The following is a 144,179-nucleotide window of genomic DNA, read 5'->3' on the forward strand; positions in this document are numbered from 1 at the left end:
CATCCACCCTCCCTTCTCCAAGCCCACAGGATGAATGGATTCCACTCTAGTTCCAATGCTAAATTTAAAGTAGATTTGGAAATAAGGGCAATTCTAGAAAAGTAGGTGAGGAGGGTGGACAAAGTTTTTATAAACATTGTCATTCCCATGAACTCAACTTCCTTGATGAGACCATGACCTTTAAGGTGACCATCAAATAAAGATGGAAAGATGGAGTAGGGAAGAGGCACAAAGAGAAGCTTACAGATTAGAAACAGAGACAGAAAAGAGACAGAACAAGGAAATAAATTACATGGAAATTGTTGTCCTCTCTATCAGAATCCTCTGAATCAGCCTCTGAATGGATGAGGGCAGTGACCCTGATGGGGTGGATGTGCAAAAGAAAAGAGCTGAGTTAGCATTGAGGTGAGAACTTGAGGGCCTTTTTGTTGGTGTCAGGGTGTGATCTGATCTCAGGACTCAATTCTGTCTTCATCACCATGTTCCTCTCCCTGGGCTTCGAATAGCTTCACCTGTTCCATGAGGGAGTGGGTGGGTCTATAATCTCCAAGGTACTTTTCTGGCCCTCAAGTACCATAACTATAGCCAGTGAGAAATTCCCATGTCCTCCCTTTACTCTAAGGTGGAAACACTGTCTCCATATCTTCCTGTGCATGACACAGCCTCTCTTCCTTCTTTCCCTCCATCAATACCACCTTGCTTCTTCTTTCCCTCCTAAGTACTTCCCATTTCCTTTCTCATTTTCCTCTTCCACTTATCACAATGTTCTCCAACATGAGATCATTAGAAGAACAATCAAGAGTGTTCTGTCACCTTCTCCAATTAATCAATGATCAATTATCAGATCCATCCTAACACAGGCCTGGGGTTGAATCAGTTCCTGTGGAAGGGAGTGACCTCCAAACCCACAAATCAAATGATAGTCTTGTGCCTGGTATGATCTTAGGTTTGTAGGAGACAATTCATCCTCACAACGTTCCTGTAAGTTTCCTACCCATTAGAAAGGATGAACAAGAGATTACAGATAAGTAACTTGCCCAGATTCCCTTTGTCTGCAAGTCAGACAAGAATTGTACAGGAGGTGTGACCAAAATTCTGGTTTTATTCCTGATAACAGGAATTATATTTTGGTGGAAAGTGGAGAATAGAAGTTTGTTCAAGTATATGCTTTCCAGCACACCTCTCCTGGATATGGAACACATGCAGTCAGCCTAGAAAACCAAAGGCTTTGATCTTTGGTGGTGGTTGAGGCATGAAAAGAACACAGCCTGTGGAAAAGAGTATCTTAAATAGCAAAGCAAGAAAAAATGATGGCAAACACAAAACACTTAAAGCCTATTTTTCTAATACCTCAATTATGTACTAAAAATATGAAAAGAACAAAGCAGACCTCCACATATATTTCCTTTACTTTCAAGTTTCTCACCCCTTTGCTCAGTCTACAAAGTAGCAGGTGCAATACAACCATTCCTGGCAACCCTTTCCCATTGGATTCTTCCTTGAGTATTGTTACCTATGTGGATTGTTGTCTTCCTCACTGCTGCAGTCATGTTGCCAATCTGGAAGCCAATCTACAGGAATGCAAAGATCCACAGCAAAATTATTAGACAGAGTGGCACACCCATCCCTCCCTTCACTGGTTGAGGCCTTGCTGGGCAGCCAAGACAACCATGCTTTCCCCCTTTGATCTCAGACCTTCCCAGGGCTCTGTGGAGTCAGATGCCTTCAATAAGACATTGCAAGCAGTTTGCAAATGAGAGGAGGTGGAGGAATCCCCTCTCAACTTCTCACTTCCCCATTTACTGGACCATCACAAAACTTGCCCCAAATCTTAGTCTGAAATTCTGACTGTTGTAGACATGCTTTCTGTTAGGTGAGGTCATTGAACAGAACCAGTGCCAGACTCTAGGAAACTGCTCATGAGAGCATTTTATGAGGATGAAAATGTTCTCTATACATTGTCCATACCACAGCTAACCAGTAGAAAAGCCTACTGTGCTTTTGAAAGGTTGCTACAATTAAAATGTGCTGCAGATGTCTTTGCTGTGTGGTTAAAGCAAAAAGAATGTAAATCACAATTTTTCCAAACATTTAAACACATGCACATTGAGACTCTCATCATGTATAATCACATATGGATACACACTCACATGTACACAAACCCATGCAACCTAAATAGAACACAAATACACAAGAAATAAGACCCTAGTGCTTCCGTGGCATATTGATTTCCTTCACCACATCCCAATTCTTACCTCAACCTGACAGGTGTGATTTTGGTTGGGGGTTGGGAAGAGCCTCTCTAGACTAAAGCCAGCAAGGGAGACCCACCTTTCTTATAATATAGATTTTTTTCTCAGCAAGTTGTGACCTTGAATACCTACCATTGTTCTTTACTCTTGTGGCCACCAGTAGTTACAAAAAACACTCTGAGGACCAGAACTGGATGTGTGGCACTTGCAAAGGCTTTTGTCCTCTCACTGATTTTTGGAAACCATTTGAGAATGAGTGGTCAAGTCTAGGAAACCCAAAAGTAAGTGAGGCGACATCTGTGGAAAAAGACATGAGCTTTTCATGGATGATGTATCTCTCAAGTCAAGGAGAAAAGATTGATGCTAAGCAAAATACCCCCTACCATAAAATATGTGATGCTGCCATTTTAAATGCCCCTCTTGAATCACAGATCAGTTAGTAATACACTCCCATTGAACATGGTCCCTGCCAAGGAAATTATATATCTCAGTTATAATGTACATAGTCAGATTTCTATAAATTGGATTAAAAAAAGGAAATCAAGAAAGCAGGTCCATCTCAAACAAAGACAACATTACCTTAGAATTATATGGAGCCTTCTCTGCCGTGGCCTGCAGAAGTCCTTGAGCAGGTCCTTGGGGGGAGCTAGGAGGACCCAGATTCACAGTACTTTGGGGGTGTTGCTCCTGGATAACTCAGGGTGATTTGCTTGATTTGGACAAGGTCAGCGTAATATGGAGGTGGGTAGTTAAGAAGCATAGAATGATCTTCTGTGAGATGGAAGGAGGGTGGCAGAGTGGAAGAGCAGGAGAAAATGGAGGTACTCCTTGGCCTTTGTACCTGAAGACATTCCAAAGCAATGGGAAACAGTCAATGTACAAATGCTATGAAAATACGTGCCATTTTTCAATGTTGGATACTTATCACTCCTCCTGCCTATTTTTAAGCCCAAGTAAAATGCCATTATCTCCTTGACATGTTCTAAGCCCACCTCAACCTCCACATCCCCACATAGGCTGACACTGAATTTATGATGTTGTTTAGGATTTTGCATTTGCTTGTACCTAGCATTTTATTTTCTTTCCAAAGTTTAATAATAGAGTAATTGTTTAAAAGATATTTTTATGTATAATCTTTTATTGTGGGACTGGATAAAATTGCAGGGCAAACATTCTAGTGTATTAATTCATTACTGCTTTTTCATGAATTAATCAATTACACAATATTTGAAGTTACTGAAATTCTAGCTTTTAAATATAAACCATTATAAATCATGTAATATTTTCCCTTCCAATCTTCCTTTCCTATACCTTGTGTGTGCATTCATTGATTGGGTTGGCTGCCCATGTTTGTACTCTCCAGTCACCAAGGGGGAGCTCATTACTGAGGGGAGGCATGAGAAAAACTTGAACCAGGGGTGAGGTGCACCAGGCCAATAACCATCTGGTAACTTGAGTTCTTATTGTCCCTGTGCCCTGGCTGTGGTGCTAATAGAATTTGAATTCTTCTAGGGCTCATGGAGATGTTATCAAATACACTAGAATAACTCCTGGATGCTTATCTACCTGGAGTCAGGTGTGGAGGACTTACATAAGTTAACCTGCTAGGTGGTAGCAAACATATCTCAGAATCTGTGAGTTGATCAGAAGAATGTGAGTTTCTCTGTGCATTTCATACTATGGCAAGGCCACTGTCTGTGGTAAAAGAAACCTGTAATGTCCTTGCATCATCAGACCACTGAGGTCACTTATAATGAAGAGCAGAGGTTGGAGTCCATGTAGTCTGGATACTGGAATACAAATGAATGGTCAGTCTCCCTTGTACAGTGTACAATGATCCCATGGCTGAGTGATGGGTGTAGATAGTGGCTCTGGGCATCAGCCATGGTCACATGCCTGGTTTCCCATATAGGCTCCTACACTTAGTAATTTGAGATGTTAGGCTAACCATCTCTGCACCTCAGTTTGTCCATTGGAGGTGTGGAAATCATAAATACAGCTGTAGGTATGGTAGTATTATGAGGTGAATGAGGAAATATATGTAAAGTATGCAATGCTGATAGAATACATTTTGCAAATTTGACACTGGCTATTGTGTTATGAAGGTGGGAAATAACTCCTGGGGAAACACACACACTCACCCCCATCTCCAACTTCACAATCATACAACATAGACTCACATACAGACACTTCCCAACTCCTGTACACACCAACACTCACCACCTAAAGAAAAACAGCTGCTAACATGGTCTGTAGAACATGACAATTTTTCTTTATCTATACCATAATCACATCCCCATCCTCATTTCCACTTGGAAGCCGGAATCTGGGTGCCTCTCCAGCTGAAGACAAGCACAAAAGCCCTGGATCTTTGATCATCTAGTTTTTTTCTCAACAAGTGATTCCAAAATACATATCACTTTTGCTCATCTGTGAGTCCATATGCAATTAGAGAAAAGAAAACACTGAGGATCAGATCATACTGTGTCATGTTTCCACAAGTCTTTTGCTCTCTTTGTGCCTTTAGAAAAGCAGATGGGAAATAAAGGTTGAGTCAAACACCCCATAAGCAATTTTAGCAGACACATGTGGAAAGGCACAAGCTTTGCCTGAATGATGTTTAATTTGGTAATTAAAAAGTTCTTAACCCTAGGAGAAAAACCTGCTGCTGAGGAAAAGGCCCCATGTCATACAGTTGACTCCCTGCTGCTGCCTTCTTGAATCAGGGAACTGTGATTAATAGGCTCCCAATAAACATATCTCTGTCCTTGGGAATCATATATATTTCTGTAATTACATAGTCAGACTTTTGTATCTAAACCCATTTGGAAAAAAATAAAAACAGATGTTATCTCATAGAAAGGCAAACTTACCTTGGAATTAGATGGAACCTCCTCATCTGCCCTATCACTAGTAGTCTCATCTAACAGGCCCTCAGGGGTTTCTAGAAGGACACAGATTAAGATTCAGTACATCAAGATGCAGTGCATGGGATATTTGGGGAGCTGCACATACCTTAGGAAGGGACAAGAGAGTAATGAGGTAAGTAGATAATAACCCTACTTTTAACAGGGTGGGTTTTATGGTATGCATATTATATATCAATAATAAAAGATGAACATTTTTATAGTTATTCCCTAAACCATTACTCTTGAATCAACTGCATGATTAAATTTCCACAGTGCCCTGCATGTGGCAGGTTGCAGGTTGTGACATTTGATGGTCTATCCTTGGATTTGGGCAGATGCCCATTTTGATGCTGTTGAACCACCACTGGTGATGAGCCATCCATTTTCCAGATGGTCAATCAATCCTTATGTGTGTCCTATGTTTGAATACATTAATGTCTGTTTCTTTTTTTCTTGTATCCTTGAGGCAAGGTCCTGGAAACTGCATTCACAATATGGAGAACTATTGACATCTTGCTAGGAGAAGACCATAGGGAAAATATTAATAATATATGTGAATGTCAAAATCTTGAACTCAGAAACTTCCAGAATCAAAATTTGGATTAAGAAGGTGGATCTTGTACTTTAGTTTACATTTAAAATACTGAACAGTCTAATTGCATGGGCAATAGATGAAATAGATGAGATAATACAGGAAGGCTGCACAGCACAGTGACTGAGAGCATCCCACTTAGAAACCACATGTACCTGGGAAGGTAGCTTAGCCCCTCTGGGCCTCAGTTTCCTGTTCTGTGGTGTGGAAATGTTAACAGAGCCTACTTACTAGTATTATGTCAAGGCTAAAATGAGTAAATACAGGTAAACCTTTAAGAAAACTGGCACTTCATAAAGCTCTGCAAGTTCAATTATTAAATGCCTGGAAGAAAAAGCAGAAAACATGGTAATGGCTGCCTGCAGAGAGGGTACCTGGGTGGCTTCAGGACAGGAGAGGATGGAAACTGACTTTCAGCGTTTCCATGGGAGTTATGCTTTACAGCTCATTGAGAATAAGTGCTATCAAAATCGTTAAGGACACTCACGTTTTGAGAAGTTAGGTGACTTCCCAAAATCAGAATGTTGATGTGTTGGATCTGGAGCAGAAATGTGGCTGGTTCCCTGGGAACAGAGGTCCTCAAAAACAACAACAACTAAGGCCCTGGACCCCTGGAGCAAGACCTCCCCTCAATCCTACTGAGGATTGAATCTCATCCTCCCACACGTTATTTCCATATCATAATTCCCTGTTCCCTGGGTGTAAATCCACTTGGAAATAGGACCTTTGCAGATGCTATTATTAGTAAAAGTGTGGCCCAACTGAATGAGGTGGGCGTTAATCCAATGTCTGAAGTCCCTATAAGCAAAGGATGTTGGATGTGGAAGTAGAAGAGAGAATTTGAAGACAGAGAGAGCGAGCGAGTGAGATTGCCACATTATGGAGGATTTCTAAAGTCTTTGGAGAAAGCATGGCTCTGCTGACACCTTGATTTTGGACTACTAGTTACCAATTCATTAAAAAATAAATTACTATGGTTAAGTCAGCCAGTATGTGGGATTTATCAAAGCAGCCCTGACAAAATCCCTTTCCTGGCCTGAACCAAGTGAAGGACCCCAATCCTGACCCAACCTCATGCCTCTACATTTCAATCCCTGACCTGAAATACAAAGCAATTTCCCCCAATCAAAGCACCTGTAAAGGATGAGGGGACATCCCAAACTTGTGGCCATCTGTCTCAAGCATCTTCACACTTTCAATTGCCTCATGTGAGCCTTCCTGGGAGATCAGGAGACACACAAAGTGACCAGGGGTCTGCTTGGCTCCCATGCTGGCTCAGAACCCAGAACATTCCAGACCAACTGCCATGTAACAGCTCCACAAAGAATTAGCTTCACCTTCAACTGACCAACCCTGGATGAGCAGTTGATGCTCATTATGTGGCAAAGTCACCTGCTGGGCTGGGGCTTGCTAGTTTAATCACTGAGGCCCATAGCCCCCGGTTGTCTCCCTAAGGTCTGCACACCTGTCTGAGCAGCCTGGACTGAGAGAGAGCAACGGCTGAAGGAGTACTGGGTGTGTGCCTTCCCTCCTGAAGGTCTTCCTTAACCAAACTGTGTCCATTCTGTTAGATATGGGAATGAGAACTTCCAGTTTAAACATGCATTTCTCTGATTACTGATGACATTGAGCAATTTTCATACCCTTGCTCCTGCTGAACTCACTGTAGATCTCTGATGTGTGGCTTTCACAAGAGTGGACACAGTGGATTATTTTTCTCTTTCAGAGAGCTCCACATCCTATGAGAACCCCAGCCTGCTCTCAGAGTGATCCCAAATCCCCCAAGGAAGACATCCAATCCTGTTCTCAGAGATATTCCACAGCCCTGCTTCCCAGTCCCCATGTGATGTACCAGACTTGCAGCCCTCCATTAAGAATTATATCCCTATGGTAAAAAAAATATCCCTTAGATAAGCCCACAAATTCTTACATAACTAGGTCAGCCAGAACTCAACCAAAATGCTGTTATATAAATTAATCATTCACAACATCACAAGAGTGAAAAGTTTCATTATCATGAGTTTTCACAAGGTGTTCTAACTTTTAGCAGAGACGGTAGCAGTGGGGACAACATAGTCAAGGAGTGCAATGTTAAATAGAAGGGAACACAAAAAGACACACAATGTAAAATGTGACAAAAAGACTAATTCCATCCACTAATACCACAGCATTTGTGATGCAATTTTCCCATCCACTTCCTGTGTATTCAGAAAATAAAGTTAAAAGTATGTGCAGGCAAGAATTACAATGTACTCTGTTGAAATGGGCTGGATTTTTTTGAATTGGTGTGAATTCAGGTGTTTAATGAATCGATAGATATAGGACTAAATGTAAGGAGGGTGAAAGAGTGGAAGACCATCTGGCACTGGAGTCTGAGATGGTCTCGATCTTCTTCACTCCCCAGTGCATTGTTGATGCTCAAAAGCACTGCTTCATTTTCTAGTCTATATCCTGAGCAGGGATCCCCCCCCCCTCTGTGTATATGCCTGATAACAGGAAGTCTCCAGTGGAGGTACATTAGCTCCTGATAGCATTTTTTGCTGCATGAGCTCATGGGAGAGGACTACGGGTTCTGGATGGATCTGCTTTCTGGGCTCTGGGAATGGAGGTTTCTCTGGAGAGGCTCAGGCCTGGGAAGGAAGGAGGAGAGGCCTCCAGTGATCTCAGGGGCCTAAATGCAGAGTGAACACTACCAGGTCTGGGTGCATTCTGTGATCATCCGGACAGGTCCTGGGGAGCTGGGCATGTCAAAGGCATGAAGGGGTCTTGTATGATGTAACTCTTGTATTTTGTAAAGAGAGATGCCAAAGGAAGTTGCTATCCATGCAATTGTGAACAAGCTACACTGACTTCCATAAAGGACCATCCACTCAGTGAGCAGAAGGTTCCCAGGGTAGAGGAAGCCTGCAGTGCATTTCTGAATCCCAGAATTTAGCCCAATGTAGGAGTCCAACTTTTTAATGGTTTCAATCCACAGAATTCTTACTAATATACTTGTTTTCAAGATGCTTAGTACTAGAATCATGGTATAATAAAGCTGGGAGGATTTTATGTGTACATAAATGTTTTAAAATCAGTGAACAGAATTCAATCTGTTCATTCTTTCTAGACGTTATTTCTAAAATCATTTTTTGAAATGCAGTATGGACAAAAGTTAATTATGATCTTTTGGACCATGTGATATACACAAGTTACTTTGGGGGATCCTGGTGTATATGCCCAATAACAGGAAAACCATTTGATGGTAAAACTGTAGGTCCAGTTCTAATTATTCTGAACCTATGTGATTAGCAATAGAAATAAATTTTAGAAAACAATTAAAAATAAATTGGCATCACTAAAACCAAATTCCTAAAACCTAAATAAACAGAAAATTAATAAATCTGAAATCAAACTCCTCAAATATGAATGATGAAAATCAATGAAAATGCTTCACAAAAATATAATTAGGAACAAAATTTAATAATTTAAAAATAAAACAATCATAATTCAGAAACCATATGCATTTTAGGACATATAATTGAAAATATACTTAATGGCAAACTGATTCTGAATATACATGCACATTTAAAGGTAATGACCAGATTTCAACAAGATGGTGTTAGTTGTTTCCTTCCAAGATAAGATTCTAAATAAGGGGCAGTAATCAGTGATCAGATGGAGAAACAAAATAGAGGACAGGTGCAGCAGAGATAGTGAGAGTGCAGACCCAAATATAAGAGTGGATGAAATACAGAAGCAAGAAATACCAAGAAGCAAGCTGCCAAAAAGTTTAGAATTGCCCAGAAATAACAGGAGAGACAGACAGCTTGGGAGGTTGGGAAAGCTACCCTAAATCATACTAATGTGTATGATATTGAGAAAAAAATCAATATAAAATGATCAAAAAGAAGAATATTCATGCCAACTCCAATGCAAAATATTGAGGAAAAAGGATTAAGTGCAGTGTAACACCAGTATAAATAAATGAAACGCCTTTATCTTGCTATATTTTATATACTGTAATGAAACCAGATATGAAAGTCTTTCATAAACCCAATAGGAAAACCTTCAAAAATGAGGGTCTTATCTCAGGATATGAGAGAGAAACAAAAGAAAAATCCTTGATAAATGAAATGTAAACAAGAAGAAACACAATGACAAGATAATGCCTTTATGAAACATAAGGTGAACAAGGGGACAATATGAAAATATCAAACAGATTGTAAAAGATTGAGGAGAAATGGCAACAGTTGAAGATAGGACTAGAACATCCAATATATGAATCACTGAGTGCCTAAAAGAGAAACCCAAAACAGAGATAAGAGAAAAACATTAAAAATTAGTTTTTTTATCTAGAAATGAAAATGCTTTCAGCTGCAAATATGAAATAGACATTGAGCAGTGACTAAGAATGAATAATGGCAAGAGATATTATAATAAAATTACTGGGTTTTAAAGAATGAGAAAAATCCTTTGTGCATCTAGAGAAGTGCAAATGGTATAATGGAAATAATATAAGAATCTCATCAATGTTTTTGAGAAGACTTTGTGCCAGAAGATAATGGGTAAATAAATTTGTGTAAAGAAATGATGATTAATGACCTTATACCCAACAAAACTGACTTTTACTGTAAGTAGAACAAGCACTGACATCCAAGTTATCCTGTTAGACCAATATCCCTTCCAGATGAGTGAAGAGATGCCAGTAAACAAAATGTCTACAAAGACATTGGCTTAAGGAAAGATTCTAAGTACTAAATAGCAATCATTTGTTGAACAAAGAGGAAATGAGGGTTCTTATGAGAGAGGCAGTGACCTTGGTTGTAGCCATAAGGGGACAGCTTTACAATCATTCATTAAGATCTAGCTTTGCTCATGGTGCTTTTTCATTTATGTGTTTATATCATGGGAAGATATTAAGAAAAACAACTACTAGTACCAAAATATCATTTATTATAATAAAATCAAACATTAAATAGAAAACATATTTCTAAAATTAATGCTAAATTTGTACAATTAAAAAACTAAACTCTTATTTAATTGTTTGACTAGCAAAAGAGATTGTAAGGGGATAAGCATGAGGTGGCTGTTTCCTTTGTATCTTCTCTGATGTCAACTGCAAACCACCACATTATGTCCAGAGGCTTTAAGGCTCAGACTGAGGTCTCCATCTCGCCATTGTTGTCATTTTCTGGGGTAGTATCTACAACACACACACAGGTTCTGGGATCACTGGGGTGGCACAGATGTGGATGGAGGGGGAAACTCCCTGTGGTGGGTTGCAGGACCCAGTAGGCACATTGGACTCTGGAGAGATGACCTTGGGCCTCTGATATCCCCAGGAGTCAGATCCACAGGGCATCAAGGCCCCTTCACTGCTCTGTGTTGAGGGAATTGTCTTTTGGCATAGACGGGCTATAAAAGCTGCTTGGCTGGGCTGCCTTCAGGTAAATTTCCCCTGAACAGTGAAACTGACTCAGAGGAAAGAGAAGGCTCTAGGAGTCTGGGATGAAAGGCAGATGCCCCATACTTGTTCTGCGTGATGAGCAGGAGCTGTGAAGGAACAGGGGTGGAAGTAGTGACACTGCCTTTTCCACCCCTCCCTTCAACATAGTCCACTCGACATCTCCACATTAAAAATGCACAGTTCCCTGGAGATCTTCCCTTTTCCTCTCTAATAATCATTTTTCTTGCTGAATCAAGTACTAAACTTTGCCTGTGCCTTTAAATTAAAAAATCATTAAGCTTGATAACAAAAATGAAAATAATCTTATGTTACTAAATGCTGAATTATAAAGGTTACAAAAGACACCCTTTCTAAGAGTGTAATAAAAGCCTTACAAGCACTAGAATCCTCTCCTCCAAATTAAGGAGACAGTGGAAGGCATGGCTGAGCAAGCTTAGGGGCTTATATGGAATGGTTTGCTAGTCCCAGGAGAGGGGTTCTCAGAACATCATTCACTTGCCTGCACTTATTTTGACCATCCAGGTCTTGTCCCCAGTTCCACGTTCCTGCTCAATGGCAGCCACCCCAGTAAGCTCAGTAATGCTTATGTTCCTGAAATGCCAAAAAGAAAGGTGGGAAGCAATGGAGTGCATGTGGGCTTCTGTCCCTTCGTCTCTTCATCCTACCCACTCCACACTCACTTCTCCTCTTCATTTTCCTCTTGTTTCTCGTTTATGTTCTCCTCCTCCTGACAGACAGTAGAGAGCTGCAGGGAAGAGAACAAACTTGCATGTCTGGAGACACCATGTGTAGGAACAATCTTCTGTGGGGGGTGCCCAGCCCAGAATGAACTACACAAGTGTCCCCTCTTCAGGGTGTGGCCCAAGCTATCAGACTTGCAGCATGGCCTCCTGCCTGATCCATTCAGAGTTACATGAGAATATTCAAGGTGTAAAGTAGACTTGGAAATCAGGGCAATGCCAGAAAAGTAGGGGAGGAGGGTGGAGAAAGTTTTTAGAAAAACCTACTCCAGGACCTAAATTTCCTTAGTGAGAGCATGAACTTCAAGATCACCATCAAATAAAGATAGGAAGACAGAGTAGGGAAGAGGTACAAAGAAGCTGAGAGATAAGAAACAATGATTTAAAAAGAGACCAAAAAAGGAAATAAATTACATGGAAATTGTCTTCTCCATCAGAATCCTCTGAATCTGTAAAGAATGCCTCTGAATGGACGAGGGCAGTAACTGTGATGCGTTCGCCTTGGAAAAGGAAAGAGTTCAGTTAGAGTCGAGGGGAGAACTCGAGTCCTTTTGTTGGTGTCAGGGTGTGACCTGATCCCAGGACACAATTTTGTCCTCACCACTATACTCCTCTCCCAGGGCCTTGATCACTTCACCTCTGCCATGTGGGAGTGGGTCTAGGATCTCCAAGGTCTCTCTTCTGGCCTTCAAGTACCATAAATGTGGATAGTGAGAAATGCCCATGTTCTCCCTTTCCTCTAAGCTGGCAGACACTGTCTCCATAGTTTTCTGTGCATGATGGATCCTCTCTTCCTTTCTCTCCCTTGCTGCTTCTTTCCCCCCTAAGCACTGTCCATATCCTTTCTCTTTTCCCACTTCCACTGATCAAATTGTTCTCCAGCATGAAATTAGAGGAAAAATCAAGAGTGTACTGTGAACCTCTCCAATTAATCAAGGGATCAATTATCCAATCCATCCTTCTACATGGACCAACTGTCAGAGGCCTGGAGTTGAATCAGGTCCTGTAGAAGAGTGACCACCAACCCCACAAATCAAGTGATTGTCCTGTACCCTTAGGTATACCCTTAGGTTCATGGGAGACACTTTGTCCTCACATCCCTACAGGTTTTCTAGCCTGTTAGAGAGGATGAACATGAAACTAGAGATAAAGTAACCTGCCCATATTCCCACAGACTTCAATTCAGACAATAAAAGTACAGGAGGTATGACCACTTAAGTCAGTGGAAACTTCCAGTGTTTTATCAAGCCTTGGAATGACTGGGAGGGAAGGGAACCTAGAGAAGACTGAGGAAGGAAAAGGAAGGAGAATGGCTGGTGTGTAAGGACAGGGCAGAGCTGTCTGGCTGGTGCTGTGGGTTCTGAGAGGAGAAGTGTCACCCTGGCCAAGCTACCCAGAGGCTCTCTCCTGGGCCTTGTCAGTTCCAGGAGGCCAGGACTGTGGGACTGTGGGAGCCAGTGAGTGAAACAAGCCAGCAGCCCCTTTACACTAGTCCTCCAGAAACCCTGCCAGGCCTTGGAAGGTATGGAGAAGCCAACTAGACACATACTTATGTCAAATGAATGAAAATTCTGATTTTATTCCTAATCCCAGGATTTATATTTGGGTCATAAGTGGAGACTACAAGTTTGTTCAAGTGTATGCTTCCCAGAACACCTCTTCAGGACATGGGAACATGGGGAGTCAGCCTAGAAAACCAAAGGCTTTGTCCTTGGTGATGGTCAAGGTATGAAAAGAACAGAGCTAGTGGGAAAGCAAAGCAACAAAAGATGACAGCAGACACAAAACACTTAAAGCCCATGGTCCTAATACCTCTACTATGTACTTAAAATATGAAGAGAACAAAGCAGACCTCCATATATATTTCCTCTACTTTCAAATTTCTCATCCCTTTCCTTAGTCTACAAAGTACAAGGTGAAACACCAACAACAGGTGCCCCTGGCGCCCCTTTCCCATGGGATTCTTCCTTCTGTATTGTTACCTACCTGGATTGTCATCTTCATCACTGCTGGAATATCGCCGATAAGCCAGCCAATCTTTAGGAATGCAAAGATCCACAAAAAATTGTTAGAGTGGCACACCCATCCCTTCATTGTACACTTGAGGCCTTACTGGCCAGCAAATATCACTGTGCTTTTCCCCTTTGATCCCAGACCTTCCCTGGGATCAAACTTCTCATTTCCCCATTCAGCTGGACCATAACCACTCACATCCTATTTTATTCTGAATTTCCGACTGTTGTGGACACACACTGTGTTAGGTGAGTTCAATGAACACACCCAGTGCCAGACTCTAGGCAGCTGCCCAGGAGAGCATTTTATGAAAATGGAAATATTCTCTCTATATTGTCAATACCACAGCTAACTAGTAGAAAAGCCTACTGGGCTTCTGAAAAATGCCTACAACTAAAATGTGCTGCAGATGCCCTGACTGTGTGGTGCTCAGTAACAAGAATTTAAATCACATTTTTCTATGCATTAAACACATGTACATTGAGAATCACATCACATACAATGACATATGGATACACACTTCTCACATGCACACAAACACATGCTGCCTAAAAAGAACCCAAATACTCAAGGAATAGGACCCTAGTTCTCACCTAGAATACTGGTTTCCTTCAACACATCCCAATTCTTATTTCCCCTGGGCAGCTGAAATTGAGGGTGGAACTGGGGAAGAGCCTCTCTAGACTAAAGCCAGCAAGGAAGACCCACCTTTCTTATCATTTAGGTTTTTCGTCAGGAAGTTATGGTCTTGAATACCTACCATTGGGGTTTATTATCCGGGCCACCTGTAGTTAAAGAAAAGAAAACACTGTGAGGAAAAGAACAATGTGAGGATAATTTAAGAAAGAGTGGTCAAGTCAAGGAAATCCAAAAGCACTTGAAGCAACATCTGTGGAAAAGACATAAGCTTTTCCTGGATGACAGATCTCTAATCTAGGAGAAAATAATGCTGCTAAAGAAAATACACCTTACTCTAAAATATAAGTGATGCTCCTATTTAAATTTTCCTTCTTGAATCATAGATCAGTTAGTAATAGGCTTCCATTGAACACTGCCCCCACCAAGGAAATTGTATGTATCAGCTATTATATGTACATGGTCATATTTCCATATCTGAATTGGATTGAAAAAGAAGGAAACCAAGAAAGCAACAGTTCTGAGACAAAGAAAAGCAAACTTACCTCAGAATAATATGGGGCCTCCTCTACTGCTGTGGCCTGCAGAAGTTCCTTGAGTAGGCCCTTGGTGGGAGCTAGGAGGAAACAGATTAAGTCAGTACATTGGGGGTGTTGCTCCTGGATAACTCAGGGCACACTGCTTGATATGGACTAGGTCAGAGCAATATGGAGGTGGGTAGTGAAGAAGCATAAAATGAGCTTCTGTGGGATGGAAGGAGGCTGGCAAAGAGGAGTAGTAGGAGAAAATGGGGGGAGTCCTTGGCTTTGTAGCTAAAGATATCACAAAGCAATGGGAAATAATCTACAAATAGTATGAAAATACATGCTATTTTTCAATGTTAGACTCTTATCACTCCTCCTGCCCAATATGAAGCACTATCAAAATGCCACTATCTCCTTGACATGTTCTAAGATCATCTCAGTCTCCTTAACTATTGTTCTATGATGGTGGGAAAAGTTTCTGGGGAAACACACACTCACCCTCATCACTACCTTCATAATGACATCACAAAGACTTACACAAAGACATTCCCAATTCTTGTACATGCCAACATTCACCACCTAAATGAACAGAGCTGCTTACGAGAACTGCAGAACTTGACCATTTTTCTTTACCTATAGCATAATCACATCCCTTGTCCTCATTCCCACCTGGAAGCTGGAAGCTGGGTGCCTCTCCAGCCTAAGGCAAGCACAAAAGCCATGTTTTTTTTAATAATCTCGAGGTTTTTAACAGCAAGTGATTCCAAAATACATACCATTTTCACTCAACTCTGAGCCCACCTGCAATTAGAGAAAAGAAAACACTATGAGGATCAGAGCATTGTGTCTCGTGTTTGCAGAAGTCTTTTGCTGTCTTGGTGCCTTCAGAAAAGCAGATGGGGAACATGGCTGAGTCAAACACCACATAAGCTATTGTAGCAGACATTTATGGGAGTTCACAAGATTTCCTGAATGATGTATCTATTTTGTTTAGGAATTAAAGAAATTCTTAACCCAAGGAAAACCTGCTGCTGAGGAAAAGGTCCCATATCATACAGCTGATCCCTGCTGCTGCCCTCTTGTTTCAGGGATCTGTAATAAGCTCACAGTAAACATACTCATGACCTTGGAAATCATATGTATTTCTGTAATTACATAGCCAGATTTTTCTATCTAAACTCATCTGAAAAAGAAAAACAATCGATCTTATCTCAAAGGCAACCTTACCATGGAATTAGATGGAATGTCCTCATCTGCCGTGTCACCATGAGGCTCCTCTAACAGGCACTCAGGGGTTTCTAGGACACAGGGTAAGTGTCAGTACATCAAGGGGTAGCTCATGGGTTATTTGGCAAGCTCCACATATCTTGGGAAGGGGCAACAGAATAAGGAGGCTAATGGATAAAAAGCCTGGAATGATCTTTTGCTGGGCCATCCTCCATGGAGAAAAGGATGGCAAAGGAGAGGGGCAGGAAATAAACATGAAATAAGATTCTCTGGCTGTGCAGCTAAAGGCATTCATATACAACCAGAAATAATCCATCTACAAATGGTTATTGAATAGATGCTCTGATTCCTGACATGGTCCCATCACTCATCCCACTTCTCTTGAAGTTAGGCTAAGTGTCAGTGTCCTAATGAAATTCCTCAGATCACTGCAATCTCCATGGATCCAAAGAACGCCTAGTGTAGTATGTTCCCCTTTATTATAAGCAACCTTTTTTGGTGGACTGATTTAATTCTAGGAAAATTCTTTCCTATAGAGTCACTAAGATTTTCATAAAGATAATAATTACACAGGTTTCTATACTACTGAGGCATTATTTCTTAAAAATAACCATGTCCACAACATACTATTTTTCCTTTTAATTCCTCTTCATTACCATGTGTGTGTACTCATTGAGTGGTGTGACTGTGCTCACAATAAACAGCCCACAGTGTGACTCTTCTTAGGACAGAGGAATGGGTTGAGCACTGAGGCTGTGAGGCAGGTCTACAGGAGAGATGTATGAGGGTGATGAACATTAGGCTAATGACTAAGTGGGCATTTAAGATCTTATTGTTTACTGTCCCTTGAACGTGAAGCTCACAGGTTTGAACATCTGTAGGGCCTGAGGTTATGAAGTTTTCAAACAGATGAAAATATCTTTCTGATTCTTGTCTGCTTGGGCCATGTACTGAGAAGTGACCCAGCATGGGCAGAAGTTGACTAGCTTGTCCTACTGATGCCTCTCAACTCTCAGAACTTGTGAATTTGCTAGAAACATGGAGATTTCAATGTGCTTTTCAGACTCATGTGTCTAAGTATCTGGCATACTGCACATAATGCTAACAAGCATTTTATGACCCCTGAGTCCAGCAAATATAGAATACTGTTTAGGATCCCTGTAAACTTGAGCACTTCCTGGAATATACATAGATTGTAGAAGTCCCTTTCATTTGTCTGATAACCCATAGCTGTGATGTAAGTGCAATTCAGCAGTTCAGAGCATCGGCCCAGGGGCCAAATGCCTGGGTTTACATTTTGGCTCTTCCACTTAGGGACTTGAGATCTGGGGTCACTAATCTCCAAACCTCAGAACCTCTATGTAAAGGATGGGGAAAGTAAACATAACGAGGGAGAGGAATGACTGTTCTGAGCTTTTTATGAATGACATTATATACAATGTGTCAGGGGTCATGGGATTGTTAGTGAAAAAGTTCACAATGGCAGTTATACAAGCTGAACAAATCTCTTGGGGAAACACACACATACACACACACACACACACACACACACACACAAACTCCCTCTCCTCCACCACATTCACAAATCACACCACATAGAGTCACACATACATGTCCGATAACCACCATACTCAAAAATCCATGCCATTTAAGGGCAGCACAGCTGCTTTCAGGACTGTAGAACAAGCCCATAATCCTTCCCAAGGAAAATACTTTTTATTAATCACATCCCCAACCCTCATTCCCACAAAGAGCTGGAACAATAATGGCTCATGAGGCAAACCTACTAACAATGCCTTGGTCGACTTTCATCAAGAATTTTTCACAGTAATTCTAGATACATACCATTTTCACTTGCTCCAGGTGGCATCTGCAATTAGAGAAACCCCTATGAGGATCAGATCATGCTATATCCCATTTCAACGGGAATTTTCCTTCCCTGGCACCATTAGGAAAACCAAAGACCCCATAAGCATGTATGGACATGAATCTGGAATTCACAGGCTTTTCCCAGACATGCACCTCTGAAGTCCTGTTCAGCTGATTATAAAATTCTTAATCTAACTGAAAAAAATGCAGCTGAGAGAGCCACATAGTTTATAACCAGCTGCTACCATTGTGGATGCCCTCCTGCTTGAATCACAGATCATTTGGAAGAGGTTACAACTCCATACTCTCTGACCCAAAGAAATTTTATATGTTATATATAATGTACATGAGCAGACATCATGACCTGGAATCAATTGATAAAGAAACCAAAAAGCAACCTCTCTACATTAGACAAAGAATAGCTACTTCACCTCTTCATTAGGTAGGGTCTCCTCATCCTCTTGGTCACTGGTAACTGCCACCATCAGCTGCTTCTGGGGAGCTAGGATACAAGGGGACTCTCAGCACATTGCTGTGTTATTCATGAATTGCCCAGGGAGAATTCTGGCTTGGGACAACATGCTAGTGTGGAGTTGGCAGTTTACCAAGCATGGTGTGAGCTGCAGAGTGGCCATCTTCCATGGTGAAAGGACAATAGCAAACAGAGTAGGAAAGAAACAAGAATGAAAGCCTTAGTTTGGTAGCTAATGGCAAACTAAAGCTACCAGCAATAGTCAGTCTACAAATGCCACTAAAATACACACTATGACTCATTGACAGTGTCTCATCATACTTCTTGCTTGTTCAGTATCTCACCTAAATTGCTAGTATCTTCCTGACATTTCTACACCAATTCAACCACCATGGATCCACACAGACTGGCAGTACATTTAAATGTGTTCGGTAGGAATTTCCACTTGATTAGAAGCATCTTTGTTGGTGGACTGGATTCAATTTGAGGCAATACATTTTTTGTATCCATTCACTAACAATTTGTTTTAAAGACAGTTATAGAAAATTTTAAAATATGGAAAATCTTACCATTTAAAAATCATTACTTGTTAATCATAGTTTTCCTTCAGCCTTCCTTTCCTATACTATGTTGTGTATTCATTGAACTGTTCATTGTCCATCACTTGCCCTCAATAGTGGGATGGTCATTATGGAGGGATGCATGGTTTGAGTGCTGACACCATCTAACCCAGGTGAATAGGAGGATTTCAACAAAAGTGCTGCACACCAGGGGAAGAACCAAGTCCTATTTGAGTTTTTGTCATTGGCCCTAGTGTGTGTCACTCAAAGGATTTGACTATCTCTAGGGTTCATGGTGATGATGTCATCAAATGCAACAAATCATCTTCCCGATGCCAATCTGCTTTGGGTGAGCTGCTGAACTGTGCCCTCAGTCCAGGTTGTTGAACAGGTTCTCATACATGACACCAACAGCTCAGAATTTTGATCTGATGGAAGTATGTGGACCTTCTACATGCCTTGACACTGAAAACTATGCCAAAGTCTGCAATAATCAAACAGCTAGCTGCCCTCGTCCATGGATCCACTCAGGTTACCTTATGATGATGGATAGTCTGAGATTCTGTAGGCTCAGGTAATGACAAGCATATACAGAAATGCTGGAAATCCCTTGTATGGTGTCTAGTGATCATATGACTGAGAGATAAGGGCACTGACATTGGGGCTGCAAGCCTGAGTTCACATTTAGGACCTTTCCTGTTAGCAACACAAGAGCTTGGGCCATTCATCTCTGCACCACAATTTCTCCATCTGTGTCACAGGGATAGTAAGCAAACCACAGATACAACTTTGGTGAAGTTAGAACAAACAAATGCATATGAAAAGTGTCGTGGTAATGGGGTATATTTGAGAAAGTTGTTACTGGCAACTGTCCAGTGTAAGTGGGACCTATCACCTGTGGAAATGCACAGTCACTCCCCCAAACTCACATACAAACTCCAATTAAACCACAGAGACTCACACATAGACTTCCCTAAGCCCCCACACACTCAAAACTGCACCACCTGAAAGGAACACAGGTGTTACCAGGGACCACAGAAAGAAGGACAGGTTCACTAACTGAATTTTTTCTTCTAATCCCAATCTTCATTACCCTATGAAGCTGGAATGAGGCTGGCTCTCCAGACAAAAGCTCCTATGAAGACCCCTATTTTATCTTGACTTCTTCCCACAGCAGTTGGATGAGCCCAGAATACCTACCATTTCTGCTTGCTTTCAAGGTCACCTACAATTGCAGAGAAGAAAACACAGTGAGGATCAGGCCATGCTGTGTCAATTCTGGAAAGATCTTCATATTTTATAAAAACAGAAGTGAAACAGTGGTAAAGTCAAGATCCCATGAATATGTGTAGCAGCCTCCTATAGGAAAGGCTCAAGATGCTCCTGGAGGATTTGTCTTCTCAAGTCAATTTTGATGGTAATTACAAAAGTCTTAAACAGGAAGAAAAATGTCTGCTGAGGTAAATGTCTGCTCCCATATGATTTGTAATCTGATGCTGCAAATTGTAATGCCCTCTCATACCAGGGATCTCACATAGGAGGTTCCCATCAAACTTTTTCTTCTCCTGAAACAGCTAAAATGTATAATGTACATCATTGTATTTTTTTTTTTTTCTGCTGGATACTTTTATTTTTTTTTTTAATTTTTTTTTTAATCATCATTTTATTGAGATATATTCACATACCACGCAGTCATACAAAACAAATTGTACTTTCGATTGTTTACAGTACCATTACATAGTTGTACATTCATCACCTAAATCAATCCCTGACACCTTCATTAGCACACACACAAAAATAACAAGAATAATAATTAGAGTGAAAAAGAGCAATTGAAGTAAAAAAGAACACTGGGTACCTTTGTCTGTTTGTTTCCTTCCCCTACTTTTCTACACATCCATCCATAAACTAGACAAAGTGGAGTGTGGTCCTTATGGCTTTCCCAATCCCATTGTTACCCCTCATAAGCTACATTTTTATACAACTGTCTTCAAGATTCATGGGTTCTGGGTTGTAGTTTAATAGTTTCAGGTATCCACCACCAGCTACCCCAATTCTTTAGAACCTAAAAAGGGTTGTCTAAAGTGTGCGTAAGAGTGCCCACCAGAGTGACCTCTCGGCTCCTTTTGGAATCTCTCTGCCACTGAAGCTTATTTCATTTCCTTTCACATCCCCCTTTTGGTCAAGAAGATGTTCTCCGTCCCACGATGCCGGGTCTACATTCCTCCCCGGGAGTCATATTCCACGTTGCCAGGGAGATTCTCTCCCCTGGGTGTCTGATCCCACGTAGGGGGGAGGGCAGTGATTTCACCTTTCAAGTTGGCTTAGCCAGAGAGAGAGGGCCACATCTGAGCAACAAAGAGGCATTCAGGAGGAGACTCTTAGGCACAAATACAGGGAGGCCTAGCCTCTCCTTTGCAGCAACCGTCTTCCCAAGGGTAAAACTTATGGTAGAGGGCTCAACCCATCAAACCACCAGTCCCCTATGTCTGTGGTCATGTTAGCAACCATGGAGGTGGGGTAGGCGAATACCCCTGCATTCTCCACAGGCTCCTCAAGGGGGACATCATTGTATTTTAAGATCTAAATACTCAATTGACAAAAATGAGTATGAGAAGGAACATTTCTATCTAAAACACAGATGTCCTTACCTTGGCATCAGGCAGGGACTCCTCATCCACCCTGTCACCAGGAGCCTCCTCTGTCAGATCCTCCAGGGGAGCTACTGGAGACACAGAGGAACCATCAGTGCACTCAGGATGAAGCTCACACCTTACTCAGGAGACTATGCTTGACATGGACAAGGGGCTCCAGCATATGGGGCTGGTTTTTTAGCAAGAATGGATGCTGGTGCTTTTGGCCTTCCTTTGATAGACAAATTTATCCCATTGATCTGCTGATGGACATTTAGGTGGTTTTGACATTTTGGCTATTTTGAATAATGCTGTTGCGGCCCTTGTTTCACAAACATCGGTTTGGTTCCCTCTTTTCAATTCTTTCATGTATATACCTACCAGTTTGATTTCTGGTGATATGGTAATTATATGTTTAGCTTTTGAGGGACTGCCAAACTGTTTTCCACAGTGACTGCTCCACTTTAAATTCCAACCAGCAAGGCTTGCAGAAATAGAGAGGTAGTTGGGAGGGGACTGTTTTGGAGATATGTAAGAAGGAAACCAACCAATATTTTAACAGAGTTGGCTCATGTAAATTAGGTTACAAGATGGTTGAAAGAGAGGTCTAAATATTTATTAAACGGGTTATTATCAAATGATGCTAGAATTAACTGAAAAGACTTTTTAAAAAATGCAATAAAGGAGTGTTTATCTTAAAGTTTTAACCCTGCAGATTAGATCTTGAGGAAGGAAACCAGAAAAGACAGAAAAGTTCAAAATAAAGTAGGCAAGAACTTTTTTGGAGAGAGGAAATTAAATAAGACCACTCCAGAAATAAATGTTTCCCTAGCTAGAACAGTGCATTGATGGACAGATAGGTATTTATCCCCATACCCTAATTCCCTCACCCCATATGACTGCTGCCCTTATAGAAACAGAAGGGACACAGGCCAAGACACAGACACAAAGGGGAGAAGGCCAAGTGAAGGTGGAGGCAGAACTCATGTAGCCACAAGCCAGGGGACCCCCAAGGTTGGCCTCCTCCACCAGGATCCAGGGAAAGGGAGGGGAGAACCTTCCCCTAGAGCCTTCACAGAGAGCATGGCCCTGTGACAACCTGGTCGCAGACTTTTAATACAGAACAGATATTTAGTCTCTTTTGATTACAGAATAAATAGGCTTTTGTTTATTATTTTTTTAGCCACCAAGGTTATTAGTACCTTTTCTAACAGCCCTGGAAAACTAACACAGTGCCCTTCATGGCATGGGATGCTGGAGTACAAATGCCCATCACTGTTTGACCAAAGATTTTTTCAACTAATCAGTTAGATTGTTGGTGAGTTACAAACTGATTAATATAAATGGTGCCATATTATCCCCAGTGCTTACCTAAGTGAGGGGAATGTTTGAGCAAGTTTGGGAGTGAACAGGTAATACATTAATATCCTAAATGGCCCCCAACTTGACAGAAAAATGAGAAAAATATAGATTGAGAACAACAAAACAGAAAATTGGTTGATACTTCTGAATGCCACTTGGAAGAGAACTAAAAAAGGATTAGGAAACATGTTAAGAAAAATATAACCATCCAATGGGAGGAATGGCATTCTAAAGGCTGTGTCATGACCACCATACACAATTCCCATTTTTGGAGAACATTTGGAATGAAGCAGAGTATGACCCTCCCAGCTGCCTTTTCTGTGTAGTCACATAAATGGAGACTACCTGAGTAAATAAAGGTAAAGCAATTAAAAATGATGGTGCAGTGCCAAATGTGAAAGTTCAATTACTAAATCTTTAGGGATATACAAAAACTTAGGAGTTGTTACTCGAAAGGCAGAAAGTAGAGGCTGCAAACAGGGAAAGGTCAGTCAGATTTCAATGTGCATTCTTGTGTACCTTTTTCAATTTTCTACAAGTGTGTTATTCTTTTTGCTGTTATTATACAAAAAAAAAAAATCCTATCTCCAAATTAGTTGTATAAAACATCCTTGTAACTGTGCTTGCTTCATGGGGTTAGTAACCAAAAGAGGACAAGTGGGGATGGCCATTTGTACTTTTTGATATCTGGGGTCTCAATGGAAAGATTCACTGGCCAGAGTTGGCTTGACAGGCAGGAGTTGGAAACATCTGGTTTAGCTTCATCCATGTCTGTCCCTATATGAGATGTCTCAATTTATTTGTAACAGCAGCACCCCATCTCCCAGTACCAAAATCTGTATTAGTTTCCAACAGTTGACATAATAATTTGCCACAAATTTGGAAGCTTAAAAAAACAGAATCTTAATTCTCTCCCATTTCTAGAGATGAGAAATACAAAATCAAGGTGTTGGCAGCACAATGCTCTCTGAAGTCTACTGCGTGTTATTATGAATAATATGTAGAAAGATTTGAACAAATTTGCAATGAAATACACAAAGACAAAGTGGACCATTATTCACACAAATTTGATAAGCAAGAAGAGAGAGACAAAAGAGGGGATTAAGAAAGAAATGAGAAAGATTCCTTGGCTTTCCCACCAAGGTAACCTAAAGTGACTTGAAGTAGTCCATCCACAAATTGGTGCATACTAAAATATAAACTATGATACAAAGACTGAGGGTCTTCATTCCACCTCTCCATTTTTGAAACCCAGCCTAAGTGTCTATAGTTTCTTAACAGCTTTCAAAACCATTCCACCCTTCACGGATCCACACAACGCTTCTTCTGCATTTGTCTTCTCTTTTATGAGATTTTGCACTCTATGGAGTGATCTGAGTGAATTATAGGCAAAATATTCCATTGAATTTAAAGACTAACTTGTTATAAATGTAATCAAGTACTGAAAATTTGAAAATATTGAAACCCTACTGTTCAAACATAACCACAGTTTGATTGCATATTTTCCATCCAGTCTTCCTTTTCTAGTCCATGTATATGTTTTCATGAAAAGAGCTGACTCTCTTTGCTAACACTAACCAGCCCACACTGGGAGAATTCCTTAATGAAAGCCATAGTGGGTTAACCACAAATGCTCTCTAATCAGGTGCACAAGACTGTTCCAAAGGGGTGATGCAGGAAAAAAGTCAAGATGGATTTTGAGTTCTTATTCGTCATTCTCCATAATGTGTGCAGCTTGTAAGACAGGAGGATTTCTAGGGTACATGGTAATAATGGAATCAAATACTTTAAAGTTTCTCCCCAATTCTCATCAGATTTTGGCCAGGTAATCTATCAGATTTTCTCTATCAGATTTTGACTTCAGTGTACAAATTGGTGACTTTGAACTTTGAGGTCTGTGGCTCACAAGAAGTACGTGAAAGTGGTACTAAGATGGACTGATAGGTGTCCTGGGAGAAGTGATTACTGAGGTTACCTTCCAAGGATGGGCAGTGTTTGGGAACACTGTTGGTTTGGGAGCTTTCAGGCACATGCACAGATGTTACACATCCATTGTACAATGTCTAATATTCCTATGGCTGAGTGTTAAGTGCAGGTCAGGTGTCCAGAGTATCAACACTGGGCTCACATGGTTGGGTACATACTTTGTCTCTTTCCCAAAGAAGCACATGAGGTTGGGGATATGTATCTCTACTCCTCCATTATTCGGAGTCATGTGTATAGTAAACAATCCCACCTCATATGGCTCTAAGGATTATAAGAGCTAATATATGTAAACTGTGCTGGGCTCAGATGGGATTATTTTCTTGGCATAGTTGACACTGGCAATTGTTCTGTGGCAAATGAGACCAACATCAAGGATAAATACTGTGCCGGTTTGAGTGTATTGTGTCTCCCAAATGCCATTATCTTTGTGGTCTTGTGTGGGGCACGCATTTTGGTGATGGTTGGATTTGCTTGGAATGTGCCCCACCCAGCTGTGGGCAATGATTCTGATGAGATGTTCCCATGGAGGCATGGCCCCGCCCATTCAGGGTCGGCCTTTATCTGTGGAGCTATATAAATGAGCTGACTCAGAGAGAGGAAACTCACTGAGTGCAGCTGGGAGTGATGTTCTGAAGAGAAGCAAGCTTGCTAGAGAGGAACGTCCTGGGAGAAAGCCGTTCTGAGGCCGGAGCTTTGGAGCAGACGCCAGCTGCCTTCCTAGCTAACAGAGGTTTTCCGGATGCCATTGGCCATTCTCCAGTGAAGGTACCTGATTGCTTGGACGCTTTGTGGCCTTAAGACTGTAACTGTGTAGCGAAATAAACCCCCATTTTATAAAAGCCTATCCATCTCTGGTGTTTTGCATTCTGCAGCATTAGCAAACTAGAAAAAATACACACAAGCACTTGTGAATACACACACACACATTCACAATGAGACCACAATGACTTATCCATTCACACCTCCAAAATGCAATTCATGCTACTTTACACCACACAAGAAGAACCTAGATCCTTCCAGGGAGTGTAGAAATAGGGTTAGAGTTCTTAACCTAGAAATCAGTTTTTCTCACCACACAACACATTCTCACTGTGACATGGAATTGGGAATCACTGTGGCTCTCCACACTAAAGTTAGCAATGAAACCTCACCATGCTCATCTGGATTTCATTCCTTAGCCAGTGAATGAATCCAGAATACACACCTTTTCCTCTTCTTCTTGAGGAAATGAAACACTGTAATGAAGGAAAAGAAACACTGTGAGGATCAGATCATTCTGTACACTTCTTCCAGAGGTTTTTTGCTCTCTTAGTTGCTCTAGAATACCAAATGGGAAACCATGGTTGAGTCAAAGAACACAAAAGCAAGAGGAGAAGGCACCTGCAGAAAAAGGCACATACTTTCTGAGAGGATTTTTCTGTCAGGTCCACTTTGGCAGGAAATCACAAAATTATTTATCCAAAGAATAAAAAAATCCCACTGAGGAAAAGCCCTTCTACAATACAGTTTCAAATCTGATGCTACCAAATTCAAAGGACCTTCTGGAACCAGTTGACAGTTGGTCAGAGATTCTGCCCCACCCCCAGCCAAGTAGAAAGTCCCTAAACTCTATAACCTACATGATCAAATTTTCAAATCTGAACCTGATTTTAAAAGAAAGATACAAAGAAATCAATACATTTATGTCAAACAAAAAGGACAACATTACCTTGATGTTTGATGGGTCCTCTTCATCTGCCTTGGCATGAGAAATGTCCTCTAATGGGTCCCCTGTGGGAGCTGAGGGGATACAGAATAACCATCAGTACACTGTTGGTGCTGCTCATGAATTTCTAGGGAACATGACTAGGATAAAAGGCTAGTGTTTAAGAATGTTGTTTAATAGTCATGAATTGAGGTTTTCCTGGTCAATCCACTTCACAAATTTTATTACCCTTCTCTTCTACATATATTACGTATTTTCCTGTGTGTCTAAATAACTGTGAGTATATTGGTTATTTATCAGTCCCTATAAGTTCATTGACCTATTTCTCTCTCTGTAGCTATTTGTTGAAAGATGGACTCTCACTGGGTAACTGACAAAAAGTTACTCTCTTCTTCACATACTTATCTTTAGGGAGACGAATCATTGGATGAAAGTATATATAGCTATATCTGTAAAATGGGGATTTAGGGTAACCAAAAGTATAAAAGGAAATGTGTATTTTGGCTCGTAAATTACACATACACGTTCTTAAGATGTTTTGGAAAACTAGTTATAATTATGTAAGTAACAGGCACCCAAATGTACTGAACTAAATACTCATTTCAACTTGAAAAGTAGCTGGAAGACATGATAAAACCGAGATAGAAACACTTCATTGTGTGAAATGCCCTCCTACTCATCTCAACCTATACAGATTCACTCCATAATTCTGAAAATAATTTACTATGACCTTAATGAGTACAGAACAGTAAAAGAGACATCACCATATTCTCCCAAATAAATAACTAAGGTGGAGGCAGTGTGGGATGTAGGACAACATAAGAAAAACTAAATTTTTCTGAATGGAGATTAATTTTAATAGCCATCAGCTTTGTAGTAAAAACAAAATATAAGTGAATAAAATAAAACTATAAAACACATTTAAAACTGTTACAAATTGGAGAGGAGAAATTGAAAAAAAGATGAGAAACAGTTTTAGAAAATCATCTTTGTGCACTTGTGGGGACTCAATTAATTAAGCAGGTCAATATGAGCATACCTTTTGAGCAGCAATTGAGATTTCCCATCTCTGGACTGAAGCTGAGAGCTTCTCTACCTGCCACCAAATTTGAATCTCTCTCCACACAGAGTGACAGTTAGAACCGTGAGCCATATGTGCATCGTCCGATAACCATGGCGATGGCTCATGACAGAATTTTCAGAGTGCATGTGTTCTCCACAATGCAAGGTCCAACAGCTACTATCTAGACGTGTGTTTGTTTTTTTTTTTTTTTACATGGCTAGATGGTCAATTAAGTGTAAATGTTTTGTTTTAAAAACTGAATCCTGTACCCACATATTATTTTTTTATTTGAAAATAAATTATTTGACAGAAAGTGACATGCTCTCCCTCCCATATATAGTCAATCATGAGATTGCAGGGTGAAGAGGAACAAAGCTGACATGCTCAGAAGAAGGAGAGGTTTCATTTTCATTTGTAATACCACCCTTTATCCATTTCTACAACTCTTCAGTCATGAAACATTTCTAGAAAACACAATTAAATTTTTTTCAGTATTAAATAAAAACAGCATTAATATACGGTTGAAAAAAGTGTCATTTCTCTAAGAATTACCAAATTATATGTACATCTTTCTCTAACCATCTCTGCATATTACCTAGTTTTACCCTTTGGCAACTAATTCTACATACTTGGCTTTCTTTCACTCTGTGAATTTACTAAGCAACGTGTCTATTGTTGGGCAGGTGAATGACTGGCTTTTCACCAAGTAATTAACAAAAAATCACTATATTTTCACCAGGGCATTCCTGTTGTGATGAACATCTTGGGTGAAAATATATAATTAACATAAATGTAGGACTGTGATTGCAGTCACAGATATTGTCACCCAATCACACAAATTTTGAAATATCTGTCTACAAAAACTAGCTGTTTGAAGGGATGTGATCTGCCTGAAATATGAGTGAAATATAAGTGAAAAAGTGAAAATTTTAGAATGAAGAGGAGAGGGCTCCCATTTGTAAAACCAAGTAGATACCCTTTATGGTATAAAATGCTGCTCTAAAAATGACCATCACTGATAATTCATCTCAAATTGTTAGAACCAATAAATCAAATGATTCACTGACTAGGTATAAAAACTGCATTATTACAGTTGCTGTAATTTTCTCACGATTTACCCATCTGAGGGATGTGGGTGAATGGATGTGAGAGACAACCAGTAATACAGTATTTTCCTAAACATTAGACTTCAAAGACACCTAGCTTAACAAAAACTTACATATGCTTTGTTAAAAAACACAACAAACTATAAATGTGTTTCAAAGATGTGAGTCACATCTCCATGAAAACAAACTAATCCAAAGATTCCAACCTAATCAACACTAATACATCTGCCCATGCAAGACTGCCTTTTGGGGGACACAATACATCTAAACCATCACAGGGATATAGTTTTAACTTTGTGATATTATTGTCAGCCAGTGACTGTAAACTTCACTCACTAAGTTTTATCTCTCAGAAACTTAAAACCAACAGAGCATTCCTATGCCAGACAAGTCCTAAAACCCAGAAGCAACAGATTCCTCAACAACAACAATCAGATACAGCCCCCTTACAAATAGTGTCGACACTCTCTATGAATATGAAAAAGTTAGTGTAGTCACCATCTAGACACCCCAGGAAACTGAGAAAATTTTTAAACAAGAGGAAGGGTATCAATAGACAAGCTAGGATTTAACAAAAGATTATGAATAATGAAATATACACACACACATATAGATGCTAGGGTATTAGGATAGCCAGAAGGAATAGCTCAATAAAATTGCATGTATCTCAATAAAATTGCATTTCAAAAAAGCATACCTACCACAGACACAAAACGAGAGATATTGTATGTTACCAGTAATGTGAACTCTGTGAACAATGTAAAGTAAGTGTCTTATACTGTAGAATATAAGAGGACCTAGAGATAGATAGAAGCAAATAAAGGGGGAATGATAATCTAATATGTTCAGACATCATAATGAGGTTGAACTTAATGGTATGGGAATGGACAGGTGTGATTGTGGTTCATTAATGGGATTGTAAGTATCAGTGATGCACTGAAGGTGAACATGGTCAAAAGTGGTTGTTTAAAGCATGTAACCCACAGAGTAGCACTACAAATATACATAAGTGTTAGCATGACATACTTATAAGGTATGACACTGGTAGGAAGAGTTAACAACACAGTGGTATATGGGAAAACTCCCCATTACATTTCAGAGACTGCATTAAATGGCACAGTTTACAAGCAATACACTAATAGGGGATAAATCATTTGCAGCTGACAAAACTCTGGGCTGTCTTACATTATGATAATTGTTTAAAATAGAGAGTGATGATGATTGTAAAAACTAAGTGAAGATAATGTGAGAAACTGTTTATCTTGGAACAAAATACAGGTTATGTGAATTAGGAACCCGCACCTTAATAAATCAAGCCCTCAATCTTGAGGCTAGTTCTTTTAAACTTAGGGCTGTACACTGGAGGCTAAGCCTTCACATAATTATGTCTAAGAACTACCTCCAGAGAACCTCTTTTGGTGTTCAGATGTGGCCTTTCTCTCGCTAAGCCCAACTCAGCAAATAAATTCCTTTACCTCCCCTAAAAGGGAACATGACTCCCAGGGAAATGAATCTCCCTCACAACCTGAGACATGACTCCCAAGAATGATCTGGCCCTGGTAGCAAGGGATTTTAAGGTGTCTACTTCATTTAAAGGGGGAAAATAAAGGGAACAAAATAAGGTTACAGTGGCTAAGAGATCTAAATTAAGAGTCATGAGGCTATCCTGGAGGTTTCTCTTAGGCAAGCTCCCAATAGATATCCCAAATGGCCACAGTATTCCATGCCCTTACCAACAGTAGTTCCAAAATTCTTAGGTCCCTATTTGAGATTTTATAAAGATTGACTCACTAAGTTTTATCTCTCAGAAACTTAAATCCAACAGTGTTCCTATACCAGAAAAGTCATAAAACCCAGAGGCAACAGCTTCTTTAAGAACAACAATCAGATACAGCCCCCTTACCCATAGCATAAACACTGTCTATGAATGTGAAAAAGTTACTGTTGTCACCACCTAGACACCCCTGAAAACGGAGAAAATTTTTAAACAAGAGAAAGGAGTAGCAATAGACAAGCTAGGATTTAACAAAGGATTATGAATAATAAAATGCACACAACACACACACACACACACACACACACACACACACACACACATGCAAATATAGATGCTAGGGTACTAGAACAGCCAGAAGGAAATAACTGAAATAGTAGAACTGTAACCTATAACATTCTTCGAAATTTGCTCTGTAGCAATTCATTGAATTGTACTTTGAAAGTTAGCACCTGTATTTCACAATAAGGAAAGAAGTGAAACTGTGGAAATATAACCCACGTTTTTTTAAATTACCTATATAACTACTGGTTGAGGTGTACTTGAATGTTAACACCTCTCTGTTTATTTGTTATATTTTACAATAATGGAATTAACTGAAAATGTGTAAGTGAAACCCATAATATTTTTTGAAATCTGCTTTCTAACTACTTGTTAAATCTCACTTTGAAAGCTATCATGGTTAAGTATATATGCTAATGTTCACAACAAAAATGCATTTTAATAAAGGGGGTACCAGGAGGAGCTTCGAAAATTAAAGATTACAGAGGGAAAAGCAGAACCTACTACTTTCCCCAAAGCAGCAAGGAGCCGGGCAGAAACAGACCAAATCAACTCTTTGGTGACCTGGAGACTGGGGAAGATATTTCAAGGCCCAGGTCATTGTGGGAAGGGCCTGAGAGAATGTGAGCAGACACTGTAACTGGCCATGGATCCTGGTGCCCATTCCCCACCCATGAGGGAAGCAGCTAGATGCCCAATTCTTGCCTGGGGGATGGCTGCAGACTGAGCAGGTTTCAGCAGTCCTTTGCCCCAAATACAGAGGGGTACACAGCCAAATACTGAGGCAAATATTGGCCAGTAAAGTGAGAGTACAGGATCCCCACAATTCAGCCCCTCCCCCTGGGTCAGACACTACTGGGTAACATGAGGTAAACACCTTTTCAGGATGAATAAGCCTGTAGGGCAGGCTGGAACACGCAGGGGAAAAAACAGGGCTTTTTGAATCCTCTCCAGACCCTTTCTCAGACACACTGGAGCTGGTCTACTCCCCCTGCATGGATAATCATCACTGTTTTGGCTGGGAAATACTGAGGCTCCCATAAAGGATTGCCCCATACAAACATAGGAAATAACTAAATCCTAGACAAGAGAGAGAAACCAACCTTTAGAATAGACAAATGGAGATAATCAGATGAACAAATATCAACAAAAATCATAAGGCATACTAAAACATGGGAAGATATCACCCAGTCAAGGGAAAACTGAAAACACTAGAGGAGATTCAGAATTTGGAAAAAGCAAGCAAAGATGTTCAAACAAATGTATTTAATCAATTGAAAGAGATTAAGGAAAATATGCATAAAGAGATACAGGGTATGAGGAAGACACTAAGAAGACATAAAGAACAATTTGAAAAAATACATTAAATGGCAACATACATTATGGAAATGAAATACACTGTAGATGAAATTAAAAATATACTAGAGGGGGAGTAGCTAAGATGGAAGCATAGAAAGGAGTGGAAGCTAGTTAGTCCCCCTGGAACAACTAATAAACAACCAGGAACAACTAGTAAATAACCTGGAATAATTGTGAGGGGACAAATGTGACTCCACTCATCAGACACAACCTGTATTGGGAGGAATGCCTGAGATCGCAGCACAAAAATCTGTAGGTAAAAATGGCAGACCTGAGCTGAGAGCCCCCTCCCCCAAGGCAAACTGCAAAGCCTCCCTGTGCTAGAGAGCAGCACTCTCTCAGCAAGTGAATATAGCTCAGCTGAGCTTCAACTAGGCTTTTAATTAACAAGCGTGGGCTGCTCAATTCAAGCTATGAATCCCCAACAAGGAGACAGAGGCTATAGGTGATGTCTGACCTTGGAGAACCAGAGGACCTCTCTAGGATGGAGGTGGAACCCAAAGGACTGGGTAATACCTCAGGCTGATGGGTGAAATTGAGGGTAACCATGGGCTAGGCCCTGAAGGGGGGATTTCTGTCCCTTTTTTGGCTCAGCGGAGAAAGCCTCAGCCATTGTCAGTTCACGGCACTCAGACTCAGACAAGGGTGGAGATAGCACAGGCAGACAGACTATTTGAATGTAAATGACCTCTCCCCAGGGGATGTATCTTCCCTAAGAGGAAAAGGGGGGCCCAGCTCTACTACCTGCATTCCATTCAGAACCAGATGCCAGAGCCTGAGGGAAAACAGCCATGAGCCACACATCCTTACACCAGTCTGGAGCAACAGGCTGACAGGTGCCACATGCTGGGCAGAAAAACACAGTGACTTGACGTGTCACAGGGTGTATCAACTGAAGACACACTCAAGGAAAAGGACACTATTGCCTCTTTCTAGACCTGAGCCTGTTCTGGTCTAGAACAAGACACTTAATAACAAGATTATCAAACATCAAAGATAAAGAGAGAATCCTGAACGCAGCAAGAGAAAAGTAAACCATCACATACAAAGGAAGCTTGATAAGACCATGTGTGGATTTCTCAGTAGAAACCACGGAGGCAAGAAGGAAGTGGAGTGATATATTTAAAATACTGAAAGTGAAAAACCAAGAATCCTATATCTAGCAATACTGTCCTTCAAATATGAGGGAGAGCTTAAAATATTCTGACAAAAAGACAATGACAGAGGTTGTGAACAAGATACCTGCTCTAGAGGAAACACTAAAGGGAGCACTACAGACCAAATGGAAAAGAGAGGAGAGAGGGGTTTGGAAAACATTTTTGGGAGATTGTAGTACAGCAATGTAAGTACAATGAACAAAGAAGACTGTGAGTAGGGTTGAAAGAGGAAGGTTAGGAACATGTGGGACACCAGAAGGAAAGAACAAGGATGGAGACTGGTACTGTATAACTCAGTGAAACCTAGGGTGCCCAACAATGGTGATAAAAGGTACAAATATGTTTTTACATGAGGTAGAACAAATGAATGTCAACAATGCAAGGTGTTAAAAATAGGGTGGGATTGGGGGAAAATACAATCAATGCAAACTGGAGACTACAACTAACAGAAACATTGTATTATGCTTCCTTCAATATAACAAAGGCAATAGACCAATGCTAAATGCATATGGGGGCAAGGGGGAAGGGGATGGAACTCTTGGCATTGGGGATGTTGTCTGACTCTTTATTCCACTTTAGTTTAATGCTCTACTTCCTTTTGGTGCTTCCTAGCTATTATATTTTTCTTTCTCTTTTTCTTTTTCTTTTGTCTCTCTCCCTCTTTTGAATCTTCCTCATCTTTGGGGAACAAATGGAGATGTCCTTATATAGATAGTGGCAATGGTGATGAATACATAAATATGTGACTATACAGGGAACTATAGATTCTTTACTTAGGATGGAATGGATGGTGTGTGAAAAAAACCATCTATACAAAAATGAGTTGATGAAGAAAACTTGAGGACACTATATTGAGTGAAATAAGATGGACACATTAGAGCAAAAACTGCAGGATCTCACTGGTATGAACTAATTATAATATGTAAACTCATAGACATAAAATACAAGTTACCAGGATATAGCACAAGACTGAAGAATGGGGAGCGGTTGCTTATTATGAGCAGAATGTTCAACCAGGATTAACTTAAATGTTTGAAAATGGACAGAGGCAATGGTAGCACATTGTGAGAATAACAGTGCTGAATTGTGTGTGAATGTGGTGAAAGCATAAGCTCAGAGTCATGTAGGCCACCAGAAGGAAAGCTGGAGATTAAAAGATGGGAATGTATAAAACAGTGAATCTTGTGGTTGGCAATGTCCATGATTAACTGTACAAATACTAGAAATTTCTCTCATAAACCAGAACAAATGTATGACACTATAACTAGAAGTTAAGGAGAGAGGGGCATATAGGAAAAAATATACCTATTGCAAACTACATACTATACTTAGTAGTATTTAAACTTTCTTTCAACAGTAACAAACGTACTATACCAATATTATGAATCAATAATGGAGAAGGATGGTTAGGAGAATGGGAAGATTTGAGTTTTGTTCTATTGTATCTGTTTCTTTTCTGGAGTAATGAAAATGTTCTAAAAATTGAATAAAAAATGGTGGTGATGGATGCACAGCTGTATGACGGCACCGTGGGCAATTGATTGTATACTTTGGATCTTTGGATAATTGTATGGTATGTGAAAAATCTCAATATAAAATTTAAGTTAAAAATATATATAGAGAGAGACACACAACAGCATATCTGAAGAGGCAGAAGAAAGGATCAGTGAGCTAGAAGACAGGGTAAACGAATTTGAACAGTCAAAAGAAACGATGGAGAAAATTGGAAAAATCTGACCAGGGTCTCAGGAAAATGACCGTCAACTTGAGGTGCACAAACATATACATCAAGGGTGTCCCAGAAGCAGAAGAGAAGGGAAAAGAACTGGGAAGGATAGTCAAAGAAATAATGGATGAAAATTTCCCAACCCTTATCAGAAACATAAATTTGCAAATCCAAGAAGCCCAACATACTCAAAACAGAATAAATCTGAACACACCCTCTCCAAGAAAAATTGTAATCAGATTCAAATGCGAAAGAAAGAGAAAATTCCAAAAGCAGCAAGAAAATAGTGATTCACCATCTTCCAGGGAAAGCAAATAAGTCTATGTGCTGATTTCTCATCCAACAGCACTTACACAAGAAGACAGTCATATAATACATTTAACATACCGAGAGAGAAAAATTACCAGCCAACAATTCTCTATCCAGCAAAGCTTCCCCTCAACAGTGAGCGAAATGGGTGGGGCAAGATGGCAGATTAGTGAGGTGTCGAACTGAGTGATGTAGAGCATTTAGTAAATACCCAGGAAGAACTAGTATATAGCCTGGAACAACTGGAGGGACTTCCATGACTGGACACACATCACACACCAGTCTAGAAGTGGTGAAATTGTTGAAACCATAACATAGAATCATAAGTAAAGTACCCCCAAAAGGCAGAGGCTGGCAACCCTACCCACTGGCATTGAAGCTAAGTTGGAAGACTTCCCTGTGGGTAAAAGAAACAGTCTCTACTCGGAGCAAGGGAAGGTAGCTCAACCAAGTTCCAATCATGTTTTAATTAACACACTGAATACAATCTTCAAGCACAGATAAAACCAGAGGAAGCAAGAGAGGAATTCTAAGGTCTCTTTCAAGAAAAAGGAAGTGGGGCTGATGGAAAAATAAATAAAAACAGAAGCTTTTGGAGTTGTCCAAGTTCACAATACTGTTAAAGGGCTGTGCTCTAAGAAAAGGGGTACACAGAGCTGGGAACCAACTCCTGCTGTTGACTCATGAAACTGGGGGTCTGTGGATTGTTTCTGAAAAGGGGATTTCTTTTCTTTCTCTCTCTCTCATTTTGTAAACTATTCTAAGTGGCTCATTAGAAAAAGCCTCCAGCATTTTCAATTATCAGCGCTGACACAAGCATGGGTAGAGTGAAGTAGGTCTATCAGATAAAGCAAGGAGTCAAGTGAAGGAAATAATTCCCTGAAGGGCATATCTTTCACAAGAAAAGGGGGAGTGGGCCACAGCTGTGGTGGTGGCCTCCTTCAGTGAATTCAGACCACAGGGGCAACAACAACAAAAAAAAAACCACTTCAGCTTGGCTTCCGACTCACCCTCAGTCTCTGGCAAGGACGTGGTCTGCTGAAAATTAGAGGCACCATACCCTTTATGCCAGTTGGGAGCTGTGGTCTAACAAGCACCACCTGCTGGGCAGCACAGGAAATGCAGAGATTGTAGAGGCCTCACAGGGAAGTCTGACAAGGTGCTGAGTCTCCTCAGGGAAATTTGATACTGATTACATTCTCCTCCTGAAACTTGGACCTGTCTGGTCTGGGAAAATCTGCTTGTGGTTGATTATATCAGGGTAGACACTCCTAAAAAAATGGTCCCATCTAGGCAAGACAAGAATCAAAATGAGAGCTGACAAATTCTGATCAGTTAAACAGAAGATATGCTAGACGTCTAGAAAAACTTGAACTGAATGCCAAAGAACAGATAGAGAACAAAGCCAACCAACTAGAAAACCCTAGGCAAAAGAGTGACCATGACCTGTAGAATAAATGAATGGAGGAAACCTGATGCCTAAACACCAACAAAAAAATTATGAGTCGCATTAGGATAAAAGAAGACATGACCCAGTCAAAGGAACAAACTTACACTGCGAAGGAGATAGAGGAGTTTAAAAAACTAAAGATGTTCAAACAAACATGTTGTATCAATTCAGAATCAAATCAATGAATTGAGGGAAGACATGGCAAAAGGGATGAAGGGATATAAAGAAGACATAGGGAGAAAGTGAGGAAGCAACTAAAAAAAGTGTAAAAACAATTGGAAGAAATCATGGGAATGAAAGGCACAGTAGAAGAGATGAAAAACATAATGGAGATTTGCAAAAGCAGGTCTGAAGGGGCAGAGGGATTAGTGAACTACGGGACAGAACATCCGAAATCCTACACACAAAAGAACCAACAGGACAATTAGTGGAAAAATATGAGCAGGGTCTCAGGGAATTGAATGACAACATGAAGCCCATGAATGTAAGTGTTATTGGTGTCCCAGAAGGAGAAGAGAAGAGGGGCAGAAAGGATAATAGAGGAATTAATCAATAAAAATGCCCAAACTCTTATGAAAGACATAACATGATAGATTCAAGAAGCACAGCATACCCAAAACAGAAAAGATCCAAACAGTCCTACTCGAAGACACTTGCTAATCAGATTGTCAAATGTCAAAGTCAAAGAGAGACTTCTGAAAGCAGCAAGGGAAGTGATCCATCACATTCAATGGAAGCTCAGTAAGTCTATATCCAGATTTCTCAGAAGAAACCATGGAGGTTAGAAGTCAGTGGTACAATATATTTAAGATACTGATGGAGACAAACTGCAAATCAAGAATTCTATATCAAGCAAAACTGTTCTTCAAAAATGAGGGAGAGTTTAAAATATTTTCAGACAGACAGACACTGAGAGTTTGTGAACAAGAGACCTGCTCTACAAAAATACTAAAGGGAGCACTACAGGTAGATAGGAAAAGACGAGAGAGAGAGGTTTGGAGAAGAGTGTAGAAATGAAGGCTATTAGTAAATGTAAAAAGACAGAAAAAAATAAAAATAAGTAAGATAGGACACATAATATCCAAAAGATAAAATGTTAAGAGGGTAGCAAAATGTAAGTTCCCTGAACAAAGCTCAGTGTGAGTAGGGTTAGAAGGCAGTTAGTGGCATGTATGACACCAGAAGGAAAGATAGAAGGTAAGGATTGGGACTAAATAATGTCACAAAAATTACATTGGATCATAATGGTGATCAAATGTACAAATATAAGAATGTTTTTACATGAAGTAGAACAAATGATTGCGAACATTGCAAGGTGTTAAAAATGGGAGTGTAAATGGAAAAATACAATCAATGCAAAGTGTTTTATATAGTTAACAGTAACACTGCAATATGCTTCCATGAAATGTAACAAAGACAATATAAAAAAGCTGTCAATAAGAGGGGGATATAAGGCAGAGTTATGGGATTCTTCATGTTATTGTTGTTTTTCCTTTTCATTTTCTTCTATAGTACATCCTCCCTATATTAGGCCCCCTAATAACCCTAATCCTTGTAATATCTTTTGCTCCTTGGGCCATAAGAAGAATAATACAGCTAGTAAAGGACCAAATTGATTCTGCCCTAGGCAAACCTATTCAAGTGCATTATCACCGGCTTCACCTCGCTGACCAAGGTGTAAATCCAGACTGCTTGAATGCTACCAACCCTGATGGGTAAGAATCCCCCTCCTACGGGAGCAGCATATAACTCAAAAGTATGCTTCTAGCTTATGCTATGATTGGTACCGCTGGGTGCCAGGCAAAGCACTGCAAAGGAGGGCCAAAACAATCAAAGGCCGTTTTGAGCTCCTTGAGAAGTATGCCTCATTAGCATAGGGGTTTGCTCTGCAAAACATCCCCTCCCCAGAAAAACAGAGCCACAAACAATTTGGGGAATGAGGCCTCTATTTCCCCCAGCAGGTTAATGCCAAAGGAATGCTCAATCAGCATTCTTCCTCCATCCTTTTGAAAAACAAAGGGAGGAGATGTTGGGGACAATTAAGGTAGCATATATAATATTCACCTTCAGCGATACCGGTAACATGCAACATGGCCGCCAGGGCTGATGCAAGAACAGCCTAAGCTATAATTAGCCTTCTTCAAGGAAGTAACAGTAGTTCCCGCATAAGCAGTAGCTAGTTTGCGCCTAAACAGTAGCCGCCCATTGGCCATCCACCCCAGCAACAGCTACCACCAATCCCAGACCCCCAGCAACAGCAACCGCCAATCCCCCTACATCTGCCTTCCACCCTAGCAACAGCAGCAGCCAATCCTAGATCGCCACCCGTCCTTACTAGCCACTCCCTCCACCTTAGAGTATATATACCCTGCCTTTTCAATAAAATTTTGCAGCTTGATCAGAAAAAAAATAAAATAAAATAAAAAAATAAACAGAAACATACAAATGCTGGACAATATGTGGAGAGAGGGATGTACCTATTCACTGTTGGTAAGGAACTACAAATCACAGCCCATCTGGAGGGCAGTGTGGTGGGTCCATAGAAGGCAAAGTAAGTGTTGCCATATGATCCTGTAACCCTGATTTTAGGTATATACTGGGAAGAACTGAAAACAGGGACATGAATGAACACAAGCATACTGGTATTTATGCTGGCAGTATTCATGACCTGTAATGGATTCTGGTGGCCTAAAGGTTCACTGACAGATGAACAGAAGGGTGAAATGTTGTGTATGCATACAATGGAATACAAACCAGCTGCAATAGGTTAGAAAGTTGTGAGGCATGCAACTAGATGAGTGAAACTTGAGGACAGTATGTTGAGCAAAAGAAGCCAGAAACAAAAAGGCTAATATTATAATGCCTCACTAATATGGACTAAATATAATGTGCAATCTCTGAGAACTGAATTTGAAATTGCAGGTTATCAGGAGAAGGCTAATTGTAAAGGTTCCTAGATTGTAACCTCTTACAGCAGACATTTATTCCTGATTTTTTAGTTATTTCTACATTCTAAAATGATGGGCTGCTTGTAAATAACTTGGTAGTTCCCTGGAACTTTGAGTATCTGTGTGACACCTGACACTCAGAACTAGAGTTCTGCAGCTATGGAAGTCATTATTACCCCATACAGCAACTGTCAGAAAAGATGAAAAAGAGATCAGACTTCAATCAGAGATATGAATGAAGTATAAAGGATGATACTGGCAGTGTTTTAAAACTTCAACTTCTGCATGAGGCCAAAAGTGATGCAAAATTTATATTTTCTGTAGCACACTATCAAATAGAACTTGTGTGGTCAGTTTATTTGAACAGCATGATTACATGGAAACTTGAATATGGTGTGAGATCTTGTTAGTTTGTGCAGGTTAGTGTGATGCCCTGAGACATTCCAGAGCAATTTAGGCAGAGAATAAAAAAGCATTTGTAAAGCCCTCTTGAGTGATTAGGGGAAAATGTGGAAATATTAAGCTTCCCCACCTGGGGTATTCCTGTAATTCTCACAAGCACTGGGGACTACCAACATAATAGGCCAAACCCTCAATCCTGGGGCTTGCCCTTATAAAATGTATTCCTGCAAAGGAGAAGCTAAACTTATGTATAATTACGCTAAGAGTCATAAAAGTCAAAAGAGAACCTCTTTTTGCTGCTCTGGTGTTGCCTTTCTTTGTAAGGCAACTCTGCAGGTAAACTCAATAGCCTCCCCAATATGTGGGATATGACTCCTAGGGCTGTAAGCATCCCTGGAAATGTGGGACATGACTCCTCAGATAAGCCTGTTTCTGGCATCATGGGATTGAAAAAGGATTCTTGGACCAAAAGAGGGAAAAGAAATGAGACAAATAGAGTTTCAGTGGCTGAGAGATTTACAATAGAGTTGAGTGGTCATTCTGGAGGTTGCTCTTATGCATTATATAAATACCCCTTTGTAGTTTTCAGTATATTGGGATAGGTAGTAGGAAATACCTGAAACTGTTCAACTGTATGTAATCCAGTATCTTTGATTCTTTAAGAAGACTGTAAAACTATATAGCACTTACGGTGTGACTTTTTTAATTGAAAAAAACCTTGTGATTGACAATCCCCTCATCCAGTGTATTAAAAGATGAGTAAGAAAACAAAGACAAAAATATATCAGTAATGGGGGGGGATAAGGTGTATGGGATGTTTTGGGTGTTGTTTTTAAATTTATTTTTATTCTTACCTTTTTTGGAAGTAATTAAAATGTTCAAAAACTGATTGTGGTGATGACTTCACAACTGTTCATATCAACACAGTATCATACTGTGAATCATTGACTGTACACTTCGGATGATTATCTGGTATAGGAATACATCTCAATGAAGCTATTTAAAAACGAAAGCTAAAACACTATAATCGCCCATTGGAAAGGCAAAAAGAAATCAAGCCTACCTTGGGAATTATTCTCATTATTTCATAATCAATTTTAACATTCAATTGAGCCTTTGAAACCTTTTCTCATGTGGGTTATTTTCGTCAATACTGATTCCTTTTCTCTCCATTATCTGCACAATCTCAAATAAATGAGGACAGGTGCACCATTCAAGAAAAGCATGAGTATTATTTTAATTTTTAAAAATTTGATGCACATGGTCTATCATCATATATCGTTTAGATACACATACACAGGGAAAGAGTTGTACATGAAAAGATTACTTACGTTGGCAATTCTGATATGCTGAGACACCGTCTCAAAATTTTTTTTAGGTTCAGCTAGCTTGGGTTTGACCAATTCCCTGCTGGAGACCACTCTGCTGTTCATCAAAATGAGGGCTTGGCCATGGATGTTCTCCACCTGGAGGCCAGCATCATCCAGCTCCAACAGTAACTGCTAGATGTAAGAAAACACAAAGCCATCATGTGGGGAAAAATCAAAGCCCAACTCGGACCGACACCCACTCAGAATTAAAGGAAGTTTAAATAAATGTCTGGTTATAGCACCTTCAACCCAAGTATGAGACTCATCATCACCTCTGTCCTTCCCACCTACCGAAAGGCCAAGTGTCTGCTATGTGGCAAGGACACATCCATAAGTGGGCACCCCCTGACAGCATCCGCTCCCAGAGGCACCACAATCCACCCTGCTGGCTACCTGCATGATCCCCTCACATTAACTCGCTGGTTTCTTTTCAATCTTGTCCAATACATCTTCCACTTGGTAAAGTCAGATGCTTATGGGAGCCACGTTTCTGTCAAATGTTTCCACCTGGTTCCAGAGGTTTCACAAAGGAATTGGTAAAATGCTGACTCAATCCTATAAAATATTTAAGACAATAATTTGAGTGAGTCAAAATGCCCAGAAATAGCAGCACTGGATGCTGAATTTAAAGAAGGGTTTCTTTGCAAAACTCTACCCCTGTGGATGAAATACATTCTTAAAAATGCACAGCTGGTATTAAACACTTTTCAAATTTATTCTATTTAGAGCATGATACAATAAAACTCTTAAGAATAATAAAAGAAAAATTTGTCTCCCTTATTGCTCAGTTTTATATTTGAAATGATTTCATTTTGCCTCTCCACACCACACTTTGATCATGTTTTAAAAATCCCACTTAAGGAAGTGTTCCGGTTTGCTAAAGCTGCTGTTATACAAAACACCAGAAATGGATTGGCTTTTATAAAGGGGATTTATATGTTATGAATTAACAGGTATAAGGCCAAAAAATTGTCCAAACTAAGGCATCAACATGGAGATACCTTCATTGAAGAAAGGCTGATGGCATCTGCAACACTTCTGAGTGCTGCCATCTGCTGATCACTTACTCCTGGGCTCTGGTTTTAAAATTGCTTTCTCCAAAATGTCTCCGGGCCTCAGTCTCTCTTAGCTCCTCTATCTCAGATCCTGTGCATCCTTGCTTGTTCTCCCAAGGAATTTCTCTCTAAGCATTTTCCAAGGCATTTTTATCTAAGTGCCCTCTCTTAGCTTCTCTGGGGCAAACTCTGGGCTTCAACTTTAAGCTTAGCATTTCCAAATGTCTTTCTCTCTGCATCTCCAAGTGTCTCTGTCTGTATTGGCCCCTGAGCTGTCTTAAGTTCTCCAGTAAACTAACCAAGACCCACCTTGAATAGGCAGGATTCCACTTCCATGGGAATAATCTAATCAAAAGGTTATCACCCACAGTTGAATAGGTCACATCGCCATGGAAACAACCTAATCAAAAGATCCTACCCACAATAGGTCTGCCCCCACAAGATTGCATTAAATAACAGCGCTTTTAATGGGGTACATAACAGATTCAAACAGAATATGAAAGAGTGACTAAATATGGATTGAGACTCTGCAAGCTTCATAGCCTATACCTGCATAGGGGGCAGGGCCTTTGTCTTCCCACCTCAGCACTGGCAGGGCTTAGCCATGCATTCAGCAAAGACTCAGCAATATTTCCTCAAGCAGGGATAAAATGTGAACCAGTCTGAAAACACAAGCAAGCAGTTAAGCAGGTTAAAAACTGAGCAAAGTTGTTGAGACTAAGGCAAGAAGTAGGAACTTGACACAAAAAAGGAGGGAGGGGGATGAAGAAATTAACTTTTAGGAATTCTATTTATAGACTAAAGAAATCTATAAAAAACAAAAGATAGGTGTTAGACAATGGAAAATAATTGCAAATCTATAACACAAAATGTGGAATTGAGCTACAAACGACAAAAAATGATTATATAAAATTCATAGGGAACATGTTCTATGAGCCAAGAATCTCACATACATATTTATATTCAATGTTTAGCAATCCTGTTAGATATGTACTTTTATTCCTATTTTTGTATAATGGGAATTCAGTAATTTCCTCAGGTTTTGCTGATAGTAAGTCACAGAGTTTGGTGGTAAATCTAGCAAAATTGAAGCCCAGGATCCTCACTGCCCTACACATCCTGACTGTTTCAAATAAATGCTCAAACAAACAAGATCTCATCTCTCCCTGTCACTAACCATCACCTGGTAATTCTATGAATTTGGTAAAAAAGCATCTTAGATATGCCAGACAAAAGAAATGACAGTTATCAATGAAAACTCCATGGTGAGAAACAACAGGGTTGCCGTTTATTCATTGTTAGAAACAGATGAACAGAAAACCACTATTAAAATGAAATGGGGAGGAAATGGAGATGTCTTTACATAGTTAGTGGTGATGATGGTTAATACATAAATACATGACTGTAAAGGGAACCACTGCTTGTTGACTTAGGATGGAATGTACGGTTTGTGAACAAAACTGTCTTTAAAAATGGGATGAAGAAAACTTGGGGTCACTATATTGAGTGAAATAAGTCAGATACATAAGGATCAATATTGCAGGGTCTCACTGATATGAACTAATTATAATATGTAAACTCCTAGACATGAAATATAAGTTACCAGAATATAGAACAAGGCTAAAGAATGTGGAGTGGTTGCTTATTATGAACAGAATGTTCAACTCTGTTGAACTTAAATGTTTGGAAATGGACAGAGGTGATGGTAGCACATTGTGAGAATAACTAGTAGTGCTGAATGGTACATGAATGTGATGGAAAGGGGAAGCTCAGAGTCCCATATGTCACCAGAAGGAAAGCTGGAGGTCAAATGATGGGAATGCATAAAACAGTGAATCTTGTGGTGGGCAATGTCCACGATTAACTGTAGAAATATTAGAAATCTCTTTCATGAATTAGAACAAATGAATGCCACTATAACTAGAAGTTAATAATAGAGGGGCATATAGGGAAAAAATATACCTATTGCAAACTATATACTACAGTTAGTAGTATTTTAATGTTCTTTCATCAACAGTAACAAATGTACTATACCATTACTATGAGTTAGTAATGGGGGGGTGGTTAGGGGTATGGGAGGATTTGAGTTCCCTTTTGTTGTCTTCATTTCTTTTCTGCAATAATGAAAATGTTCTAAAAATTGAAAAAAAATTAATTATGGTGATGGATGCACAGAGTATGATGGTACTGGAGGCAACTGATTGCACACTTTGGATCTCTGGATAACTGTATGGCATGTAAACAATCTCAATTAAAAAAAAAGGCAGGGATCCCAGAGAATGTGGTCACTGTGCGAATCTAAATGTTGAGGTGCAAACTTTTGGATGATAGGTAAGTCCTATAACCTTTCCTGCTGTTGTTTTGGTATTTTCCTTGTTAAAATAAAACAGTCTTGTCAAAGACATTTCACCACTGAATCCTGTTTTCCTTAAAACCTTATTTTTATGCTTAATACATTATGTGAAATGTAATTTTATTTTTTACACCTTGAAGTTACAATAGTTTAAGAAAAAATTACATTAATATGAAATAAAAAAAAATTAACTGGCCACCCTTTCCAAGAAATAATTAACAGTGTAGTGGTAAAATAAAAGTTTAACAAACATATTACAAGGAACTGTTATCAAAATCATACCGGTAATTTCTAAAACTGGAGGTTTCAATATGGAAGAGCACTCCATGTTTTATGTCATGTAATTATCAAAAAACCTATGTGGTAGAAATTCTAACAATGCCCTTTTTACAGATGAGAAAAAAGGAGGCTTGGAGAGAGTTTAAGTAACCAGAGTGATGTTACCCAGGTAAAGAATGTAGGAGTCAAAGTTTTATCTGGGCCATCAGCTGTTGGCACTCTCAGCCAGTCTGCTGCTACTGAGACAGTGGAAACATGGCAGGTTCAGACAGCTTGTGGGAGTAGAACACTAGATGTGCTGTTCCATCCTGAAAATGAAACAATAAGGTGTACCTACTAACACTGAAATACACATTTCTACATACACTGGAAATATTTCATACCTTAGTGGAGACACTGTGAATATCTTTTTAAAAGAAGAATAAAATATCATCTAATGATGTTATTCATGAACAAGAAGGCCAAGTCCTTCCAACAGGCAGAGAACAGGATTTGAAATCCTGACCAAAGCTATGTTACCTTAAACAGGGGAAAGGAGAGGAGTGACTGGCCTTGGCGGCACCAGACATGCACCATGAGGGCGTCACACCACTCCTTGTTCCAGGTGCACACGTGGCCACAGCTGGCACCCAGCATGGTGAGAGTTCTTAGCTCCAAAAGAACATTAAAATTTCAGTGAAAATGCTAATGAGGGAAACATTCAAATGTGGAAAATGTAATTTTTTCATTTATTTTAAGTATAAATTCCACTTATTACACACCCACCTATTTTCTTCATCAGTGCTCTGGACACAAAAAATCAATTTCATTTCTAGTAAATATGTGTTGGCCAAACAGAATATCAAGAAACTCATGATTCTAAAAAAACCAAAATGAATTGCTCTCGTGGATGACAAGAGGAAACTATTGGTGTGCACAATGTTTATTTACAAGGATTACATCCTGTGAGGAGACTTAACTTTTAATCTGTTATATAAACTCATGAAATATTTCATCTTATATAAATCAGAGGAGAACTAGCAAGTCTAAGCTTTGGTTTTACAATCACCATCATATGCAATGAGACAAGGCTGGATGGTGTGGGGACCACTCAGCTGAGACCTTCCCAAGTCTGAGCAGGCAGAGAGGAGGGCCCCAGGGTCAGAGAGGGGATAGTGGGCTCCACAGCTAAAGTGACTGAGGACTTTCAATTCCAAAGTAACAGGTGCACACCCACCCTAGTGCTGAACGTTTTAAACAACATATACATCAATAACTCCAAAGATCTGAAGTGTACATTTAAATCTCACAACATTAACTCACATACTGGATGGCATAAAAATGGCAAATCCACAAGTAAGTCAAGATTTACACACTCACTTGGCCATATTATTAGTGGTGCAGCTATAAAAAGGAAAGGGGCCCAGGTATATCTTCCATGTGTTACTCTGTAGAGGAGTGTAACATAAATACAGAGAATACCCATAACCAAGGTCTTGGCAATTGAACTTCCTGCCTTCCCTCAGTGGCTATTTATTGATTGAAAAGTGTAGTACTAAACTACAATAAGAAATTTTTAACTACAAGTAATTAAACACTACACACACTATGTATGCTAATACATTTTATTGTAAAGAAAATGACTGTTTTGAAAATAATTATATTTAATCTTTAGAACAAAAGTGTTACTTAAGTTGAGGAATAAAAATGCTATTTAAGTTTTGCATTGAAAATAATTTTATATAACTTTTAGGTGCTAATACTTTAAAATGTTGTGAAATATGCACACTCTTCACAGCTGAATACACTAAGCTGAAAAGTGGCTTAAGGCCCCACAAAGTCACAGCACCTATGTAGGGTCACCCAGGAGAGGTGCTGGGATCCACATGAAAATAGCTTGTAAAAAGAGTTGCTTTTAAAATATTTTCTTTCCTAGGACTACACAGAGAAGTGGGAAAATAGTGGAAAAAGAAAAGGCTTCACAAGACGAAATGGAGGGAAATGTCAACCCTAGATTTCCCCAAATGAATGCCCCAGGCCACACTCGCATAAGCTCAGAGGCTCATCTGAATGGCAGCTGACTTTAGCCCAGGCAATTCCTGTGTCCCAGTCACAAAGCAAACCTTCTGAAGTGGATTCTGTACCAGTTCAGTTTTGGTAACAGAAAGCCACTTCGAGAGAAGCGGCCTCTTTCTTCATTCTGGGCCAATGTGAGGCTCTCTCCAGATCCTGCTTTCCCTCTGTCACCTGAGGAGAGAGGAAGGGGGTGGGGGCAGTTAGGGAGGGGGAGAGTTTGAGATAGAGGAAGGTGGGGAAAGAGAAGGAGAGAGAGGAAAGGGAGAGGAGAAAGGGAGAGACAGAAAGAGGGAGATGGAAAGAGAGGGAGAGAAGGAGAGAGAACGAGAGTGGGAATGCATATGGGAATGGATGACAATATTAACGGTCAACCCCTGAGACACACCTGACCTTCACTGCCAGCACCACAGAGTCACCCCACTGCAGTGGTTAAGTCAGGGGACCCTGGGCTTTAGTCTGGGCTCCACCACTTTCTCCCTAAGTAAGCCTCGAAGAGGCATCACCCTCAAAGGTTGTTGAGAGCATGAGATGAGAACCCCAGGCAGGTGTGTGCAAACAGCTGGCCGGTCCTCAGGACAAAGCCATGGGGTCCATGAACAAGGCCTGCCATTATTTTTTTTTTTTTTATTTTTTTTTTAATCATCATTTTATTGAGATATATTCACATACCACGCAGTCATACAAAACAAATTGTACTTTCGATTGTTTACAGTACCATTACATAGTTGTACATTCATCACCTAAATCAATCCCTGACACCTTCATTAGCACACACACAAAAATAACAAGAATAATAATTAGAGTGAAAAAGAGCAATTGAAGTAAAAAAGAACACTAGGTACCTTTGTCTGTTTGTTTGCTTCCCCTACTTTTCTACACATCCATCCATAAACTAGACAAAGTGGAGTTTGGTCCTTATGGCATTCCCAATCCCACTGTCACCCCTCATAAGCTACATTTTTATACAACTGTCTTCGAGATTCATGGGTTCTGGGTTGTAGTTTAATAGTTTCAGGTATCCACCACCAGCTACCCCAATTCTTTAGAACCTAAAAAAGGTTGTCTAAAGTGTGCGTAAGAGTGCCCACCAGAGTGACCTCTCGGCTCGTTTTGGAATCTCTCTTCCACTGAAGCTTATTTCATTTCCTTTCACATCCCCCTTTTGGTCAAGAAGATGTTCTCCATCCCACGATGCCGGGTCTACATTCCTCCCCGGGAGTCATATTCCACGTTGCCAGGGAGATTCACTTCCCTGGGTGTCTGATCCCACGTAAGGGGGGAGGGCAGTGATTTCACCTTTCAAGTTGGCTTAGCCAGAGAGAGAGGGCCACATCTGAGCAACAAAGAGGCATTCAGGAGGAGACTCTTAGGCACAAATACAGGGAGGCCTAGCCTCTCCTTTGCAGCAACCGTCTTCCCAAGGGTAAAACTTATGGTAGAGGGCTCAACCCATCAAACCACCAGTCCCCTATGTCTGTGGTCATGTTAGCAACCATGGAGGTGGGGTAGGCGAATACCCCTGCATTCTCCACAGGCTCCTCAAGGGGGCACTACATCTTTTTTTTTTTTTTCCTTGTTTGTCTTTTTTCTTTCTTTTTTCTTTTTTTTTTAACTTTCCCTTCTTTTTTCAAATCAACTGTATGAAAAAAAAAGTTAAAAAGAAAACAAACATACAATAAAAGAACATTTCAAAGAGACCATAGCAAGGGAGTAAGAAAAAGACAACTAACCTAAGATAACTGCTTAACTTCCAACATGTTCCTACTTTACCCCAAGAAAGTTACATAATATAGCAACATTTCAGTGAACTTGTTCCTACTACATCCATCAGAAATTAACAGACCATAGTCATTTCTGGGCATCCCCAGAACGTTAAATAGCTTATCTGATCTTCTTGGATTATTGTTCCCCCTTCCTTAATTGCTCTCTATTGCTAGTTCCCCTACATTCTACATTATAAACCATTTGTTTTACATTTTTCAAAGTTCACATTAGTGGTAGCATATAATATTTCTCTTTTCGTGCCTGGCTTATTTCGCTCAGCATTATGTCTTCAAGGTTCATCCACGTTGTCATATGTTTCACCAGATCGTTCCTTCTTACTGCCGCGTAGTATTCCATCGTGTGTATATACCACATTTTATTTATCCACTCATCTGTTGAAGGACATTTGGGTTGTTTCCATCTCTTGGCAATTGTGAATAATGCTGCTATGAACATTGGCGTGCAGATATCTGTTCGTGTCACTGCTTTCCGACCTTCCGGGTATATACCGAGAAGTGCAATCGCTGGATCGAATGGTAGCTCTATATCTAGTTTTCTAAGGAACTGCCAGACTGACTTCCAGAGTGGCTGAACCATTATACAGTCCCACCAACAATGAATAAGAGTTCCAATTTCTCCACATCCCCTCCAGCATTTGTAGTTTCCTGTTTGTTTAATGGCAGCCATTCTAACCGGTGTTTGATGGTATCTCATTGTGGTCTTAATTTGCATCTCTCTAATAGCTAGTGAAGCTGAACATTTTTTCATGTGTTTCTTGGCCATTTGTATTTTCTCTTCAGAGAACTGTCTTTTCATATCTTTTGCCCATTTTATAATTGGGCTGTCTGTACTATTGTCATTGAGTTGTAGGATTTCTTTGTATATGCAAGATATCAGTCTTTTGTCAGATACATGGTTTCCAAAAATTTTTTTCCCATTGAGTTGGCTGCCTCTTTACCTTTTTGAGAAATTCCTTTGAGGTGCAGCAACTTCTAAGCTTGAGGAGTTCCCATTTATCTATTTTCTCTTTTGTTGCTTGTGCTTTGGGTGTAAAGTCTAGGAAGTGGCCTCCTAATACAAGGTCTTGAAGATGTTTTCCTACATTATCTTCTAGGAGTTTTATGGTACTTTCTTTTATATTGAGATCTTTGGTCCATTTTGAGTTAATTTTTGTGTAGGGGGTGAGGTAGGGGTCCTCTTTCATTCTTTTGGATATGGATAGCCAACTCTCCCAGCCCCATTTGTTGAAAAGACCATTATGGCTCAGTTCGGTGACTTTGGGGGCCTTATCAAAGATCAGTCGGCCATAGATCTGAGGGTCTATCTCTGAATTCTCAATTCGATTCCATTGATCTATATGTCTATCTTTGTGCCAGTACCATGCTGTTTTGGCAACTGTGGCTTTATAATAAGCTTCAAAGTCAGGGAGTATAAGTCCTCCCACTTCGTTTTTCTTTTTTAGAGTGTCTTTAGCAATTCGAGGCATCTTCCCTTTCCAAATAAATTTGATAACTAGCTTTTCCAAGTCTGCAAAGTAGGTTGTTGGAATTTTGATTGGGATTGCATTGAATCTGTAGATGAGTTTGGGTAGAATCGACATCTTAATGACATTTAGCCTTCCTATCCATGAACATGGAATATTTTTCCATCTTTTAAGGTCCCCTTCTATTTCTTTTAGTAGAGTTATGTAGTTTTCTTTGTATAGGTCTTTTACATCTTTGGTTAAGTTGATTCCTAGGTACTTGATTTTTTTAGTTGCTATTGAAAATGGTATCTTTTTCTTGAGTGTCTCTTCAGTTTGTTCATTTCTAGCATATAGAAACATTACTGACTTATGTGCATTAATCTTGTATCCCGCTACTTTGCTAAATTTGTTTATTAGCTCTAGTAGGTGTATCGTTGATTTCTCAGGGTTTTCTAGATATAAGATCATATCATCTGCAAACAATGACAGTTTTACTTCTTCTTTTCCAATTTGGATGCCTTTTATTTCTTTGTCTTGCCGGATTGCCCTGGCTAGCACTTCCAGCACAATGTTGAATAACAGTGGTGACAGCGGGCATCCTTGTCTTGTTCCTGATCTTAGAGGGAAGGCTTTCAGTCTCTCACCATTGAGTACTATGCTGGCTGTGGGTTTTTCATATATGCTCTTTATCATGTTGAGGAAGTTTCCTTCAATTCCTACCTTTTGAAGTGTTTTTATCAAAAAGGGATGTTGGATTTTGTCAAATGCTTTTTCAGCATCTGTTGAGATGATCAACTGATTTTTCCCTTTCGAGTTTTTAATGTGTTGTAATATATTGATTGTTTTTCTTATGTTGAACCATCCTTGCATGCCTGGAATGAACCCCACTTGGTCATGGTGTATGATTTTTTTAATGTGTCTTTGGATTCGATTTGCAAGTATTTTGTTGAGGATTTTTGCATCTATATTCATTAGGGAGATTGGCTGGTAGTTTTCCTTTTTTGTAGCATCTTTGCCTGGTTTTGGTATTAGATTGATGTTAGCTTCATAAAATGAGTTAGGTAGTGTTCCATTTTTTTCAATGTTTTGAAAGAGTTTGAGTAAGATTGGTGTCAGTTCTTTCTGGAAAGTTTGGTAGAATTCCCCTGTGAAGCCATCTGGCCCTGGGCATTTATTTGTGGGAAGATTTTTGATGACGGATTGGATCTCTTTGCTTGTGATGGGTTGGTTGAGGTCTTCTATTTCTTCTCTGGTCAGTCTAGGTTGTTCATATGTTTCCAGGAACTTGTCCATTTCCTCTACATTATCCAGTTTGTTGCCATACAGTTGTTCATAATATCCTCTTATAATTTTTTTAATTTCTTCAGGATCTGCAGTTATGTCACCTTTTTCATTCATTATTTTGTTTATATGGGTCTTCTCTCTTTTTGATTTTGTCAGTCTAGCTAGGGGCTTGTCAATCTTGTTGATCTTCTCAAAGAACCAACTTTTGGTGATATTTATCCTTTCTATTGTTTTTTTGTTCTCTATGTCATTTATTTCTGCTTTAATCCTTGTTATTTCTTTTCTTGTACTTGGTTTAGGATTGGTTTGCTGTTCATTTTCTAGCTTCTTCAGTTGATCCATTAGTTCTTTGATTTTGGCTCTTTCTTCCTTTTTAATATATGCGTTTAGTGCTATAAATTTCCCCCTTAGCACTGCTTTTGCTGCATTCCATAGGTTTTGGAATGTTGTGTTCTCATTTTCATTCGTCTCTATATATTTAGCAATTTCTCTTGCTATTTCTTCTTTAACCCACTGATTGTTTAGGAGTGTGTTGTTTAACCTCCAGGTATTTGTGAATTTTCTAAGTCTCTGATGGTTATTGACTTCTAATTGTATTCCATTGTGGTCAGAGAATGTGCTTTGAATAATTTCAATCTTTTTAAATTTATTGAGGCTTGTTTTATGTCCCAGCATATGATCTATTCTGGAGAAAGTTCCGTGAGCACTAGAAAAGTATGTGTATCCTGGTGATTTGGGATGTAATGTCCTGTAGATGTCTGTTAAATCTAATTCATTTATCAGATTGTTTAGGTTTTCAATTTCCTTATTGGTCTTCTGTCTGGTTGATCTATCTATAGGAGAGAGTGATGTGTTGAAGTCTCCCACAATTATTGTGGAACCATCAATTGCTTCCTTTAGTTTTGCCAATGTTTCTCTCATGTATTTTGTGGCACCTTGATTGGGTGCATAGACATTTACGATTGTTATTTCTTCTTGCTGAATTGCCCCTTTTATTAGTATGTAGTGGCCTTCTTTGTCTCTCAAAACATCCCTGCATTTGAAGTCTATTTTATCTGAGATTAATATTGCTACACCTGCTTTCTTTTGGCTGTAGCTTGCATGAAATATTTTTTTCCATCCTTTCACTTTCAGTTTCTTTGTGTCCCTGTGTCTAAGATGAGTCTCTTGTATGCAACATATTGATGGTTCATTTTTTTTGATCCATTCTGCGAATCTATATCTTTTAATTGGGGAGTTTAATCCATTTACATTCAACGTTAAAACCGTGAAGGCATTTCTTGAATCGGCCATCTTATCCTTTGGATTATGTTTGCCATATTTTTCCCTCTCTCTATTAATATCCTTTATTGTACCCATACCGAATCTCTTTAGTACTGAACCTTTCTCCAAGTCTCTCTGTCCTGTCTTTGTTTCTCTGTCTGTAGGGCTCCCTTTAGTATCTCCAGTAGGGCAGGTCTCTTGTTAGCAAATTCTCTCAGCATTTCTTTGTCTGTGAAAAATTTAAGCTCTCCCTCAAATTTGAAGGAGAGCTTTGCTGGATAAAGTATTCTTGGCTGGAAATTCCTCTCACTCAGAATTTTAAATATATCGTGCCACTGCCTTCTCGCCTCCATGGTGGCTGCTGAGTAGTCACTACTTAGTCTTATGCTGTTTCCTTTGTATGTGGTGAATTGCTTTTCTCTTGCTGCTTTCAGAACTTGCTCCTTCTCTTCTATGTTTGACAGTGTGATCAGTATATGTCTCGGAGTGGGTTTTTTTTGGATTTATTCTATTTGGACTTCGCTGAGCATTTATGATTTGTGTATTTATGTTGTTTAGAAGATTTGGGAAGTTTTCCCCAACAATTTCTTTGAATACTCTTCCTAGACCTTTACCCTTTTCTTCCCCTTCTGGGACACCAATGAGTCTTATATTCGGACGTTTCATATTATCTATCATATCCCTGAGGTCCATTTCGAGTTTTTCAATTTTTTTCCCCATTCTTTCTTTTATGCTTTCATTTTCCATTCTGTCATCTTCCAGGTCACTGATTCGTTGTTCAACTTCCTCTAGTCTTGTACTATGAGTGTCCAGAATCTTTTTAATTTGGTCAACAGTTTCTTTAATTTCCATAAGATCATCCATTTTTTTATTTAGTCTTGCAATGTCTTCTTTATGCTCTTCTAGGGTCTTCTTGATTTCCTTCATATCCCGTACTATGGTCTCATTGTTCATCTTTAGTTCTTTGAGTAGCTGCTCTAGGTGCTGTGTCTCTTCTGGTCTTTAGATTTGGGTGCTTGGGCTTGGGTTATCCATATCGTCTGGTTTTTTCATATGCTTTATAATTTTCTGTTGTTTTTGGCCTCGTGGCATTTGCTGACCTTGATAGGGTTCTTTTAGGGTTTGTAGACCAGTTGAAGTCCTTATCTCTAATTTATCAGATGTACAGCTTCGTGGAGTACACTTTCTCTAACTAACCAGCAGGTGGCGTCCACGAGCCACCTGTTCTCCACAAGCCAGATCTCCCCTGCTTAGCCTTTTTGGTGAGTGGGGGAGTGAGTCTTGTGGGGCCCAATTGGTGTCCCAAGCTTGCTTGTGTAGTTGGTGTTGCCTGCCCTGTATGTGGGGCGTGTTTCTGGGCAGTCGGGGAGGGGGGGTGGCCCTAACAATCAAATCTCCCTGATGATCCTAGAGTTTTAAAGCTACTGCAATAGTCTAATCCTTCAGTTCAGTCGTGCCACAGTTTGTCTCTGCCACTGACCCACAAGTCTTTGGTATTGGCGTATGGCTCCTGAGACTTGCAAGTGGGCCCCTCTTCCAGGCTGTGCACCCCGGGTCCTCTGTTGAGGGATGACTGTGCTATGTCACAGGTGAGTGCCGTCCCCCCAGGGCAGTTCTGGGCTGCTGGGCTGTGTTGGGAGGCTCCCAGTCTGCTCAAATGATGGCTGAATGGGGCTCTGTTAATTCACACTGCTCCCCCTTCCCAGCTCTGGGACATTCAGCTGAGGTTGCAGGGAAGGCTAATGTCCACGCCCAGTTTTGTGGTGTGTGCCTGTTATTTGAAGCACTTCTGTCACACTGGGTTGTCTGGGGCAGCTCTGGGCTATGGGGCTGGCGATGGGCAGGAGTGTTTCCTGTCCACCAGGATGGTGGCTGTGAGCGGACACCCCCCTTTTCTTGGGAAGTTGTGTTGTTTAGTGAATTTTCTCAGCCACTGGATTATTGCCTTTTGTCTCAGAGCTCTCTTAGTTCTGCTCTTGACTTGACGTACCCAAATTTCAATTCTTTGAAGCTTTCTGTATTGAGCTTCTTAGAGTAATTGTTTTAGAAAAAGCAAAAAGGATTTAAAAAAAAAAAAAAAAAAAAAAAAAACAGGCCCTCCTCAGAGATCTAATGGGTTATTGAAATGCTAATAGACAAAGCAACCAGGGCCATTAAGGAAAGGTGCACAGGGCAGAGAGATCAGCCTTGCTTCGGGATTTGCATATGCGCCTCAAGGCCTGATCTCCGCCCTTCCCCTTTCTGTGTTCACCAGAACTCCAAAAATCCTCTGCTTTTATTTTGGAGTTTTTCGTGTTGTTTTTTTTCTATGCCTGTCTCCTCTCTGCTGGGCTGGCTGCTCTCAGAGTCTCTGGTGACTGGTCTCAGTCTATCTATGGTTGGAGTTTGAATCAGTAGAATGAGTTTCCGATAAGAGCAGCCACTGCAATTCTCCCTTCTCCTTCCTGGAGCTGACAGCCCCTCCTCCCCCGGGACTGAGCCTGGCAGGGAGGTGCGCGGGTCCCCTGGCCGCAAAAACTTACAGATTTCGCTGATCTCAGCAGTTCCACGTTTTCATGAGTGTTGTATGAAGTATGCCCAAAGACAGATTGCTCTGTGGTGTCCAGTCCATGCAGTTCCTGGCTTTTTACCTACTTTCCTGGAGGAGTAACTAAAACATACAGCTCACCAGTCTGCCATCTTGCCGCGTTGCCTGTAACTCCGTAAGCAGAATCTCTCCCCGCTCGGGGTTGGACGCCATTGCGCTCGGCTCTGGACTCCGCACCTGAATGCGGCCGCCTCAGGGTGAAGGCGGGACGGGATTCGGGATGGGGGTGAGGAGCGGGGACAGAAAGAAAAAACAAAACAAAACAAAAAACTAGGGATTCATGGAGGCGCAGCCCCTGTTAGAGGCGCGGCTTATTGCCTCTGGTTCATCGGAGAGCGGCGCGGAGCGAGGGCACTCGTAGCGGGCTCCCCCTCGCTATCCGCCCGCCGCCACCCTCGTCGGACTCTGCTCGCTCAGTCGCTCTCTCTGGGCGACACCAGGAGCCGCCTCAAGCCTTTCCGTGCAGGGCGCTGCAGCCGCCGGCCTGCCATTATTTTGAGTAGAAGATCCTCAGAATCCTTTTGATCAAGGAGTCTGCTTAAAGCACACCTACGCTCCTCATTCTAGCAATCCAAGGTGGAAATGGCAGTATTTTCACAATGATATTCTTTACAATTAGTCACTAACCATAGGATACAGTAAATGACTATGAAACATAAATTTTAACTGCTACTTGTTTCTTACTGTGGTTGACAGAGAATAAAATGAACTAATACTTTCTCAGCTCTTACTGCAGTTCCCACATTGTGCTACAGAATCTCACAAACATTCTGCCATAAAGCCCATGGGAGCCTCTGGGCTGGACACTCACTCTCCATTCTAACTTATGGACCAGGACAGAGAAGCTAGGATGGTTATGGCCTGGGTGTAAACAGCCTCACCAGACATTTCCAGGTGTGCCTCACACCTGGGAACATTCATCTGCAGCAGGGGAAGCCAAGAGCATGCATTAAAGGGCCTCACAGCACAATTCAGGAAGAAACAGTTCTCTGTGCACCCATGTACAATGTTACCTACATGTGAGAGCCATAAGTCATATATGGGATGAGATTCTCTCAGATGTATACAGTGTTATAAAGACTGAATTTCGTTAATAAGTGATATCAGTTGCATTCCGTTTTTCTGTTCCCCTATATTGATTACATTCTTTTTTTTATTCTACTAGGTACAATTTTACTCTTTCATACCTCAGGAATGGTTTGTAAAGTCCTTGAAATGAACAATTTTTTTTTGCAGAATTCAATCAAAATTCATAACTCTAAATTAATAACACCTCAAGGCTGACTTTAGGTGACAGATGATTAAATTATATTAAAAGATACTATGTGTCTAAATGATTCTGATCTGACTGACATGCCCAGACACCCACACAATCATCATAAAGATTTATGCTGGTAGATTTGACTCCACCAAGAAGAAGATAATTCACAGTACAACTTATAAAAATTTATATCTTTCTCAGTCTAATGACTACATTTTATGATGTACTGCATCCTGAATTGGGCAATATAAAGCTTTTATCTTATACCTGGCCACCACTTATTCTCCTCCCTCTTGGATACTCAACCTTTTTGTCTCAATTGGATCATTCCAATCAGTTCTTAAATATTCTCAGACTCTGACACTCAAAAAAATCCTTTGACCTCACCTCCCCTAATCCACCTTGCTTCTGGAATGGCAAGCAAAATGCAATGACATCTACATTCCCTTGTGAAGGCTAGACAGATTCCCATCTTCAAGAGCTCACACCCAGATCCACTGATCACAAAAACTGGCCTGAATAGAACATGGGAGAGTCACAGAGGGATAATCCATTTGAGCTGTGGGCATGGTGGTGAGCAAGACTGAAGCCAGCCTGCCCAGAACACTCATTCTTAAGGATGAGCAAACAAGAGGAGGAGGTGACATTTCTAGGGAATGGCAGTTTGTCCACCATGATCTTTTTTGACCCTCCCACTCTCTTCCAACACTCAGCCTGGGGGATGGGGGAAGCAGGGAGGGGCAAGGGCTGCTGAGGTGACTCTAAGAGCACTCTCAAATAATAAGGTGAGGTCACCAAGTCCTTTCCAGGATATCTGGCTTCACAGTGGGGGTGAACTAGAGAGGGAAGAGATGTGGAGAGGTGGACTGGAGGGTGACTGCCAGAGGATAGTGGGAAGTTCAAGGATTTTGCATGAGCCATGGGGACAGGTTCCTGGTTTCCCAGTTGGACCACATGGCAGGAGATTTTCAATAGGACCAAGAAAATTCTACAAAACATCTTGCAATCCTCAAGCCAAAGAAAATGTTGCTAGGAATTAAACTAAGAGATACATAGGCAGCCTCTGAGGATTTTGCAATATTTGAACCCAATAATTCATAAGAAAATGTCAGTAAAATCAATATTAAAAGAATAATGAAAAAAATTATATGTTATATATTTTTAAAAATGTTTTGCTGGCAAGAAGGAGTGGGAGAATTTCCTGTGGGATAGTTTCCAAAACACCAATTAATATTTTAATTCTTAAGAACAGGAATTGAGGTCATTACTTTGATATGGAATAGACAAAAAAGAACAACTGAAGATCATAAGATCTTATTTGCACCTGACATGGTGGTAAGACCACATGGCCCAATCTCTACCTGCACAAAAGGACCCACAGAGTAGACAAAGGAAATGGAGCCAATGAGGAAAATGGCACCATGTCAGCAGTAGCAAAAAATCAGGTGCACACACACATTTATGTGCATGTATATACGCACATGCAAAACAAATACACAGGCACCTACAAACACATACACATACGTGCACACAGTCATATGTATGCGTATGAATACACATATACCTACACACATGCACATATGCACACATAAACATATACATGTACATATACACACATGGGTACATGAGTATTCACACGTGTGTGTACACACATGTACATACACACATGTATACATATACACATACACACATTCATAAGCTTACATATATATAACCTGGTTTCAAAATCTAAACCTCGATTACCAATATCACTTCACATATTGAAAAATATGGATTGAATGCCTTTTCAGTGCCAGGCACTCTTCTAGACATGTATCCTGGGATGTATCAGTGAAAAGAAAAAAAAAGTCCAGGACCCCTGACTGATGGACTAAAGAAGACACACCCAGGTCAGGAGGAGTGGGGAGAGCAGTGCTTGCTTCTTCATCCAGACCTCTCCTTTCAGAGGCTGACTGGGAACCTCTGTTCCTCATCTTCCTCCCAGAAAATGGTTACAATCCTGTGACCTGACATCCACTTTTGCCACGTTCTCCTTATCAGCCCTCCATTTATCCTTTCCTGTTGGACTTTATCATTCTTCACTTGTTGCCATTTTCAGATAGAGCAAAGCATCCTGCTTCTGAATTTCCATGCCCTTTGAACTACTTGCTTTCTCAATCTGGCCCTATTTGTCCCTGGCCTCATTCACATTTTCAACCCTAAATGTCTACAACCTTAACAGAAACAAGTTCAAAGGCTTGGCTCCATGCTCCTGCCTCGGCTACTTTGATAATGTGGATGAAGTTCCTGCCACAAAGTTATGACAGGATTCCCATCCCAGAAACACTATTCTGACCATCTTTAAGTAATTTTCTTGTATTCTCAAAGTCAGTTTACCTCTAAAAAGAAGACTTTTCTGAAAGACATAATGGAATAAATGTGCTCCCCAGCACATTAAAAGTGTACCTTTGGTAGGCAAGTTATAAATCCCTTCTTAAGCACAAAATAAATATGAGTATAAAAAGAATGTCAAAACCACAATAATTGTAATAGTCCCTAGATTGTAAGCTCTTACAGCAGTTAACTCTATCCCTGAATTGTAAGGCCTACCTCTAAACTTTGAGATGCTGATCCCCTAGCGTATGTTGTCACAAACATTGGGGACTGGCGGTTTGATGTGCTGAGCCCTCGAGCATGGGACTTGCCCTTATGAAGCTCATTACCACAAAGGAGAGTCTAAAGTCGTACATAATGGTGCCTAAGAGTCTCCCCGAGTACCTCTTTGTTGCTCAGATGTGGCCCTCTCTCTAACTGAGCCATCTCGACAGGTGAACTCGCTGCCCTCCCCACTACGTGGGACCCGACTCCCAGGGGTGTAAATCTCCCTGGCAACGCAGAGTATGACTCCCGGGGATGAATGTGGACCAGGAATCGTGGGACCAAGAGTATCTTCTTGACCAAAAGGGGGATGCAAAATGAGACAAAATGGTTTCAGTGGCTGAGAGATTCCAAATGGAGTCGAGAGGTCACTCTGGTGGACATTCTTATGCACTATATAGATAACACCTCTTAGGCTTTAATGTATTGCAATAGCTAGAAGTAAATACCTGAAACTACCAAACTCCAAGCCAGCCGTCTGGACTCCTGAAGACAGTTATATAATAATGCAGATTATAAGGGGTGACAGTGTGATTGTGAAGACCTTGTGGATCACACCCACTTTATCTAGTGTATGGATGAGTGGAGGAATGGGGATAAAAACTAAAGGACAAATGGGGTGGAAAGGGGGGATGATTTGGGTGTTTTTTTCACTTTTATTTTTTATTCTTTTTCTGGTTCTTTCTGATGTAAGGAAAATGTTCAGAGATAGATTGCGGTGATCAACGCATAACTATGTAATCATACTGTGGACAGTGGATTGTATATCATGGATGATTGTATGGTGTGTGAATGTATTTCAATAAAACTGAATTTAATTAAAAAAAAAAGAATACTTGATGCAATAAAATACAAAAATAATTCAACAACAACAACAACAACAACAACAACAAAAAAGAATGTCAAAAGACTTCTGGGAAGATGGTGGAGTAGGTAAGGTGGTGTAGGTTTCTCCTCCATGAAAGAAATTACAGAAGGTCCCAAGGATGCTAGGGACTGCAGTTTCAGGGTGTGACTGACAACAAAGGGACCCCTACAGTACATGATGGGGACATGAACAAAAACATGGAGACAAGGCACCTTGAGGGACAGGGTACATTTGTTTGCTTAGGAGCACCTTCTGGGGCTGGCAGCATCAAGACAGCCACTGGGCAAGGGAGTAAGCAGCGGCTCTCCACTCCCTGCACCCAACTTGGTAGTTAGCTGGGGAGCGGATCCTCCATAGCCATATGGCTGGGAGCTTCCATGAGGCATCCTGAGAGGTAGGATTTACTGTCCCCAATAGAATTCCAGGGTGTGCAGAGCCAAGAAGCAGGGATAAGTAAGGGCACCATATGGAAGCATCAGGAACCCCTAACACACACCACAGGTGCACGGGCACATGACACGAAGGGAGCAGGACATGTTTGAGTTGGAGGGTGCCCGTGAGTGGACTCCCTGTCAAACTGCACAGGGGACACATCATGGTACAAGGGTAGGCAGTTCCCAGTGCACACAGAGAACTAGGGCACTGATTGGATGGCCACCCAGCCCAGTGCAAAGGAGAAGTTCAGGGATGGCTGCCTTGAAAATAAAAGGCAGCTCAAGAGTGCAAAGTTCTGGTAGGCTAGGGAAACTGCAATGCAGCAAGCTGTAGCCATGCCAAATTATATATAAATGGTCAAATAATCCTGCATTTCCCAAAATAACCTTATCAAGATGAGCAAATGGCCCAAAGCCAACAAAAAAATCATAAAGCACTTGAAGAATCTAGAACATATAGACAAATGAAGTGAACAAATTAAAAAGCTGGAAGAGACACAAAATTTCAAGCAATTAATCAAAGAAATACATACAAATCTCCAAACAACTTCAATGAGATGGCTAAAGACATAAAGGACACCAAAATCAATCTAGAAGAGCATGAAAAAAACCTGAAAGAATAAATAAAATTAGCACATCTTACGGAATTAAAAGAAAATGTGCATCAAATTAAAAATATGCTAGAGAAGAAGATGGCAGCATAGAGAGGATGGAAGGAATTCAGTCTCCCTGGAATAACTAATAAACAATCAGGAACAACTAGTAAATAATCTAGAATAACTGCAGGGAGACAAATGTGACCATGTACTCACAATACACCAACAGGAATTGGGAGCAATGCCCGAAACCCCAGCACAATATCTGCAAGTAAAAACTGTGGATCCAAGCTGGGAGCCCCCTCGCTCCACTGCTAACTGCAAAGCCTGCAAGCCCCATCCCAGACAGCAAACTGCAAAGCCTTGCTGTGCTAGAGAGCAGCACTCTCTGAGCAAATGAATATAGTTCAGCTGAGCTCCAACTGGGGTTTTAATTAACAAGCAGACAGAGGCTTTTGGGGATGACTGACCTTGGAGAGCCAGCGGACCTCTCTGGGAGGGAGGGGAAGCCCACAGGACTCGGTGCTGTCTCTGGTCAATGGGTGAAAGTGATGGGGCCCACAGACTAACCCTGAAGGGGGCCTTATGTCCCTTATTCAGCCCAGTGGAGAAAATCTCAGCCATTTTTCAATTCCCAGGGCTCAGACCCAGATAAGGGCTGAGATAGCAGAGTCAGACATCATTCAAATACTAATGACCTATCCCTAGGGGGTGTATCTTCTCTAAGAGAAAAGAGGTGGTGCCAAGCTCTATTACCCACCTTCCATTCATAACAAGACCCCAGAGCCTGGGGTTAAACAGCCACCCACCATACCTCCTTACACCAGTCCGGAGTGACAGGCTGACAGGCACTACATGCTGGGAAGAAAAGCACAGTGATTTGAGGCCTCGCAGGTTGTATCAATCTAAGACACACTCAGGGAGACGTGATACTATTGCCTCCTACTAGATCTGAGTCTATTCTGGTCTGGGAAAACCTAACTGGAGTAACCAAGGAAACCAGATGCCTAGACAACAGAAAACTACAACCTACACTAAGAAAAATGATGTTATGACCCAGTGAAAGGAACAAACTTACACTTCAACTGAGATACAGGATATAGAATGAAACCAAAGAATGAGGAGTGGTTGCTTATTATGAGCAGAATGTTCAACTAAGGTGAACTTAAACATTTGGAAATGGACAGAGATGATGGTAGCACATTGTGAGAATAACTAATCATGTTGAGGCACACTGCTATTACTCAACATTGTGCTAGAAGTTCCACTCAGAGCAATTCACCAAGACAAAGAAATAAAATGTACCCAAACTGGAAACTAAGAAATAAAACCGTCATTATTTGCAGATAATAGGATCTTATATTAGGAAAATCCTGAGAAACTGATGACAAAGCTATTTGAGCTAATAAACAAAGACAGCAGAGTGGTGGGATATAAGATTAATGCACATAAATCAGTTATGTTCCTATACATTAGTAATAACCTAACTGAAGAGGTAAAATAAAAAAAAAAAATTCTGTTCACAATAGCAACTAAAAAAAATCAAGTACCTAGGAATAAACTTATCCAAGGATGTAAAAGACATCTACACAGGAAATTAGAAAACTTCAGTAAAGGAAAAAAAACAGGACCTAAATAAGTAGAAAGATATTCCATGATCATAGGTAGGAAGGCTAAATGTCAATTAAGTCATCAATTCTACCCAAATTAATCTACAAATTCAATGCAATTCCAATCAAAATTCTAACAACCTACTTTGCAGACATGGAAAAGCTAGTCCTCAAACTTATTTGCAAGGGAAAGGGGCTTGAATTGCCAAAAATTCCTAAAAATAGAAGAACAAATTGGGAGAACTTACACTTCCAGACTATCAAGACTACTGTAAAGCCACAGTGGTCAAAACAGCATGGCATTGGCACAAAGATAGAGATATTGACGAATGGAATCGAATTTTTGGTTGGCTGATTTTTGATAAGGCCCCCAAATCCACTGAACTTGAAAAGAACGGTTATTTTCCACAAATAGGCCTGGGAGAACTGGACACCCATTTCAAAATGAATAAAATGACCCCTAGCTCACACCCTATACAAAAATCAACTCAAAGTGGATCAAAGACCTCAATATAAGAAACAACACAATAAAACTCTTAGAATATACAGAAACATCCTAAAGACCTAGTAATAGGAGGTAGCTTCTTTGACTTTACACCCAAAGCCCAAGCCAGAAAAGAAAAAAATAAATGGGAACTCTTCAAAATCAAAAGCATCTGAGCCACAAATAAGTGAAAAAGCAGCCAATTCAATCAAAGAAAGTATTTGGAAACCATATAACTGATAAGACACTGATATCCTGCATATATAAAGAAATCCTACAACTCAAAAACAATAGTACAAAGAGCACCATTATAAAATGTGTACAAGGTAGGAAAAGGTATTTTCCCAAAGAAGAAATACAAATTGCTAAAAAATACATGAAAAATGTTCATCTTCTCTAGCTATTAGGAAATGCAAATCAAAACCACAATGAGGTCCCATCTCACACCAGTAAGGATGGCTGCCATTAAACAAACAGGAAACAATAAATGCTGGAGGGGATGTGGAGAAATTGGAATGCTTATACATTGGTGATGGGAATGTATAATGGGACAGCCTCTGTGGAAGATATATTGGCAGCGTCTCAGAAACCTGGATATTGAATTACCCTACAATCTGGCAATTTCAATTCTTGGTATATGCCCAGAGTTTAAAAAAGCTGTGACACAAACAGAAATTTGTACACCAACATTAACAGTGGCACTGTTCACAAATGCCAGGAGATGGAAACAATCTAAGTATCCTTCAACAAATGAGTAGATAAACAAAATGCAGTGTGTGTGTATATATATATATACACACACACACACACACACACACACACACACACACACACACACACACACGATGGAACACTATACAGCAGTAAGAATGAACAAAGTCCTGAAACTTATGGAAAAATGGATGAACCTTGAAGCTATAATGCTGAGAGAAATAAGTCAGACATAAAGGGAGATATATTATATGTTACCACTACTATGAACTCCCTGAACAATGTAAAATCAATGTCTTATAATGTAGAATATTGGGGACCTAGAAATAGAAGCTTGTGGAGGGGGAATGATAATCTAACATGTTCAGATATGTTAATCAGGGTGAATTCAAAGGTATGGGAATGGAGGGGGTGATGACTGTTTGCTAATGGGATTACAAGTATCAGAGCTTTCTTGAAAATGAATAGGATTGAAATGGGCTGTTTAAAGGCATATATCCCACAGATAAGCACTATAAATATAGATAGATGCTCACATGATATACTTCTAATGTATGACACTAGTACAGAGAGTTCAAAACAGGATGGTATATGGGAAAAATCTACCTGTCACAAACTAGGGACTATAATTAATAGGAATAACTTACTAGTACCACACAAATACTAGGGACAAACAATTAAGGGCTGAAATGAGTTATGGGGTGTTATGGGTCATGAGAATTGTTTAAAATGGAGAGTGATCAGGATTGTACAACTCAGATGATAATGTGAGCTATGGATGGATTATTGTAGACATACATATACTATGTAAACTTAGGAACCCCCTACTTTATAAGTCAAACCCTTGATCATGAGGCTTGCTCTTCGGAAACTTATGTTGGTAAAGTGGAGGATAAGACCACCTATGATTATGCCCAGGTGTCACCTCCAGAGAACCTCTTCTGTTGCTCAAATGTGAACTTTCCCTCACTAAGCCCAACTCTGAAAATAAATTCATCACACTCCACTCGATGTGGGACATGCCCCCCCCCCCAGGTGAATGAGTCTCCCTAGCAATGTGGGAGATGGATTCCAGGAATGAGCCTGACACTGGCGTCGGGGAGTTGAGAATGCCTTTTTTACCAAAAGCATAAAAGAAAGGCAAAAAAGTAAGATTTGTGTGGCTAAGAGATTCCAAATAGAGTCAAGAGGCTCTCATGTAGGTTATTCCTATGCAAGCTTCAGCTGGATATTCCAAATGGCCATAGAATGGTAAGCCCATGTCAACAGTATTTCCAAGAACCCTAAAGAATACCTGGATCCCTATCTGAAACTCTATAAAAGATTCACTCACTAAGGTTATTCTTCAAAAAAAAAATCCTCCAGAGAATTCCTATGCTAGCTAAGTCCCAAAACCCAGAGCCAATACTCTCTTCAAGAACATCAATCACATGTGCCCCCTTTTCCCATAATGTCAACACCACTTCTCAACATGAAAAAGTTATGGTGGTCATTGCTTAGACATCCCTGAAGATCAGGAAAGTATCAGAGGAAGGGGTAGCAACAGACAAGATGAAACTTAACAAAGGATTATGAATACTGAATCTCTATATAATTTTCTTTTTCCTAGTAGCTAGGGTTTTAGAATTGCTAGAAGGAAAGAACTGAAATGGTAGGAATGTAACCCATAGCATTCTTTGAAATGTGCTCTATAGCTACTTGTTAAATTGTAATTTGTATGTTATCACTTCTCTCTCTCTCTATATATATATATATATATGGTAGTGAAACTCAAAATATTTTTTGAAATTTCCTATATATCTACTTGTTAAACCATACTTTTAAAGTTACTACATTTTGCATATGTTATATTTCACAATAAGGAAATACCTAAAACAATGGAACTATAAACCATAACATTCTTTTGAAATTTACTAACTACTTGATGAATTGCATTTGGAAAGTTATCACTTCTATGTATATATGTTATATTCCACAATAAAAAATATGATTTAAAAAAGTATGCAAAAAACTCAAGTAACTGTTGTAACTGGGAGTTTTATACATTATTACAACTTTATATACAGTAATACACTTGAACCCCCAATGGCATCTGGATGTCCCTGAAATGTTCTGAGCTTGGGGATAATTTCTTCAAGCAGATGCATATCTTTGAAAACCTCTAGCTTCAGTTTATTCCATATTCCTTGGACATCATAACATTTTGCTTGTATTTCTTTTCTATGTGAGGAGGGGCATTTTTCTACAAAGCTTTTTTATTTTCTGCAAGTTTATCTACTGTAGGTTTTTGACACTCTAGGTAATGTCAACAACCTGGAAAAAGTATTAAAAGACTTAAAATATGAACAATTCATCTGTACAGATGAAACAATATGGACAATAAAGCAGGAAAAAGTCACTTTTTCAAAACCTTTTTACCAAAAAAAGAAATGTGAAGAAATCATGAAAAAAATAAGCATAATTAAAAGTCAAAGCTCTCCCTCCATGATTTAAGTGTGGGCCATACATAACACACTCTGTGCCCCAAATGTCTGAGCAAAAAGCATGGTGATCCATGTTGATTTGTTTTCTTCAAAGAAATAGTGCAAAGCCACAAAACTACTAATCTAAATGACCAGAGAAATAGATGATGTTCCTCATTGTATTAAAGATTTTTTAACAACTTGAGAATCTGGGCTAATTATAATAGAAGGTTCTTCTTGCATTAAAAAGATATTCATTAATAGCAATGAAAAGAGTGAAATATCTAGGAATAAATTTAGCCAAGGATGTAAAGGTCTTCTACATGGAAAACTATAAAATATTGCTGAAAGGAATCAAAGAAGACCTAAATAAGTGGAATGACATTCCACATTCCAGGATTTGAAAACTAAATATTCTTACAATGTCAATTCCACCCAAAGCAGTTTACAGATTCAATATAATACCAATTTCTAACAGCTTTCTTTCAAGTAATAAAAAAGCTACTCGTCAAATTTATGTGGAAGGGAAAGAGGCTCCAAACAGCCAAAATTGTCTTGAAAAAGTAAAAGAAAGTAGGAAGACCCACACTTCCTGATTTTAAAACTTACTGCAAAACCACAGTAGTTAAAACAGTGTAGTCTTGGCACAAGGAAAGATATATAGACCAATAGAATCAAATTGAAATTTCAGAAACAGACACTCTCCTCTATGGCACCCCTTTTCAAAATGGTGCCAAGTCCACTCGACAGGCAAAGACCAGTCTTCAACAGATGGTGCTGGGAAACTAGATATCCAAATGCAAAAGTATGAAGGTGACCCTAACCTCACACCATATACAAAAACCCACTAAGAAACAGATCACAAGGGAGGGCAAGGTGGTGGCATAGAAGGGTGTGGAATTTAGTTAGTCCTCTAGAGCCACTAATAAATAGCCAGGAACAACTAGTAAATAGTGTGGAACAAGTGGGGACATCCCTGATTGGACACTGTCGTACCCCTGCCCGGAATGGGTGGAACAGCTGAGATCACAGCACAGAACTGTAAGTAAAACTCCCCAAACTGCAGAGCTGGCACCCCTCCCCAACCAGTATGGCAGGCTGAGTGGAAACTTCACTGTGGGAAAAAGAAGCAGGCCACCTGGAGTGAGAAAAAGTAACTCAACAAAGCTCCAATCATGGTTTTTGTTAACAAATCTGGATCACTGAATACAAGCCACAAGCACAGATACACCCTGAGCAAGCAGGAAAGTACCCTGAAGTGCTCACAGAAACTTTTTCTGGGGCTGACAAAAAAATAAATAAAAACAGAGGCTTTTAGAGATGGCTGAACTCAGAATACTGGAAAATGGACATGTCCCAAGAAAAGAGACACAGAGAACCAGGTACCAACACCAGTCGACCAGTGCAAGTGGGGGGCTGGTGACAGGCTCTGAAAAGGGGCTTTCTTTTCCATTTTTTTCTCCCATCCCATTCTGGAGGTTATTCTTATACATTATATAGATATCCCTTTTTTAGTTTCTAGTTTACTAGAATAGCTAGAAGGAAATACCTGAAACTGTTGAACTGCATTCCAATATCCTTGATTTCTGATTACAATCACATAACTATATAGGCATATATAGTTATAGTGACTGTGTGATAGGGAAAAATTGTGGCTCACACTCCCTTTATCCAGAGTATGCATAACTGAGCAGAATAAAGGGGGACAAAATGTAAATGAATAATTGGGGGGGAGTATGAAATGTTTTGAGTATTCTTGTTTACTTTTATTTTTATTCTTATTTCTTGGAGTTCTGCAATGTTCAAAAATTGTGATGAATGCACAACTATGTGATGATACTGTAAATAATTGATTATAAAATTTGGGTGATTCTATGGTATGTGAATATATCTCAATAAAACTACATTAAACAACAACAAGGAACAGTGGTCTGGCTAAATAAGTCACAACCCCAGCAGTCATCCCCCAGCCACTCTTTTGGCAAATATTTGCAGAAGTATGCTTCATAATAGCCAAAAAGTGGAAACACCCAAAATGTCCACTGATTGGTGAATGGAGAAAAAAATGAAGTATTATCCATACAATGGAATATTATCCAGCCATAGTAAGGAATGAGATGTGTGCTAGTACGTGGATGAACCTTGAAAATGTTATGCTAAGTGAAAGAAGCTAGTCATAAAACACTACATATCATGTGATTCCATTTATATGAAATGTCCAGAATAGGCATATGTACAGCACAGAGATTGAAAGTGAACTAGTGGCTGTCATGGGCTGGGGGAAAGAAGGAATGGGGAATATAGTAGGATGAATAATGTTCCCCCAAGTTCCTTAAACCTGTAAACTTTACCTATTTGGAAAAATGGTCTTTGTGAGTGTGATTAAGTAAAGGATCTTGAGATGGGGTACTATACTGGGTTTTACAGGTGGCCCAAAATGTACTTATAAAAGAGAGGAAGATTTCCAGAGGCTTGAAGAGGTAAGGAACAAATTCTTCTCTAGAGTCTAGTGGGAGGGTGACTCTGATGGAGGATATGATCTGACTTTCATGTGAAAAGCTTTACACTGGCTGCTGTGTGAAGAACATAATGTAGAGAGCAATGGTGAAAGCAGGAAGACAAGTAATAAAGATACTAGAATAATACAAAAATAGATATTGGAGCTATGAAACAGTGTAAAGAAATGGCTGTACTAAGAAGAAGTAAGATTCTGAGTCAAAATCTTGTAGCTGTAACCCACAAAATTTACTGATTGATTGGATTTCGGATGTGAAAGGAGGATGACACACAAAAGATGATGCTTAGCAGGTACATCTATGAGACCAGAGATTAGGCAGAGGTCTTGGCTAGGTACATATATTCAGGAGTCTCATATAAATAATACATATATATATTATTTGAAATACATTATTTTAAATAAATGTAGCATTACTTAGAACACAAGACTGGATGACATCACCTAGGGGAAGAGTTAGATTGAGAAAAAAGAGCCCTGGAACATGCCAGCCATTAAATGCCAGGGAGATGAGAAGGAAACAGAAGAGGAGATCAAGAAGGAACTCAGAGCTGCTGAGATAGGAGGCATCCTGGAATCCAAATCCCTATATTTGTGCCTAAGACAAATCCCTATATTTGTGCCTAAGAGTCTCCTCCTGAATGCCTCTTTGGTGCTCAGATGTGGCCCTCTCTCTCTGGCTAAGCCAACCTGAAAGGTGAAATCACTGCCCTCCCCCCTACGTGGGATCAGACACCCAGGGGAGTGAATCTCCCTGGCAACGTGGAATATGACTCCTGGGGAGGAATGTAGACCCGGCATCGTGGGACGGAGAACATCTTCTTGACCAAAGGGGGATGTGAAAGGAAATGAAATAAGCTTCAATGGCAGAGAGATTCCAAAACGAGCTGAGAGGTCACTCTGGTGGGCACTCTTACGCACACTTTAGACAACCCTTTTTAGGTTCTAAAGAATTGGGGTAGCTGGTGGTGGATACCTGAAACTATCAAACTACAACCCAGAACCCATGAATCTCAAAGACAGATGTATAAAAATGTAGCTTATGAGGGGTGACAATGGGATTGGGAAAGCCATAAGGACCACACTCCACTTTGTCTAGTTTATGGATGGATGAGTAGAAAAATAGGGGAAGGAAACAAACAGACAAAGGTACCCAGTGTTCTTTTTTATTTCAATTGCTCTTTTTCACTCTAATTATTATTCATGTTATTTTTGTGTGTGTGCTAATGAAGGTGTCAGGGATTGATTTAGGTGATGAATGTACAACTATGTAATGGTACTGTAAACAATCGAAAGTACGATTTGTTTTGTATGACTGCGTGGTATGTGAATATATCTCAATAAAATGATTAAAAAATAAAATAAAAAAAATGAATAATAAAAATGAGAAAGGTGAAAAAAAAAAAAAAAAAGGACCATGAAATAAACCAATAGGGAATTTGTTGTTGACCTTGACAAGTGTGATTTTCAAGGAGAATGAGAAAAGAATTGGAGGCCACAAACACAGACAACTGAGAAATTTTTCTGTAAGAACCAGAAAAAAATAAAATAAAATAAGGCAAGGATGTGCCATGCAAAGAGGGACATTTATTGAGAGACGATATGAGAATTAATATGTTTGCTCACGAGATTATCCAGAGAGACAGAACACTTAATAATGCAGGACAAAGAGGAGACTTCCTAGAATGATATCCTTGAATGAACAAGAGTAGTTGGATTTAGTGTGGAGGCAGAGGGTTTCACCTTAGCTGGAAACCAAATAATTCACCAAAAGTAATGAGACAATGCCTGAGATTTTATGGAGAAAGTTTAGAACAGCGAATAAATGGCTGTGGTAGCCAGTCCCCAATATGCCCCCCACCACCAATGAATCCCATTTCCTGGTGTTCATACCGTGTGTAGTCCTCTCCCCCACTGTACCAAGGTTGGGCTGTGGGACCAATCACATATGGCAGAAATGATGTTATGTCAATTCAAAAATTAGCTTATGGAAAGACTCTCTGGTTTTGGTCATCTTGGTTGCAAGACTGCTCTCTTGGAACACATTCTCTTGAGGGGAACATGACAGGAACTGCTCCAGGGAGAGGTTCAAAGGGTAAGGAAATGAGGCCTCTGGCCAAAAGCCAAGTGAGTGAGCCTAAAGCAGATCACCCAACTAGGCAAGTCTCAGAGAGTACAAACCCAGCCAAATTCTTGTCCATAGTCTCAAGAGAGACCCTGACCCAGAAATGCCCAAGCTAAGCCACTCCAGATTCCTGACCTTCAAAACTGCGTGAGATAATAAATATTATTTCAGGCTTCCCAATTTTAGGATAATTTGTTACATGGTGATAGATAACTGATAGAATGGGATCTCAGTGAGCTGTATCCTTAAATGTGTTGGGCAAAATTCACCTATAATCTCACCTACTGGCATGTAATGAATTCAGATAACACCCCCCATCCAGTTGCATGCAATTACCTCACAAAATAAAGCCCTAAATGAAAGGGCAGAGAAGGAAACAAACTAACCCCATGTAACTGGTTTTTTTTTGTTTGTTTTTTTTGTTTTTGTTTTTTTTTTTTTGGCTTAACAACAGCAATTTACTGGCTCATGGTTTCAGAGGCTTGATGTCTTGCTTCCTCTCAGGGTTGGTATGTTCTGCCTGGTCAGCAATCCTTGGGGCTCCTTGGCACCTCCGTCACAACCCCATGTAAACTCCTAAAAAAAAATACACATTTCCATTGAATGAACTACTTTAATTCATTAATGGAAATCTTAGGGTAAAAACTATATATCAGCCCATTTTTGCCCCAGAGCATGGTAAAAAAAAAAAAAAACTCACAGCTTTACTTTGCTTTCATCTTTCTGGTACTCTTAGTTACTCAATTATACCTTTCAAAAGACTGGGTGATAGAATGCCATCCTCCTTTTTTTTTAAATTAATAAATTTCATTTTGAAATAAATTCAATCTTACAGGAATAGTTGCAAAAACAGGACAAACCCCATACATAGAACTCCATCATACCCTGACCCCCCTCTCCTGATAACCCGATCCATCACCTTTAAGATCCTGTCACACCACCATCTCTTTCTTTCCCTCCCTCTCTCCCTCCCTATCTATCATTAATCATCTATTGCTCTGTCCTCTGAACATATGAGAGCAAGCTGCACATATCTCTGAACAAACAATATAATTCACATATACCTTTTCTGTGGACAAGAACATTCTTTTATGCAATCTCATTAAATGCAGCTAAGAAGTTCAAGAAATTCAACATTGATATAAAGCTTACATTTTATATTTCATTTTTTATTCTCGTGTCCCATCTGTATCCCTTCGAGCCTCTTCTCCTCCATCCTCAGATCCCATCCAGGATCATCCTTGGCATTTAATTGTCATCTGTTTAGACTTTTTTTTTTTCTATTGTGGAAACATATATAGCCTAAATCTTCCCATTCCACCCCCTCCCTAGCATTCCATTAGTGGCATTAATCACATTTAGAATATTGCAATGCTATCACCTTCCCACCATCAATTTCTAGAAGTTTCCCTTCACCCCAAGCACAAACCCTCTCTCATTTCTTAACTCCCCATTGCCCCTTCCCCCATTCTTGGAACCCCTACTCTACTTTTCATCTCTATGTTCATATTCTCTGATACTTTCTTTGTGTTTACCATGGGGCTTAAATTTAACATCTTAAATCTATAACAATCTTGTTTTTCTTTGATACCAACTTACCTTTCATATGACACATAAACTATGTTCCTATACTCCATCATTCCCCCACCTTTATGTAGTTCTTGTCAAAAATTGCATATTTTACATTGAGTCCAAAACCACTGATTTATCATTACAGTTCATGTATTTTAGATCCTGTAGGAACTAAATAGTGGAGTTATAAATCAACAATACAGTAATATTGGTATTTATATTTACCATGTGATCTTTACTGGAAATCCTTATTTCTTCATGTAGTTTCAGTCAATTGTTTAGTGTCCCTTCCTTTCAGCCTGCTCAACTCCCTTTAGCATTTCTTATAGGACGGATTACTGATGATGAAGTCCCTCAACTTTGATTATCTGGGAATGTTTTCAGCTCCCCCTCATTTTTATCCTCCAGATGTTTGTCAATTCTCCAAGTCTCTGATGGTTATTGACTTCTATTTCTATTCCATTGTGGTCAGGGAATGTGCTTTGAACAAATTCATTCATTTTTTTTAAATTTTATTGAGGCTTGTTTTTTTGTACCAGCATACGGTCCATTCTGGAGAAAGACCCATGATCACTAGAGAAGAATGTGTGTCCCGGTGACCTGGGATGTAATATTCTATATATGTCTGTTAAAATTCTCTATATCTCTCTCTCCTTTCTTTGTTTCTTTGTCAGTAGAGCTCCCTTTAGTATCTGAAGTAGGGCAGGACTTTTATTAGCAAAATCTCTCAGCATTTGTTTGTGAAAAATTCAAGCTCTCCCTCAAATCTGAAGGAGAGTTTTGCTGGATAAAGTATTCTTGGTTGGAAATTTTTCTCTCTCAGAATTTTAAATATATCATGCCACTGCTTCTCACCTCCATGGTGGCCGCTGAGTAGTCACTACTTAGTCTTGTTTCCTTTGTATGTGAATTGCTTTTCTCTTGCTGCTTTCAGAACTTGCTCCATCTCTTCAGTACTTGACAGTCTGATCAGAATATGTCTTGGAGTGGGTTTATTTGGATTTATTCTATTTGGAGTTCACTGGGCATTTATGCTTTGTGTATATATATTGTGTAGAAGGTTTGGGAAGTTTTCCCCAACAATTCCTTTGAATACTCTTTCTAGACCTTTACCCTTCTCTTCCCCTTCTGGGATACCAGAGTCTTAAATTCGGATGTTTTATTTTATCTATCATATCCCTGAGATCCATTTCTATTTTTTTGATTTTTCCCCATTCTTTCTTTTGTTCTTTCATTTTCCATTCTGTGGTCCTCAAGGAGGCTGAGTTGTTGTTCAGCTTCCTCTAGTCTTGTATTATGAGTATACAGAGTCTTTTTAATTTGGCCTACAGTTTCTTTAATTTCCATAAGATCTTCTATTTTTTTATTTACTCTAGCAGTATCTTCTTTATGCTCTTCTTGGGTCTTCTTTATGTCTTTTATATCCTGTGCCATTTTCTTCTTCATGCCCTTTATATCCCGTGCCATGCTCTCATTGCCTATCTGAAGTTCTTTGATTAATTGTGCCAAGTACTATGTGCCTTCTGATCTTTTGATTTCGGTGTTTGGGTTCGGGTTCTCCATATTGTCTGGTTTTATCATATGCTTTAAGATTTTCTGTTGTTTTTGGCCTCTTGGCATTTGCTTTACTTGATTTTTAATTTGTCAGAACTGCAGCTTCGTGGCGTACACTTTCTCTAACTAACCAGCAGACGGAATCCATGACTCACCTATTCCCCTCAAGTCAGTTCTCCTCAACTTTGTGGTGTGTGGGGATCTGATTCTTGTGGTGTCCAATTGGTGCACTTAATTTGAGCGTGATGTCGGTGCTGTCCACCCTGAATGAGGGGTGTGTGTCTGAGCAGGTAGGGAGGAAGGGCAGCTTTAATAATCAAACCCCCAGGTGTCCCCAGAGATTTAAGGCTGTCCTCTGCTGCTGACCCAAAAGTCCTTGGTATTGGGGTAAGTTCCCTGGTATTTCTGAGTGGTTCTCCCTTTTCTGCTGTGCACTTCCAGGATCTCTGCTGAGGGAGGGTGGGCCATGCCATATCACAAGTGCACACTGGCCTCCACGGAAGCCCTGGGACGCCGGGCTGTGCCGGAGCATTCCCAGCCTACTTCAAAGATGGTTGAATGGGATGCATTAACTTCCCCCTTTCCACACAGCTCCCCCCTCCCAGCTATGGGACAATCAGCCATGGTTGTATTAAAGGCCACTGTCCATGACCGATATTGTGGCATGTGAGCGGTGCTGTGTGAAAGACTCCCTGTCATTCTGGGTTTCTCGGCACGCCTCTGTGCTGTGGGTTCGGCCTCGGGCAGGAGTGCCCCCACCTACCAGGGAGATGTCTGCAAGTCATGTTTTTTTTTTTTTTTCTCCTTTGGCTTCTGTTTGCTCCCCTGGGCCCGAGACAATCAGCAGTGGGTGTAGGAAGGGGTATCCTCCATGCCAGACACCGAGGCGTTAGCCCAGCCCACTCCTGTCATATCTGTAGCTGCTCCCAGGCTTATTTTTCTTTTAAAGTACTAGTCCATCTCCAAACACCAACCCACAATTTCCCCACACTGCAGCGTGGCCGAGGGATTCTCAGCTGACTCACTCATTCGTTTCAGAATGCAGACTCCTGTTTCACCCAATGCCCGTTCCCTGTGGATTTAGCAGACCTTGTCTGGATGGTGCTACTCTGGAAGTGGTGTTCTGGGTCACTTTCTGGTTTTTATTTAGTATTTTTCACAGAGGCATTTTTTTGCCCTGTCTCACCTAGCCGCCATCTTAGGTTCTCCCCTCCTCTTTTTTAAGGCAGCAATTTAGAGGGCTCTGGAAATATCTGGATTAATGAGTGGCCTGAATTTATCATGTACATTCAGTTTCCCACAGGAAACATTGTATAGATAGTAATATTCTAGCACAGAGGTATTAGGAAAAAACTGAAGAATACAAGATATAACCTTATTATAAAAACCTCTTTCACCTTACCTCAGGTGTGCACTCATATTTCTAAAGCTCTTGAGATAATTCAAGCAGAAGGTCACATCCTAGAGCCAATCAGAGAAGGTATAGTAATACATAACATTATCTAGGGATATTTTACAACACACTACCATTTGGTTGTTGTAGCAAGCATCTCACACTTAGCTGAAAAAAGAATTCATCTCAGTTTCCCAAAAACCTGTTTCTCCAATCTACTCTAAGTCAGTAAATAAAACACTCCACCTTTGAACTGCCCACATCAAAACCCTGGTCCCAGGTCTCAGGGGTTTCACGAGAGTCAAGGGGGGCTGCACTAGAGTTGGGGCCAACACACACAGAAAACAAACAAGAAAAAAAAGGGAAATAGGCAATTGGAGAAAGAAATCAATAAATGAATTTTTAAATGTTTTAAAAAGCATTAAACTGGGCCGGAAGTGTGCCGAGTGGACATCATTATGCACCATGCTCTGGTGGACATTGTTAGTCTGGAAGACATCATTACACACTATATAGATAACCCTTTTTAGGATTTAATGTATTGGAATAGCTAGAAGTAAGTACCTGAAACTATCAAACTCTAACCCAATAGTCTGGACTCCTGTAGACAACTGTATAACAATGTAGATCACAAGGAGTGACAGTGTGATTGTGAAAACTTGTGGATCACACTCCCTTTATCTAGTGTTTGGATGGATGAGGAGAAAAATGGGGACAAAACCTAAATGAAAAACAGGGTGGGATGAGGGGAATGATTTGGGTGTCCTTTTTTATTTTTATTTTTTATTCTTATCCTGATTCTTTCTGATGTAAGGAAAATGTTCAGAAATAGATTGTGGTGATGAATGCATAACTATAGGGTGGTACTCTGAACAGCTGACTGCACACCATGGATGACTATATGGTATGTGAATATATTTCAATAAAACTGAATTTAATTAAAAAAAAACACAATGAGATATCATTTCAGACCTAGTAAAATGGCCACAATTAAACAAACAGGAAACTACAAATGTTGGAGAGGATATGGAGAAGTAGGAACACTTAATCCACTGTTGGTGGGAACGTACAATGGTACAGCTGCTGTGGATGATGGTTGGTGGGTCCTCAGAAAGCTAAGTATAGAGTTGCCCTATGATCTGGCAATCTCGCTACTCAGTATACACCCAGAAGAACTGAAAGCCGGGACGTGAACAGACATCTGCACACTGATGATGACAGCAGCACTATTTGCAATTCCCAAAGATGGAAACAATTCAAGTGTCCATCAGCTGATGGATAAACAAAATGTGATATATACATATGGTGGAATATTATTCAGCACTGAGAAGGAATGAAATCCTGAAGCCTGTGACAACATGGATTAAGCTTGAAGGCATTATTTCAAGTGAAATAAGTCAGACACGAAAGGACAAATATTGTATGATCTCACTAATACGAACTAATTATACTATGCAAACTCATGGACACAGAATCTAGAATATACATTGGCAAGAGATAGAATAAGGCTAGAAAATGAAGAGCAGTTGCTAAAATGTACAGTTTTTAACTAGGTTAAATTTAATTGTTTGGAAATGCATAGAGGCGATGAGAGCACATTATTTTGAGTATAATCAGCAGTGCTGAATTGGGTATGAATGTGGTTGATACGGAAAGTTTAAAGTCATTTATATCAACAGAAGGAAATTCACAGGTTAAAACATGACTGCATAAATCAGTAAATCTTAAGTTTTTGGACAATGTGAACAATGACTGCAATTAACAGTACAAATATTAAAAATTTTCCTCCAGGAAGTAGACAAAATGTACAGAACTATTACAAGGAGTTAGTAAGAGTGGTATATGGGGGAAAATGCACCTATTGTAAACTATGGACTACAGTTAACAGTAATATTGTAATAGAATTTCCTCAACACTAACAAATCTACCACCTTAATGCTAGGGATCAACAATGGGGGGGACAGGGGCAGGGGATGTTCTGGATTTCCTATTTTTTCTTTTCTTTTTTTTTTTTCCTGGAGTAGTGAAAATTTCCAAATTTTGATTGTGGTGATGAATGCACAACTATGGGATAACACTGTGAGCCATTGGTTGTATTTGGATTGTATGGTGTGTGGCTACATCTCAATAAAATTGAATTAAAAAGAGAAAAAAAAGGAAAAGGTAGGAGCAATCTGTGTGTTGATCAACTGATGAGTAAACTAAATGTGGTATATACATACAATAGAAATATTATTCAGCCATAAAAAGGAATGAAGTATTGATACCTACTACAACATGGGTTAACCATCAAGATAGCATGTTGAGTGAAATAAGCCAGACACAAAAGGACAAATATCGTATTATTTCACTTACTTGAAATACCTAGAATAAGCAAATACACAGAAACAGAGACTGGATTATAGGTTATCAGCGACTGTGGGCTGGGTTGGGAATTGGGACTTAATGCTTGATGGTCATGGAGGTTCTGTTTGGGGTGATGAAAAAGTTTGGTAATGGATAGTGGTAATGGATAGTGGTGTTGGTAGCCCAATACTGTGAATGTAATTAATATCACTGAATTTTATACATGATAATGGTTAAGATGAGAAATACTACACTGTATATATGTTACCACAATGTTACCCACAATAAAAACAAAGATTAAAATAAATGGTAAAAAACAAAAAAACAAACAAACAAAAACATTAAACAGTCTGGGTCGGAAGGTTGTGCGGAGTGGAGACGGGGGTGGGGTTATAAAAGCGACTTAGGCTTTTTAAACGCATTAAGCCCCTCAAGAGACAACGAAGGGCCCACGGGCTGCTCAGAAAAGCCATCTCTGCATTGTTCCCCAGGCGGGTCCCCGCTCCCGCAGCCACCTCCACTGTGCGCTGCCGCCACCGCGGACCCAGCAGTTTTATCGCCAGAGCCCCGAACACTGGCTTTCTTTCTAATCTCTTAGATCAGATCACCAGCGTGCCCCAGCATGTCAGACGCAGCCGTGGATACCAGCTCCCATATCACCACCAAGGACTTAAAGAGAAGAAGGAAATTGTGGAGGAAGCGGAGAACGGAAGAAATGCACCTGCTAATGGGAACGCTAACAAAGAAAATGGGGAACAGGAGGCTGACAATGAGGTGGATGAAGAAAAGGAAGAAGGTGGGGAGGAAGAGGAGGTAGAAAGAGATGGTGAGGAAGAGGGTGGAGATGAAGATGAGGAGGCTGAGGCCACTACGGGCAAGCAGGCAGTTGAAGATGAAGAGGAGGATGTGGACACCGAGAAGCAATAGACCGATGAGGTTGACTAGACAGCAAACAAGGAAACAATAAACTTAAAAAATAAAAATAGGCCACCGTGACCTATTCTCCCCCACTTCCGATCTCGGAATTTACACGTGCTCCCCTCCGAGGGGAGAGGCCGCCCCCACCCACCGCAGGCAGCGCCCCCCGCAGGTGACACGCGCTCTCCACCCCCCCAGCCAGGACCACGGCGCGGATTTGCAACAGGGGAGGGAAAAATAACCGAAACTTCCAAGGCCCAGCTTTTTTTCTTAAAAGTACTTTAAAAAGGAAAATGTGTTTGTATTTTTTATTTCCATTTTATATTTCTGTACATATTGTTAGGGGTCAGCCATTTTTAATGATCTCTGATGAGCGTTCTGTTCTGCTTCTGACTTTATTCATAGTTTGACCATGTCTATTATCCTCTAAAAGGAAAAAAAAAAACCTTCTAAAAACCAGCAAAAACAACAAAAATCAATCTTATTCCGAGTATTCCAGTAACATTTTTGTGTATGTATAAGCAGTTGGTTTGCATGAGATGGTTAAAAAGGCAAAAGAAAAAGATTTCTTTTTTCCCTTTTAAATTTTTATTTGTAAAGTTGATGTTTATTTACTTATTTGTGGCCTGTTTGATGTATGAATCAATGTTGTCCAACAATAAACCTGAATTTTATTTTGCTGAGTTGTTCTAACAGGGAGAGAGCGGGGGAGGGAGGGAGGGGGAGAGGGAGGGGGGAGAGGGGGAGAGGGGGAGAGAGGGAGAGAGGGAGAGAGGGAGAGGGAGAGAGACCACAAGGGGGTCCGGGGAGGAGGGCGCTGAGGGCCTGGTGGGGCCCCTTCCCCAGGAGCGCAGGTGGGGACTGCGGGGGGAGGGGAAGCCGCTGGAGGGGGAAGGGAGGGGGCGGGAGGCCAGGCCCTCAGGGCAGCAGAGGGAGGGGAATGAGGGGACAGGAGGAAAGGCGAAAGGGACCCACCAGGGACCACCTGACAGTCCCTTCGGAATACCATGGCGGGGACAGACCCCTCAGGCCACAAAGGACCGGGAACACCATCAAGACCCGCGGGGCTTCAGTCACCGAATCCCTCCTGCCTCCTCGAAGGGAACGCTTGGGCCCATTCTAGGTGCCACACACCCCAAGCCGGAGTCCTTACCGGTCGCGTCCATGTCAGTCCTAGAGCTGCGGGAAACGCACCAGGCCCAAGGCGCACCCCAGGCGAAGCCCGCGACAAGGAAGTCGCCTCCACACAAGAGCCCGCTGCGACCTCTGATTGGCTGCCAGGTCCTGGCGCGAGGTCAGGCGCGGGTCCGGCGCATGTGCGCGCTCTGGCTCCCCTAGCGGCGACCTGGTGGTGCTGCAGTCTGGCTCCAGGGAGCGCAGTTAGCGGCAAAGACCTGGTGTCCCTACAAGGGCCTGGGTTGCTGAGGTTCAGTCCTTCGGGGAATTCATTTCCCTTCCTAGCATCCAGCTCTCATAATCCTCAGGTGTGTCACCTTTTCCATAAAAGCAGTAGCGTGTGCTCCACGGTTATGGACCTTGAAAGTGCAACTGGGCCTTGATGCCCCCTTCCTTGAAGTTGCAACTAGGGGCAATCCAATCTAGCCCCCTGCCTGGTTTTGCAAAACTTGCAGCTATTTAAGAATGATGCATAAATTGTAAGTGATTGCGGGAGGAGGTTAAAAGCATGTTATTTTGTTGACGTGAAACTTACATGAAATTCACATTTGTGTCCATAGAAAACGATTTTATTGGAACACAGACAAGTCCATTCCCTTGGGTATTGTCTCTGGCTGCTTTCCTGCAACATCAGAGTTGATTAATTGCAACAGAGACTGCTCTTTACTGCCTTCAAAGCCTAAAATATTTACTACCTGGCTCTTTATAGGGAACGTTTGCAGGTCATTGGTTTACTTGAACTTTTTCTTCTTTAATTTATTGACCAATCCTCCCAAAAGTTTATGTTAATAAACTTGTGAAAGAACCTGCTTTTTATTTTAATATGTAAAGCTATTTTCTTCTCTATTTCATTTATATTTTCCCCATTCTTTATAATTTCTTCCTTCTTGACCCCTGTGGGCTTGCTCAGTTGCTACTCTTTGCAACTTTTAAGAAAGAAGCCTGGATCACTGTTTATAACCACCCCACCCCCGCCATGTGTTTAATGCTATAGATTTCCCTCTAAGTACCGATTAAGCTTTGGATCACAATTTTGAGTGTAATATGTAATATGTCCATTATCATTCAATTACATTTATTCCATAATTCCTCTAGTGATTCTCTTTTATTGGAAGGGTTATGTGGTAATATTTTATTTTTTCAAAATGTGGGATTTTTTTAAACTATTTTTCAATTTCTAATTTTGTGGTATTATGGTCAGATCACACAATCTAAATATGATTGATACGTTGCACTTGAAGATTCCCCACCCCCTACCCCCAGCTTCTCGGCACGCCCCCCCCCACCCCCATGCTCTGCACCCCGCGAAATGCAGCGAACAAGCTGGGCAGAGGGCCGGCGCGGCTCTCCAGCAAGAAAGCGGGAGCCCCGCGATCCCAGGGCGCACTCCTCGCCCGCACGGGCCCGGAACACGACCACCCCGCCCTGCTCCCAGCCCTGCGGTCCCCGCCAGGACTCCTGCCGCAGCCTGCGCGCGGCGACGCTCGGCGACAGGGGTGTCCAGCGGCCCACATCCCCCACCCAGTCGCAGGGACTGTCTTGGCCGCTACCCGGAAGAAGAGCTGGGAACTCTGGGCAGCGGATCCCCAGCCCCAGCGCAGAGGCGGCCGGACCTGACGGCCCCTGTACCCGGACCGGCCCCCGCCAGGATGCCCTAGCCCTGAGCCCTGAGCCCGGCTGGCGCGCTAACTCCGGAGGCGCGCAGCTCCCGGGAAGTAGAGGGTGCGCCGGCTCCGCCAGCGGGCAGCCTGTCCCGGCGCGGGCGAACCGAACTCCGGGTAGCGGCCGGGGGCAGCAGGTGGAGAGGGATGCTCGGCGGGTCCCGCTGCGGGCAGTGACGGTATCCCGGCCACCCGCCCACACTCTCGCCCCGCTTCGCCGCTCCACGCCGCCCCGGCGCCTTCCCACTCCTGCCGACCGCAGGCGGCTTCGAGGAACGCGGGTGCCGGGCTGGGTGCCACGGAACGCGCGGCGGGGTCTCTAGCACCGCCAGGAAAACTCGGAAAAGCCCCGTACGGTGTGTGCGCGCGCCCCGCAGACTCCGGAGCCGGCCCCTCATTACATCGGATACCGGAAACGTCGGCGCGGGCGGCGGCAACTTACCCGGAGCGAGCCGGAGAGCGAGAGCAGCAGGAAGAGCGCGCAGGAGCCCGCGGTCATTTTCCCCGCCGCGCCGTGCCCAGGAGCCCGCTTGCTGCCTGCCCGGGGTCCGGGGCCCACAGTCTGGCTGCGTCCGCCGCGCTCGCCGCCCGGGCTCCCCGGAGCCAGGCCAAGTGCGGACGGCCGCGCGCTCCCTCCAGCCCGTGTGTCCGCCGGCCTCGCAGCAGCCCGCGCCTCAGTTCCTGGGGATCCCAGCGGCAGGTGAAGCTCCGGGGCCGCCTCGCCGAGGCCCCGCCCCGCGCCCGTCTCCTGCGATCGCTCCTCCTGACAGGGGCCTTAAAGGAACCGCGCCCCGCTCCCCGCGCAGCCCCCTCCGCCTCCTTGTCCCGCCAGAATCAGCGCGGGGCGAGGCGAGCCCGCCTAGGGCCAAGGAGGCCGAGGACACTCTGCCTGCCAGGGCCAAACGGGGAGCTGGAGTACCGGGGAGAAGTGAGGGCCCTGCCCCCAAACCCAAGCACCGCTTTGGATGGGAGCCCCTGCTGGCTTAGTCCCACTTCCTGGCCTGGCCAGAGGTGGGAGCCAACACTTCCATTCTGTCCTTTCTTTAGTTTAGGAAGTGTGTCTTCTTACCACATCCCTGGTACCGGGCCTGCCTCAGAGCTTCAAGCCTACTTCAGATCACTCTCCCGAAGGCAGAGCTAATTAACAAAGAGCAGAGATGGGGCCAAGGCTGGTCCTGCTCCTGATGTGCTCCTAAGGTTTGGGGGTGGTACTGCCTTTGTGTGCGTCCATGCACTCGCTTAGGGCGGAGAGGGAGAAGACACTCTCAGAGGGAAGGGCTGTCTGCTGACCAGCAGCCCCCAGGAGAGCCAAGAGCCAGCTCCCCTTGCTTGGCGTGAGTGATTTCCAAGCTGGAGGACATTTCACCAAGTGAAAAATATGTACAATTGGAAAGTGACCCAGGGTGTGTGCTCTTTTCCTTATGGCCAAGGCACCAGGCCCAAGGCGCGCCCCAGGGAAAGCCCACCACAAGGAAGCCTCCTCAGGCCTGGGTCACTGCAGTCCCCTCCGCACACCCGCGGGGACCTCTCAATGGCTGCCAGTTCCCTTCCTGAGGCCAGGCACTGGTCAGGCCCATGTGCGCGCTCTGGCGCCCCTAGCGGTGACCTGGTGCTGCACAGTCTGGCTGCCGGGAGTGGAGAGAGCAGCAAAGACCCGGGGTCCCTGGAAGGGCGTGGGTAGCAGAGGTTCGGTCCTTCCAGGAATATGTTTCTGCTCCTAAAATTCAGCTTTCACAACCTCAGATCTGTTACCTTTTCCATAAAAGAAGCAGTGCGTGCTCCATGGCTATGGAGCTTGACAATGCAACTGGGCCTTGACTCCCCCTCCCCTGAGGTTGCATCTGGGGGCGAATCCAATCGAGCCCGCCAGCCGGTTTTGCACAACTTGCAGCTAGCTAAGAATGTCGGTTACAATTTTAAGTGGTTTGCAAGGAGGCTAAACGGAGAATGTTATTTTGGTGATGTGAAGTTTACATGAAATTCACATTTGTATCCATAAGTAACTTTTTTGTTGGAACACAGACCTGTCCATTCCCTGCAGTATTGTCTCTGGCTGCTTTCCTGCTACATCACCAGAGTTGATTAATTGCAACAGAGACTGGTCTCACTGCTCTCAAAGCCTAAAATAGTTACTACCTGGCTCTTTGTAGGAAAAGTTTGCAGGTTGTTTGTTTACTTGTACTTTTTCTTCTTTAATTTATTGACCTGTTCTGCCAGAAGTTTGTTTATCTGAATAATCCTGTGAAGAACCAGCTGTTTATTTTGGCAATCTTCTGTAAAGTTATTTTCTTCTTTATTTCATTTGTATTTTCCCCATTCTTTATAATTTCTTCATTCTTGACCCTGTGGGTTTGCTCTGTTGCTACTCTTTGCAGCTTTTTGGAAAGAAGTCTAGCTCATTATTTATAACCTCCTCCCATATGTTTGATGCTACATATTTGGCTTCAACTACTCATTTAGCTTTGTCTCACAACTTTTGATTGTAAATGTTCATTATCATTCAATTCCATGTATTCCCTAATTTGCCTAGTGATTCTCTTTTATCACAAGGGTTATGGGTAATATTTTATTATTTTCCAAAAATGTGGGAGTTTTAAAAAAGCAATTCCTTTATCAATTTCTAAATTTGTGGTATTATGGGCAGATTCAATCCTAACAACTTTTAACATTTTGCTTTCTCAAGGTCAATCCCTAAAAATATCTTTTTATTCCCAACAGTTGCAAAGAATTTGTTCTTTCATCTTGAAAAAAAAATGAAGTGCAAAAAAATGGTTATGTTATAAATTGCATAAGAAATGTTTAGACAATATAAAAATTAAAAATTTTCTAACCTTCTTTTGGTTACTGATCTACATAATATTACTGTCACAGCCCGAGGGGGCTTTGCCAGTCAAAAGACCAAAGAAAACACCCAGCATTTGCTGAAACATGAACTTTATTTGGGGCTTACTCAGAGGGAGGCAGAATTCAAAGGGCTTTTCTCTCACTGGGCAGGTACAGCTTTTGCAGGGAAATCAGCTGCCAATTCAGAGAAGAGCAAGCTATTTTCTAAGGGTTTAAGACAAAGACATTCCTAAGGGTGGAGGGAGCATAAACGTGGGAACAGGTCACTGTGACCTGAGAGGTTGTGCTGGAAGGACTAGAATAACATTTATCAATTACATTTTGCTCTTTTGTGAGAACAAGAGACTCTCACCTCCTGCCTGCCTCCCATTTCACATTTTAAAGTTACATTTTAAGGTCAGTTTACCCTTTTGTTTCTTTGCTGGCTTACAAAGACAACAGGTTGACCAATAGCTGCCCAGGTCATGCAGACTGCTGTGCACCAAGATCTGCAGGCCTGTTTTGCTCAGGCCACGGGCTGCCACAATTACACAACAATATGGAAGCAAGTTATTTTTTTAAATGTTATATGTCACAGAAACAGCCAAATTCCCTTCTTGGTTACATTGTTTTACTCTGATGCTTCTCTGAAAGTGCTTGCAGGTAGCTACAAGTCAGAGCTTCATCTTCAGCAATAAAGACTTTTAAAAAGAGGTGAGGTAAGTATATAGATTATGTTCTACCCATTATCTAATATAACCCTAGAAAAAATGTAAAGAAGAAAATTAGACCTCCATTTTAATTGAAGTGCTTGCATATTTAAACCAGGCTCCTAGTACTGTGCCTGCATGCTCTCTCCCCATCGGAGTTATAGGTGAGACCCGTTTCTGTGGTCCCTAGAATTATAAAGTTGTTAACCACATCACATGGACATGCTCCTTCTGCTTTCTTCTAGATTCTGACCATTTCTTTGTCTTTTTTGGGTTACAAAAGCCCACACAACTCTTCTCACTCTGAAGTGGCCTTGGAAAGATTTAATTTTCTTCCAGTTCCTTGTTGATGCATCTTCAATAAATGTACCTTTTCACTAAAGCAAAGAGAATTTTTTCCCTGTTTGATGTGGGATCAGGCAGGCCCGACTATTTAGAACCAGGTTTTCTAATGGTATCAAGATCACACAATCTAAATATGATCAATACTTTGCACTTGAAGATTTCTGTTCATAGTAAAAATTAAGACATCATAGATTTAAAGATATGTGCAATGTGTAAAATTTATATATGTTAAAAGGCATTCTTAGGCCTAACAAAAACTGCAGTGTTTGTTATTTTACTATTAAATAAACTCTACTCTTTATTTGGATTTCACTGGATTTTCCATTAATGTCCTTTGTCTGTTCTGGAATTCCATCCAGAATACCACTACACATTGAGTCATCACATCCCTTAGCTTACTCTGGTTTGTGACAGTTTCTCAGACTTGTGAGAATTAGATTAAGTTTAGCTTTCATACAGGATGGGGGCAGCTCAGGAGAATGGCAGAGGGTCAATGCGGGACACTGTTATCGAGTTCCGACTTGGCGGGCCTGGGCCAGGGGAACTGATCAGCCCCTAGGAAAGGTAGTGGGGCACGGGTGGTAGCGCCCTCCACGGCCCCCCGGGCCTGAGAAAGTGGAGCCGAATGCAGGCCCCATTTCCTCACCCCAAAGTACAACCGTTGGGGAGGGCTTGCCGGAGAAACCCCCCTCCCCCCCCCCCGTGCCTTACCCGCACCCTCCACCCTCTTCGTTACCGGAGCAACTCCCGCCCCTTTTCAATCAACCTCCGCGCCCTCTCAGAACCAATCCAAGCCTTTAACCCCTACAGCTACCCCGCCCTCTAAACCGCCCGATATAAGCTTGTACTCTCCCCTAATAAACTCTCTTGGCTTCTTCACCCTCAAAGAAACGTGTCCCGCCTGTTCCTTCTCGCCGCCCTCCACACCTTGCACGCCACCGCCGGGGACCGGGCCCAGTCCCCCGCCTCGCCCTCGCCTCCGGGAAAGAGCCCCCGCCGCCGGTACCCTCCGAGCAATCCTAAGAACCTAGGATTTAGCAACCGGTCGCCACCCCCCCCCCAGACGAGTCAACTGCGACCGCAACTGGCGCCCAACGTGGGGCTGGTCCTCTCCACGCAGCGGTCCAGTAAAACCACCCGCTCGCCCGGACGCCTCTCCAACTCCCCTTCTCCTCGCCTGCAAGGTAAGGGCCGCCTCTCCCTCGCCGCTCCATGTCCGGAGCCGCCTCTCCCACGCCGCTCCGCGCCCGGGCCGCTCTTCCTTTCCCGCATTAACCTGGCTTTTGCCCCCGACTACCTTTCGTCTTCTCTTCCTGTGTCCCCCCATTCCTCCTAACACTCTTCCTCCAGTAGCTTTCCCTCTCCCCCTCCATTACTTTGCTGTGGTCCTTTGTGTCTTTGTTTCTTTGTTTGGCGCCGTGTGCCTCTTTGCAACCGCCCCCCCCCAGACTGCTCCCGCTACCAGAGGGTCCTGCTTTCTGCTCTCGCTGTCTCCTTCGGCCTCGCGGCCACGGTTTACCTCATTTTCTTTGCTCGGTAATCAACCCCCCCTCCTTCCCCCTCCGCTAAACAATACCGAGTCTCTCCAAAATGGCGAACTTCCTCCTTCTTCTTCCACTGAGGGGAGGAAGTGCTCTAGTGATGACGTCAGCCCTAAGCCGGGCCGGAAACCGCATGCGCTTTACCCCACCCTTTCACAGGGCGGGGCTAGTCTGCCATCTTATGCCTTAGCCACTCCCACCACGCCGCCATCTTGCGACGCTTGGGGCCTCCCACTTCCGCCTCCCCCTTCGGCGAGCTCCCCCTCGGAGCCGCTACCGGCAGCTGCCGCCGCTCCTCCCACCCTGCCGACTAACAACCCCTGGCTGCCTTCTACACCTCAAGGCAACCCTTGGGACAACACTCCCCCTACCCCCACTCCCGTGCCAGGCCCTCTGCAAGCGCGTCCTCCTTTCTCTCGTGTTTTTCGCTGCTTTCCTCTCAACCTTACCCCCTCACCACAGAAACCGTACGACTGGTATCCCATTGACTCAGATACTATCAAGCAGCTTCGCAGGGCCGTCAAGGAAGACGGGTTAGGTAGCCCATACGCTTCCCAATTACTACAGGATATCGCCATGGACTTTTGCCTCCCCCAAGACTGGGCCTCGCTTGCCCGTACCATTCTTAACCCCGGCCAGTTTGTTGATTGGCGTGCCCACTTCCAGGCGGAAGCAGCTAGGCAAAGTGAGCAAGACGCAGCCACTGGAGTCTATCATCACCCCGAAGCTTACTTGGGCACAGGAGCGTTTATAAATGCATCTGCCTATATTAATGCACCTGCCACCTTTTGGCCTATCCTTTGGGGAATCGCCTTACGAGCGTTTGCCAACTGCTCTGCCTGTCGGCCTAATAAATTCACCAAGCTCTTCCAGGAGCCGAGTGAGCCTTTCGCCACCTTTGTCTCCAGTGTCGAAGAAACCTGCGCTCGAAAGGTAAGTGATCCCTAGGCCCAATATTACATGTGCCCATCCTCAAATCCTGGAAAATCATACTGCAATGCTCCCAACCAATACTACTGTGCATACTGGGGGTGTGAAACATTAGCCACTACTTGGAAACCTTACGCCCCTGATCTTTACCTAACTTTAAATTGGGCCCCTTTTGGTTGCAAGCCCCGTGACCATTCCATCAATCCTTATTACGATAAATATAATTGTCAAAAACTAAATCTCACCGTACAGCTCCCTACTGATCCTTCTTGGCTACTCGGTCGAACCTGGGGCTTCAGAATCTATTTAGAAGGAGTCGACCCAGGTTCCCTTATTTTGATAAAGAAGGAGGCTGTACTAAAAAACCCCTCTGCCATTGGTCCCAATAAAGTCATTAACCCCCTTTTTCCACAGCCCTCCAGCCGCACCTTAGCTCCAACCAGCCGCAGCTCAGCTGCAAACAACGCATCGCCAACCCCACCACCCCAACCTTTTCTACCCCCCTCTCATTACTCCTCTCCCCTCTTCAGCCTTATCCAAGCAACCTTCACCTCACTAAATGTCTCCTACCCCAATCTTACCTCCTCTTGTTGGCTTTGCCTCTCCACCTCTTCCTCACTGTATGAGCCCGTCGCCTCCAACCTTTCCTTTTCAGAAAACACAGAGAATAGCCCCTCGGAATGCAATTGGAATACCTCTGCCGTCCCCCTAACCTTTCATTCAGTCTCCTTTACAGGACAGTGCATCCGCTCTCGCTCAAGTAACTCTCCCAACCTCACAGCTTGTGCCAACTATTCATCTCCCAGCAGCTATGCCAAGTTTCTTATTCCCCACAACTCCTCCCAATGGCTCTGCTCCTCTACAGGACTTACCCCCTGCCTTAATGTGCAAACCCTCAATACAACTAATGAAACTTGCCTCCTGATTGTCCTTATCCCTAGGGTCCTATACCACAGCGAGGAAAATTTCTTCCTCCGCCTGGAAAGAACTGCAGTTCCTGCCACTCTGCAAAAGCGAGAACCCATCACCGCCCTCGCAATTGCCTCCCTCTTAGGTCTTGCAGGCGCTGGCACCGAAATCGCTGCATTAGCCAGTCAAGGCTCCGCCCTAACTCACCTCCGGGCGGCTGTTGACGAGGACATTCGTCACCTACAAGACGCTATTTCCCATCTTAAAAATTCTGTCAATTCCCTCTCTGAGGTCGTGCTCCAAAACCGCCGAGGTCTCGACCTTCTCCTCCTCAAAGAAGGAGGCCTTTGCGCCGCCCTAGGAGAAGAGTGCTGTGTATATGCCAATTCCACAGGTCTCGCCGAAGACAGCCTAAAGAAGGTCCGAGAGGGACTAGAACAACGCAAAAGAAACCGTGAAGCCACCAACTATTGGTCCCACATCTTTACCCCCCTCCTCCCATACCTCCTCCCTCTCATCGGCCCCCTACTAATGATTATTCTAGCTCTCACCCTAGGGCCCTGCATTATCCGCAGAATTGTCCAGCTTGCTAAGAACCAAGCCAATGCTGTCTTTTCATCATTTGTGCAAGTCCAGTATCAACAACTTGCCTCCACTGAAAAAGCTGACCCTCCGCAGCGTCGCCACCCTCGTCCATCCCGCAAGCAGCGAGGCCCCTCTCGAACGCCCGGGCGCCACACCAACGTCGAGCTCCAGCCTCTCTGACTACCATCTACCCCTATCCCTTCCCCCACCTCCCCTTTCCCTCATCCCTTGGCGGATCTCTCCGGTAAGCTTCTTCCTCTAATTAGAAAAGAAGGGGGAAATGCGGGACACTGTTATCGAGTTCCGACTTGGCGGGCCTGGGCCAGGGGAACTGATCAGCCCCTAGGAAAGGTAGTGGGGCACGGGTGGTAGCGCCCTCCACGGCCCCCCGGGCCTGAGAAAGTGGAGCCGAATGCAGGCCCCATTTCCTCACCCCAAAGTACAACCGTTGGGGAGGGCTTGCCGGAGAAAACCCCCCCCCATGCCTTACCCGCACCCTCCACCCTCTTCGTTACCGGAGCAACTCCCGCCCCTTTTCAATCAACCTCCGCGCCCTCTCAGAACCAATCCAAGCCTTTAACCCCTACAGCTACCCCGCCCTCTAAACCGCCCGATATAAGCTTGTACTCTCCCCTAATAAACTCTCTTGGCTTCTTCACCCTCAAAGAAACGTGTCCCGCCTGTTCCTTCTCGCCGCCCTCCACACCTTGCACGCCACCGCCGGGGACCGGGCCCAGTCCCCCGCCTCGCCCTCGCCTCCGGGAAAGAGCCCCCGCCGCCGGTACCCTCCGAGCAATCCTAAGAACCTAGGATTTAGCAACCGGCCGCCACCCCCCCCCCCAGACGAGTCAACTGCGACCGCAGGTCAAGAAGCCAAGCTATAATCGGTGGCCAGTCCTCCTGTTTATCCACCCACTGTCCTTGCAAGGTGGAGACTGGGGGAGGGGGGATGATTCCTTAAAACAGCTTCATAAGTTGTTACCAAACTAGCTCAGACTGGCTCTGCAGTTCAAGAACAAAGAAAAGAGGGGTGGAGACTTGTTTCAAATGTTCCAAGTTTGCACAGGAGACTTTTCTTTCAAATGTTTCCAATTTGGGCAGGCTGCATGGTTCAAATTTGAGCAGGCTAGTTAGGCTTCTCGAATAGAATGTAACCTCTGAAGTATCCAGCCTCTGAAGTATCCAGCCAATGGAGAAACAGGGGAGGGACTTGCAGTTAGGTGTAGGGAATAAATACTGCTGGTTCTATTGTTCTGGGTGCCAACCCCCACATTTTGGTTGGGTCCGTTCTTGCAAGATAGTGAATAAATTCTTTTCTTCTCCACAAACAGATGACTGTTTATTCCTTTTAGGAATAGTGCTTGTTCTCACAGACTCTCCTTGTTTTTCAAGACCCTCACAATTTTAAGGAGGAACTAATGGCCAGGTGTTTTGTAGACTGTTCCTCAATTTGGGTTTGTCTGCTGTTTTTCGCACCATCACACATGGGTTATGGGTTTTTAGGAATACTACAAAAGTGATGAGCCCTTCTCATCAATTCACAGCAGGGATACCTTGTCTCAACCTGACTTTTCACTAGGGAGTTAGCCTTGAACAACTGGCCGAGGATTATGTGACAAGTTTCTCCACTGTAAAGGTATTTTCCCCTTTTCACACACTGTTCATGGAAGCAAGTTACTAAGTCCAAACTGCACTCAGGTAATGGAGGGGTTTGGAACTGGGGAGGAAGGGAGTAAAATTCCACCACGTTGGAGAAGTGTATCTACATAAGTTATTTGGGATTCTTTGGTAAGGAAGATCAAAGTTAAATTCCAAATTCAATACATTAATTGCACTAGCCACAGAACAAGAGATCAAGTCACATGGGTTTAGTGACTTATATTGGACAGTGCAGATGCAGAATATTTCCATCATCTCAGAAATTTTTCTGGAGAGCAGTGATTTGATTTTTTGACCTTTCTTCTTTTCAAACATATGCATTTAAAGATATAAATTTCCAAAAAATGCTTTCACTCATTCCCATAAATATTTTTATTTCCATAATTTGGACCTATGGATTATTTAGCACCAGGTGCAGGACTAGAATGGGGAAAACAAGGAGCCTCAAGCACAAAATGAAGGAGCCGCTGCTTCTCAGGTCTGTGAAAGTGCAGGGAGAAATGGCACTTTGCACCTTAGGCCCCTTGCTTGCCTCACCCTATGCCCAGCTCTGTTTAAAAATACATTGCTAAATATTTCAAAACTATTGTTGGCTTTTTTTAAAATTAAATTTATTGATTTCTAGTTCAATTCCACTACTGTCATGGGTACCTGCAAAAAGTCCTACAGCTAGTATCATAATTAATGGTGAATTATCAAACATAATTTTAAGAACATGATGCAAATGCCTGCTACAGCCACTTCAAGTCAACAAAGCATCTGCAATAGCCAAGAAAATTTAAGACGAAAGCCACAGCACTTAAATTCCCAGATACACAGACTTATATAAATCTGCAATAATTAAGTTAAGGTAGAATTAGGCACAAAGAGAGAGAACTCGACAAACAGAATGGAATAAAATCCAGAAATACATATATAGTCACTTACCTGGTTCACACAAAGGTTTTCTGCAATACAGTGGGGGAAACAGTGGTCGTTTCAGTAAATGGTGCTGGTGAATTTGGATATGCATATGGAAGTTTATTAACCTTGATGTCTTAATTTCTCACACCTTAAGCAAAAATCGATTTGAGATAGATCATAAATCTAAATGTAAAAAGTTAGATAGTAAAATTTATAGAAGAAAACACAGCTGGAATATCTTAAATTTCTTAAAAAGATACACAAAGCATCAACCATAATGTCCATAAACATATGCATTAAACCACCACCAGATCAAGACACAGGACACTTCAGTGCCCCAGCATTGCCCTCAGCCCCCTCCCAACTGACAACTGAATTTTTAAAAAAATCACGATTTAAACAGGCACTAAATGAGATACCACTACAACCTCAAGTGGATGTCAGTACCAAGTTTTGGAAAGGATTTGTATCAAGAGAACTCTCAGTATATCTGGTGGGAATATACATTGTTTCTATTACTTTTGAAAAAATATTTGATATTATCTACATTTTATTGGCAGTTCCATCACTTCTTCTCATAGCTGTATATACCCAAGAAAAAGTGAGTCCTTGTGCCCACTGAGAGATGCACAAGACTGCTCATAGCAGCTTCATTAAAAACAGCCAAAGAGTCAGCCTAAAAGTCCATCAACAGTAAAATGGATCCATAAAACTGTGCCATATTCCTTTACTAGAAATCCACCCGACCATGAAAAGGAATGCATTACTGGGACACACATCCAGGATGCATCTACAGACATTATTTAAAAGAAGACAAAGACAAAAAGATGCTGAGTGATTTCATTTATTTAAAGTTAAAAAACAGACAAAACTAACCCATGAGAATAGAGATTAGAATAGGTGTTACCAAGGGGGAAGGTGACTGGAAGGGAATATGAGGAAAACTTTGGGCTACTTCTTTTTTTTCTTTTTTTAATGCAGTTTTATTGAGATATATTCACATACCATATGATCATCTGAAATGTACAATCAGCTGTTCACAGTATCATCATATACTTATGCGTTCATCACCACAATCCATTTTTGAACATTTTAATCACTACAAAAAATAAAAATGGGAAGAAAATTAAAAGTAAAAAGGGACACCCAAACATTTCATACCTCTCCTCCCCACTATTGGTCATTTACTTTTTGTCCCCATTCTTCTACTCATCTGTCCATAAACTGAGTAAAGGGAATGTGAGCCACAAGGTTTTCACAGTCACATGGTCACATCATGCAAGTTATATAGTTAAACAATCATGTTCAAGAATCAAGGATACTGGGTTGCTGTTCAACAGTTTTAGGTATTTCCTCATAAGTATTTTATTAAACCAAAAATTAAAAAGGGATATCTATATAATGCATAAGAATAACCTCCAGAATGACCTCTCAACTCCATTTGACATCTCTCAGCCACTGAAATTTTGTTTCATTTCTCTTCCTCTTTTTGGTTCATAAGGCTTTCTCAATCCCATGATGCCAGGGCCAGGCTCATCCCCAGGAGTCATGCCCCATGATACCAGGGAGCTTTAGACATCTGGGAGTCATGTCCCATATTTGGGGGTGGGGGTATGAGGACACACTGCAGAGTTGGCTTAGAGATAGAGGCCAGATCTGAGCAACAAAAGAGGTACTCTTAGGCATAATTATAAGGAGTCTTAGCATCTCTTTTGCAGGAACAAGCTTCATAATTAAAAGCCCAAAAATCAAGGGCTCAGCCTACCAAACTGGTAGTCCCTGATGCTTGAAACAATATCATGGAATTAATATTGCCATGTGTTCCGGTTTGCTAATGCTGCCATTATACAAAATGCCAGCAATGGATTGGCTTTTATAAAGGGGATTTATTCAGTTATGCAGTTACAGTCTTAAGGCCATAAAGTGTCCAAGGTAAGGCCACAAAAATAGGGTACTGATAGCTGGATAAGTATAAAATATTCAATATAATTCTTTAGCTGGAAAATGGTTAGTATAGTCTTTAATAGCCAATAAAGGAAAAAGAAAACTGTTCATTAAGATCACTTCACTCAAGCAGCTTTAAGTTATTCTGACCATGAAAAGCCCTTGGAAAAATAACTTGCTATTGCTCTAATCTCAAAAACAAAAATGTATTGTCTGCTCCCAGGAACTTTCCCAGCATTGCCTGCAGTAAGATACGAGGGATGTAACCATGTGGTCTCATGATCAGGACCGTGAAAAACAAAGCTGGATGAGGGGAGGACCTGAAGGTAACAAGGAAATGCTGACCAAACAGCTTTCTCTCCTCTATTTTTTTTTTTTTCCTTTCTACTTTCTTCTGGCTTCTGGCCATTTCTTTGTCTGTTTGGGGTTTATAAAAGCCCAAATAATTCTTCTCACTCTGAACTGGTCTTGGAAACCCTTTTTTTTCCCTCCTGTTCCTGATTGATGCACCTTCAATAAACTCACCTTCTCACCAAAAAATCTTGTTTCTCTGTTTGATAGGGGATCAGGTGGGCCTCACTATTTAGAACCATGTTTTCAAACAGTAACTGTACCTTCACTGGAGAAAGGCCATTGGCATGTGGAAAATATCTGTTAGCTCTGATGGCACGTGGCTGGCATTTGCTGATCCTGGGTTGTGTTCCAGCTCTTCTGTCGGCTCCTGTGCATTCTTCAAAATGTTGCTCTTGGGCATTTTGTCCTCTCTTTGCTGCAGCTTCTCTTCAAAATGTCACCCTCAGTTGCACTCTCTTGGCTGAAGCTCTGAACTTCTTCTCTCTGAGCACTTACATGGGGCTCTAGTAAACTAATCAAGGCCCATGCTGTATGGGCAGGACTTCAATTCCATGCAAATTATCTAATCATAGTTATCACCTACTGTTGGGTGAGTCACATCTCCATGGAAACAATCTAATGGAAAAGCTCCAACTTACACTAATAAGTCTGCCTCCACAAGATTGCATCAAATTACATGGCTTTTTATGGGGGACATAATAAATACAAATTGGCACACCACAGCATACCCAGAACACTTCAGAGCACAGTTCTTCCTCTGACTCACTGTACCCAGGGGATGGCATTCCCATGGCCAGAAGACCTTGCTCTGGAAACTGACTTCAACCTACTATCCTTGCATGACATCTTCTGGGGAGTCTTTTTCTTCCTTGGAGTTCTCTTGTTTGAAAAGTGTGAAGGATGGTGAGGTCATGAAAAGCAGATGGACCTGGAGTTCTCCAAAACAAGCAAGCTTATAGCTAAGTCATTTTTAGACTGTGAGGAAGCACTTGAACACAAAAAGATGAATTCTAAAGCAACCGTGAGTTTTACTGACAATCTGTTGAAGGAAGTCTCTGAGCTAAAAGATGCACTCAGAGTGCACGAGCAAGAAAACTAATGGTTGCTGCATATTTTCTTCTCAGCTTGGTGACACAGGAAGGACAGGATTTAAAGAACATCCCAGAGATCCAGCTCTCCCTCAGCACATTAGCAGTTGATAAGGGGAGTTGGAAACAAGTTCCTGAGGAATCCCAGGCCCTGAGGATGATCATGCTGAGTAAGGGAGTCCTTGGCTGAGCTTCACCTGGCCCAGCATGATCATCTCCAGGGCCTGGGTATCCTCAGGAACATGTTCACAACTTCCTTTGTTATAATGCACACAGGGAGAACTGGCTCTCCAGCATGACCTTTAAATCCTGTCCTTCCTGGGTCACCAAGCTAAGAAGTCAAATCTGCAGCAACCTTAAGTCTTCCTGCTCATGCACTCTGTTAACACACAGACTTCCTACAACAGATTGTCAGTAACACTCATGGCTGCTTCAGAATTCATCTTTGTGTGTTCAAGTGCTTCCTCACAGACTAAGAATGACTTACCTACAAGGTTTCTGGTGTTGCAGAGCTCTTGAAACTCCAAGTCCATTGCTTTTCACAACCTCACCATCCTTTTCACTCTTTAAACAAGAGAACTCCAATGAAGAAAAGGACTCCCCAGAAGATGCCATGCAAGGATAGTAGGTTGAAGTCAGTCTCCAGACCAAGGTCTTCTGGCCATGGGAATGCCATCCCCTGGGTACAGTGAGTCAGAGGGAGAACTGTGCTCTGAGCAGTTCTGGGTACTGCTGGACCTCAAATCTGGGCCCTAAATCATCCATATTTCCTAGTCCACCTTGTCCTGGGTTCCTTGGAAGGCAGCTGTCACCAGCACTCTGGGTGTCAATTTTCCAATGGATCAGCAGTGGCAGGAAGATGGAGGACTATGATGAAGGATCTATAGGTGGGTGGAGCTCCATGGGGCATTGATCACAGGTCTGTGGCTGCCAGTGGGTCTCTGAGGGCTCAAAGATAGACTCTTGGGACAGGAGTTCTGCAGGCAGGAGGAGTCCCAGGGGCATTTAGTGTGGATCCATGGCTGCTGGTGGATCTTTTGGGGCTCACTGATGGAGGTTTGGGACAGGGGTTGTGTCCACAGGAAGGGATACATGGGGCATGGAGAGCAGGTCCATGCCTTATGGTGGATTAGCAGGGGCTGGAAGACAGAAATCTTGGTGAAGGGGTCTAGAGGCAGGAGATGGTCCATTGGGTGTGAAATGCAGGTTGGCAGCTGCCAGTTGATCAGTGGGGGCTTGGAGATAGACAGTTTGTACATGGGATCCTCAGTCATAATGGGGACTGAGAGGTGCCAAGTGCAAGTCTGTGGCTGCCAGTGGATCAGGTTAGGCTCAAAGGCTGACAGTTTTGACAGGAGTTGGGCTGGAAAGAGGTCATCCAAGGGGCATCAAAAGAAGGTCCACAACTGCTGGTGGCTTGTTGGTGGCTCAAAGTTGGACAGTCCTGACAGGACTCATACACACCAGGAGCCATCCAAGGGGCATTGAATGTTGGTCCATGAATTCTGGTTTATCACTGGGGGCTTGGTGTTGGATGGTTGTGACAGGGATTCTGCAGGCAGGAAGCAGGCTAAGCATCACCATGGGCAGGTCCCCAGCTGCCAGTGGATCAGCAGGGGCTGGAATGTTAACAGTCCTGACAGAACTTGTGCAGACCAGAAGTCATCCATGGGGCATTGAGTGTGGCTCCGTGACTTCTGGTTGATGAGTGGGGGCTTGAAGTTGTGTGGTTGGGACATGGGTTCTGTAGGCAGGAAGTGATCTAATGGTTGCTGATTGTGGGTTCACAGCTGCCAGTGGATCTGTGGGACTTTGAAAGTGAACAGTTCTAACTGAAGTTGTGCACACCGGAGGTCATACAAGTGGCAGTGTGCTTTGTTCTGTGACTTCTGGTGGATCAGTGGGGGCTTGAAGTTGGATGGATGGGACATTGTTCTGCAGGGGGGATGTGATCCAAGGGTTGCCAAGTGCAGGTCCATGGATGCTTGTTGTTTGGCAGGGGCTCAAAGGTGGACAGTTCTGACAGGACTTGTGCACACCAGAAGTCATCCAAGGGGCATTGAGTGAGGGTCCACGACTTCTGGTTGATCAGTGGGGGCTTGAAGTTGTGTGGTTGGGACAGGGGTCCTGCAGGCAGGTGGTGGTCCAAGGATTGCTGAGTGCATGTCCACTTCCACCGGTGGATCATTATGAGCTGGAAGCTGGATGGTTGGGACAGGGGTTGTGCAGGTGGTTGGTCTACCCAGGGACATCGAATGTGGGTCCACGGCTGTCAGTGGATCAGTGAGGGCTTAAAGTTGGATGGTTGGAACTGGGTTTCCCCAGGCAGGAGGGGGTACATCGGGTGTTGAGTGTGGGTCCATGGATTCCCTGTCCCACAACAGGAAGTGAAGCAGGATGCCACCCAGGGGGACCTCCCTGTTTGGGTGGGGTTCCTGGTATGGGGTGTGTGTGTGAGGGAGGACCCCTCACCTGACCTGAGCAGGTCGGCCAGAAGGAGCAGGAGCAGCAGCAGCGGCGCCATCTCGGCTCACTCAGCCTTTCTGCTCAGCCTCAGGCCCTGGCAAGTGCCTTATATCCAGGCCCCGCCCCCAAACCCACCCACCAATCAGCTGGCGGAACTCAGCTTGCTTCTTGTGACATCACCGCCTTCTCTCCCTGTGAGGTCACCTTCCCATCCCCCCATGACGTCAGCGCCCTCCATCCCCCCAGCCCCCTGCTTGTGCCCTGCTGACTCCCTGCCCAGGGGACCTTCCCCACCACCATCCTCCCTCCGTGCAGCCCCCGCCTCCCTCAGTCTGTCCTGGATGTGGCCACTGGGTTGGGGGTGGTGACCAGCACTCGGGCCTCACCGGAAGTAACTGTGGGCAGCCTGGGTAGCTGCCACCACCACGTTTCCTCGGGGACCCGGAGGGCTCTGGGATGGGGCAGGGAGGGGGACTCCCAGTACCATGGTGCGGTTTAGCCCAGAGTCCTGCCCCTGCCCAAAGCCATGACCAACTCACTGCAGGTGGGTCTGGGGTCTCCATGGGGAACATGCTCACCCCTCACCTGCCAGTGCTGCCCCCACTCCCTTTGCTGGTGGAGCTTCAGGCTCTGACACTGGGTCTGTGGACTGAGACCTTCAGGGGAGGGGAGACCCCAGTGCAGGGCAGGGGAGACCCCAGTGCAGAGGTGGGTGCTGGGGAGGCTCCCACACCAGGAGGGGCCTTGAGCTCAGGAAATGCATGTCTGGGACAGTCACAGTCACGCTTCCTGGACTGGGCTAGGAACACTCCGGGGGTGTGAAAGCAGCTCCTGCCTCAATGCCTTCCCCCTAACAGCAGGAGCTCACTGGGGTCCGCAAGCCCAATCTAATGGGACAGTGTCTCCCTGGCTCCCTGACCCCCTGGGGTGATCATGTGATGAACTTTTAGCTGAGGGGCTCTGCAGGGTTTCCACGGAGGATCTGACAGGGAGCAGCAGCCCCATCACTGCCATTCCAGAGAAAGCTCTGCTGGGCTCTGTCTCCTGATGAGCCACTGGGCTCCCGGGAGGGGGCTCCTCACCCCCTCACACCTGCCAAGGTCCCTCCTCCTTAGGCACTGTGACATTTTTCATACCCCCTGGCCAGTCCTGCTGTCATTCATGGCTCTGTCATTTCCTCCCTGGCCCCAGCACTAGGACACACACCCCCACCTCCCACAGCTTCCTCCTCTGTGTCCTCATCACACCCGGGGTGATGCCTGTGTGTGCTCATCAGATTCCTGCCTGCCCTTCCCCAGGAGGGTCACAGGGTCACCCTGGCTTTATCCAGTGCCTCTGTGCTCCACTCCTGAGCATGGCACCAGCACAGGGAGGTGCTCAAGCATGCCCCTGCCCCCTCACCTTATATGACTCTGCTCCTGTGGGGTCAAGACTTCCCAAGTCAGCAGATGCAGCCCCAATAAAGCCTGGGGCCAGACCACCCAGGACAGAGTCTCTCCCCATCCATGTTCTCACTGTCCTCCCTCAGGCAGGTGACTTCCACAGCCCTCTACTTTCCACTGTGCATGTGTTGAGGCTGGGAAGCAGCCCATGATGTGGGCACAAGCTGTGGGGTGTGCATGCATGGCCCTGGACTCAGGGCAGGCACAGCCACCTGCTCACCCATCCCAATCTCACAGGAAATGCATAAAGCTTCACCAACTCCTCTGCCAGGTGCTTGCTAGCTTGAGGACCTTTTATGCTGCACAATCTTGGAGGCATCTGATGGAGGAGGTGGCAGTCAGTCCTCCAGCCTGTCCCTTCCAGAGCAGGTTCCAGGAGATGCACAGGGACAGTGCAGCCATCCTGTCTGCTGGCTGGAAACACCCCTCCTGTCTTGGAGAAAAGCCAGGCTAGAGCTGCTATGGGGCTGAACTGGATGGGGAGCAGACCCTGCTGTGTGGGGTGATGAGGGGGAGGGTGCAGAGCTCTGGGGGGGACAGAGATGCCTGAGGGGTGGAAGGAGGGATTCCGAGTGGCCCAGCCTGTGGGATTCAGGGAGGAGACACAGAGCAGGGGCCAGCCCAGGGTTCCCAGCTGCCTTCCCGGGAGCCCAGGTCCCAAGGCTGAAAATAGGTTAGGACTTGGCATTGCAGAGGTGCAGAGAGCAGGCCACCTTGTACCTGTCCACAGGGGCCTGTGTGGAGAAGGACCCCCACATGTGCACATGGTATCAGGGGGAACACGACCCCTCCCTCACCTGCACACACAGCCCCTCACTCTCTTCTGCACCTGTGCACCAGCTTCCAGGCCAGTTCCTGCCAAATCCCAAGTGTTGGAATGTACCAGTCCAGAAAGGGGGGGAAGGTGTGACTTTGGTTTCCCTCCACACAGGTGGATTTGGCTGGAAGCAGGGGGATGAGGAACACACAGAAGAGGACCTGGCATCTGTCATCCCGTCAACAGTCCTCAGTGATTCTCCCATGAACAGCAAGTGGGAATGTGGCCCCCAGGCCTGGCCTTCTCCACAATGTGATGATGGTGGAGCACACCAGGATGGCAGGTGAGTCTGAGGGGACCATGGCTACCTGGGCAGCCAAGGAGGGTGCACCCTCTGCCCTCACAGGCAGATGAGGCTGCACAGACCACAGGGGACAGGAGGGCTGGGGCTTCAGGATGACAGGGTGGGTGAGGGTGTAGGCTGAGACCCAGCTAGGAGCCCATATACCTGTGGGGTACATGAGCAGAACCTAGGGATCAGCTCAGAGCCCACATCTCCCCAATGTAGATGAGTGGAGGTGTGGAGCCCAGCTTGGAGCCCATATTACTATGGGATAGACAGGTGGAGGCTAAGGGTCTGGCTCTGAGCCCATACCCCACAGTTTAGATGGCTGGAGGTGTGGGCCAAAGTGAGAAGCCCCAATACCTGTGGGTAAACAGGTGGAAGCTGCGGCCCCGCTCAGAACCCATACAACTGTGGGAAAGACAGACTGAGGCTGGGGCCCAACTTGGAGCCAATATCCCCACAGGGCCAACAGGTGTAGCCTGGAGTCCAGCTGGCAGCCCATGTTCCTGTGGTGTGGACTGGTGGAGGCCTGGGGCCCAGCTTGGAGCACATACACCTGTGGGGTAGGTGTGTGGAGGCTGGGACCTTACTGGGAGCCCATATCACCACAGTGTAGATGGTTGTAGTCTGTGTCCCAGCTAGGAGTCCATATATCTGTGGTGTAGAGAGGTAAAGGCTAGAGCCTGGCTTGGAGCACAAATAACTGTGGTGTAGATGGGTGGACATGTGGGGCCCAGCTTGGAGCCCATATAGCTGTGGCATAGATGGCTGGAGGCCAGGGCCCAGCTCGGTGCCCATATACACAGTGTAGACCCCTGGAGTCTAGGGCCAATCTTGCAGCCTATATAACTGTGGGGAAATGAGTGGAGGCTGGGGCTCAGTTCAGAGCCCATATCTACACAGTGTAGACAGGTGAAAATGTGGGGCCCAGCTTGGACCTCATATACATGTGGGGATGACAGTTTGAGACTGGGGCCTGGCTTGACACCATATCCCCACAGTGTAGACAGGTGGAGGCCAGGGCCTGGCTCAGAGCCCATATTCCTGCAATGAAGATAGATAGAGGCTAGGGCCCAGCTTGGAGCCCACATCCCCACAATGTAGAGAAAGGGATGCTGGGAACCGGCTCAGAGCCCACATCCCTAAATTGTAGATGGGTAGAGGTGTGGGGTCACACTTGGATTCAATATACCTGTGGTATAGAAAGGTAGAGGCTTGGGCCTGGCTTGGAGCCCATATACCTGTGTGGTAGACAGGTGGGTGCTAAGGCCCTGTTCAGAGCCCATATACCTGTGGGGTAGAGAGGTAGCAGTTGGGCAGCGCTTGCTTCCAATATACCCGTTGAGTACACAGGTAGAGGCTGGGATCCATCTTGGAGCCCACATTCCTGCAAAGTCATCAGACCCAGTCTAGGGCCAGCCTTAGACACATATAACTGTGGTGTTGATAGGTAGAGGTTGGGGCGTGGCTTAGAGCCCATATACCTGTGGGGTAGAAGGTGGAGGCTAAGGCCCGGCTCAGAGCCCATATCCCAACACTATACTTGGTTGGGGACATGGGGCCTGGCTTTTTGCCCATTTAACTATGGTGTAGACAGGTGGAGGCTGCGGACTGGTTCAGGCACCAAATAATTCTGCTGTAGACATGTGGATGCATGGGGCCCAGCCTGAATCCCATAAACCTGTGCAGTAGATTGGTGGAGGCTAGGGGCTGACTTAAAGCCCATATCCATACAGTGTAGATGGATGTAGGCTTGGGCACATTTTGGAGCCCATATACCTGCAGTGTATGTAGGTGGACACTGTGGCTCAGCTTTGAACCCATGTACCTGTGGGCTAGAGTGGTGAAGGCTTGGGCCTGGCTTGGTGCCCATATCCACACAATGTAGACAAGGGGAGCATGGGGCAGTGCTTGGAGCCCATATAATGGCTGGATGTTGGGGTCCAGCACGGAGCCCAAATCCCCACAGTGTAGACAGGTGGATGTGTGGGGCCCAGCTTAAAGCCCATATCTCTTCAATATAAACTGGTGGAGGCTGGGGCCTGGCAGAGTGCCCATATTACAGCAATGTAGACAGGTGGAGGCAGGGGCCCAACTCAGAGCCCATATACTAGTGATGTAGACAGTTGGATGCTGGGATCCAGCTTGGAGCCCGTATACCTGTGGGGTAGACAGGTGGAGGCTGGGGCCCAGCTTGCATCCCATACCCCCATAGTCTTTATGGGTAGAGGCTGGGGCTCTGCTTGGAGCCCATATCCCCACAGTGTAGACAGGTGCAGGCTGCAGCCCAGCTCAAAGCCCATGTCCTCACAGTGTAGACAAGTGGAGGCATGGGGCCCAGCTTGGAACCCATATACATGTGGAATATACAGGTGGAGGCTGGGCCAGGCTCAAGCCCATATACCCACAGTCCAGATCAGAACCAATATTCCCAAAGAGTAGTCAGGTGGAAGCGTGGGGCCCAGATTGGAGCCCATATACCACTGGGGTAGACAGGTGGAGGCTGGGACCCAGCCTAGAGCTCATATTCCCACAATGTAGACATATACGGTAATGGAGCACCACTTGATGCTCATATAACTGGGGTGAAGTCAGGTGGAGGTTATATCCTGGCTCAGAGCCCATATACCCACAGTGTAGATATGTGGAAACTTGGGCCTAGCTTTGAGCTATTATCCCACAGTTTAGATGTGTGGAAACTAGGCTTAGCTCTGAGCCCATATGCCTGTGGTATAGACAGTTGTAGCCTATGGCTCAGCTTGGAGCCTGTATCCCTCTGGGGCAGACAGGTGGAGCCAGAGGCCCAGCTCAGAGCCCATATACCTTTGGTGTAGACAGGTGGAAGCAAGGGTCCAGCTTGAATGCCATATACCTGTGGGGTAGAAAGGAGGAGGCTTGGGCACAGCTTGGAGCCCATATACCCGTGGGGTAGAGGGTGGATGCTGTGGCCTCTCTTGGAGCCCATATTTCCCCAATGAAGACAGGACGAAGTTAGTGCCCAGCTTGGTGCGCACATAAGTGTGGTGTAGACAGATGGATGCTGGAACCCAGCTTGGGGCCCATTTTCCTGCAATCAAAACAGGTGGATGCTCTGGCCTGGCTTGGAGCCTATATCCCATCAATATAGACATTGGGGGCTGGGGCCTACCTTGGAACCCATATACCTGTAGGGTTGACCAGCAGAGGCTGGGGACTGGCTTGGAGCCCATATAGCTTTGGTGTGGACAGCTTGAGCCTGGAGCCTGGTTTGGAGCTCAAATAACTGTGGTATAGACAGGTGGATGTGTATAGCCCAGCATGGAGCCCATATATCTGTGTGGTAGATGGCTGGATGCCGGGGTCCAGCTCAGAGCCCATATTTCCACAGTGCAGATGGGTATAGGCTGGGCATGGGTCAGATTCCATATCCACACAGTGTAGATGCGTGGAGGCATTGGGCCCAGCTTGGAGCCCATATCCCCATTGTGTAGACAGGTGGATGTGTGGGGCCAAGCTTTAGCCCATATCCCCACAAGGTAGATGGGTGGTGATGTGGGGCCTATTTGGAGCCTATATACCTGTGGTGTAAACAGGAGGAAGCTAGGGCCTGGTTCAAAGCCGAAACGACTGTGGTGTAGACGTGTGGATGCTGGGGACCACCTCAGAACCCATATATATTTGGTGTAGATAGGTAGAGTCTGGGGCCCTGCTTGGAGCCCATATCCTCACCTTGTAGCCTGGTTGTGGCATGAGGCCCACCTTGGAACCCATATAAATGTGTTATAGACAAGTGGAGGCTGGGGCCCAGATCAGAGCTCATATCCCCACAGTATAGATGGGTGGAGGCCATGGCCTGGATCACAGCCCGTATTCCACAATGCAGATGGGTGAAGGCCGTGGCCTGGATTGGAGCCCATATACTCAGAGGGTAGACAGGTGATGTTGGGGTCCAGTTTGGATACCGTATACCCACAGTGTAGACGGATGGAGGTGTGGGGCCAGCTTGAAGCACATATACCTGTGGGGTAGACAGGTGGAGGCTGGGTGTGGCAGTGTCCATATTCTGACAGTATAGACAGTTGGAAGGGGGGGCCCAACCTGGAGCCCATATCTGAACAGTATAGGCAGGGAGAGGCTGGGGCCTGACTCAGAGCCCATACGATGACCATATAGATGGGTGGAGGCTGATGCTCAGCTCCAAGTCCATATGCCCACAGTGTAGACAGGTGGAGGCATAGGGCCCAGCTTAGAGCCCATATGCCTGTTAGGTAGACATGTGGAGGCTGGGGCCTTCTTCAGAGCCCATACACCTGTGGTATAGACAGGTGGAAGCTGCAGCCCAGCATGGAGCCCATAAACCTGTGGTATAGATGTGTGGAGGCTGGTCCGATCTTGGTGCCCATACACCCAAAGTGTAGACATGTGGATGCTGGGATCCATCTTGGTACCATATCCCCACAGTGTGCATGGGTAGAGTCCTGGGGCCCTGCATGGAGCCCATATAACTGTGGGGTAGACAGGTGGTAGCTGGGGCCCAAATAGGAGCCCATATTACCACAGTGTACACAGGTGAAGGCAAGAGCCATTCTTGAAGCCAATATACCTGTGGTGTAGATAGGTGGAGCCTGGGGCCCAGCTTAGAGTCCACATACCTGTGGTATAGACAGGTGGAGGCTGGGGCCCATCTTGGTGTCCATATACACGTGGTGTAGACAGGTGGAGGCTGGGTCCCAGCTTGTAGCCCATATAACTGTGGTATAGACAGGTGGAGGCTGGGGCAAAGCAAGAAGCCCTTATACCCACAGGGCAAACAGGTGGAAGCTGGGGCCTGGCTCGGATCCCCTACCCCATAGTGTAGATGGGTGGAGGCATGGGGCCCAGTGTAAACCCCATATACCTGTGGGGTAGATAGGTGTGAGCTGGGGCCAGGCTCTGTGTCCATATCCCAACTTTATAGATGGTTGGGAGAGACGGCCCAGCTTGGAGACCACATCCGAGCATTATAGACAGGTAGAGGCTGGGGCCTGACTCGGAGCCTATATCCCCACCATGTAGGTGAGTGGAGGCATGGGGCATGGCTCGTAGCCCATATAATTGTAGTGGAGACAGGTGGAGTGTGTGGCCTGGCTCAGAGCCCCCAAATCTATACTGTAGACAGATGGAAGGCTGGGGACAAATTTGGAGCCCATATAACCATTGGTTAAATGGGTGGAAGCTGGGGTCAGGCTCAGAGCCCATATACCTGTGGGTAGATAGGTGGAGGCTAGGGTCCAGCTCGTGCCCGTATTCCTGCAAAATAGAAGGGTGGAGGCTGGGGCCCAGCTTGTTGTCCATATACCTGCAGCGTACACAGGTGGAGCCTTGGGCCTGGCTTAGAGCCCAAACAGCTGGTTTAGATAGGTAGAGGCATGGGACAAGCTTGGAGCCAATATACTAGTGGTGTAGACTGGTGGGGGCTGGTGTCCAGCTTGGATCCCATATACCTGTAGTGTAGACAGATAGAGGCTGGGGCACATCTTGGAAACCATATACATGCAGGGTAGACTGGTAGAGGCTGGGGCATGGCTCAAAGCCAATATCCACACAGTGTAGATGGCTGGAGGCTGCGGTCTGATTGGAGCCAATATCCCAACAGTGTACATGGATCAAGGCATGGGGCCCATCTTGGAGCCTATATACCCGTGGTGTGGACAGGTGGAGGCATGGTTTTGGCTCAGAACCAATATTCCAGCAATGAAGATACTTGGAGGCTGGGGTCTGGCTTGGAGCCTGTATACCTGTGGTGTAGACAGGGGGATGCTGTGCCTGGATCAGATCCCATATTCCCAGAATGTAGACGGGTGGAGGCTGGGGCCCAGCTCAGGGCCAATATACTTATGGGGCATATGGATGGAGGCTGGGGTCCAGTTCCTAGCCCATATCCCAACAATATAGACACTGGGAGCTGGGGCCCACCTTGGAACCCATACAACTGTGATATAGACAGGTTGAGTCTGGAGCCTGGCTCGGAGCCCAAATAACTGAGGTGTAGACAGGTGGATGCATGCAGCCTAGCATGGAGCCCATATATCTGTGTGGTAAATAGCTGGAACCTGGGGCCCAGTTCAGAACCCATATTCCCACAGTGTAGACAGGTATAGGCTAGGCTGGGTTTGGAACCCATATTCATACAGTGTAGACAGGTGGGACAGGAGGGATCCAGCTTGGAACCCATATACATGCAGGGTAGACAAGAGGAGGCTAGGTCCTTGCTTGAGCCAATATCCCCACAGTGTAGACAAGAAGAGCCTGGGGCAAGGCTCGGACCCCACATTTCCAGTATAGACAGGTGGAGACTGTGACCCAGCTTGGACTCCATATTCCCACTATATAGATGGGAGGAAAGCATGGTCCAACTTGGAGCCCATATATATGTGGGTAGACGTGTGGATGCAGCATTATGGAGGCTTGGGCCCAGCTTGGAATTCAGATACCAGTAGGCTTGTCAGGTGGAGGCTGGGAACTGGCTTGGGGCCCATATACCTGTGGTGTAGACAGATTGAGGCTAGACCATGGCTTTGAGCCCAAATAGATGTGGTGTAGACAGGTGGAGGTGGGGGACCCCTCCTGGAACCCATTTATCTGTAGCATAGTTGGCAGGAGGCTGAGGCACATCTCAAAACCCATATTCCTACAGCATAGATGGGTGCAGGCTGGGGCACGGCTCCGAGCCCATATACCTGTAGTGTTGATTGTTCGTGGCTGGGTCCCAGCTTGGAGTCCTTATGCATCTGGGGTAGAGAGGTGGAGAGTGGAGCCCAGCTCAGGGAACATATCCCCACAGTGTAGACAGGTGAAGGCTTGGGGCTTAGCTTGGAGCCTATATAACTGTAGTATTGACAGGTGTGTGCCTGGGGCCCAGCTTGGAGCCAATAAACATGTTGGGTGGATGCAGGGAGGCCTGGGGCTCAGCAAGGAACCCATATACCCACAGTGTAGATGGGTGTAGGCTGGGGCACAGCTTGGAGCCCATATACCTGTGGTGTAAGGTAGAGGCTTGCGTCTAGCCATAACCCCACAGTATAGACAGGTGGAAGCTGGGGCCTGGTTCAGAGCCAATATTCCCACAATGCAGATGGGTGGAGCTTGGGCCAAATTCAAGCCCATATAACTGTAGGGTAGAAGGTTTGAGGCTGGGGTCTGGGTCAGAGCTGATATCCCCTCAGTGTAGACAGGTAGAGGCTGGGGCCCAGCTTGTAACCCATATACATGAGGGGCACACAGGTGGCAGCTGGGACCCAGCTAGAGCCCATATCCCCACAGTGTAGACAGGTGAGTGCATGGGGCCAGGCTTGAAGTTTATATCCCAACAGTGTAGACGTGTGGAAGCTGGGGCCTAGCTTGTAGCCCATATACCTGTAGCACAGACAGGTGGATGGTGGGGCAAAGCTCGAAGCCCATATTTGGGGTTAGATAAATGGAGGCTGAGGTCCATCTTGTAGCCCATATACCTGTGGGGTAGAGAAGAGGTGGCTGGGTGCTACTCAAACCCCATATCCCCACAGTGTAGATGGATGGAAGTTGGGACTTGGCTTGGAGCCCAAATCCCCATGATGTAGATGGGTTGGGGCATGGGGCCTGGGTCAGAGCCCAGATAACTCTGGTAGAGAGATGTGGAGGCTGGGCCTGGCTTGGAGCTCATATCCCAACAATGAGACAGGTGGAGGCGTGGGGTCTGGCTCAGAGCCCAAATCCCCCACAGTGTAGACAGTTGGAGAATGTGGCCCAGCTTGAAGCCATATCCCTAGAATTTAGACGGGTGGAGGCTGGGGCCCAGCTTGGAGCCCATATACCTGTGGTGTGGACAGGAGGAGGCTAGGGCCCAGCTCAGAACCCATATCCCCACAGTGTTGACAAGTGTAGTCCAGGGAGAGCTTGGAGCCCATATACCTGTGGTGTGGAGAGGTGGAGGCTGAGGCCCAGCATGGAGCCAATATAACTGTGGGTAGACTGGGACCCATCTCGGAACCCATATTCCCACAATGTAGATGGGTGGAGGCTGGGGCCCAGCTTGGAACCCATATACCTTTAGGGTTGACAGATGGAGGCTGGGACCCAGCTCTGAGCCCATATCCCCACAGTGTAGATGAGTAGAGGCATGGGGCCCAGCTTGGAGCCCATATACCTCTGTTGTAGACAGGAGGAACATGGGTTTTCGCTTAGTGCCCATATACCTTGGGGCCCAGCTTGGAGACAATATTCCCACATGCAGAATTGTGGAGGCTTGGGCCCAGCTTGGAACCCAGATACCAGTAGGATTGTCAGGTGGAGGCTGGGACCTGGCTCGGGGCCTATATACCTGTGGTGTAGACAGATTGAGGCTAGAGCATGGCTCTGAGCCCAAATAAATGTGGTGTAGACAGGTGGAGGCAGGGGGTTCCCTCTTGGAACCCATATATCTGTGGCATAATTGGCAGGAAGCCGGTGTGCATCTCAGAACCCATATTCCTACAGTATAGATGGGTGCAGGCCCAGCTTGGAACCCATATACCTGTGGGGTAGACATGTGGATTTTGGGGCCCGGCCTGGGGACAATATTCCTGCAATGCAGATGTGTGAGGCTGGGGCCCAGCTTGGAACCCAGATATAAGTAAGATTGTCAGGTAGAGATTCGGGCAAGGCTCAGAGTCCATATACCTGTGATGTAGATAGATCCAGGCTAGAGCCTGGCTTGGAGTCCAAATATCTGTGGTGTAAACAGTTGGAGGTGTGGGGCAGAGCTTGGAGCCCATATTCATGAGGGGTAGACAGGTGGAGTCTGGGTCCTGGCTCAAACCCATATACTCACAGTGTAGTTGGGAGGAGTCTGGGGTATGGCTGGGAACCCATATACCCACAGTGTAGATGGGTGGAGTCTGGGGCCCAGTTTGGAATCCATATATCTGTGAAGTAGATATATAGCCTGGGGCCAGGTTCGGAGCCCATATTCCACAGTGTAGATGGGTGGATGCTGGAGCCTAGCTTGGAGGTCATGTACTTGTCGTGTAGATAGTGGACACTCTGGCCCAGTTCAGAGCCCCTATCCTCACAGTTCAGACTGGGAGATGCTGGCTCCCAGTTCAGAGCACATATCACACAGTGTAGACGGGTGGTGGCGTGGCACCAATCTTGGAGCCCGTATAACTGTGGTGTAGACAGGTGGAGGCTGGGGCCTGACTTGGTGCCCATATACATGTGGTGTAGACAGGAGGATGCTAGGAACCTGCATGGAGCTGATGTATCTTGGGATAGATGTGTGGAGTCTGGATCCCTGCTTGGAACCCATATACTTGTGGGGTAGACAGGTGACAACTGGGGCCCAGCATGGAGCCCTTATCCCCATGATATAGGCAGGTGGCAGCTGGGGCCCGGCTCAGAGCCCATATCCCTATGTGTAGATGTGTGGAGGTGTTGGGTCCAACTTGGATCCAACATACCTGTGGTGTACACAGGTGGATGCTGGGGCCAAGCTTGGAGCCCATATACCTGTGGGGAAGACGGATGGAGGCTGGGCCCGGCAAGGAACCCATATTCCCGCAATGTAGACAGTGGACTCTGGGGCTGGCTATGAGCCCATAAACCTGTTGGGTAGACAGGTGGAGGGATCTGTCAAGCTTGGAGCCCATATAACTGTGGGGTAGACAGGTGGAGGCTGCGGTCCAGCTCAGAACCCCTATACCCACAGTGAAGAGAGGTGAAGGTTGGGACTCAGCATGGAACCCATAGAACTTTGGTGTAGACAGCTGGATGCTGGGACCCATCTCAAAGCCCATATTCCTGCAATGAAGACAGGTGGAGGCTGGGGCATGGCTGGAAGCCCATATCCCACCAATGTAGATGCTGGGGGCTGGGACTGACCTTGGAACCCATATAGCTATAGGGTTGACAGTGGAGGCTGGGGCCCAGCTAGGAGCCCGTATACCTGTGGTCTAGACAGGTAAAGCCTGGAGCCTGACTCAGAGCACAAATAACTCTGGTGTAGACAGGTGGATATGTGTGGCCCAGATTGGAGCCCAGATATCTGTGTGGTAAATGGCTGGAGGCTGGGACCCAGCTCATAGCCCATATTCCCAGTGTAGATGAGTACAGGCTGGGCCCAGGTCTGATCCCACATCCACACATTGTAGACAGGTGGAGGTGTGGGGCTCACTTTTGGACCCATATACATGAAGGGCAGACAGGTGGAGGCTGGGGCCCAGGTAGACCCCATATAACTATGGGGTAGACAGGTGGAGAGTGGGGCCCTACTTGGAGCCCATATCCCCACAGTGTAGACAGGTGGAGGCTGGGTCCAATCTCAGAGCCAATATCCCCACACTATAGACGGGTGGAGGCTGGGCCCAGGCTTGGAGCCCATATTCCCACAATATGGATGGCTTTGGGCATGGGGCCTGGCTCATTGCCCACATAACTGTGTGATAGATTGTTGGAGGCTAGGGCCTGGCTTGGAGCCCATATCACCACGGTATAGACCTGTGTAGGATGGGGCCAGTCGTTGAGCCCATATACCCATGGTCTAGACAGGGGATGCTGTGGCCCAGCTTTGATCCCATATAACTGTGGTGTAGAAAGGTGGAGGTTGGGCCTGGCTCAGAGCCCATATACCTGTGGGGTAAGTGGATGGATGTTGGGGCCCAGCTCAGAACACATATCCCCACAGTGTAGACGAGTGGAGGCTGGGGCTCAGCTTGGAGCCCATATATCTGAGGGGTAGACAGGTGGAAAGTGGGGCCCAACTTGGAGCCCATATCCCCACAGTGTAGATGGGTGGGGGCTAGGTCCCCTCTCAGAGCCAATATCCCCACACTATAGATGGGGGGAGGCTGGGCCCAGGCTTGTAGCCCATATTCCCACAATATAGATGGCTTTGGGTGCGGGGCCTGGCTTGTTGCCCATGTAACTGTGGTGTAGACAGCTGGAGGCTGTGGACTAGCTCAGAGCCCAAATAACTTATCTCTAGATATGTGGAGGCATGGGGCTCAGGCCAAAGCCCATATAACTGTGGGGGAAATTGTTGGAGGATGGGCCCAGGCTTGGAGCCCATATCCCCACACTGTAAATGGGTGCAGGCTGGGGCTCACCTTCCCATATACCTATGGTAAAGACAGGTGGATGCTATGGCCCGGCTTTGAACCCATAGAACTGTGGTGTAGACAGGTAGAGACTGGGGCCTGACTCAGAGCCCAAATACCCACAGTATAGATGGGAGGAAGTCAGCGCCCAGCTCGGAGACTGTGCTGGTTTGGATGTATTATGTCCCCCAAACGCCATTTTCCTTAATGCAGTCTTGTGAGACCAGACATACTAGTGTTGATTAGATTAGAATCTTTGGATTAGGTTGTTTCCATGGAGATGCAACCCACACAACTGTGGGTAATACCTTTGATTAGATTATTTCCATGGAGGTGTGGGCCCACCCATTCAGTGTGGGTCTTGATTTAATCACTGGAGTCCTATAAAACAGCTCACAAACAGAAGGACCTCAGAGCAGCTGAGAGGGACATTTTGGAGATGGCTGCTGAAAGCAGACTTTTGCTGTCACCTTGCAGATGCTAGACCAGTGTTTGTTCCAGAGAAGCTAAGAGAGGACAAAATGCTCCAAGAGCAACATTTTGAAGGAAGCACAGGAGCGGAGAGAGGAGCTGGGACACAACCGAGGATTAGCAGATGCCAGCCATGTGCCTTCCCAGCTAACAGAGGTTTTCCGGATGTCATTGGCCTTCCTTCATTGAAGGTACACTTGTGTTGATTCCTTAATTTGAACATTTTCATGGCCTTAAAACTATAACTTTGTAACCAAATAAACCCCCTTTTATAAGCCAATGTATTTCTGGTGTTTGGCAAATCAGCAGAATTAGCAAACCAGAACAGAGCCAATATCCACGCTGTGTAGACAGATTGAGGCATAGGGCCCAGCTCATGGCCCATATACTTGTGGGGTAGACAGGTCAAGGCTGGAGCCTGGCTCAGAATCCAAATAACTGTGGTGTAGACAGGTGGAGGCATGTGGCCAGGCTTGGAGACCATACACTTTCATGGTAGATGGTTGGAGTTTGGGGCCCAGTGCAGAGCCCATATTCCCACACTGCAGAAAGGCCCAGCTTGGCACCCATATACCTGTGGAGTAGACAGGTGGATGCTGGGGCCCAGTTTGGAGCCCATATTCCCTCAATGTAGATGGATGGAGGCTGGGACCCAACTTGGAGCCCATATCCCCACAGTGTAAATGGGTGGAGGCTGGGGCATGGCTTGGAGCCCATATCCCCACAGTGTAGGCAGATAGAGGCCTTGGACCTAGCATGACCCCATATGCCTGTGGGGTAGATAGGTAGAGGATGGGGTCTGGCTCAGAGCCCATATCCCCACTGTGTAGATGGGTAGAGGCTGTGGCCCAGATTAGAGCCCATATATCTATGGTGTAGACTGCTGGAAGCTGGGGCCCAGCTTGGAAGCCATATACCTGTGGGGAAAATGGGTAGAAGCTGGAGCCCAGCTCAGAGCCCATAAGACCACAGTATTGATGGATGGATGCTGGTGTCTGGCTTTGAGCCCATATACCCACAGTATAGACAGGTGGAGGCATGGGGTACAGCTTGTAGCCCATATATGTGTGAGGCAGACAGGTGAAAGCTGGGTCCGAGCTCAGAACTCATATCCCCACAGTGTAGACAGGTGGATGCTCGTGCCCAGCTTTGAGCCCATATGCCCACAGTGTGGAAAGTTAGAGGCCTGCATCTCAACTTGAAGTCCATACACCTTTGATTTAACAGGTGGAACAGCTTGGAGCCCGTATCCCCACGGCTTAGACAGGTATAGGCTGTGGCCCAGCTTTGAGCACATATACCTGTGGTGTAGACACGTAGAGGCTATGGCAAGCCTGGAACCCATATACCTTTGGGGTAGACAGGTAGAAGAATGGAGGCATGGGACCCAGCTTGAATACCAAATACCTGTGATGTAGACAGGTGGTGGCTGCGGCCCGGCTTGGAGCTCATACACCTACAGGATTGAAGGGTGGAGGCTGGGGCACAGCTTAGAGTGGATATAACTGTGGTGTAGACAGGAGGAGACATGGGGAGAATGTGGAGCTCATATACCTGTGGGGAAATGGGTGGATGCTGGGGCCTGGCTTGGTGTCCATATACCTATTGTGTAGACAGGTGGAGACTGGGGCCAAGCTTGGTGCCCATAAAACAGTGGGGTAGACAGGTGGAAGCTAGATCCTAGTTCAGAGCCCATAAGCCCACAGTATAGACAGGTAGAGATGTGGTGCCAAACTTCTAGCCCACATACCTGTGGGGCACACAGGTAGAGGCTAGAGTCCAGCTCTGAGCCTATATCCCAACAGTGTAGACAGGTTGAGGCATGGGGCAAAGCAAGAAGCCCATATACCTGTGGGCTAGATAGGTGAAGGATGGTGTCTAGCTTGGAGCCCATATAACTGTGGGGTAGACAGGTGGAGTTTAGGGTCTATCAACCACTGTGTTGATGGGTGGAGAGTGGGGACCGGCTGGGATGTCATATTCCCACAATGTAGATGGGGGGAAGCTGTGGCCTGGATCAGAGCCTATCTATCTGCGGGGTAGAGAGGTGGAGCCTGGGGCACAGCATTGAGCCCAGATACTTGCGGAGTAAATGGGCAGAAGCTGGGTCCTAGCTCAGAGCCCATATGACTAGAGTGTAGATGGGTGAAGGCTTTGGGCCCAGCTTGGAGACCATATAACTGAGGTATAAACAAGTGGAAGCTAGGGTCCAGCTTGGAGCCTGTATAATTGTGGTTTTGACAGGTGGAGCCTGGGGCTTGGATCAGAGTCCAGACAACCATGGTTTTGAGAGATGTAGGCAGGGTCCCAGCATGGAGCCCATATACCAGTGGGGTAGACAGGTGGAGTTAGGGTCCCATATCCACACAGTGTAGATGGGTGGAGAAGATGGGCCCGGCTTAGAACCCATATACCTGTGGTATAGATGGGTGTAGTCTGGGGCCCAGCTTGGACCCATATACCTGTTGTGTAGACAGGCAGAGGCAAGGACCAACTTGGAGACCATATTCCCACAATGTAGACGAGTGGTGGCTTAGGCCCGGATCAGAACCCATGTACCTGTTGGTAGACAGGTAGGGAGTGTGGACCACCTTGAAGCCCATATACCAACAGTGTAGATGGGTGGAGGCTGGGGCCCAGCTCAGAGCACATATCCCCACATTGTAGGCAGGTGGGTACTTGGGGTCCAGTATGGAAAGCATATTCTTGTGGGGTAGAAAGGTAGAGCCACAAGCCTGCCTTGGGTCCCTAATCCAAATTGTGTATTTGGGTAGAGGCTGGGGCTCAGCTCAGAGCCTGTATCCCCACAGTGTAGATGGGTGGAAGTGTGCTGCCCAGCTTGGAGCCCATGTACCTGTGGGGCAGACAGGTAGAGACTGGGGTCCAATTGGAAGCCATATACCTGTGAGGTAGATAGTGTAGGCTGGGGCCTCGTTCAGAGCCCATGTATATGTGGTGTAGACAGATAGAGGGTAGGGCCCAGTTCGGAGCCCTCATACCTGTGGGATAGACAGGTGGAGGCGGGGGCCCAGGTTGGAGCCGATATACCTGTGGGGTAGATGGGTGGAGGCTGGGGCCTGGCTCAGAGAGTATATCCCAAAAGTGTAGACAAGTGTAGGCTGGGGCACAACTTGGAGCCCACATGCCTCTAGTGTAGAAAGTGGAGGCTGGGGCCCAGCTTGGAGTCCACATATCTGTGGGGTATACAAGTGGTGTGTGGATCCAGTTCAACAAAAATGTAGATGGGTATAGGCTAGAGTCAAGGTTGGAGCCCAAATAACTGTGGTGTAGACAGGAGGCTGGGGTCCAGCTTGTAGCCCATATCCCACAGTGTATACGGTTGGAGGTATAGGGCCTGGCTCATTGCCCATATACCTGTGGTGTAGACAGGTGGAGGCTGGGCCCCTGCTCCAAGTCTATGTACCTGTGGTATAGACAGGGCATGACTGGAGCCTGGCTCAGAGCCCAAATAACTGTAGTGTAGACAAGTGGAGGCGTGTGGCCTAGCTTGGAGCCCATATACCCTCGCGGTAGATGGCTGGAAGTCAGAACCCAGGTCAGAGCCCATATTCCCACATTGTAGATACCTGGCTTGGAGCCCATATACCTGTGAATTTGACAGGTGGAGGCTAGTGCCCAGATCAGAGCACATAACCCCACAGTGTAGATGGGTGAAGGCTGGGGCCTGGCTCTGAGCCCATATACATGTGGTGTAGGGAGGTGGAGTTCGTGTCCCAGCTTGGTGCCCATATAACTGTAGGGTAGATTTGGGGAAGCTTGGGCCCAGCTCAGAGCCCATATCTCCAAAGTGTAGATGGGTGAATGCTTGGGTCCAGCGCAGAGACTATATCCCCATAGTGCACACAGGTGGAGGCATGGGGCCTGACTAAGAACCCATATAGCTGTGCCATAGAAAGGTGGAGACTGGGGCCTGGCTTGGAGCCCATATTCCTGCAATGTAGACATGTGAAGGCTGGGGCCTGGCTCCAAGCCCATGTACCTGTGCTGTAGACATTTGGAGCCGGTACCCAACTTGGAGCCCATATACCTTTGGGACAGACAGATGGAGCCTGGGGCCCAGCACAGAGCCGATATACCTGTGGTGTAGACAGGTAGAGGCTGGAGCTAGCTTGGTGGCAATATAGCTGTGGGGTAGACAGGTGGAGAATGGGGCCTGTCTCAGAATCCATATACCTGTAGTGTAGACTGGTGAAGGCTGGGTCACAGCATGGAGCCCATATATCTGTTGTGTAGACAGTGGAGGCTGAGGTCCAGTTTGGAGCCCATATACCTGTGGGGTAGACAGGTGGAGGCTGGGGCCTGGCTCAGAGCCTCTATCCCCTCTTGTAGATGGGTAGAGGCTGGAGCCCATCTTGGAACCCATAAAGCTATAGAATTGGCGGGTGGAGGCTAGGGCCTCTCTCATATACCTTTAGTGTAGACAGGTTGAGGCTAGATCCTGGCTCAGAACCCAAATAACTGTGGTGTACACAGGTGGAGGTGTGGGGCACAGCTTGGAGCCCATATACCTGTGGTGTAGACAGGTAGATGCTGGGGCCCAGCTTAGAACCCCTATGCCTGTGAAGTAGATGGATGTAGGCTTTGGCCCAGCTTGGAGTCCATATCCCCACATTGTAGACAGGTGGAGGCTGGGGCCCAGCTCAGAGCCCATATCCCCATAGTGTAGACAGGTGGAGGCTGGGGCCCAGTTCAGAGCCCATATACCTGTGGAGTAGACAGGAGGAACCTTGTGTTCCACTTAGGGTGCATATACCTGTGGTGTTGACAGGTAGAAGCTGGGGCCCAGATTGGAGCCCCTATATCTCAAGTGTAGACAAGTGGAGTTTGGGGCCCTGCTCATAGCCCAGATACCCACAGTGTAGACAAATATAGGCTGGGGCCCAGCTTGGAGTCCATATAACTATAGGCTATACAGCTGGACCTGGGGGCCTGGCTCAAAGCCCATATTACCGCAATGTAGATGCACAGAGGCTGGGTCCCAGCATCGGGCCCATATCCATACGGGTTAGAGATGTGGAGATTAGGGTGCTGCTTGGTGCCAGTATCCCTACAGTGTTTATGGGTGGAGGCTGGGGCCTGGCTCTGAGCCCATACCCCACACTGTAGATGGGTCAAGACTTGGGGCCTGGGTCAGAGCCCATATACCTTTGTTGGAGACACATGTAAGCTAGGGCCTGGCTTGGAGCCCAAATGACCTCTTTATAGACAGGTGCATGCGTGGGGCTGTGCTTGGTGCCCATTTAACTGTGGTGTACACAGCTGGAGGCTGGAGCACATCTTGGAGCCCATATACCTCTCGGGTAGACAGGCGGAGGCTGGGGCCAGCCTCGGAGCCCACATCCTGAGAGTGTAGACAGGTGGAGGCTGAGGTCCAACATGGAGCCCATGTCTCCACAGTGTACCCGTGTCAAACTGGGGCCCAGATAGGAGCCCACATCCCCACAATGTAGACAGCAGGGCATGTTGGGCCAGGCTTGTCGCCGATAGCCCAAGTGTGTAGATGTGTAGAAGCTGGGGCCTAGCTTGGGGCCCATATCCCCACAGTGTAGACAAGTGTAGGCTGGGGCCCAGCTTCAAGCACATATACCTGTTGTGTAAATAGCTGAAGGCCATGGCCAGCTTGGAGCCCATATATCTCTGGGGCGGACAAGTGGACCCTGGGGCCTTGCTCAGGGCCCATGTCCTCACATTGTAGGTGGGTGGTAGCTGCGGCCCAGCTTGGAACCCATGAACTTGTGGGGCAGAGATGTGGAGGCTTTGGCCTAGCTCAGAGCTCATACACCCACAGTTTAGACTGGTGGAGGTTTGTACTCTGCATCATGCCTAAATTCCCACAGTGTAGACAGGTGGAGGCTGGGGCCTGGCTAGGAATCCTTATACCTGTGTTGTAGACAGGTGCAGGTCTGGCGTCAAGCTTGGAGCCCATGTTCCTGTGTGGTAGATGGGTGGAATCTGTGGCCTGGCTCAGAGCTCATACCCTGCAGTATAGATGGGTGTAGGCTGGGGTCCAACTTGGAGCCCATATAGCTGTGGTGTAGACATGTCGAGGTTGGGCCCGGCTTGGAGCCCGTATTCCCGCAGCGTAGATGTGTGGAGGCATGGGGTATGGCTTGGAGCCCATATAGCTGTGAGTTAGACAACTGGATGCTGGGTCCCAGCTGCAGTCTATATTCCTGCAGTGTAGACTGGTGTACCCTGGGGCCCAGCTCGGAGCGCATGTGCCTGTGGGGTAGACATTTGGAGGCAGGGGTCCCGGCTTGGAGATCCAATAATCATGAGTAGATTGGTGGAGGCTGCACCTGGTTCGGAGCCCGTATCCCCACACTGTTTACAGTATAAGGCTGGGGAACAGCTTGCAGTACATACAGCTGTGGGGTAAATGGATGGAGGCTGGGGTCCAGCTTGCAGCCCATGTAACTATGTTATAGACAGGTGAAGGCTGGGTCTCAGCTCAAATCCCATATACCTGTGGGGTAGACAGGTACAAGCAAGGGCCCAGCTCACAGCTCATATCCACACAGTGTAGACAGATAGAGGTGTAGGGCCCAGATTGGAGCCCATATACCTGTGAGATAGGGAGGTGGAGGCTTGGGCCCAGTTCAGAACCCATATTCCTGCAATGTACACCGGTGGAGGATAGGGACAGGCTCAGTGCCCTTATCCCACAGGGTAGACAGGTGGAGGCTGGGGCCCAGTTTGGAGCCCATATTCCTGTGGTGTAGACAAGGGGAGGCTGAGGCCTGGCTCAGAGCACATATTCTGTAATTTAGATGGGTGGATCCTGGGGCCCAGCTTAGAGCGCATATACCTGAGGCGTAGACAGGTAGAGGCTGGGGTCCTTTCAGATCCCATGTCCCCAAAATATAGATGGGTGAAGTCTGAGGCCCAGGTCAGAGCCCATATGCCAGTGACCTAGACAAGTAGAGGTTCTGGCCCAGCATGGAGCCCACATCCCCCCAGTGTAGATAGTTGTAGTCTATGGCTCAGCTAGGAGCCCATGTACCTATGGTGTATTTTGGGCTAAGACTGGCTTAGAGCTCAGATAACTGTGTAGTAGAGAGGTGGAGATGTGGGGCCCAGCTTAGAGCCCATATTCCCATAGTGTAGATGCGTGCAGGCTGGGGTCCAGCTAGGGGCTCATATCCACACAGCGTAGACAGGTGGGGGCCTGGGGCCTGGCTTTTTGCCCATATAACTGTAGTGTAGACCGGTGGAGGCTTCAGCCTGATTCAGAGCCTAAATAACTCTGCTGAAAACATATGGACGTGTGGGACTCAGCCCAAAGCCTATATAACTCTGGGGTAAATTGGTGGAGGATGGGGCATAGCTTGGAGCCCATATTGGCACAGTGTAGACAAGTATAGGCTGGGGCCCATCTTGCAGCCTGTGCCAGTTTGAATGTATTATGTCCCCCAGAAAAAGCCATATTCTTTGATGCAATCTTGTGGGGCAGACATAATAGTGGGGATTAAGTTGGAACGTTTGAATTAGATTGTTTGCATGGAGATGCACCCCACCCAACTGTAGATGATAACTGATGGGATATTTCCATGGAGGCGTGGCCCCACCCATTGAGGGTGGGCCTTGATCAGTGGAGCCATATAAACGTGCTGACTCAGAGATGGAACGGAGTGAGTGCAGCTGGGAGTGATGTTTTGAAGAGGAGCAAGCTTGCTAGAGAGGAACGTCCTGGGAGAAAGCCGTTTTGAGGCTGGAGCTTTGGAGCAGATGCCAGCTGCCTTCCTAGCTAACAGAGGTTTTCCAGAGGCCACTGGCCGTCCTCTGGTGAAGGTACCCAATTGCTGAGGTGTTACCTTGGATGCTTTGTGGCCTTAGGACTGTAACTGTGTAGCAAAATAAAACCCCATTTTATAAAAGCCTATCCATCTCTGGTGTTTTGCATTCTGCAGCATTAGCAAGCTAGGACACAGCCCATGTACCTGTAGTGTAGACAGTTGGAGGCTGGGGCATGTCTTGGGACCCATATCCTTACAGAATATATAGGTGGAGATTGGGCCCAGCTTGGAGCCCATATACCTGTGTTGTAGACAGGAGGAGGCTGGAGTCAGCTTGGATTCCATATATCTGTGGGGTATACTGGTGGAGGCAAGAGCCCAGCTGGACCATATATTCCCAAAATAGAGAGGCGTGGGGTCCAGCTTTGATCCCATATAAGTTTGGTGTATAGAGGTGGAGACTGGAGCCCAGCTCAGAGTCCATATACCCACAGTGCAGATGAGTATAGGCTAGGGCCCAGTAAGGAGCCCATATGCCAACAGTATAGACAGGTGTAGACTGTGGCCCAGCTTGAAGCCATAACCCCACACTGTAGACAGCTGGATGCGTGGGGCCCAGCTTCAGTCCATACAGCTGTAGGGTAGACAGGTGGAGGCTGGGACCTGGCTAGGAGCCTGTATCCCCACAGTGTAGACATGTGGAGGTGTGGAGCTCAGCTTGGAGCCCATATGCCATGGGTTGACAGGTGGAGTCTAGGGTCTGGCTTGGGGCCCATATCCGCACAGTGAAGACAGATGGAGGATTGGGCCCGGCTCATAGCCCAAATTCCCACAGTGTATCCAGGTGGAAGCTAGGGCCCATCTTGGATCCAATATACCTTTGGGGTAGATAGGTGGAGATAGTGCCCAGCTCGGAGACCATATCCCCACAGTGTAGACGGGTGGAGATGGCAGGTCCAGCTTGGAGCCCACATTCCTGCCGGGTATATGGGTGCCGGCTAGGGCATGGCTTGGGGCCTGTGCCAGTTTGGATGTATTATGTCCCCCAAAACGCCATGTTCTTTAATGCAGTCTCACATACTAGTGTTGGTTAGGTTAGAATCTTTGAATTAGGTTGTTTCTATGGAGATGTAACCCATGGAGGTGTGGGCCCACCCATTCAGTGTGGGTCTTGATTTAATCACTGGAGTCCTATAAAACAGCTCACAAACAGAAGGACCTCAGAGCAGCTGAGAGGGACATTTTGGAGATGGCTGCTGAAAGCAGACTTTGGCTGTCATCTTGCAGATGCTAGCCCAGTGTTTACTCCAGAGAAGCTAAGAGAGGACAAAACACCCTAAGAGCAACATTTTGAAGAAAGCACAGGAGCTGAGAGAGGAGCTGAAACACAACTAGGGATCAGCACACGCCAGCCACGTGCCTTCCCAGCTAACAGAGGTTTTCCAGACACAGCTGGCCTTCGGTGAAGGAATACTCATGTTGATGCCCTAATTTGGACATTTTCATGGCCTTCAGCCTGGAAATTTGTAACCAAATAGACATGCTTTATATGAGCCAATCTATATCTGGTGTTTGGCAAAACAGCAGCATTAGCAAAGCAGAACAAAGCCAAAATCCACACAGTGTAGATGGGTTGAGGCATGGGGCCCAGCTTAGAACTCATACACATGTGGAGTAGACAGGTGGAGGCTGGGGCACGGCTTTAGCCCATATCCCCACAGTGTAGATGGGTGAAGGCTGGGGCACAGCTGCAGCCTATATCCCCACAGTTTAGATAGGTTGAGGCTCGATCCTGGCTCAGAGCCCATATCACCACGGTTTCAATGCGTAGAGGCTGGATTTGGGCTCAGAGCCCATATCTTCTCAGCGTAGACAGGTGGAGGCATGGAACCCAGCTTGAAGCTCATAAACCTGTGGTGTAGACAGGAGGAGCTTGGGGTTCCACTTAGATCCCATCTACATTGGGGAAGACAGGTGGAGGCTCAGGCCCAGCTCACAGACCAAATCCCAACAATGTAGACAGGTGAGGGCATGGGGCTCACTTGGAGCCCATATAAACGTGTAGACAGGTGGAGGCTGGGGCCTGACTCGGAGCCAAAATAACTGGTGTAGACAGGTGGGTGTGTATGACCCAGCTTAGAGCCCATATATCTGTGTGGTAGATGGCTAGAGGCCAGGGCCCAGCTCAGAGCCCATATCACCACAGTGTAGACAGGTGGTGGCTGGGGCCTGACTAGAGCCCATATTCCTACAGTGTAGATGGGAAGAGGCTGGGGCAAGGCTTGGAGCCCAGATTCTCACAGTATAGACAGGTGGGAGCTGGGGCATAGCTTGGAGCCTATATAAATGTGGTGTTGATGGTGGAGGCTTGGGCCCAACTCAGAACCCATATCCACAAAGTGTACAGGGGTGGAGGCTGGGGACTGGCTTGGACCTATATACCTGTGGGGTAAACAGGTGGAAGCTGGGTCCCATTTCAGAGCCCATATTCCTGCAATTTAGACAGGGCACCCGTCCAATGGGCATGGGCACCGGCTGCCAGCTAAGGACAGCTAAGGACAGCACTCAGGGGACCTGGGGCAAGTGGCTAGGGAACAGAAAGGCCAAAGAGGCAGCCCTGGGGGGCCCACTGCTGAAGTGGGTCAGTAAGCTGGTGGGGTGGGGGTGGGTGGGTGTTGGGGGAAGCAGACAATTTTAGGCAGGACTCCTCCACCCTGGCTGGGCAGGCTAGGAACCCTCCCATGGCCCCTTCTCCCTCCCCCGCCTGCTCCTCCTCTGCCTGCGGCTGCACCTGCATCAATGATGGGACACCCTTGGCGCCCCCTTCCCACCCCATCTGCTTCCCCAGGAGCCAGCGCTCCTCAATCAGGCACAGAAGCAGCTGAAGTTGGCAAAGCCCTTTGTAGGAACCGGAGCTAATGAGATCAGGCTCCAGGCACCCGCTGTGGGTCAGGGGCTGTACAACATTTGGCGACAAGCAGGGAGCACTGGCGGACGACAGGCGGCAGGCGCCTCCTGTCTCAGCCTTCAGGCATAAGCCCTTCAGGCTAAGGAGCGGTGCGCTGGGGATGCAGAGAGGGGAGCCCGGACTGGGAAGTTTCCGAGAGTGCGCTCGGGGTGCCCGGGGTCCCTGCAGCCCCTTGCGAGAGCGCCCTGTGCCCCGAGCTCAGTGCGGGGGTCTGTAGACCGAAGACCCTCTCTGGCCGCAAGGGTCTCGCGGACACCCTACGTGCCCGAAGCTGAAGTCCCAAGCACGGGGACCCGGGGGCCCTGCGCTTGGACAGCCCAGAGAACGGAGAGGACCAACGTTGCACGGGCCCGGCGGCCGAGCCCTGCCCCTGGGGAAGCGCGACTTGGGGCGCGGGGTGCGGGCGGGCCGGCCTCGCCGCCGGCTCCCATGAAGCCCGGCCCGGCCTGGGTGGAGCGCTGGTGCAGGGGATGGGCTTGGGGATGGCGGCTTCGGCTTGGGACGGGGCTCGCGGCTCGGACCCTGAGCCGGCCGAGTTCCAGAAGGGCGCGGGGACCACGGGCTGGGGCTGGCCAAAGGAAGCGGTCGCCGCCGCCACGGCGACTGTAGGCGCCACTCGGGGGGGGGCGATCGGTATCTTTTAGGGCACATGGAGGGATGGGGGAGGCACCGGGGAGGGGCGGGCGTTGGGCCGGGATTTAAAAAAAAATCTCCTGCCGCAGCGGCCACAGCTCTGGCGCTCCGCCACCGTGGCAGGATGCCGGGTGCGGGCGTGGAAGGGCGGCCCGGCGGCCCCAAGAATCGACCCGCCACCCCCGAGCAGCGTGCACGCCGGGCCCCGAAAGCCCCGGCCGGACTGCACAGCCGCTGGGCAGCGCGGGGTCCCGTCGATCGCCCCGGCTCTGCCGCCGCGTCACTCACTCGCTCCGCCAGGAAATCAAGGGGCCGCCGCGCCGCCTCCAAGGACCAGGCTTAAGGCTACGCGCGGGGCGCCGGGCGCCGCACCATCTCCGTCAGCCGGGGCCGCCCGGGACCGCGCGAATTGGCGCGACGGGGGATGGCGGACCGCCTCCCTGGGGGGCTGTCCCCAGGCCCGCTTCGCCGTGGGCGCCGGAGCCCGCGCAGCAGCGGCAGCGACGAGGCCAGGACGAGGCCCTGCGCGAGCTTCCCGGGGCCGCCGGGTGATGGCGGCGGCGGTGGCGGCCGTGGCGCCTACCGGTAGGGCGGCAATGCTGCGCCGGCCTCCCGCGGGCCCCGTTACCCCGGCCTGGCAGTAACCCGCGCGCTAGGGTGGCCCGGGCCTCTTGGAAAGAGGCGGGCCGGGAGCGCGGTGCAGTCACGGCCACTCCGGGCTGCCAGGGCCGGCAGGAAAGGCTCGGACCCCGACCCGGCCCTGGCCCCGCGGCGTCTGCGCCTCGTCCGAGCCGCGGAGGGGACCCAGAGGAACCCGGAGCCCTGTAGCCTCCCCGCTTGGTGCTCCGGAGGGTCCAGCTGAAGCCTGCGGGTCGGGCTCCACCTAGTCGCGAGGGGGCTTCCCTGCAGAGCCTGCCTGGAGCTGGGCTTGCCTGCCTCGGGCCCCCTGCGTGGTGGGGGCGCCCCTTTCCCCTGCCGCGCCCCAGGGTTCGGGAGAGGCGGGGGCACCGGGGCCCAGGAGCTGGCTGCTGCGTGGAGGGCTCAGGGCCTGAGGCACTTGGAGGGAGAGCCCAGGGTTCTGAAACACGCACAGGAGCCTGGAAACACACTCAGGCGGGGGCCCGTAAAGGCCCACCTCCTGGCCCCAAAGTGCCACATCCCTCAGGCCAGCTGCCTGGCTCCCCAGCGCCTGGGTCCCTGGGGACATCCCCCCTCCATCCCCAAGTGCCACAAGCAGTCACCTTCCTGCCGCTGGCTTCCCCCTGCCACTGGGAAGGGCAGCTTTTTGTCTCCAACCCAGTTTCCACCCAGCCCAGGCCCAGGGCAGGGGGCATCTATGTGTCACTCAGAGGGTCACCCTAGATCCCAGCACAGGGACCCTGGTGGGAGCCTCAAGACATTTCTGCAGGGATTGAACTTCAAATTCAAGTTCAGATGCCCAGCAAAGAGTGTGGAATAGGGGTCAGGGGGCAAGCCAGGGACTGCAGCTGTGTCCTTGGCTGGTTGGGGTGGGGTGGGTGAGAGGGCCTGGAGCTGGCCTGGAGGGCAGCCCCTGTGATTTGCCCCAAGGTTGCTTTCTTCACTCACAGATGCTTCCTGAGCACCTACTGTGTGCCAGGAGGGGTAGGGAGCCAGAACCACAAGGGCTCTCTGGCTCAGCTAGATCAAGTACATTTGGGGAAATGGAGGCCTGGAGAGCTGAGGTGATGGATACAAAGTCAGGTAAACCCTCGAGGGTGGAGTCCAGCTCGGGGCCCCTGCCTGTCTCTGCTGGGCCCCACCACAGAGGGTGGCAGATCTGTGCCAGCTGCTGGCAGCCCCTCACCCCAGAAGATGCCTTTGAGACAAGAATGCTGGGCCAAGCACAGCACACCCCAAACAGAATTGATCCAAATAGACCTACTCCAAGATACTCAACAGATTTTCAGATGTCAAAGATAGTGGATTCTGAAAACAGCAAGAGAAGAGCAATCCATCATATACAAGGGAAGCTCTATAAGACTAACTGCAGATCTCTCAGCAGAAAACATAGAGGCAAGAAGGAAGTGGCATGACATATTCAAGATACTGAAAGAGAAAAACTGCCAACCAAGAATCCTATATACAGCGAAACTGTCCTTCAGAAATGAGGGTGAGTTTAAAATATTTACAGATAAACAGACACTGAGAGAGTTGGTGAACAGGAGACCTCCTGTACAGGAAATACTAAAGGGAGTGCTACAGACAGATGGGGAAAGGCAGGAGAGAGAGGTTTGGAGAAGAGTGTGGAAATGAAGGTATCAGGAAATAGCAAGTGGGTAGAGATCAGACTTTTGATGTTGAAGGAGTATAGAATGTTCTAGAGGGTTGATTGTATAAATCTAGAAATGGATAGCACAATACTGGGCGATAGTAGCACAACATTGTAAGTGCACTGAACAAACATGAGTGTGAATATGGTTGCAAGAGGAAGGTTAGGGTTCTTTATGACACCAGAAGGAAAGATAGAAGATAAAGACTGGGAATGTATAATCTAGTGAACCCTAGAGTGGTCAATGAGTGTGATTAAATGTACTAACATTAGAATGTTTTTGCATGAGGGAGCAGCAAGAAGGAATAAAGTTCTGAGGTATTTAACAATGTGAATGGACCATGAGGACAGTAGGTTGAGTGAAATAAACCAGAATTGAAAAGACAAACATTATAATGCCTCACTAAAATGGACTAATAACAATGTGTAAACTCTGAGAATTGAATCTGGGAGCGTGGGCTGTAGGGGAAGGCTTATGTAAAGTTTCCTAGATTGTGAGCTCTTACAGCAGTCACTTTTATACATGAGTTGTAACAGTTACTTTTAAATTTTGAGATTCTGACATGTTTGTGGGTGACATGGTCAGTCCCTGGAGCTTCGGGTGTCTGTGTGGCACCTGGAACTCAGAGCCAGAGTTCGGCATCTGGGAGTGTCAGCATTGCCCCATGAATCAACTGCTAAAGAGGCTGAAAAGGAGATTGGACTTTGGAGATATAAATGAAATGGACTTGGTCAAAATCGGGGTAGATCTGACTAAAGGGTAAAGGATGATACTAACCATGTTTTAAAACATTGACTTCTGTGTGGGACCAAAGGAAGAGATGGTTATTTGGTGCAAAATCTGTATTTTCTATAGCACACTATGTAATTTAAGTTGTATTGTCAGTTTACTCAAATGCCATAATTACATGGAAACCTGACTAGGGAGTGAGACCTTGTATTGTGAAGCCCCAATACAACCCAGAGTAATTTGGGCAGAGAATAAAAAGTATTTCCAAAGCCCCCTTGAGAGACTGTGGAAAAATGTGGAAATATTAAACTTCCCCAGATGGGGAATTCCTGATATTCTTGCAAGCATTGGGGACCCCCAGCTTAGTAGTCTGAGCCCTTGATCTTGGGGCTTTTCCTTACAAAACTTGATACTGTGAAGGAGAGGCTAATACTACTAATAATTGGGCCTGAGTCACCCCCAGAGGCCCTCTTTTTTTGCCCAGATATGGCCTCTCTCTCTAAGCCAACTCACCAGGTAAACTCACCGCCTTACCCTGTATGTGGGTCATAACTCCCAGGGGTATAAATCTCCCTGGCAGTGTGGAATGTGACTCCCAAGAATGAGCCTGGACCCTGCACGCTGTGATTGAGAAAGACTTTGGGCCAAAACAGGGAAGAGAATTGAAACAAAATAAAGTTTCAGTGGCTGAGAGACTTCAAATGGAGTTAAGAGGTCATTCTGAAGGTAATTCTTATGTGTTATATAGATAGCCCTTTGTAGTTTTTAGTTTATTAGAATAGTTAGAAGGAAATATCTGAAATTGTTGAATTGCAATCCAGTATCCTTGAATCTTGAAGGTGATCATATAACTATATAGCTTATATGGTGTGACCATGTGATTGTGAAAATCTTATGGCTCAAACCCTCTTTTGTGTATGGACAAATGAGGAGAAGAAATGGGGACAAAAAGTAAATGAATAATTTGGAGGAGGATGATATGGGACATTTTGAGTGTTCTTTTTACTTTTATTTTTATTCTTAGTTTTTGGAGTAATGAAAATGTTCATAAATGGACTGTGGTGATGAACGCACAACTATATGATGAGATTGCAAACAATTGTTTTACACTTTGGATGACTGTATGATATGTGAATATATTTCAATTAAAAAAGATAAACGGGAGATGGGGTATGGGATGCTTTGAGTGTTCTCCTTTACTTATATTTTCATTCTTATTTTCATTTTTATTTTTTGGAGTGATGAAAATGTTCAAAAAATGATTGTGGTGTTAAATGCACAACTAGATGCAACTGTAAAATAATTCTTGTACACTTTAAGTGATTGTATGGTATGTGAATATATTTAATAAAATTACATTTAAAAAGGAAAAAATTAAAAAAACATATGATCATCTGAAGAAACTTTAAAAACATCAAGTAACAAAATTAAGCACCCCTACTTGATAAAATATTAAAAAAAAAGTAGGCACAGAATGGAAGTTGCTCAACCTGATAAAAGGAATCAGTCAAAATCCGGACGCTAATGTCAGAATTAATGGTGAAAGAATGAAAGATTTAACCAAAGAAAAGAAAAAATACAGGGATATATGCTGCCACCACTTGTGCGCAGTGTTGTACTGGGGATTCTAGCCATAGCTAATAGGCAAGAAAAATAAATTAGTGGTGTCCAGATTGGAAGGGAAGAAGTAAACAATCTCAATCTGTAGATGACATCAAAATTTAATTCATCCAAAATGTATATGTAAATGTTCATAGCAACATTATTCATGATAGCCAAAGAGAGGAAACAACAAAAATATCCACTGATGAATGGATAAACAAAATGTAGCAAAACCATACATATTAGTTAGGGTTCTCTAGGGAAACAGATTCAATGAGAGGTGTCTATGACTATAAAATTTATAAAAGTGACTCATGCAACTGTGGGTATGCATGAGTCCAAATTCTGAACAGCAGTCAGCAAACTGTCAACTGCAAGGAAGATGTCCGATGAACTCCTCAGGAAACGAACCGGCAACTTTGACAAACTCCTCAGGAAATGAACTGGGATCTTCAACGAACGTGTTCAATGATCTCCTCAGGAAACAAACCAGCAACTTCAAGGAACTCCTCAGGAAACGCTTCACTGAGCATCCAAAGAAGAAGTGAAGGTCCTCTATCTGTCTTGCTTATAAGTCTTCAGCTGATTAATTGGATTAAATCCAGCCAATTGCATTCTCTCATTGTGGAAGACATGCCCTTTGGTGAGTCATCAGTCACAGCTGCAGTCAATTGACTGATGATTTAATAAACCAGCCTGTTGCTTTATTAACCAGCCTCAAACATCCTCACAGCAATTGTTAGGCCAGTGTTTGCTTGACCAGACAGCTGGGTACTATCACCTGGCCAAGTTGACACATGAACCTAACCATCACAGTGAGTGTATGCTGGGGCACAGTTAATGCCAATATTCCCACAAGGCAGAAGGGTAGAAGCTGGTGACAGGTTTGGCACACATATTCCCACAGTGTAGACAGGTGGTTGCTGGGGTCCACCTTGGCACCCATATCCCCACAGTGTAGAAAGGTGGAGGCATGGGGCCCTGCTTGGAGCCCATATAACTGTGGGGCACACAGGTGGAGGCTAGAGTCCGGCTCTGAGCCCATATCCCAACAGTAGATGGACTGAGGTGTAGGGCAAAGCAAGGAGCCCATAAACCTGTGGGCTAGACAGGTGGAGGCTGGGGTCTGGCTTGGAGCCCATATAACTGTGGTCTAGATAGGTGGAGGCTGGTGTCTAGCCTGGAGCCCATATACCTATGTGGTTGACAGGTGGAGTTTAGGGTTTGGCTCTGAGCCCATATCCCCATGGTGTAGATGGGTGGAGGCTTGGGCCAGGTCAAATCCCATAACTCCACAGTGTTGATGGGTGGAGAGTAGGGCCCGGCTGGGCTGCCATATTCCCACAGTGTAGGCAGGGGAAAGCTGTGGCCTGGATCGGAGCCCATATATATGTGTTGTAGACAGGTGGAGGCTCAGGCCTGGCTCAGAGCCCATATATCTGTGGGGTAGGTAGGTGAAGCCTGGGGCCCAGCATGGAGCCCAGATACTTGTGGAGTAAATGGGCAGAAGCTGGGTCCTAGCTCAGAGCCCGTAAGACTAGAGCGTAGATAGATGAAGGCTTTGGGCCCAGCTTGGAGCCCATATAATTGTGGTTTTAACAGGTGGAGGCTGTGGTTTTGAGAGGTGGAGGCATGTGGCCCAGCATGGAGCCAATATACTAGTGGGGTAGATGGGTGGAGGCTGAGACCTGGCTCAGAGCCCATATATATGTTGTGTAGACAGATGGAGGGTGGGGCCCAATTTGGAGCACCCATACCTGTGGGAGAGATAGGGGAAGGCTGGGGGCCACCTTGGAGCCCATATACCTGTGGGGTTGATGGGTAGTGGCTGGGGCCCGGCTTGGAGAGTATATCCCAAAAGTGTAGACAGGTGTAGGCTGGGGCACAACTTGGAGCCTATATACATGTAGTGTAGAACGTGGAGGCTGGGGCCCAGCTTGGAGACCACATATCTGTGGGGTATACAAGTTGTGTCTGGACCCAGCTCAACACCCATATCACAAAAATGTAGATGGGTATAGGCTAGGACCAAGCTTGGAGCCCAAAAACTCTAGTGTAGACAGGAGTAGGCCGGGGTCCAGCTTCTAGTTCATATCCCACAATGTATATGGTTGGAGGTATAGGGCCTGGCTCCTAGCCCATATACCTGTGGTATAGACAGTTGGAGGCATGTGGCCTAGCTCAGAGCCCATATTCCCACATTGTAGTTGCCTGGCTTGGAGCCCAAACATTTGTGAGTTTGACAGGTGGAGGCTAGTGCCCAGATCAGAGCCCATATCCCCACTGTGTAGACGGGTGGAGGCTTGGGACCAGCTCAGAGACTATATCCCCATAGTGCACACAGGTAGAGGCATGGGGCCTGACTAAGAACCCATATAGCTGTGCCATAGAAAGGTGGAGACTGGGGCCCAGCACAGAGCCAATACACCTGTGGTGTTGACAGGTAGAGGATGGAGCCAGCTTGGTGGCCATATATGCGGTCGCAGTTGACTCGTCTGGGGGGGGGGGTGGCGGCCGGTTGCTAAATCCTAGGCTCCCAGGCTTGCTCTGAGGGTACCGGCGGCGGGGGCTCTTTCCCGGAGGCGAGGGCGAGGCGGGGGACTTGGCCAGGTCCCCGGCGGGGGGGCGTGCAAGGTGTGGAGGGCGGCGAAAAAGAACAGGCAGGACACGGTTCTTTTAGGGTAATAGAAGAAAACTAAGAGAGAGAGAGACTTATTAGGCGAGAGCACAAGCTTATATTGGGCGATTAGAGGGCGGGGTAGCTGTAGAGGTCGAAGGCTTGGATTGGTTCGGAGAGGGTGCGGAGGTTGATAGACAAGGGGCGGGAGTTGTTCTGGTAACTGCGCATGCGCACTGACGGTGGGGGAGTTGCTCTGGCAACGGGGAGTGTCCAGGCGAGATAAGGGGGTGGGGAAAAGGCGGTTCCCTCCGGCAAGCCTCCCCTAACAGTGGTATTTTGGGTGAGGAAATGGGGCCTGCCTCCGGCCTCACTATCCCAGGCCCGGGGGGCTGTGAAGGGCACTGTTCACCCGTACCCACTACCCTCCCCAGGGGTGGCCGATCCCCTGGCCCAGGCCCGCCAAGTCGAAGCACGTAATCAGTGTCCCGCACATATAGCTGTAAGATTGACAGGTGGAGGCTGGGGCCCAGCTGGGAGCCCATATATCTGTGGTGTAGACAGCTTGAGACTGAAGCCTGGTTCAGAACCCAAATAACTGTGTTGTACAGAGGTGAAGGTGTGGGGCACACCTTGGAGCCCTTATATCTGTGGTATAGACAATTAGAGGCTGGTGCCCAGCTTAGAAACCCTGTACCTTTGGGGTAGATGGTGGAGGCTTGGGCCCAGCTCAGAGCCCATATCTCCAAAGTGTAGACCGACATAGGCTTTGGCCCAGCTTGGAGCCCATATCCTCATATTGTAGATGGGTGGTGGCTGGGGCCAAATTTGGAACCTATACACTTGTGGCCATGGGTGGAGACTTTGGCCTAGTTCAAAGCTCATATCCCCCCAGTGTAGACGAGTGGAGGTTTGGGCCTGGCTAGGAGTCCTTACACCTATGTTGTAGACAGGTGGAGGCCTGGGGTCAAGCTTGGAGCCCATGTTCCTGTGGTAGATGGCTGGAGGCTGTGGCCCAACTTGGAGCTCATACCCCACAGTATAAATTGGTGTAGGCTGGGGTCCAACTTGGAGCCCATATAGCTGTGGTATAGATATGTCGAGGTTGGGCCCAGCTTGGAGCCCATATTCCCGCAGTATAGACAGGTAGAGCTATGGGGTCTGGCATGGAGACCATATAACTATGAGTTAGACAGCTGGATGCTGGGTCCTGTCTTGGAGCCTGTATTCCTACAGTGTAGACTGGTGTACCCTGAGGTTCCCAGCTTGGAGCCCCTGTGCCTGTGGGGTAGACATTTGGAGGCATGAGTCCTGGCTGGGAGCTTCTACACCCGTGAGTAGATTGGTGGAGGCTGTGCCACATTGTTTATGGTATAAGGCTGGTGAACAGCTTGCAGAACATATACCTGTGGTGTAAACAGATGGAGGATGGGGTCTAGCTTGTAGCCCATATAACTGTGGGGTAGACAGGAGGAGCCTGGGGTTCTACTTAGCACCCATATACCTTGGGGTAGACAGCAGTAGGCTGCCACGTGGCTCGGAGCCTAAATTCCCACGGTGTAGATGGGTAGAAGCTGGGGCACAGCTTGTAGCCTATATTCCTGTAATTTAGATGGGAGGATGCTGGGGGCCAACTTGGGACCCATATACCAGTCAGGTACATGAGTCGAGGCTGTGGCTCAACTCAGAGCCTTTATCCCCACAGTGTAGATGGGTGGAGGTGTGGAGCCCAGCTTGGAGCCCATTTAACCCTGGGGTAAAAAGTTGAAGGCTAGGGCCTGGCTCTTAGCCCATGTACCCACAGTGTATATGGGTAGAGTCATGGGCCAAAGTGAGGAGTCCATATACCCACGCAGTAGACAAGTAGAGGCCTGGGACAAGCTTGGTGTCCATATAGCTGCAGTATAAACAGGTGAAAGCTGGATCTCAGCTTGAAGCCCATATACCTGTGGGGTAGACAAGTAGAGGCAAGGGCCTGGCTCACAGCCCATACCACACAGTGTAGAGAGATGGAGGTGTAGGGCCCAGCTTGAAGCCCATATTCCTGTGGTGTAGACAGTTGGAGGCTGGGATCCTTTCAGATCTCATGTTCCCAAAATATAGATGGGTGAAGTCTGAGGCCCGGCTCAGAGCCCATATGTCAGTGACCTAGACAAGGGGAGGCTATGTCCCAACATGGAGCCCATATCCCCTCAGTGTAGATGGGTGGAGGCTGGGGTCTGGCTCAGAGCCCATATAGCCACAGTGTAGGCAGTTGTAGTCTATAGCCCAGCTAGGAGCCCATGTACCTATGGTGTAAATAGGCTAGAGCCTGGCTTAGAGCTCACATAACTGTTGTAGAGAGGCGGAGATGTGGGGCCCAGCTTGGAGCCCATATTCCCATAGTGGAGATGGGTGCAGGCTGGGGCCTGCGTCAGGGCCCATATCCACACAGTGTAGCTGCCTTGAGGCTGGGGCCCAACTTGGAGCCCATATCCCTACAGTGTAGACAGGTGGGGTCGTGGGGCCTGACTTTCTGCCCCTATAACTGTGGTGTAGACAGGTGGAGGCTTCAGCCTTATTCAGAGCCTAAATAACTCTGTTGTAAACACATGGATATGTGGGGCCCACCCTGAAGCCTATATAACTTGGGTAGATTGGTGGAGGATGGGGCATGGCTTGGAGCCCATATTGCCACAGTGTAGACAGGTGAAGGCTGGGGCCCATCTTGGAACCCATATACCTGTGGTGTAGACAGATGGATGCTGTGGCCCAGCTTTGAACCCATATACCTGTGGGTAGACAGTTGGATCTTGGGGTCCAGCTCTAAGCCCATATCTCCACACTATAGTTGGGTGTTGTCTATGTCCCACCTTGGATCCCATATACCTGTAGGGTATACTGGTGGAGGCAAGGGTCTGGATTGGACCATATATTCCCAAAATGTAGATGGGCAAAGACGTGGGGTCCAGCTTTGATCCCATGTAAGTTTGGTGTATAGAGGTAGAGGTTGGGACCCACTCAGAGTCCATATACCCATAGTGCAGAAGAGTATAGGCTAGGCCCTGTAAGGAGCCCATATCCCAACAGTATAGACAAGTGTAGGCTATGGCTCAGCTTGAAGCCATATCCCCACAGTGTAGACTGTTGGATACATGGGGCCCAGCTTCAACCCATATAGCTCTGGGGTAGACAGGTAGAGGCTGGGACCTGGCTAGGAGCCTGTATCCCCACAGTGTAGACTGGTTGATACTTGGGGTAGATGGCTGGAGGCAGGGGTCCAGCTAAGAGCCCATATTCCCACAGTGTAGATGGGTAGAGGCTGGGGCACAACTTGGAGCCCATATCTGGATAGTGTAGACAGGTGTAGGCTGGGCCCCAACTAGGAGAACGTATACCTCTGGAGTGGATGGGTGGCGGCTAGGGCCTAGCTCAGAGCCCATATCCCCAAAGTATAGATGGCGACAGGTGGTGGATGGGGCCCAACTTGGAGCTCATAAATCCGTGGGGTCAATGTATGGATGATGTGGCCAAGCAAGGAGGCCATATCCCCATAGCACAGATGTGTGTAGGCTGGGTCCCAGCTTGGACCCCATATAACTTTGGTGTAGACAGATGGATGCTGTGGCCCAGCTTTAAACCCATGTAATTGTGGTGTAGACAGGTGGAGGCATGGGGCCCAGCTTGGAGTCCATATACCTGTTAGGTAGACAAGAGGAGGCAATGGCCCAGCTCAGAGGCCATAACCCCACCGTGTAGATGGGTGGAGGATTGGGACCAGTTTGGAGCCTGTATACCCATGGTGTAGACAAGTGGAAGCTGGGGTCCAGCTTGGGGCCCATATACTTATGTGTGCTGGTTTGTATATATTAAGTCCCCCAGAAAAAGCCATATGCTTTAATGAAACCTTGTGGGGGCAGACATATTAGTGTTGATTAGATTGGAATTCTTTGATTGAGTGTTTCCATGGAGATGTGATCCACCCAACTGTGAGTGAAATGTTTGATTGGATAATTTCCATGGAGGTGTTACCCCACCCATTCAGGGTGGGTGTTAAGTGGATCACTGAAGTCATATAAAGGAATTCACAACAGAAGGACCACAGAGCAACTAAGAGTGAGATTTGGAAGAGGAGCTGCAGCTAAAAGAGGACAAAATGCCCCAAAAGCAACATTTTGGAGAATGCCATTTTGAAATGCAACCTGGGAGCAAGCAGATGCCAGCTACATGCCTTCCGAGCTAACAGAGTTTTTCCGGATGCCAATGGTCATCCTTCAGTGAAGGTATCCTATTGTTGATTCTTTACCTTGGACACTTTATGGCCTTAAATAAACCTCCTTTATAAAAGCCAATCCATTTCTGGTGTTTTGCAAAATGGCAGCATCAGCAAACTGGAACATTATGGTTTGATGGGTGGAGCCTGTGGCCTGGCTCAATTTCAAATAGCTGTGGTTTTGACAGGTGTAGGCATGGGGCCCAGCATGGAGCCCACAAACCTGTGGTGTAGACAGGTGGAGGCTGGCACCTGGCTCAGAGCCCAAGCTACCAAAATATATATGGGTGGAGGCTGGGTCCCAGCTTGGAGCCCATATACCTCTGGTGTAGACAGATGAAGGCTTGGGTCCAGCTTGTAAGCCATTTGCCTCTAGTGTAGACAGGCTTATGATGGGGCCTATCTTCAGCCCATATAGATCTGGGGTAAATGCGGGGGGGTTGGGGCCTATCTTTGAGCCCATATCCTCACAGTGCGGATGGGTGGAGGCTGGGGCCCACCTTGGATCCCACATACTTGTGGTGTAGACAGAAGGAGGCTGGGGCATGGTCGGAGCCCATGTACTTTTTGGGTAGACAGGTAGAGTCTAGGACCTGGCTTAGAGCCCATATCACCACAAGGTAGATAGGTGGAGGCATAGGTCCCAGTTTGGAACACATATACCTGTGGTTTAGACAGGTTGGGGCTGGGGTTGTGGCCTGGCTCGGATCCCATATACCTGTGGTGTAGACAGTTTGGGGCTGGGGCCCGGCTCAGAGCCCACATACTTGTGGGGTAGACAGAGACTGGGGCCTGCCTTGGTACCCATAACCCTAACATGTAGATACATGGAGGCTGTATCCAGCTTGGAGCCCATATCCCCTCAGTGTAGACAGGTGGAGGTGTGGGACCCAGCTTTGTGCCCATATACCTTTGGAGTAGCAAGGTGGAGGCTGGGGCCTGGCTTGGAGCCCATACCCAATATGTTGGATGGATGTAGGCTGGCAGCAGCTTAGAGCCCATAAAACTGTGGTGTAGACATGGGCAGGGTTGGGATAAGCTTGGAGCTCATATTCCTGCAATGTAGATGGGTGGAGGATGGGTCCAGGCTCTAAGCCTATATAATTTTGGGTTAAAGAGTTGGAGCCTGGGTACCAACTTGGAGCCCATATCCCCACAGTGTAAACTCCTAGGGCCTGGTGTCTGGCTTGGAGACCATATCCCTATGGGGTAGACAGGTAGAGGCGGGGCCCGGCTCAGAGATCAAATAACTGTGTTTTAGACATGTTGAAGCATGGGGCCCAGCCTGGAGTTGATATACCTGTGGGATAGATGGCTGTAGGCTGGGGCACAGCTTAGAGCCTCTATCCCCAAATTGTTGTCAGGTGGATCCTGGGACCCATCTTGGAACCCATATACCTCTGGGATAGAGAGGTGGAGGCTGGCGCCCAGCCTAGAGCCCATATTCCCACAGTGTAGACATGTGGAGGCATGGGTCTCTGCTTGGGGCTCATATACCTGGGATATAGACAGGTGGAGGCTATGTCCCAGCTTGGAACTCATATCCCCACAGTGTAGACAGGTAGAGACTGGGGCCCAACTTGTAGCCTATATACCTGTGGGGTAGAAACGTTGAGGCTGGGGTCTGGTTCATAGCTCATATTTCCATACTGTAGATGGGTGGAAGCTGGTGCCCACCTTGGAGCCCATATACCTGTGGGGCAGACAGGTGGAGGTTAGAGGTCTGCTCTGAACTCATATCCCCAGAGTGCACATAGGTGGAGGCATGGGGCCTGGCTTGGAGCCAATATACCTGTGGTGTAGACACGTGGAGACTGGGGTCCATCTTGTAGTCCATATACCTGTGGGGTAGACAGGTGAAGGTTGGAGCATGTCTGTGAGCCCATATTCCCACAGTATAGATGGGTGGAAGCTGGGCCCAGCTTGGAGCCCATATATTTGTACGACTGATAGGTGGCAGCTTGGGCATGGCTTGGCGTCCATTAACTGTGGTGTAGACAGGTTGAGGCTAGAGGCTGACTTGGAGTGCATATCCCCACACAGTAGATGGGTGAGGCTGGGCACAGCTTGGGGCCCCTGTCCCCAAAATGTAGATGGGTTCAGACATGGGGACTGGCTCATTTTCCATATAACTGTGGTGTAGACAGGTGTAGGCTGTGGCCTGCTTTGGACCCCAAATAACTCTTCTGTACACACATGGATGCATGGGCCCCAGCCCGATTCCCATATACCTATTTGGTAGATTGGTGGAACCTGGGGTCCGGCTCGGATCCCATATCTACACAGTTTAGACGGGTGTAGGCTTGGGCCCATTTTGGAGCTTATATACCTGTGGTGTAGACAGGTGGATGCTGTGGCTCAGCTTTGAACCTATATACCTGTGAACTAGAGAGGTGGAGGCTGGGGACTAGCTCGGTGCCCATATCTACACAATGTAGATGGGTAGGAGTCCTGGGTCCCAGTTTGGAGCCCATTTATCTGTGGTATAGACACGTGGATGGTGGGCCGGTTCAGAGCCCATATCCCCACAGTGTAGATGGATGTAGGCTGGGTCTCAGCTTGGATCCATATACCTGTGGTGTAGACAAGTGGAGACTGGGGCCTGGCTTGGAGCCATATTCCCACAGATTAGATGGGTGTAGACTGGGCCCAGATTAGAGCTCATATACACATGGTGTAGACAGGTCCAGGCTGAAGCCTGACTCAGAGACCAAAATAAATTTGGTATAGATGGGTGGAGACTGGGGCCCAGCTCAGTGCCCATACACCTTTGTTATAGACAGGCGGAGGCTTGATTCTGCTTGTGCCCATATTCCCACAATGTAGAAGGGTGGAGGCTTGGGCCAGGCTCAGAGCCCATAAACCCAGAGTGTAGATGGGTGGAGGCATGGGGTCCAACTTGGAGCAAATATACCAGTGGTGTAGACAGGTGGAGGCTGTGGCCCAGCTTGGGGCCCATGTCCCCACAATTATACGGATGGAGCTGGGGCCCTACTGAGTCCATATCAACACAGTGTAGACTGATGGAAGCTGGGGTCCAGCTCAGAGTCCATAACCCCACAGAGTATATGGGTCTAGGTGTGGGGACCAGCTTGAAGCCCATATATCTGTGGTGTAGACAGGAGGGGCTTGGGGTTCCACTTAGATCCTATATACATTGGGGAAGACAGGTAGAGGTTGCAGTGTGGCTTGGAGGCTATATGCCCGCAATGTAGACAGGTGGAGGCTCAGGCCAAGGTCAGAGCCCAAATCCCAACAATGTAGACAGGTGGGGGCATGGGGGCTCTCTTGGATCCCATATAAATGTGGTGTAGACAGGTGGAGGCTGGGGCCTGACTCAGAGCCAAAATGACTGCGGTGTAGAAAGGTGGATGCGTGCGACCCAGCTTGGAGCCCGTATATCTGGGTGGTGGATGGCTGGAGGCCAGGACACAGCTCAGAGCCCATATCACCACAGTGTCAATGGGTAGGCCCAGGACAGATCCCCTATCCACAAAGTGTAGACAGGTGGAGGTGTGGGGCCCAGCTTGGAACCCATATACATGAGGGATAGACAGGTGGAGGCTGGGGCCTGGCTAGAGCCGTTATTCCCATGGTGTAGATGGGAAGAGGCTGGGGCAAGGCTTGGAGCCCAGATTCCCACAGTGTAGATGGGTGGGGGATGGGGCATAGCTTGGAGCTATATACCTGTCGGGTTGATGGGTGGAGGCTTGGGCCCAATTCAGAGCCCATATCCCCAAAGTGTACAGGGGTGGACGCTGGGGACTGGCTCAGACCCATATATCTGTTGGGTAAACAGGTGGAAGCTGAGTCCCATTTCAGAGCCCATATTTCTGCAATTTAGACAGGTGGTGGCTGGGGCCCAGCTTGGAGCCCATATCCCACAGCATAGACTGGTTGGGGCTTGGGGCATGGCTTGAAGCCCAAATAGCTGTGGTGTAGACAGGTGGAGGCTGTGGACTGGCTTGGAGCCCAGATAATTGTGGTATCAACAGGAGAAGGCATGGGGCCCAGCTTGGAGTACATATATTTGTGGGTTAGATGGGTGGAGGTGGGGGCCTGGCTTGGAGCCTTGATCCCTACAGTGTAAATGGATATAGTCTGGGGCACAGCTTAGAGCCAATATCCCCACAGTGAAGACAGGTGGAGGCTGGCACCTGGCTTGGAGCCCATATTCCTGCAATATAGCTTGGTGGAGGCTGGTGTCTTGCTCAGAGCCCATATTGCCACTGTGTAGATGGGGGAGGAAGGGTTCAGCTTGGAACCCATACACCTGTGGTGTAGACAGGTGGAGGCTGGGGCCTGGCTTGGAGCACATATCCCCACTATGTGGGTAGGGTAAGGCTTGGGCCTGGCAGGGTGTAGGATTGGAGAGCACAGGGCTCCTGAAATCCCCTCTGCCTTTGAACCCTCCACCCCCAGCATACACGGCTTCCCTTTTCTTTCCCTACAGGCTCTGAGGGTGGAGGCAGTGCAGTCTCTGGTCTCAACCCAGAGGGTCCCCTGCTCTGAAAGGGTCTCAGCTAGGGCCTCCTGACTCTGCCCCAACCCATGGGCATGGGCGAGTGGGCAGGGCCCATGGGGGCCATACACAATACCCCCCACCCCCACCCCATGCTCAGGACCCTGGGACACAGGCATACATGTGTAACGGAAAACAGTTTTCCCATTTGATGAAAATTTCTCAGGGTCTCCCAGTGCCAGAAACTGTTTTTCAATACAAAATTCTCTTTATGTTAAAAAAAAAAAAGTGCCAGTCTACATAAGAAATACATAAATACTGCATTGTCTGCTACTCTTTTAAAGCCTTCACTAATTAATGATCAGGGCACAGATGCACAAAAAGCAACAGAGTCAGATACTTTCACGAGGTTAAGCTCCCCACTTCCCACCAGCCACAGGTTTACCAAATAACACCCTACTCACCAAGTTACTCGCTAACTAATCAGCGTGGACGCTGACCACTGGGCCAAAGAGCCAGCCCTGGGGGTCCACTGCTGAAGTGGGTCAGTAAGCTGGGGGGTGAAAGACAGTTGTAGGAAGGACTCGTCCACCCTGGCTGGGCAGGCCAGGAACCCTCCCATGGCCGCCTCTCCCTCCCAGGCCTGCTCCCCCCTCTGCCTGCAGCTGCACCTGCACCTGCACCACCAACTGGACAGGGCCTGGGGCCCCCTTCCCACTCCTACCTGCTTCCCCAGGCGCCAGCGCTCCTTAGTCAGGGAGAGAAGCAGCTGAACTTGGCAAAGTCCTTTGTAGTAACCGGAGCTAACAAGATCAGGTGCTAGGCACCTGGTTGCAACAGTTCTCTCTGTGCTGGGCTTTCACTGCCAACCTGCCAGCATTGGCTTGGTTGGCGCGCGAGGGGAACCGGCCAGCTGACATTTGGCTACAAGCAGGGAGCACTGGCGCCCACAGGTGGCGGGCGCCTCCTGTCTCAGCCTTCCAGCGCCAGCAGGTCAGACTAAGGAGCCCTGGGCTTAGGGATGCGCGAGAGGGGAGCGAGAGTGCGCTCAGGGTGCCCAGGATCCCGGAGCCTCCTGCGAGAGCCCCCTGTGCCCCGAGCTCAGTGCGGGGGTCTCTGGGCTGAAGAGCCCCTCCAGCAGCAGGGGTCACGCCGATACCATGCGCGCCTGCAGCCGAGTCCCAAGCACAGGGGCCCGGGAGCCCCGTGCTCGGAGTGCCCAGAGAGGGGAGGGGCTCAACATTGCAGGGGGCCGGGAGCCGAGCCCTGTTCCCCGGGAAGCGCGACTTGGAGAGCGGGGTGTGGGCGCGCAGGCCTCGCCACCCGCTCCCGCGAACCCCGGCGCGGCCGGCGTGGAGCGCTGGTGCAGGGGACGGGCTTGGGAATGGCGGCTTCAGCTCGGACCTGGGCTCGCGGCTTGACGCGGGAGGGGCCATGGTTCCCGCACCCGGATCGAGCCAACAGAGTCCCAGAAAGGCGCGGGAATGACGGGCCAAGGGAAGCGGTTGCCGCCTTCGCGGCGACTGAAGGCGCCATTCCGGGAGGTGATCGGTGTCTTTTTGGGCACGGGGAGGGCAGCAGAATGTGGGGTGGGGGGCGCCGGTGATGGGGCGGGCGTGGGGCCAGGAGGTTAAAAAATTTTGCGCCGCAGCGGCCGCCGCTCCGGCCACTCCGCAACCATGGCGGGCTGCAGGGCGCGGGGCGGAGGGCGGCCCCGCGGCCCCATGAATCCTCTCTTCGCCCCCGAGCCGGACTGCACAGACGCTCGGGCACGCGGGGGCCGGTCGATAGCCCCGCCCCTGCCGCCACCGCCTCCTGCGCTCGCTCCGGCGGGGGAATCAAGGGGCCGCCGCCGCCGCTAAGGACCAGGCTCGAGGCTGCGCGCCGGGCGCCGCTCCATCGCCGCCAGCCGGGGCCGCCCCGGGAAGCGCGAACTGGCGCACCAGGGGGTGGTGGATGGCCTCCCTGGGTGGCCGTCCTCGGGCCCGCCTCGCCACTGACGCCAGAGCCCGCGCCGCAGCAGCAGGGATGCGGCCAAGAAGAGGCCGGGCGCGAGCCTCCCGGTGCCACCCGGTGATGGCGAGGGCGGCGGCCGTGGCGCCTACAGGTAGGGTGGGAAATGCGGCGCGGGTCGCCCGCGGGCCCCGTTGCCCCGGCCTGGCAGGCGCCCGCGCGCTCAACTGACCCGGGCCTCTAGGAAAGCGGCGGTCCGGGGACTCGAGGCAGTCGCGGCCACTACGGGCTGCCAGGGCGGACAGTGAAGTCTCGGACACCGCCCCGGACCTGCCGGGGTCTGCGCTTCGTTCAAGCCGCGGAGCCGCCGAGGCACACTGGGCCTAGGAGGGGACACGGGGGAGCCCGGAGCCCTGCAGCGTTCCCGCCTGGCGCGCCGGCGGATCAGGCCGGTCCAGCGGAAACCTGTGTGTCTGGCTGTGCTTCCCTGCAGAGCATGCGCAGAACGGGGCGCGCCTGCCTCGGGCCCCCTGCGTGGTCGGGGCGCCCCTTTTCTCTGCCTCGCCCCAAGTTCGGGGAGAGGCAGGAGCACCGGGCCCAGAACTTAGCTGCTGCCCTGAGGGCTCAGGGCGAGAGGCACTTGGGAGGGAGTGCCCGGGGTTCTGAAACAGGCACAGGGGCCTCAGGCGGAGGCCAGCACACTCTCACCTCCTGGCCCCAAAGTGCCACATCCCTCAGGCCAGCTGCCTGGCTCCCCAGCACGTGGCTCCCTGGGCACATTCCCCTGCTCCATCCACATGTGCCATAAGTGGGCACTTTTCTGCCGCTGGCTCCCTCCTGTCACCGGGAAGGGGAGGTTTTTGTCTCCAACCCCTTTTCCTCCCAGCCCGGGCCCAGGGCAGGGGTCATCGGTGTGTCACTCAGAGGGTCACCCTAGAGCCCAGCACAGGAATCCTGGTGGGAGGGGGTACAAGGAGTGTCGAGTGCAGGTCCATGGATTCCCTGGCCAACAAATGAGAGTGAAGGGCGATGCCATCCAGGGGGACCCCCTGTTTGGGTGGGGTTCCTGGTATGGGATGTGTGTGTGAGGGAGGACCCCTCCACTGACCTGAGCAGGTCGGCCAGAAGGAGCACGAGCAGCAGCAGTGGAGCCATCTTGGCTCACTCAGTCTTTCTGCTCAGCCTCAGGCCCTGGCAACTGCTGTGTATCCAGGCCCCGCCCCCAAACCCACCCACCAATCAGCTGGCGGAACTCAGATTTCTTCTTGTGACATCACCGCCTTCTCTCCCTGTGAGGTCACCTTCCCATCCCCCCATGACATCAGCGCCCTGCATCCCCACTGGCCCCCTTGTGTTGCCAGGTTGATTCAATGCCCAGGAGACAAGTTAGGGTGGTCACTGCCTAGACACCCCAGAAGTTTGAGAAAGCAATTAAACCAGAGGAAGAGGTAGCAACAGACAAGGTGAGATTTAATGAAGGATTATGAATACTGAATCTTCGTGTAATTATTTTAGATGTTGGGTATTAGAATAGCTAGAAGGAAGTAACTGAAATGGTGGAATTTTAACCCAAAACATTCTTTGAAATTTTCTCTATACCTACCCATTAAATTGTACTTTGAAAGTTATCACATTTCTGTATGTATCTTATATTTCACAACAAGGAAAGAATTGAAACTGTGGAGCTGTAACCCACAACACTCTGAAGTTGTGTTAAATCATACTTTGAATGTTACTACTATTATGTTATATATGTTAAATTTCACAATAAAAATGTTTAAAAATTTGCAGGGTCTTTTCACAGGAGGCTTAAAAATGGATTTGAATTTGAAATCAAAACAAACCAACACAAACACACACCCCTTGTTCACAGGCTCTGGAAGATGCGACCCTCCCCTCAAATCTGGAAAGAAGCTGACACTTTTTTTCTAAACAATAAAATACAGCAAAGGTCCTGGGATGTCTCTCTCTAAATTCAGCTGTTTTATGAGACTCCTGAGCAGGCTGAGGAGGAAGCAGAGGCCCCTGCTGTGAATGCCCCATGGAGACAACCCCGAGGCAGCCCTGCAGCTTCTTCCCCAGTTGGGCCCCCTGAGGATGCTGCAGTTGTCCCAGGGCCTAGATTCACCCCCTGCTAAGTCCCTGAGTAGAGAGGGGCAGCCAAGCAGGGCCCAGGCCCCTGACCCCGGCAATCCGGGACCTAATACAAGGGAGGTGTTTGCAGGCATCTGCTTGTGGGAGTCATTACACAGCAATGGAGAACTAAGACA

At 45.8% G+C, this 144,179-nt stretch overlaps 3 protein-coding genes, 1 long non-coding RNA gene and 1 pseudogene across 4 annotated transcripts in view; 2 read left to right on the top strand and 3 right to left on the bottom strand.

Annotated features, from left to right (window-relative positions):
• Window positions 1-10,770: 10,770 nt before the first annotated feature.
• Window positions 10,771-46,199, bottom strand: LOC119525005. The gene is made up of 20 exons (XM_037823703.1): window positions 46,082-46,199; window positions 43,480-43,592; window positions 42,269-42,430; window positions 41,837-42,007; window positions 26,933-27,003; window positions 26,429-26,459; window positions 21,895-21,968; window positions 20,444-20,468; window positions 18,817-18,846; window positions 18,643-18,713; window positions 18,188-18,212; window positions 16,343-16,413; window positions 15,892-15,916; window positions 15,137-15,207; window positions 14,716-14,740; window positions 13,929-13,979; window positions 12,357-12,442; window positions 11,883-11,947; window positions 11,702-11,793; window positions 10,771-10,938 (listed from the first exon to the last, which is right to left on the bottom strand). Exons 9-20 carry the CDS (start codon window positions 18,821-18,823, stop codon window positions 10,889-10,891), a joined length of 639 nt encoding a protein of 212 aa, XP_037679631.1. The 5' UTR covers window positions 18,824-18,846; window positions 20,444-20,468; window positions 21,895-21,968; window positions 26,429-26,459; window positions 26,933-27,003; window positions 41,837-42,007; window positions 42,269-42,430; window positions 43,480-43,592; window positions 46,082-46,199; the 3' UTR covers window positions 10,771-10,888.
• Window positions 46,200-47,660: 1,461 nt separating this feature from the next.
• LOC119524992 lies at window positions 47,661-98,618 on the bottom strand. Its single transcript, XM_037823699.1, has 6 exons — window positions 98,567-98,618; window positions 83,770-83,928; window positions 82,746-83,077; window positions 76,212-76,270; window positions 72,154-72,259; window positions 47,661-47,788 (listed from the first exon to the last, which is right to left on the bottom strand). The coding sequence occupies exons 1-5, from the start codon at window positions 98,616-98,618 to the stop codon at window positions 72,208-72,210; spliced, it is 654 nt and encodes a 217-aa protein (XP_037679627.1). The 3' UTR covers window positions 47,661-47,788; window positions 72,154-72,207.
• Window positions 79,171-79,493, top strand: LOC119525002 (annotated as a pseudogene).
• Window positions 98,619-137,270: 38,652 nt separating the features above from the next.
• On the bottom strand, window positions 137,271-141,468 carry LOC119524999. The gene is made up of 2 exons (XM_037823701.1): window positions 140,681-141,468; window positions 137,271-137,335 (listed from the first exon to the last, which is right to left on the bottom strand). The coding sequence occupies exon 1, from the start codon at window positions 141,390-141,392 to the stop codon at window positions 140,769-140,771; it is 624 nt and encodes a 207-aa protein (XP_037679629.1). The 5' UTR covers window positions 141,393-141,468; the 3' UTR covers window positions 137,271-137,335; window positions 140,681-140,768.
• A 128-nt stretch (window positions 141,469-141,596) lies between these two features.
• LOC119525001 overlaps window positions 141,597-144,179 on the top strand; it is a 4,620-nt gene continuing 2,037 nt past the window's right edge. Inside the window, exon 1 of the long non-coding RNA XR_005214907.1 lies at window positions 141,597-142,063. This is a non-coding gene — a long non-coding RNA (uncharacterized LOC119525001). The remainder of the gene's footprint in view (window positions 142,064-144,179) is intronic.

This window comes from Choloepus didactylus (assembly GCF_015220235.1).
Source record: "Choloepus didactylus isolate mChoDid1 chromosome 23 unlocalized genomic scaffold, mChoDid1.pri SUPER_23_unloc2, whole genome shotgun sequence".
NCBI lineage: Eukaryota > Metazoa > Chordata > Mammalia > Pilosa > Megalonychidae > Choloepus > Choloepus didactylus.

Bases quoted from the DNA above. Each gene is read 5' to 3' on its own strand.
- LOC119525005 (XM_037823703.1), bottom strand. The intron at 15,917-16,342 runs GTAAGGTTGCCT...CTCTAATTGCAG, and splicing joins ACATTCCATCTAATTCCATG to GTGGGCTCAGAGTTGAGTGA. The intron at 13,980-14,715 runs GTAGGTATTCAA...GCATTCCTAAAG, and splicing joins CCGGATAATAAACCCCAATG to ATTGGCTGGCTTATCGGCGA.
- LOC119524992 (XM_037823699.1), bottom strand. From the start codon at position 98,618: ATGGCGCCGCTGCTGCTGCTCCTGCTCCTTCTGGCCGACCTGCTCAGG. The intron at 83,078-83,769 runs GTGGGCTTTCCC...GGTTCCTTTAAG, and splicing joins CCTGAGGAGGCTTCCTTGTG to GCCCCTGTCAGGAGGAGCGA. The intron at 76,271-82,745 runs GTAAGTTGCCGC...GATTGGCTCTAG, and splicing joins CGCTCTCCGGCTCGCTCCGG to GATGTGACCTTCTGCTTGAA.
- LOC119524999 (XM_037823701.1), bottom strand. From the start codon at position 141,392: ATGGCCCCTCCCGCGTCAAGCCGCGAGCCCAGGTCCGAGCTGAAGCCG.